Here is a 132,005-nt window from a genome sequence, read left to right on the forward strand (position 1 = left end):
GCTCTAGTTTGTACTCGTTTTTGTGTAAAAACACAATTTCTAATGCATCACAATCTGATATATACAAGCCAAAAAACACATATTATGATCATCTTACTTCAAAATATGGAGTTCGAAGAATAATAGTGATAATATTCCATATAATCTAGAAGATTTCACTAAATTTTATAGTTAAGAGGTGGTTGTAATTACCCAAACAAGATGGGGAATTTTGTAATTTGACCATACCTCAGGGAGGTGGTTGTAATTTACCCTATAAAAAACTTGAAATTGTGGGGAATGGGTGGGGGATTCAATAGCACCGTGTTTGGCTCCTGAAATTACCATATTCTTCGATCTGTAACTGTAAGCCCCCCTTTTTTCCCACACTCATTGATTTCACTCTGATAATTCAATTTTTTTCCCCATTTCTTATTGGCTTCGTTTATTGTTGTGGCAATCATTTGCGTTTTCACTTCATTCCATCTTTTCTTCGTTCAAAGGAGTGTTCTTTGCTTTTAGGGTTTCGTCTGAAGCGCAGATCTTTATGAATTATTTTTTTCTGAGGTTTCTATTATGTTGAATCCCGAGGGGAAATAATATAGTGTGGCTCCGCTAATTAATGCGAATGTTGCAATAGTTTATCTTTTTAGTGGTGATCCATGAAAATGACATTTTACAACTCAGGTTTGTCGTCTTTTCTAAAGCTCTGCTTTCATCGATTTTTCCCCATTTAAACTTTATTCTATTTGATTTTGGGGCTGTGGATATGGAAGGAATGTAAGTATTGTATCATGTTCTGCCAAAAAAGATTCGAGTTTCGAACTGGGAGAAAATTTATTGAATCAAATTTTGAATTTTTGCCTGCAATTATATGTAAATAGGATTTTGAAATGTAGCTTAAATCTGATTTTAAAGGAGGGTTTTTTTGTTTATTATTATTTATTTATCTTTTGTTTGTGTACCAAAACAGGATTAATTCGGCGGTGTTTTTAGCTCTCGGTTGAGAAGTGATTGAATTAAATGGCGGAATCAAGTCCGGTAGATGATATACTGGAATTCTTGAAAAGGAACAAGTTTGCAAAAGCAGAGGCTGCTCTGAGGAATGAATTGAGTCACAGGTCAGACTTAAATGGGTTAATTCAAAAGCTTACGCTCGATGATAAGGAGTCGAACGCTAGATCAAACGAGGAGGTCAATGGGGCAGTTTTTTTTGAAAAAGATCGAAAAATTGTAACTTCCCAGCACAGTGAGAAAGTTCTCAAGGGTTCGAGTATTCCCGAGGCTTCTAAGGAGCTAATTGTGAAGGAGGTGGAGTGCGGGAAAGGCAGTGGTGCTATTGGGAAAAAGAGCATGGTCAATGCGAGCGTCGGGACGAGTGATATTAACTTTGCGTTCTCCAAGAATTCGGATGATACTGTTCTTGATTTGTATTCACGTAAATTGACTGAGCTTGAGGAAGTTGATCGACAAAGAAAGCCGACTGATTTGTCTGATAATCCCTTGTCTGGAAATAATGTGCTGTCTGCTCATTCCTCTTTGCCGAAAACTGTGTTCCCTTTGTCGGGGGGAGGCACTTCAACCAGTTATGATAGTACTACTGCTGCCATTGTAGATAAAAAGGAGGGAAAAATGAAAATCGAACTCCACAACATTAGGACAGCAACTAAGGATGAAGTGGATTTCGGTGCTTTAGAATTCCGTCTTGCATCTGAGAACCAAAAGAAGGAAGAGTTACCGAGGCTGCCACCTGTAAGACTAAAGCCGGAAGAGAAGCCTTTCAATATTCAATGGGAGGAGAAGTATGAACGCGGTGGTGGGCCCGGTCCGAAGATCTTGAATGCCGACAATGGATATCTCATAGGATCATTTCTGGACGTACCTATTGGCCGTGAATTCGATCCTTCAGGTTTGAAATTCATCATTTATTTTTGTCTATTGTCTTCTAATTTCTGCAATTGATGATGCCGCATATTACATTCGAAATAACACTGTTATTTGTTCCAGAAATTAAATGTGTGAGATTAATCTCCCAAAATCTATTCGCAGAGAGTTGTCAATGTTTAAAACGCATCTCTAACATCCTAATTATTGATTGATATGGTTGAGAGATTTTCCTCTGCTCATTTTAAGTTGATCTCTGAACTTGGATATGATTATTTACGATACTTACCATATAAAATTTGTATGTTTTAGTGTTCCATATTTTTTTCGTGATCTTGCGCTTCGTGATTTTCAGTTAATTATTATTTTTCTCATAATTAATGACGATGCATAGGAAAAATGCCAAAGGGAGGCAGTTGGCTCTCTGTGAGTCAGGGTATAGCTGAAGATACTTCGGATCTCTTTTCCGGTTTCGCAACTATAGGTGATGGACTGAGCGAATCAGTCGACTACCCAAATGATTATTGGGATTCCGATGAATACGAAGATGATGAAGATGTTGGCTATATGAGACAACCCATAGAAGACGAAACCTGGTTTCTTGCACACGAAGTTGATTACCCAAGTGACAACGAAAAGGTGACGGGGCATGGGAGTTTTCCGGACACTCAAGAAAGGGAACAGGACAAGGACGATGAAGACGAAGATGAAGAAGATGATCAGTCGTTTGCCGAAGAGGATTCTTACATCTCGGGCGAGCAGTATTTTCAGTCGAAAAGCGTCGATCCAGCTGTATCTTCAGAAAATCCTGTAGGTCAATATGAGGAGGAATTGAGTTTGATGTGCACGGAGCCCGTTTGGCAGGGTTTAATCGGTCAGAATAATGAACTGAGGATGCTCGAAAATGGAAAAATTACGAGTCAATTTGGAAGGCCTCATTTGGATGATGACCAGCATGGTTCGGTTAGATCTATTGGTGTTGGAATCAATAGTGACGTAGCTGATTTTGGCAGTGAAGTGAGAGATAGTTTGGTCGGAGGTAGTAGTGAAGGTGGGGATATAGACTACTTTGATGCCCATAAAAATAGAACAAAGAGGCAAAATTTGGATAAAGTTATGAAGAAGAGTAAGAATCAGATCGATGGAGGATTCTCGTTTCCCCCTCCAAGAGATGACTGTATAATGGCGAATGATGACATGGTGACATCGTGGAGGCGTAAAAGCAGCGGGGAATCTTCACCCGTGAAGAGTTCGATGGATGAAAAATATGCCAACACTGGGGAATCGGCAAATTCTAGTCCTTCGTCTCTTTCAAATTATGGGTATATCGAAAGGGTGCATTTAAAGAAAGAAGATGATGTAGTAGCATCGGGTGTAAGAGAAGAAGAAGATCCAGGGGCATTGTTGGAAGACGAGGAAGCTGCTGCTGTACAAGAGCAAGTGAAGCAGATCAAAGCACAAGAGGACGAATTCGAAACCTTCAATTTGAAGATTGTCCACAGAAAAAACAGGCAAGTACCCTTTTTCGTCATATTGTGAATGTTTCGTTAATCTTGCTTATCTATATATATTTTTGTTTTGTTCAGGACTGGTTTTGAGGAAGACAAAAGTTTCCATGTTGTTTTGAATTCGGTCCTAGCTGGACGGTATCATGTGACGGAGTATCTTGGCTCGGCTGCATTCAGCAAAGCCATACAGGCGCATGACTTGCACACCGGTATGGATGTTTGTGTGAAGATTATAAAAAACAATAAAGATTTTTTTGATCAGAGCCTCGATGAAATTAAACTGCTCAAGTATGTGAACAAACATGATCCTGGCGACAAGTATCATCTTCTTCGGCTTTACGATTACTTCTATTATCGAGTAAGTACGAATTTATAAAAAAGAAAAATCTTAAATCACTTTAGCAACAGTGATGAATATGCCCCTCTTGAACTGCCTTACATATTGCATTCATTATGCTTAATTTACAGATATGGCATTTACTCCTCCATATTAAGAGTCAATGTATGAGAAGTCTGACAAGAGATAGCCCTCATCTTAATTTACTTGTTTGCGCTTAAAAGTTGTGGTAAACTGCCCCTTTTGCCCCTAGAAATATGACAGTTATGTGGAACCGCCAAATCACTGTGAAGAGAAAACACAGTATTAGGCAAGTTATTTTTGAGATCTCGATTTTGGTAAGCAATAATGGGGAAATATAATTATCTTCAATTAGCAAGTTCTTCACTAATAGTGAATTAGAAGACCTAAAAAAGGAAAATCAGTTACATTCTCTAGACAAATTAAATTTGTGTATGGAAATGTTTTAATACATAACTAATTTAATATTGCGATTACTCTAACTCTTTTGACAGTCACTTCAAGGATATGGCTAATGTTAAGCCTCAAACTCGATGCTGCATAGTTTTAGAGCATGTTATATCCAAAGATTTACGATTGTATTGAACCGGGTCTGACTTCGTTGACTTAAAATGTATACAAAGCTTTTGTGTCTTGTTTATAAGGTGTAATGCTTGTTTTGCATGAATACATATATGGATGTCTATAGTTAATGAACAATCAATATTTGATATGTGAAATTCAGTCAATATAAGCTTTTATTCCTATACGCAGGAGCATTTGTTGATTGTATGTGAATTGCTCAAGGCAAACTTGTACGAGTTCCATAAATTCAACAGAGAATCTGGAGGAGAAGTCTACTTTACAATGCCTAGACTGCAGGTTTTTTCTGGCACAAACGTCTTAAATTCCTTACGTCTTATTACACTGTCCATTGCTGACTTAAGTGTTTTTTTTCTATTTTTCCCCTTTTATTGGACAGTCGATTACTATTCAGTGCTTGGAAGCGCTTCAATTCTTACATGGTCTTGGCCTAATACATTGTGATCTGAAGCCCGAGAATATATTGGTGAAAAGTTACAGTAGATGTGAGGTGAAGGTCATTGATCTCGGAAGTAGTTGCTTTGGAACAGATAATCTTTGTTCGTATGTTCAATCTAGGTCTTACCGTGCACCTGAGGTTATTTTGGGACTCCCGTATGACAAGAAAATCGATATCTGGTCTCTTGGTTGCATCTTGGCCGAGCTTTGCACAGGCAATGTAAGTTCTTACAGATTTAAATTTCCACCATTCTTTAAATTTTTGATAGTATTAAAGTCTTGATTTTGGGTTTTGGATTTACGTTTATTGTTCGCGTTTCTCTCTTCACATAATCATCTGTGATTGGACTATGTTCGAAGTGTTTAATTTTTCTTTTAGTACATTTTGAAACTCCTATGCAAAATAAAAGCAATTTTATCTATATAGGTGCTCTTTCAAAACGATTCACCGGCCACTTTACTTGCACGAGTAATTGGAATCGTAGGCCTGATTGAGCAAGATATGCTTGCTAAAGGACGAGATACATACAAATACTTCACCAAAAATCACATGCTCTACGAAAGAAACCAAGTAAGCTTCGCCTCGTATTTTTCTTTATAGTCAAATCGATTTTACATATAATAATCGATCTCTTGTATTTTTAATTTTTTTGCTTCAGGACACTAACATATTGGAATATCTGATACCGAAAAAATCATCATTGAGACATCGGTTGCCAATGGGAGACCAAGGCTTCGTTGACTTTGTCTCCCATCTGCTAGAAGTCAACCCTAACAAACGGCCTTCTGCATCAGAGGCTTTGAAACACCCATGGTTGCAATACCCTTATGAACCAATATCATCTTGAAGAATATATATATAATTCATGGATGGATTATCGATGGTGAAACTACTAAGATATCGGAGAAGAACTGTGAATCGGAACATGGCTTGACCATCAAGCTGGAAATCGATCTACCAATTGGATCGTAAATTTCTATTAGTCCGCTGCTCAATTGGAAGGTGAGTTCGGTATTAAAAGATGAATGATGGAATCTTGTTTGAACCCACTGCGGAGTTGTAGTATGATATCATTGACAATTGAAATGTAATATTTCACGCAATATTGTAATGGTAGGAACTTTTTTTTCTTTCTCTCGTTCGGGTGGAATGAAGTGTTCATTGTTGTTGTTGTTGTTGTTGTTGTTGTACATGATGTGTGATGATTCATTTTTTTAGTTATAATAGGCTGTGAAAATAGCTGGTTATCCAATTTTGATTGGCTTAGGAGAGGCTGAGTATTGTATTTTGCAAGAACTGGGATTTTTGAGAAAAAATGTTTTCTTCAATTTGGTCAATTAGTTGCTCTCAAATGTTGCACAAAGTCTGGATATTTGGGTTATAGTTTCTTGGTAAATAGCACTTAACCCCTGTGGTTTGAACTTTGTGCACGTGACCCCTTATACTTTCAATATAGCACATAACCGACCCCTTGTATTTTAAAACAAACACATGAACCCCCTTATGTTTTCAAAAACCCTTTCACAAAATAAAAGTTCTTTACATTACACTCAAACTAATATCACGATTGATCAAAACAAAGAGATTAAAAAAATATATATATACCTCTCTATTTATATATACTAAAGAAAATATGGAACAATATACATATATATATATATATATATATATATATATATATATATATATATATATATATATATATATATATATATATATATATACATAATTAATCTCTCTATTTATATATACCTGTTTGGCTGTTCATCTTCTACATGTGTATTCATGCATTCAAAAGCATTCTGCTAGTGCATATGCATATACATATACTGATATACATATGCAAGTAAAAAAATCAAAGTCAGAAATTAATTACTAATTAGAAGAGTGGTTCCCCATTACTGATAAGAAATCTATAAACCGCGGCAGAGCTGCCCGGCCAGATTCTAATTGCTCCACTTCTTCATTATTATCGTTCCTACGTATTCCGTCGTCGTCTATCACTTCACTTCCGTTAATCGAATCTGTATTCACTCGGAGAAAATCGTAGAACTCCACTTCCTTTTTACTACTATTTCCTGCATGCATGCACGCATTTCGATTATACATATAATAATATATACTCATGTCACAACTTATAAGTTAAGTCATTATAATTACCTTGATCCATATTAATATTGTGCTGATGGACCGGTTTATCGGTAATTCGATTTGGGAGTCGATGATTGTATAATATTCTCGGATGAGGGAATTTGTGTATTATTGTTGTATTCTTGGAGTTTTGATGATTATGTCGGAATTTACGGGACATGATGACGTGCCAGTGATTCTTGACAGCATTGTCGGTCCTGCCGGGGAATAGCCTAGCTATTATAGCCCATCGGTTACCGTGGATTCTGTGACAGGCGAGGAGACGCTCTTCTTCCTCCTCTGTGAATGGGCTCCGGTTTATTCTTGGATCCAATTGGTTGAACCATCTCAGCCTGCAACTCTTCCCTAATATATATGTATATATTTGTGCAATTTATACATCAGTATACTTATAATTATATACATATAATTTAATTCCTGCAATGAACTTTTTAACCTTATAATAAATTGAACAATTTTGTCCAAAACATGCATGATGATCTAATTCATGTGATTATATATAGTTGGAAGCTAGTTAATTCATCAAGATCATCAGCTGGCAACTAGTGTGTGTGTGTGTGTGTGTGTGTGTGTGTGTGTGTGTGTGTGTGTGTGTGTGAGAGAGAGAGAGAGAGAGAGAGAGAGAGAGAGAGAGAGAGAGAGAGAGAGAGAGAGAGACCTGATCTAGAAGGTAGGTTTAGAGCAATGGAATTCCAGTTATGAGGTCCATATCTTTCAACTAATTCTTGAAGCTTCTCATCCTCCGCCGGCCTCCAATGCCCTCTACTACACATCTTTTATTATGACGATCGATCCACAACTGTATCGCAACAAACCAAATTCTCTCTCTCTCTCTCTCTCTCTCTCTCTCTCTCTCTCTCTCTCTCTCTCTCTCTCTCTCTCTCTCTCTCTCTCTCTCTCTCTGTTAATTAATAAAAAGGGATCAATTAAAACTACTGTTACGTTCAACAAACCCCAAAGTACTCCAAGAATTAAATTCTCCTGCTTTCTTCCTTAATTATAACTTCAACTGTAAGAATTGATATATCAAAACTCGTTCGTTAATTTCGAACAATTGAACACATGAAAGTATAATACATATATGTATATATATAAGGAGGAGAGAGAATTGATGAATGATTAGATAAAGAGGTGTTTTCCGTTAGAGAGAGAGTGGGAGGGGTTTGGACAGCACCGCCACCACCACCACCAGTACTTGATGCAACATCTTGTCTAACAACCTACTGTGTGTTGTGTGTGTATACATACAGATATTATATATACATATCTAGTTCTCTCTCTCTCTTTGGTCTTATGAGAGAGAAAGAGTAGAAGAGAGAGTGAAAGGTTGTTTAATTTGGTAGGGTAAATGTAGTTCTCATCTCAACATCTCTCCAAAATTCTAACCTACAATAACCACCTTTAGCACCACTATTAATTTATTAATTAATTAATTAATTAATTAATACTTGTCTACAAATTGAGCATATACTATTCCACTAATTAATGATTAATTCTGATGATTACACTTGTGTTAATTATACTACTGATCTTAATTATTCAAACCTAAATGTGAACTAACTTGTAAACCCTAATTATTATCAAAATGCATGTATGACTAGATGATAACAAAATTGTTAGGGTTGTTAAATTGTATAAGAATTGTAATAATTATTACATTAATTACATGCATATATACATATATATATATATTGATGAGTAGCTAAGAAAAGTTAGGTAATTTAGGTATTGATCAGCTTTTCAAGACCTAACTAGTGATTGACCTACAATTAATCGGAAAACCACCCGTTGGGTAATTAACAACTAGGCTAACTCAAAATCGAAGGTATAAACACCGTCGTTGTGTTAAATGGCCGAAACCTGCACCAAACCCTCTTATGTTTATTTTATTTGCGTAAAATCCTCTTCTATATCGTTTGTTCTTTGCATAGAGAGTATATATATACACGGAGAGGTGTATGCAAAATTATTTTATTTCATTTAAAACTTGAATTAAGTTCTTTAATTAAGTCCAACGCATTTATTCAGTTCAAGAAAAAAAAAAGATTAATAGTAGGCGTAGAAATTTAAACAAATTTTCATGTTTCGCCGATTCCCCATTTCAAAAATTTCAATTTTAGAACAACCTTCTCATTTCAATTTTCAAAGTATAGATTCCTATTTTTTCTCCAAAAACATTTGCATCATAATTTGAAGTATGCATAAAATTTTCAGAAATTCCCATTTTTTGATATGATTTTAATTTATGAGTATTGTAATATTCAAAAGATTGATTTTTTCCAAACTATACATTTAGATATGTGTATAATTTATTATATATGCATTATATGAAAATAATATAAATAATTTGAAAATCTATTCCAACTTGCGCCCTACTATTAATTAATCTTTTATATAATTGATGATCGTTTGTGAGTAAACTTTGAGATAATTGCTTAAAATTAAAAGTAGAGGTGTTTGCAAATGTCATAAAAATCAACTTTGATAAATACTACCATAGTCGAAAGTGAACCACCTAAAATAAATTTGATAATAAGAAGCGAAAAGGACAAGACAACCGTAAACAATAGTGCGTACGTAACTTTTTCGAGATTTTCCTATAAGATAATGAGAGATGAAAATAAAATTGCAACTTGTAGAACCCTAACTTTCGGCTCAAGTGTTGTTCAATATCACAAAAATATTGTAACAAGTGCATCATATGATTAGTACCTTTGTGCCATATCTTGAGAAAAAACGGAGTGATGCTTGGTTGTTAGTAATCACAATCTATGATTTAGTTATTTAATTTAGGTAGATAATTAGGGTAAATTATAACCACCCCTTGAGGTATGATCAAATTGCGAAACCCCCCTCATGTTTGGGTAATTACCAAGGTTCTAAAAGGCGGTTATCGGGTACGTGGCGGTTCCAAACCGCCACACGATAAATCGGCGTGGCGGTGATTTATCGGAGATAAATCGGAAATATATCGGTTTTTAAATTTAGTGTAATATATTTCTAAAAAATTATTTGTAAATACTCAAAATATATATAAAAAAATATTTAAACATAATTCTATCCTATCATTCATATGTTATTATATAATTCTAATTACTCAATAAATAACAAAAATTTAAAAATAATAAGATCATAATATAATAAAAGATTCTTTCGAAATACAAATACCACGCAAGTCTTTCGCATCAACAATTAATATAAACACAACAAAGCATAAATTGGAAGTTGAAAAAATTGGAGAAAAACAAAAAATCAAAACATATTTTCATTTTAATTTAAATTATAAAAAAAAAAAAAAAAAAAACGATTTGTTGACCGATATATCGGTTTGACCCGCCAAAAAACCGCTGCAAACTGCCTCGCCGTAAAAAACCGATATTCCAAACCGCCTCAACAAAATCGTAAAGGTTTATAACCGATACCGATATGGCGGCCGATATATCGGCCGCCACGACCGATATTTAGAACACTGGTAATTACAATCACCCCTCAACTATAAATTTTCTTACACGTCCACCCTTGCGGTTTCAAATTTAGTGGAATTTTATAGATTATAATGGAATATTCTCTATTCTGGACATGTTTTATCCCATTTGAGCTCCACATTTTGTAGCTAGATGATCATAAGATGCGTATTTTTGGCTTGTATATATCAGATTGTGGTGCATCAGAAACTGTATATTTGCACAAAACGAGTTCAAACTAGAGAATCCCACGGAATCTAGATGATTATGTTGAATTTAACACCATAAGGGTTGAAATGTAAGAAGATTCATAGTTGAGGGGCAGATGTAATTATCAAAACAGGAAGGGGTTTTTTGTAATTTGGCCATACCTCAGGGGTTTTGTTGTAATTTACTCTAGATAATTATTTTTCTTGTTGAAAATAATAACCGAGGGTCTTAATGTCATTAAACAAATTCTACACATTATAATTCCTACTACGATTACCTTCGGGATCATAAATAATAAACAACTGGGACAATCGAGAGCATTCAAATTTATCAATCATCATAACATATATATACCCTAAATTAAGAATTTCTTTAGATAATAATTTGTTTCAGTCCCAATTCTTATATTATTAGTTTAATAATTTAATATTTGACTGGAAAAAATTATTATCTAAGCGAAATTCTTAATTTATTGAATATAAGTAATTTATTGAGATTCTACTTTTTCTTCAATACTACTCAAGTAACAAAAAAAAGTCTAGTGCTCTATGAATTATCAAATTATGATTTCAGCTTCACTAATCATAGTCAACTATCAAACAATGACGCTGATCACAAATTAAAGTAATTATTAAAATAAAAAATAAATAAATAAAAATCTACAAAATGCTTCAAATTGACACATAGCCACAATAGTTCAAACAAGAAAGTAGACAATTCATAAAGATTAAAAATAAATAAATAATAATCTAGCACACACTACTAGTCTTCTTGTCCGAAATCCTCCTCCAGTAGCTACCGATTGCTTTCTCAGTGCGGTGGGACCCGCCTCCGTCCACGTCATCAACACGGGCGGATTTAACCGAAGCACGAGGCGGCAGTTCATCCAATTCCTTCACAACTTTCTCGATATCAGAAATAAGCCTCTCCGCCAGGCTGTGGCTGAAGTCTTCTCTAATCACGACACGCATGAGCGAAATATGCTCTGCGTCGGGTGGCATTGTGTACGCCGGAACTATCCAACCGAACCGCCGGAGTGATTCGGCGATCTGGAAAACGGTGTAGCTGCTGCCATTCTTGAGAGAGAAAGCTACTAACGGGACGCCGATGTCTTTGGATAGGATTTCGAAACGGCCTGTCTTGATGATTCCGTCTTTGAGGAGCCTCGTGTTTTCCATGCAGTTCTGCATTATGTCTTTGTACCCCTTTCGTAAGACGAAAAAAAAAACAGAGAGAATTTTCGGATTAGTCGGTTGGGTTTATCTTTGTTCTTGGATTATTAAACTCGTAAAATCTAGGGGAGGAAATCGAAAAATCGGATGGATCGGACAGGAATTAGCACTTCTGGACAAAAATTCCAAATTTTGCCTTTTTCATTTTCCGAAAGTCAAAAACGAATTCCAATTCCACCCAAAAAAAAGTAGGAAATTTTGGAATCAAAATTTTGAAATCGGAAGGAAAGAGCTGTTCCGAGATCGGAAATTTTTTCGTGTTTTTTAGTCACTTTGATATCATAAGTGTAATTTTCGGGAAAAAAAATTGGAAAATTTTGGAAATAAGTTCAGAAACTAAAATCAGATCGGAAATCGGAAAGAAACTATATCTTTCTAAAATCGGAAATCCCGTTCCAATTTCTACCCCTATACATAAACCCAATGATCTAAAATCGGAACGACACTTGTTGAAAAATTTGTTACCTCAAATCCAAGTCTAATGAACTGATAATACTGGGCAATGATCTGAGAAGACCCTGAAAAATTCGCAATCGAAAGTTGAAATCTTCGTCAGTTTTGTTTACGTAACCCAATGCAACAAACTAAATCTTCGTAAAGTACATATGTATACCTTTCGAGAAATTTAAGGTAAAAGTCGGTTGATCGGATCCGAGATAGTTGATATGAAAAACAAGCTCCTCCGGCAAATCCTCCTTACTCCGCCATACCACCCACCCAACACCCGCATAAACGAGCCCATACTTGTGACCGCTCACATTTATACTCTTCACTAGCGGCAAACGGAAATCCCATTCGAGATCCGGATAAATAAACGGGGCGATAAATCCTCCGCTAGCGGCATCGACGTGGATCGGAATATCCCATCCCGTTTCTTTGTTCTTTGCCGTAAGGAGTTCGTTTAGGAGCTTGACATCCTCGAATTCTCCGGTAAGTGTCGAACCTAAAATGGCGGCAACGCAGATAGTGTTCTCGTCGACCATTTGTACAGCTTTGGCTGGATCCATTACATAGTAACCTTCTCTTAGCTTCACTTCTTTCAATTCTACCTCGAAGTACCTTGCGAATTTTTCCCAGCAAACCTAAGCAACACATTAATTAATTAAGTCAAAACGCGAATGCATATTACGTATGGGAATTAAATTAAATAACTATATTCTGATTGGGGGTGGAAATCGGACACGTCCAGATTCTGTAAAGAAAATGGAGAAATAGGAAATAGGAATTCTAAATCGGATCGAAAATCACAATCTCGCATATTATTAGAATGACCACCTCAACCAAAAGCTTAATGCCAAAAGCTTAAGCTGTTAGTGTAATGTATCATTTAATATTAATATCTCCAATACGCCCCCTCAAATAACACGCCCCCCTCAAGTGCTGACGAATTACATTTGAAGTCTTGCATTTGAAATATTTGAAATGGGATTCGAACTTTTATTTGGATACCATGTTGAATGACCACCTCCAATATGTATTATTTAATATTAATATCTCCAATTTATATATATTCCAATTCCATTTTTTTTAAACACCGAAAAACAGGAAATCGCAATTTCAGAATTCAACCATGAAAATATTGTTCTAAAATCAGAAAATTTCAGATCGGAATCGGCAGAAATCGAAAATTCGGTTCCAATTTCCAACACTTATTCTGATCTTCGCGTTTGAAACATGGTTTTAGACAAACTGCGACGACAAGACCCTTTCTATTTGGATGTAACACAAATGAAATACCGACTTCGAAATTCTTGATCACACGAGTTATAATAATGTCATAAACGAACTAGCTAGAGGTTATAAAAAAGTAATCGACAAAGATGGCTAACGACAGGGGGAAAACGGGGGATCAACGTAACGAACCTGCACATTAGCCCCGGTGACGATGTTAGGGTTATCAAAGGGTTTGCCCTGCGCCTTTCTCTTCGCTTGCCACTTCCTTTTAAAGGCAAGACCTGCAAGCATTATAGCTTCCGATGAACCAACTGTACCCACGCCGATCGCCGTTTCATCATCACCAACCGGAGCATTAAACAGATGCGCTATCATATTCACACACCGATTCTGCAGAACAAAAAAAACCCCATTTCCAGAAATCAAGACTTTGATTTTTTCTTCTCATAAATAAATTAAATTACGACCACCCCTAAGGTAACCGAAGGTAATGTATAATTACAAAAAAAAAACACCTTGTTTGCATAATTACAACCACCCCTTGTATTGTCTTACACGTCCACCCTTACAATGTCAAACTTACCTAAGGTTGTTAATCCAATCGGTAAACCGATCGAATCGAAACGAATGAAAATTCATACGTACCGATTACGGAACTGTTAATTCGGGTATTCAGTTTTATTTATTTTATTATATATATATAATATTAGTATTTAAACTAAAATTAATTTAAAAAAATCAAAATTTTAATAAAATTTTAGTAATTCGACTATTTATCAAACCAAACAGTTAAACTATATGAAATTTTGGCGTACCGCAATTTTTGTACAAATTTACCAAATGAACGCCCCTAAATTTATCCACGGGACGGATTGATGAACGGATTTTTTCTAAGATAATACATAATTGAGGGATAATTGAGAAGTACTTGTAAGTATGCAAACATGAGGAGTGTTTTTTTTTCTTCGTAATTTGACAAAATTATCTCAAGGGTGGTCGTAATTTGGGCTTACGATCAATAAGAAAATAAAGGGAGGTGGCGGAGTTCATGCCTGGAGTTCGGTGGTGACTGGGTACTCATCCATGTCGACATAGTTCTTGTTAAATGAGTTCATTATGAGCTTATCGCACTCGGGCTCCATCCACGTGGTGACGAAGGAAGCTAAATTGAGACGAGGGTTTCCGTCCAGCATCAACTCGTCGTTCACTATCTGATACGCCGCGTCCTTCGGCATCGGCCCACCTGGAATCTTGAACCTAATACACGTACGTACGGAATTATAATTACAATTTACAGCACACGTTCAATCGTATGATTAATCAGTGGCTGGGTGTGGTGGCCGCACGTTCCCGAGAAATTGGGCCTCTAGGCGAGTTTTAAGAATTTTTGAAAAAATATGACTAAATTAAAGTATTACTAAGCTTATAAACACTCTGATAATAAGCTTTTACGTCTAATAATAAGCTACGATAAGATGTTTTAAGAGGTGATATTACATCTTATCTTATTTTTAGAATTAATTTTTAGAGTGTATTTTATTTTTTTAGATTTTCTATTTTTACTCATTATAAGTTCTTAAAAAAAAATCTACTATTTTAAAAAGTTCTTATTTGTTCTCCAATAGCTTATTTTGAAAAAAAAAAATATATTTTCTTAAAAATTTACTAAACACTTTGTAGGAGCTTATAAGCTCTAAAACATCTTATAAACTCCTTTTTAGCATCTTATAAGCTTAGCCAAACAACCTCTAAATCAAAAGTTTACGAGGTTGATCGGGCCCCTAGCGTTTTTTCAAAATCGGGGGCCTGAGTGGAGGTTGGAGGTGGGGTACCTGGGGAGAGAAGTACGGAGATATCTGGAAGCGAATGTGCCGTGAAGGTGTTCGTCGGAGTTTGATATTGTCGTCGTCACCACCATTTTTTAGATCAACTTAGTTACTGCGTCTGCTTTCTATCCCGAAAGAATCGGAGGGAGATGTGTGTGTAATAATAATGTGTGATTTTGGGGAATTTTTTATTTTTTATTTTGGTCTGGATAATTATTAAAATAGATATTGGGAATTGAGAAGAGTGAAAATATACTATATATATTTTTTTTTATTGAAAAATATACTATATAATATATGCATGCATGAGTTGAGTTGTATACACGTGGCAGATGAAGAAACTGTCCAGTGTCCACCTACCGCTCCTTGTCATCGATGAAATAAATAAATAAATAAGAAAAAAAAAAAAAAAAAAAGATCGATGGGCCAAGGCACATAATAATAGCCCGGCCTTCTTCATTATTTCTTCTATGCAAGGCCCACTAGTATCTCAACCCAATTTAACATTTTCTTTATTTCTTTATTAATATTTTTTTTAATATTCGCAACCCAACATTCAGTTCTAAGCTGTATAGCACGGACACAGAAACGGTGATATGGAAAAACGGTATGTTCTAAAAACAGGGATACGGAGAATTGGGGGAAACGTATAAATATTACAAGTATATGCGTATATTTATAAATATGATATATAAACATATATACGTTTTTATTTGTATATAAATAATTTTTTTTATATTTTCATACAAATATATTCAAAATAAATATTACCATCAACTAACAATTTGCAATTGATCATGTAAATAATTAGGGAAACAACAAAACTATTTAAAATATTGTTATTCAAACATGTTTCTAATTTTTTAGAAATTGCAAAATGACCCATAAGGTGTCAGACAAGTGTCATCGAGTGTCGTTAAGAAATTGAAGTTTTCGTGTTACATTGCATTTTTAAGTCTTGGTGTTGATTTCGACTGGCAAAATTATGGGTGCTGGTGGTAACGAAATTTCAAAATCCTGACGATTTTTGGTCATTAATTTTTTGACTTTAGAATAAATATGTTCATTTCGATATTTTCTGTTTGGATCTAAATTTGAATTATTTATAACTTTTTAAAAATTTCGATCCAAATACTCGAAAATAATTTCAACAATTTTGATTTTCTTCCAAAATATATAATTATAGATATACACATTTATTTAACTCACATTTTATTTGTGAATTTTCCGAAAACTCTGCAATTAGAATCTAAAGTGTTGGGGTTGATTTGCGAAAAAAGAAACAGAATTTTTCCGAAAGATCTGTTTGCGATCGTTCCATCCGACTTTCAGCTCTAAACGAAATACAAATATAGTAAGGGTTATTAACATATTTAGTAGTAAATTAAATGGTATGCCAACCCAATAAAAAATGGCATGAAAAATGCCAAAAAAAAAAAACCATAGAATAAAGATAAAAACACAGTGCACTAATAAGCCAATCCGAAGCTTCGTCTGTCTGAAAAAAAATTCAACCTCGAGTCTACCGGTAACAACCTTAACAATAATACCGCTTCCTCATCCAAGAACAAAAAAAAAAAAAACACACACACACACCCACACGGGTGTGTGTGTGTGTGTTGTTTCTAAGAAGCAACTTGCTTTGGAAAGTAATTTTTTTTTTTGGGGGGTGGTGTTAATAAAAGTTAAAACCCTCTTTATGGAGTCAGCGCTTTATGGTCTTTCTCCCTCTTGCAAATTACTCCTCCTCCCTACTGTTCAATACACACACACACACACACACACACACACACAGAAATTAATTAATTGTGCGCACATGTGAAGGAATTTTAACGCCCTTTCCCTTTCACTCACAAACCAAGTCTAAAGTCTTGACTTTTCCACTGTCTTATATTATTTTCTCTATTAATCAATCTGTAACTGTATGTATCAAAGACTGGCGTTTTAATGGTGGGCTTTGGCTTTGCTGACTGAATTTTTACCAGTTTTCTCCTCTGGGCTTTGCTGTAACAGGTGTGTTTTTTTTTTGTTTTTTTTTAACAAAGGGTTCTTGATTTTTTTTAATAGCTTTTGAAATTAATATGCAAATCGGCTGGTAGTTTCTTCAGAATTGGAGTTTCTTTCTTGTTTTTTATTGCATGATTATTCCTCTGTTAATTTGACTTCTATCTATGCATGTAAGTGTATACAGTGATGTATTTATGTATTTCTGATGTGTGTGTGTGTGTGTGTGTGTTGACGCCCATAATTATGGGAATTGAGTGTTGAATTGAGTTATGGAAAGTGAATAATTGAAGGAAGAGAGAGAGAGAGGGGAATTCGAATAGCGTAGAATTGACCTAATTATAGATAAGGGGCAAAGAGATGAGTAATTAATTCATTTTCGGTGAATGAATGAATCATATGTATGTTTGTCGTAGACTAGGGATCATTGTATTTTCCGTAAAAACCCGAATTACGATGGAGTGTTGACTAATTTTTCGACCTCTTAAGTCTTAACAGCTGATTAACTACACATTGTTTTGGTCAACTGTTAAGTATCTTTCTTGCAGGTATATTTATGTATACGATGAAGTATGTATTTCTGTTTCTTAACTCATGATCGAGTGTTAACAGCTTACTAGCAACACATTCGTTTCGGTTGAAATTTTGAGAAATGGATCCTTCCGAAAGAGACGAGATACCTATGCTGCCGACAACTTACGTCCAATCGGACGACATCGTCGAGTCCACAAACAGGGCTTTTGCAACCAGGACAAGGAGTGCATCGATGTCTATCCCTAGGAACTCTCTAGAAACTTCCGAATACGAGCCCAGCCTCGTCGGTTTCACTGGTCCTTTGAGAGCTCAAAAGCCAACTGCTTCGTTATACGCTAATCAGAATCGCGAGTTCATCTTTCAGCCTCCTCAGGGTGCTTCGTCGCAGCAGAAAAATACCGAGACCAAAATGGAGAGATTTCCTTCGATGGTTCAGAGCGAGAGTAGTGATTGGCCGATGGATGATTACACGAGCAAAAACGACCACCTTTTGAAGTCGGGGCAGCTGGGAATGTGCAACGATCCGTACTGCACGACTTGTCCGATGTCTTACAATGTTAAGGGGCGGCATAGACGAACATCGGATAAACATGACGCAAAGGTACTTTTATTTAACGATGAATATTCTTTGCTTGGTAATTTTGGTAGTTTTATGCAATTTTTCAATTGAATCAAGATTCGGAAAGTTCTTGTTAGTACGCTCGTTACATTTTCTTTTCCACATAAAATTGGGACGGATTTTCACCAAAAATATTTTGTATTTTCAATTGTTTCTATGTTTTCTCATTGTAGAAATCGTTTTCAAGACGGGTTTTTTCAATAGTCTAAATTCCAAGGCTTATAAATTCTCAAGACTCGTTTTTTTTTTTTCATATGGTGGATTCGTAATGTTCACTAATTCTTCTCAACTTGTAATAATTTCTTGTTTCTAAGCAAACTCCATCCGCATCATATACTCCCAACATATTCGATTGTCGTTGTAGGTTTTTTTTTTTAATCGAACATTCAGTCGGTGCACTCATACTATTACTCGTTTTGCAGTTTCACAATATGATATACGGAGATGCAAAGGGTTGGGCAAAGAGAATGTGTTCGTGTGTGCATATTCCAAGAGTTATGAATCCCCACGCAAAAGTTGTTCAGCAGTGGAACAAGTTCTTTGTCATTTCTTGCTTGTTTGCCGTATTTATCGACCCGTTGTTCTTTTTTCTGTTATTTGTTCAACAGGTAAACTTTTTAAAGTAAGCTGCTCTTATTTCTCTTTTTTCAAGAACCCGTAATTGAGAATCGAGTATATTTTATATCGAGAATCATAATCATGATATTATTTACCCGTAGAAAGTCACAAGCGAATCTTCGTGTCACTATTTTTTATCCAGAATAACAAGTGCATAGTTTTGGATAAGGCGATGACAACCACTATCGTCGTCTTGAGGAGCACAACCGACTTTATTTACTTGTTGCATATCCTCCTTCAGGTATTTTATATATAGTTTGTTACTCTAACATATGTGTCGAAATTAGAATAATTTGTCGTGTTTTGCACATTTCATACAACTGAAAGATACATCGTAACTTTTTTGCAGTTCAGGCTAGCTTACGTTGCACCTGAATCTAGAGTTGTGGGGTCCGGAGATTTAGTCGATGATCCAAAAATGATTGCAAAGAATTATCTTTTCGGATATTTCATCATTGATTTCTTCGTTGTACTCCCCCTGCCACAGGTAAATAAATAAAAGGCGATTCTGTTTTTTTTTTCACAACAAATATTTGCCTTCTACCAAGAGCCCTCGATTCTCCATTTCACCATGGTCCCATTATTTTTCTTCGATTCCGTTACTTGCATTATGTCGTCAAAATGTACAACAATAGATCGAAAAAAGCTACTGAAACAGAGTTGTTTGCTTTCTGCAGATTATCATATTACTGGTCTTACCAGATTCCGTCGGAGCATCTGGTGCAAATTACGCAAAAAACCTTCTACGAGCCGCCATTCTTGTTCAGTATATTCCACGTCTCTACAGATTCTTGCCCTTTGTCGCGGGCCCTTCTTCGACCGGCTTCGTCTTCGAGTCAGCATGGTCCAATTTCGTCATAAATCTTCTTACATTCGTTTTGGCTAGCCACGTGGTTGGCTCATGCTGGTATCTCTTCGGCTTACAGGTTCGTCGATAACTTCAAAATCATCATTATCTTTAGGGTAAATTACGGGCACAACCTGAGGTAAGATTAAATAACTTACAAATCCCCGTGGTATTGGTACTTGGTAGTTACAAATACCCCGAGCTGGTTTTTCCGTCTTACAATTACACCCTTATGGAGTTATGAGTAACGAAATCTTGAAGATTCCATGGAATATTCGTTACGAATTTCCAAATCTACCCCCAAGGGATAAATGCGATATACCGCTATGGGTATATGTAATATTTTGTCTAACCTCAGGGGTACCCGCGTAATTTACCAATACCACAGGGGTTTGTAAGTTATTTAGTCTCACCTTAAGAGGGTATCCGTAATTTACTTATTATTCATTGGCTTCTTTTCTTTTTTTCTTTTTAGATGAGATTATTTTTAAATTACTTGTATGTAGAGGGTGAATCAATGCTTCCGAAATGCATGTCGAGACAGCGATATGGTAACAGACAAATGTATGCAATTCCTCGACTGTGGCCATGGAGAGTCTCAAGAGAGGTTTGGAGACGAGCCAACTTGGGACCAGTGGAAGAACAATGAAAACGCAACTGCTTGTTTCGGACAAGGTGGTTTCGATTTCGGGATATATCAAAACGCTGTCAATTTAACCACACACAGAAGTCCTGTGATAAGATACGTGTACTCATTGTTTTGGGGCTTCCAGGTATCTTTATTATTATAAAAAAAAATTTAAATTCTTAATTGAGAAAAAAAAAATATATCGTCAATTTTTTTTTAGCAACACTAATCCATCTCGTGGTTGTTTTATTAGCAAATCAGTACACTAGCTGGGAATCAAGTTCCGAGTTATTTTATATGGGAAGTTCTTTTCACAATGGTGATCATAGGGTCCGGCCTATTGCTTTTCGCTCTGCTTATCGGAAATATGCAGAATTTTCTCCAAGCTCTTGGGCGAAGGTACAAATTTAGCTCGAATTTACATTTTATTTTATTTTATTATTTTCTCAATTGGAATTTATGTTTTTTTTTCTTTCTCTCAGGAGGTTAGAAATGTCTTTAAGACGACGTGATGTTGAGCAGTGGATGAGCCATCGTCGCTTGCCTGAAAAACTACGAAGGTTTTATTTTATATTTATTTTGCTGAGTGATGATATATTTATTGTTTCGTTTTTTTCCGTTAAAATTAAATGATAAAAAAAAATCAAATTGCCTTATCCACGCAGACAAGTACGTGATTCGGAGCGCTTTAATTGGGCGGCCACTCGGGGAGTGAATGAAGAAATGCTAATGGAGAACTTACCTGAAGACCTTCAACGAGAAATTAGGCGCCATCTATTTAAATTCATCAAAAGAGTATGTTTTATTTATTTTATTTAAAATAAATAAATAAATAAAATAAAATCTTGCATATTGGGTTCTCTCCGATTAAATTGCCTCTCGGAAATGTAGGTACGAATTTTTCAACTTTTGGATGAACCGATCGTAGATGCTATATGCGAGAGGCTAAAGACGAAAACATATATCAAAGACAGTAGAATCTTATTTCGAGGTGGTCTTGTTGATAAAATGGTTTTTATAATCCGAGGATCAATGGAGAGTGTGGGCGAAGATCGTAACGTAGTTCCGTTGTCTGAAGGGGATATTTGTGGTGAAGAACTTCTTACATGGTCTCTCGAACATTCTTCCATAAATAAAGGTAAAAATAAAATCGGCAATTTTGTGCTCTCCTTCGATTACGAAACACTAGTTGCAATTACGAAAATATAATGATTTTTTTTTTTATTTCACTTTATCCGTCTTAAATAATTTATCAGATGGAAAAAGAATCAGGATTCCGGGACATAGATTGTTGAGCAGCAGGCTTGTAAGATGCTTAACAAACGTCGAAGCCTTTGTATTACGAGCCTCGGATCTCGAAGAAGTGACCAGTCTTTTTGCCCGTTTTTTGAGGAGTCCACGTATTCAAGGGGCAATAAGGTAATTTCTACAGTATCTAATTATATTCTAGGGGTGTAAATCAAACGGATCGGATCAGAATTAGCACTTTCGGAAAAAAAAATCCATTTTCTTACGGAAGTGAAAAATAATTCCAATTCCGTTCCAAAATAAATTAAAAAAAAAATGATTAAAAACTTGTTCTAAAATTGGATTATTTTTTTTTAATCAGAATCGGCGAAATTCAGAATTTTCAATTTTTTAGTAACCTATAATGGATAATACATAATAATACTGCCATTATAAGTGTGATTTACGAGATTTTTTTTTTTTGGAATTTTCGGAATTATAAATCGGATCAGAAATTAAAATCTAATAATCCAGTTACTTTAAAAAAATCGGAATTTTGGAATTCGGAGTGAAAATTATTGTTCCATAATCAGAAATATCCGGATAAAATCGACGGAATTCGGAAATTCCCGTTCCAATTTTCACCCCTCTCTAATCCCGTTAGTAAATCCTGTCGGTGAATACTATGCCAAAAGACGCATCTAGAATACAATACATCCTCTCGTCTATAATTTTATCTTTTTCTTCGTTCGACAGGTACGTATCACCTTACTGGAGAGGATTTGCAGCTCGACAAATCCAAGTTGCATGGAGATACAGGAAGAAGCGACTCAGTCAAAACAAGCTCTCCACGTAAAATTTTATTTTATACGAGTATTTTTATCATTTGTACGTATAACGCGGTATTTTATCAAATATACGATGGTATATGTGTATATATATATATATATATACATTGGCAGATATTCTGCATTAGTGTCATTATAATTGTTTGTCATCATTTTTAGTACTGAATTTCTGCCTCTGCAGTTAAGCCACGCGCTTTGGCACCACAGTTAGAGCAGCTGCATTATTGTTATTTAAAGTGGGAATTTATGGTAGTGTTTTTAGATTTCCAACTATATTTTTCAAGAAATAGGTGAGAATTTGGTAATATTGTTCACTTGGTTTCGGGTCGGAATCCATTTTGTTCAAGGGTTGGTTTCTGGTTCGGTTTATTGTAGGGTTGTTCGTTCGGTAATACCGTACTTTGAAATTTTGTATTGTTTACCGTACCGAATTATTTGTTTCGGTACTGTCTTTTGTCGAATTGATTCGGTTCAGTACCGGTAAAATCGAAATTATATTTTAATGTTTTAAAAATTGTGTTAAAAATATACTTAAACAAATTAATTCTTGATTTTGACATTAAATTTTCAATAATCGGCCCTAATGATAAAAAAAATGATTATCGATACTAATTTGTAAATAATTGGAAAAAAAAAATAGGGGTTATTTTACATACCCCTAACCACCAAATAAACTAGGGATAAACCCAAGCCCAAATCATCCTTTGACATACCCCTTGGAGAAGCGAAAGTACTATACTGCCCTTATGTGCACTTTTCGGCCAAACTGCATTCAGCATTTATGGTTCTGCATTTATTATTTTCGCTGATTTATTTATTATTATTATTTTTTTTTTTTTATAAATCTGTTTGTTAAATATATATATATATATATATATATATATATATATATATATATATATATATATATATATATATATATATATATATTTTTTTTTTTTTTTTTTTTAATTTTTAAATTTTTTAATTTTTTAATTTTTTTTAATTTTTTAATTTTTTTTTTTAATTTTCAAAACCATATGTTTACAGTACTGAAAACAACTACATGTAACTATAGTACCTATAGTAATTCATAGTTATGTTTGTTTTTTTTCCCCATATTTTTAGTCGATCAATTGTATACACACGCGAATACTGACTTATACAAAATAAATTTATAAAACCCCAACAAAAAATTACAAATTTAAATATTTTTATTATAAATCACATCACAACCAATAAAATACGAATCGAAAATACACAAATATACGCATATGTAACTACATGTTACTATAGTAATATATAGTAATGTATACAGTCTTTTGAACAGATCAGCAAAAAAAATAAAAATTGACACCTTCAAGGAAAGGATCAATGGCCTTCATTAAGCTGCAATTGCAAAATCAAAACAAAAAGAAATTACTTTAGTGCAAATGAACAAATTTGAAGAAAAACATCAAAACACTCAAAAATCACCAAACATTAAGAGATCGATAGATAGAGAGAGAGGTTATTGCTGGGAAATGCTACAGATTTTAAATCAAACAGACAGTGACTCCTCACCCCCCTCGCCTCCTACCAAAACCCTAGACGCTGCTAATAACCACCAACGGTTCCGCGCACCCACAATTGCAAAACATATAGAAATAAATCTGAAAACATAAAAATAAACGAAATTACCATCAAAATATAGATCCCGACGAGAGGAATCCAACGGTGGGTGACCCGTTAAATTTCGACGGGTGGAACACAAAATAAAGCTCCGGCAAGACCACCGTCCTCGAATAAAAAAAATTGCAGAAACAGATCAGCGTTCGAAACTAAATGAAATCACCACCAAAATAAAGAGCTCGGCGAGAGGAATCCAACGGTAGTTAAACCATCGAATTCCAACCACCGGAGAGAGAGTTATGGCTCCGGGAAGCAATTTCGCCGGTGGGAAGTTTGTGGAGGCGGGATTTTGAATTTGGGAGAGAAGAGAGAGAGACCGTGAGTGGTTAGGGTTTAAAACTGATTTTAGAAGGGTATTATAGGAACTTCAGGGTAGCCCAGGGGGGTATGTCAAAATATTTTCGAAATGAGGGGGGTTTCCCCTAGAGTGTAATCCACTTGGTAGTTAGTTCTATATAATTTGGAAATGATGGGGGTCTACAAAATAATCCCAAAAAAATATCAATCTAAAAGTATTTATAAGGGGAAACTACAGATAAATCCCTAATCCAAAACTCAACTCACAGATCAGTCCCTAGGTAGTTTCTCCAAGCAATTCAGTCCCTACTCACGCGCCTAACATGCAGTTCAGTCCCTAATAAAATGTGCAAATACTAAAATACCCTTTACTTTATACTAATTTTACATAACTTATTTCCAACCTCCAACGCGCCGTTTGTGTTACACGCTCTTTGCCCGTTACATTTCAAAAATCAACAACAAGAAAGAAGCTAAACAGAGAAGAAACGAAGAACAAAGAAACAACAAAGAAGGAGGAAACAACGAAGCACGAAGAATCAACAAAACGCAGAAAAATTATAAAACGAAAGGAAAAATAAAAATAAACAAACCCATTTCTCGACAATGGTGAAGCAGGGTAAACAACAAGGTTTGATTTTTTTTTTCTTTCATTTTCTTGGAAACAGACCCATTTGGGTGTTGCTTAAGCTTGCAAAAAGGTTTATTTGTTGTAGAATTGCATGATTTTGAACATATCCTCTCATGGGTATTATGCCTCGACTTTATTCGGTGTTTTCCCTAATCATTAAATCGGTTCCAATATCTGTTTTTCTGTTGTTTGGGTTTGCAAAGATCATTTATTTGTTGTCGAATTTCATGATTTTGTAACAGTTTCCTCATGGGTATTATTCTTCGGTGACATTAGCATGTCCCCAAAAGCTTTGATGGTTCTGTAGTATGTTTCATATGCCACAATAGTATTACTAGTGCCTTTGAATGGTATTACTAGTGACTTTGGATGGTATTGACATGTGGTACTAGAAGTCTAATGTTTGATGGTCCTGTAGTATAAGTCATATGCCATAATAGTATTACTAGTGCCTTTGAATGGTATTACTAGTAACTTTGGATGGTATTGACATGTGGAACTTTATAGTACGTTTTATTTGTTATAATTGTAGTTTTATGTGTATGTAATTGCAGGAATTGATGTAAAAGAAGATTGCAGCAAGCTATCAATAGGCTGCAGGTGCTCACCGATCGCTTTTCAAACAACCATGGAAGGTGTGAAAAAAGTGATGAAGAAACAACATTATGAAGTACTGAAGAAAAATCCCTTCTATCACTACATGGACATGCCTAAAATAAACCACAACTTCCATAGGGTTGTGTCTCTCATGCAAGCGTACAATGTAAAAGATCGGGCCTTCTGGTTTGGGGGAAATACTATACGCTTGGAAGTGTTTTGGGGTTTTTGTGTTTTTTTGTAATTAATGAACAGATGAATGTGTTTTTGTGCCATAAACAATCTGTCCTTTTGTTGTAGAGCTAATAATACTATTGATTAGCTCGCTTCGTACTTTTCCATTGTATCCATTGTACTATATGTTTCTATGAAATGTACTTACCTTTTGAACACATGGTACTTTTTTTTGCGATTAATTAGTTTGTATAAAGAATATAAGCGTACCATAAAAATGAGCAACAAATACTTTCTAGTCTATTCGAAGATACATTGTTAACACTAGACTTGTACTTACTTGATGAACAAAGCGTACTTCACATGTGTATTCACGAAAAACTTACCATAAACTGAAGAATTGTGTCTATTCATTCTTAATAGTCTTAAAATGAAGAGTTATGCCTTAAAATGCGATCATATGGATGCATTGGCCCCACAATAATATATAGATTGTAACAATACTATATGAATGGCAAACCTATACTTTATCAGTGAACAAAGCGTACTATAGTCACGAATCACTTGTACTTCACATGTGTATTCATTGTACTTACTTGATGAACAAAGCGTACCATATTTTTTGATGAACTGAATTGTACCATATTCATTGACGCTTTAATGATCAATAAGTACGGGAGATGCATAAATTATGTTTTAGATGATTATTTTAAGGTAGGTGAGCATTATTGTTGCGTTTGGAATACAAGATCCCATAAATATGTTGAATTTCATACATGATACTCATATACTATACAATATATTCATACAAGTCTACAATGCTCAAGTGTAAAACTAATATTTTCCTCAATTGTTACCATAATCGATATTGATCGACTCCCACATTGTCTCCATTCATTCTTAATAGTGTTAAAATGAAGAGGTATGCCTTAAAATGCGATCATATGGATGCATTGGCCCCACAATAATATATAAAGTGTAACAATACTATATGAATGGCAAACATATACTTTATCAGTGAACAAAGCGTACTATAGTCACAAATCACTTGTACTTCACATGTGTATTCATTGTACTTACTTGATGAACAAAGCGTACCATATTTTTTGATGAATTGAATTGTACCAATTTCATTGACGCTTTAATGATCAATAAGTACGGGAGATGCATAAATTATGTTTTAGATGATTATTTTAAGGTAGGTGAGCATTATTGTTGCGTTTGGAATACAAGATCCCATAAATATGTTGAATTTCATACATGATACTCATATACTATAAAATATATTTATACAAGTCTACAATGCTCAAGTGTAAAACTAATATTTTCCTCAATTGTTACCATAATCGATATTGACCGACTCCCACATTGTCTCCATTCATTCTTAATAGTCTTAAAATGAAGAGTTGTGTCTTAAAATGCGATCATATGGATGCATTGGCCCCACAATAATATATAGAGTGTAACAATACTATATGAATGACAAACATATACTTTATCAGTGAACAAAGCGTACTATAGTCACGAATCACTTGTACTTCACATGTGTATTCATTGTACTTACTTGATGAACAAAGCGTACCATATTTTTTGATGAATTGAATTGTACCAATTTCATTGACGCTTTAATGATCAATAAGTACGGGAGATGCATAAATTATGTTTTAGATGATTATTTTAAGGTAGGTGAGCATTATTGTTGCGTTTGGAATACAAGATCCCATAAATATGTTGAATTTCATACATGATACTCATATACTATACAATATATTCATACAAGTCTACAATGCTCAAGTGTAAAACTAATATTTTCCTCAATTGTTACCATAATCGATATTGATCGACTCCCACATTGTCTCCATTCATTCTTAATAGTCTTAAAATGAAGAGTTGTGTCTTAAAATGCGATCATATGGATGTATTGGCCCCACAATAATATATAGAGTGTAACAATACTATATGAATGACAAACATATACTTCATCAGTGAACAAAGCGTACTATAGTCACGAATCACTTGTACTTCACATGTGTATTCATTGTACTTACTTGATGAACAAAGCGTACTATATTGACGAATAACCCAAACTTTACCAGCTTATATATTGTACTTATTTGGTGAATAAAGCGTACTATATTCACGAATAACCCAAACTTTACCAGTTTATACATTGTACTTATTTGGTGAATAAAGCGTACTATATTCACGAATAACCCGAACTTTACCAGCTTATACATTGTACTTATTTGGTGAACAAAGCGTACTATATTCACGAATAAACCGAACTTTACCAGCTTATACATTGTACTTATTTGGTGAACAAAGCGTAATATATTCACGAATAACCCTAACTTTACCAGCTTATACATTGTACTCTTATGTTCACTAATTAAACAACGGTACATAGGTTTTACATACATGTAGACTGCAAATATTACTAGATTCAACACTATTAAACTATGAACTACTCCACCTTCAAAATTGCAATTCTTCACTTCACTTTCTTGATGGACTTGGTTCATCGACGCACTTGTAGCTTCATTTTCTTCACGATTTGAGTTGGAAAAAGTTTGCCCAACTTCAAATGGTTCACACCAATGGGAGTAGCCATGGTGTGGGCAACAGTAAAATAACCTTCCGGGATTCAAAATAGTTTCTGAAACCATGATTATTGTTTTCTTCCCACAATCAAGACACTTGCATTTCCCTTTTTTGTATTTTAACCCACTCATTTGAGTGGTGCTACTCGAAGAGTAGCATCACCATAAGTGTGCTCAAGATTGCATTTACGAATGCTAAATAACTTATCTGACTTGTACAATAATGCATAAACCCTCCATTTGCAGTTTTCGTCAATGCATACTGCTATGATCTTTTGTTGATCATTTTTCATGTACTTAAATGATCGATTATTAGCAATATAATAGTTTTTCAGCATATGCCTAAAATCATCAGGATCTTTAAAAAACTGATTCTCCCCACAGATGCAATGTCTCTATGCATCAATTGAATTTCTAAGCGGATTACCCTCGATTTCCATCGATTGATCGCCGCTTTTAGTTTAAAAAAAATTAAAAAATGGATTACAATAGAGTGGAATCCAAATAACAATGTACATGAAAATATCATAACAATGCACTGGTTCCATACTATCTTCTCCATTATATAATACTAAGTTTTCCCACAAATAGTACCAAGTTTACCTATCACCTATACTATCCGAATAATGGTTACGTACTGTGTTCCCCATTATATGATACTATGTTTTCCCACCAACAGTACCAAATTTACCTACCACCCATACTATTCAGATGAATGTTACGTACTATCTTCCCCATTATATTATGTTTTCCCACCAACAGTACCAAATTTACCTATCACGCATACTATACGTATAACGATTACGTATTGTAAGTACCATACGTCCATACCATATTTATATTAGCATGGTACTATTGCGTGCCATATTTTATACTATGTATCACAATAATTAACAACCATAAAGAAATGCATTTCAGTAGTACAGAAAAATATGGAGATCTACCAGCCATTGGTGCGAACCCTCTTTCGTCGGAAAAAAGAGGAAACCAGAGGAGAGAAAGAGAGAAGAAATAGAGAAGAAAAAGAGCAGATAGAAATGAAGAAAGAGAAGAAAGAAAGAGAAGATGAAGAGAGAGAAAATGAGGAGAGAGAAAAGGGTGAGAGTGAAAAAGAAGAGAGAGAATATAATAAAATATATTAAATTTACATTAGGGACTGATCTGCATGTCAGACGCGTGAATAGGGACTGATTTGCTTGAAGAAACTACCTAGGGACTGATCTGTGATTTGAGTTTTGGATTAGGGATTTATCTGTAGTTTCCCCATTTTATAATTTGTTATTACCTTAAAGAATTTAAAATTAAAGAAAAAAAATATTTATTAAATATTTCGGTATTCGGTACGGTTCAGTATACTGAGCATCAATACTGTATACTGGCATTCCGAAAAATATTTATCGAATACTTCATCGAGATTTTCGGTTCGGTTCGGTCAGTTTACCGGCCAAGTGAACATATCTAGTTTATTGTATAAGTAGTTAAGGATGGATTCAATTATTAAGTATGAATTAAGTTTAGTACTTTATTTTAATTGTTGCATTCACTCATATATAGTGACATGTAGTATAAATATTAGTCATTGCTATATCTCTAGAAAGTTTAATTTACTCCTAGGTTATATAAAATGGGGTATTTAATTTTGGTGATGATTGTTTACATAAAGTTTATAGAATATCATGATGGTATAAATTTTCTATTTCATTTAAATTTCCAAAATTAATTATGTATTAATTATTCATATATAACAACCATATGTAAGTTCTACTAATATTAAAATTTTATGTGTAAATATTTATAAATCTGATTAATGTTTTCGAATTTCGAGTTTTGCGAACTAGATACGTACACGGCACACGGTTTGTTTGATACTACACTCTTTAAACTTCATCCGTTAAGAGAAAAAAACATGGCGAAAATAAAAAAAAAGGGTAAATTTGTAATTTACACCATTCTCCACCGGTAAAGTCACCCCCCTCCGGCAGGCGGCGCAACGAGCATTAACTTTGTTTCCGATGGGTTTACCATCCTTAAATTTAAGGCTCCTAACTGTAAGGTGGGCATGAGTTATTAATTTCGTATCCACCAATAACTACTAGCATTTTTCCGAAATTATATTTTTCTCGTGAATTTTCCGAAACAAATAAATCGAAAAGTTCGTTTTAAGTTTTATAAATATATTTTTGGAAAAAAATCGGAATATTTTTGAAAATTACACACACACACACACACATATATATATATATATATATATATATATATATATATATATATATATATATATATATATATATATATATATATATATATATATATATATATAGCCTATTCAAAAAAAAAATTCAAACAAATCATAATTAAAATTTCAAAAATTGGAATAAAAAGATTTTTTCCAAAATTTAATTTTTCACCCATAGCTTCAACACATGAAATGCAGATCGAGAAGACAATTAATTACTACTGTATTATTACAAGAATTCAAAAGTCTCTCTCTCTCCTCACTTTATTGCAACCTTCTCTCTCTCTCTCTCTCTCTCTCTCTCTCTCTCTCTCTCTCTCTCTCTCTCTCTCAACGTGTGATCCGAAACGCCATAAATCCAACAGTTACAACTTTAGAAAACACAAACACACTCACACACACACACACACTAAGATACAGACATTAATATGTATAGATATACACACATGCATGTATACAGTTACATATGAGTATATGTAACTAGTGGTAGTTGGAACAATATTATTATAATTAGTGCAGTAGTAAGTAACCAATGTGTGTTGTGTGTGTACGTATATATATATTGTTTTTATTTTTATTTTTATTTTTATTTATTTATTGACCTGCAGTACTCGAGTATGAGTACTATTATTGAATATTATGAATTTATGATTTATGTCTTTTTTGCTTTTGCTTTTTCTTTTTTCTTTACTTCTTTTATTTTTATTTTTTCATAATTTAATTACACACCTTCCTCTCCCAAAATTTCTCCTTCGTATATATGTATACGTATAGGGGGGGATGTATTATATGTACATATTGGGGGGGACTACGTAACAGTAGCAAGAATGGAAACGTGGTTGACTATTGTTGCACTAATTACTTCACATGCTCAAAATCTACTCCAGAAAATCTATTTTATTTTCATAATCAAATCCCAGATATTCTTCTTCTTCTTCTTGATTTTTATTATTTTTTTTTAATTTGATTTTTTTTTTTAATTTTGTGTGTGTATTCGAATGTGTAATTGTTTATATATAGTAAGCGCAGTTATTACAGTTATATTATGGGAATAGCTTGTAATCTGCAAGAGTTTCTTGATTACATTTATTTATTCTTATATATACATATATTTAATTATTGACATACATACCTAGACTTTCTTTTTTCCTGCTAGTGGTGAAATTAGTAATCGTCAATCCGAATTATATTCCGATGGACTTCAGAGGCGGTGGCGGCTCAAGCGGCGGCGACCACCACGACGGTGGCTCCGATTCTCACCGGAGAAGGAAGCGCTACCACCGCCACACCGCCCACCAAATTCAGAGTCTTGAAGCGTATGCCCTCTTTTTTTCTTTTTGTTTTTAAATAACTCCATGCACATGTATATATTATGATAATTAATCACAAGAAAAATGATTTTTTAATTTTTTTTCTCCAATTTATCCCCAATAAAAAAAATTAAATAAAAAAAATTGATGTGTGTGTGTGTGTGTTTTTTTTAGGATGTTCAAAGAATGTCAGCATCCAGATGAGAAGACAAGAAATCAATTAAGCAGAGAGTTAAATTTGAATCCTCGACAGATCAAATTTTGGTTCCAAAACAGAAGAACTCAGATGAAGGTTTTTATTTATTTTATTTTAATTTTATTTTTTTAATTTTTCTTCCCTAATTAAGTAATGATATAATGAGATTACTTTTGTTTGATTTTAGGCACAGCATGAAAGATCAGACAATTGTGTACTAAGATCGGAAAACGACAAGATTCGATGCGAAAACATCGCGATGAGACAAGCCCTCGAAAATATCATATGCCCCTCGTGTGGGACCACTTCGATTTCCGACGATCCCTACTTCGACGAACAAAAACTCCGAATCGAAAACGCCCATTTGAAAGAAGAGGTATATATATATATATATATTCTTGATTATTACAACATTAATTAATTCACTCTCTCATAATCATTATTCAATCGTTAATTTATATCGATTAAATTAATCGCAGCTCGACAGAATCTCCGGCATTGCATCGAAGTACATCGGAAGGCCTATCCAACAGCTCCCACCATTGCATCCTATTCACGTCTCGTCATTGGACTTATCCATGTCGAGTAATAATAATCATAATTTCGGAGGCACTTCTCTCGGTCTCGATCTTATCCACGGGAATAATTCGTCGGGTTTAATGACGAATTTGCCCTTGAATGTTCCGACCGCGGGCATTTCGGACATTGACAAATCCCTCATGGCTGACGTGGCGGCCAATGCCATGGACGAGCTGATTAGGCTCTTGCAGGGGAACGAGCCGCCACTATGGACGAAATCCGATGCGGCCGGACGCGAGACGCTCGATCTCGAAAGCTACGAGAAACTATTCCGAGGATCTTACGGACGCTTGAAGAATCCCAATGCCAGAATCGAAGCTTCGAGAGATTCGGGCGTTGTGATAATGAGTGGCTTGGCTTTGGTCGGCATGTTTATGGATTCGGTTCGTTTTTTTTTTCTTCCTTTTTTTTTCTTGAATTGTATATATATAAAAAATTAAAAAAAAATTTTAAAAAATCAATGCTAAGATTTGATAATTGAAATTGCAGAACAAATGGATGGAATTGTTTCCTACAATTGTGTCAAGGGCAAGGACAATTGAAGTTATATCAAGTGGAATGAATATGGGAAGCCAAAGTGGCACATTGCAATTGGTAACATAATTAAGACTTAATTAACTAGATAAAATATTTCTTATGTATTGATACAATGCGTTAATTATCAGTGACGGAGCCAGCATAGGTTCAGGGGCCGTGGCCCCTACCGCTTCACAAACAAACCTAGTATTTTTATATATGTTAGTGTTTTTTTGTTCTGAAAAAAATGGTGATTAATTATATATCTATGGCAGATGTATGAAGAATTGCAGGTGCTATCGGCATTAGTACCAACTAGACAAGTCTATTTTCTTCGATTCTGTCAGCAAATCGACCAAGGCACGTGGGCCATGGTCGATGTATCCTACGATGTTCCTCATCAAGAAAGCCCGTTTTCTTCGGCTCACAAGCTTCCTTCTGGATGCTTAATACAAGACATGCCGAATGGTTATTCCAAGGTTTCCGTCTTTAAATCGAACTCGATCAATCCGTGTACTCAAATTCGGTTGGATTTTTTATTTTTAAATAATTTTTTGATGTACTCATAAGTAATTAATATTGTAGGTAACTTGGGTTGAACATTGGGAAATCGAAGATAAAGCACCGATCCATCATCTTTATCGAGAACTCATCCATAGCGGCCTAGCTTTCGGTGCCGAAAGATGGCTCTCCACTCTTCAAAGGATATGCGAAAGATTCGCTTGTTCTATGGTTTCCGGAAATTCGACTCGTGATCTTGGAGGAGGTAAATAATTTTATTTATTTATTACATCTAAAAAGAAAAATTCAAATTCTTTTACAAATCGGGAAGTATAATTTTTTGTACGTATTTTCGTTGAAAGTGATTCCATCGGCAGAAGGAAAAAGAAGCATGATTGGACTTGCACAGAGAATGGTGAACATATTCTGTAGTTGCATTAATCCTTGTAACGGGCAACAATGGACCACGATTTCCGGGCAGGCCGAGTACGAAGTTCGGGCAGCGCTTCACAAGAGCACGGATCTCGGTCAGCCTAACGGCGTTATACTTAGCGCAGCCGCCACTGTTTGGCTCCCGATTCCTCCACTAAACGTGTTCAATTTTTTCAGAGACGAGAGAACTAGGCCTCAGGTGATCATAATATATATACATCTCTATATATATATTGTCATATATTTTTTGCTAATTTAATTTCAAATTTTTTATAGTGGGATGTTATGTCGAATCAAAACCCGGTTCAAGAAATTGCTCACATCGCTAACGGCTCTCATCCGGGAAACTGCATATCCGTGCTTCGGGTAATTGAAGTCCTTTTCCTAATCATTTTTCTCGTATTTACTCTAATTGTCGAAAGAAATAAATTATTGCCATTATTCGAGGGAGAATGTTAACTTTTTGAAATAATATTATTACAATTACGGGTAAAATTTGTATCTTCCTAAAATGGAAAAGATTCCGTCAAAATTCAAAACACAATATAAGACGGAAACAAACTTCAGGGGCATTTTCAGTAACTATTAATATTTTAGGTTTTTTTTGGTAATAAAAACTTAGTTCAGGGGTTCTTTTGGTAATTTAAGCAGGGATTCAACTCTAGCCAACACAACACGTTGATACTACAAGAGAGCTGCATGGATTCGTCGGGGTCAACGGTCGTGTACTGCCCCGTTGACCTACAGGCGGTCAACATAGCAATGAGCGGCGAGGACACATCGTACATACCGATTCTGCCGTCGGGCTTCACTATTTCACCCGACGGCCGGGACGCCGGCGGTGGTGGAGGCGGCGGCGCGTCCACCGCCGCCTCCACCAGCAACGGCCCGTCATCGGCGGCGGCAGGCTCGCTGATGACGGTTGTGTTTCAAATACTGGTGAGCAACTTGCCGAACGCAAGAATGACCCCCGAGTCGGTGACCACGGTTAACAACCTTATCGGAAACACCGTAAGCCAAATTAAAGCCGCCTTGAATGTTTGCGGTGATGATGGACGATGATATATGATGATATTATATATATACATACATATATATTGTTTCTATCTCATCTCACTAACATATCCTTAAATATCGTACGGGTACGTTAGTGCATGTCGGAAGAGAGAGAAACATAATTTCAGACTCCATTAATGCCTAGCTTCTCACTAGTCCTATCATTCATCACTGGCTGAATTATTACAGTACTTCAACACCAACAACTTTTTTTTGGTAGCTATGTCTTCTTCTTTTTTTTCGGGGTTTTTTCGGAGATCGATATATGATTGTTCTTGTATGAAGTAGAAAGAGGATCGGAGTCAAGAACGAACCAAGACGTCGTCGTATTTTTTCGGGGTACGCTACTAGTGTATGTATGGTTCGGGCATTGACTTATGTTCATCTTTTCAACTTATGTTAAGAAGGATTGAATAATATAGTTTGTTGCATGCAATTATTATTTATGTTTCTATTGGTATATTTAATTTGATGCATGTGTGATGTGTGGTCCAAATTGTAATATGTAAGAACAATAAATATAGACTCCATTGCAATAACATCGACAGACTGGATGGCAGCTTATAAACTTAAGGTTTCTATGTTTGTATGAGGTGAGAGAGAGTATATTACCAATTAATTTAGTAAATACTTGATTTTTTATATATTAAATTGAGTATTGAAATGGACATCCCTGGTGTAAGGTCAAATTACGAAAAGAATCTCTTATGTTTGGGTAATTATAACTACGCCCATCAATTATCAATCTCCTTACACGTCCAGCCTTATGGTGTCAAATTCAACAGAATGTTCTAGATTCCGTGGAATCCTTTTTAGTTTGTACTCGCTTTGTACACAAATGTAGTTTTTGATGCACCACAATTTGATATTTACAAGCCAAGAGACACATCTTATGATCATCTTGTTCCAAAATGTGGAGCTAGAATGGGATAAAGCAGGTACAAAGTGGAGAATATTCTACATTATCTAGAAGATTCCACTGAATCTGACACTGCACGGGTGGATGTATAAGAAGATACATAACTGAGAGGGTGATTGTAATTACCCAATCATAAGGATTTTTTCGTAATTTGATCTTATCTCGGGGTTGACTGTAATGTACCATAGTATTTTATGGAGAATTTTTTTTTTCCCATTTTTTTTCCTCACTAAATACATATTTATTGACATGTATAATGAGCATTCTTTAATGATCTGACTAGTCGAAATAATGAGCACATGCATTCCCTTAATAAGGAAATGCAAATTTCTAGCCTCACTAATCAATCCTAAGTTAGGTAGGGGTCCATATTAATTTTTAAATATGTGTTATCTTCTAAATTTAAATTAATGATTTATTAATTTAACACGTTATCCCTGAGTCTGGACCAGCAAAAGGTATTACTGTTTTTATTAACTAATCGAGTTAAATCTATGGTAGCTATTTTTACTCATAAATAGTATAAATTATTATCTAATTGGCTGAAGACATAATTCTTCTAGTATTATTATATTTTTAATATGTCTTCACTTTATAAGATTTAAATAAAAAGAATGACAAAATATGTACGAAAAATGAAGAGCTCGATTTGTGTTTGGATCTATAATAAAAGATCGTTCGAGCGCGCTGGACTCAAATATTGATTATCAAATCAAACTCAAACACATCTTTCAAAGTTCGAAAAAAAAATCAAACAAGCTTGAACGACAAACATACATTCGACTCAACTCCGTTTACGCCCTACATCAAAGTCTATTATATATTGATACTCTAGTACATTTGTACTTAGTTTAAGTAGAAGAAATGATCATGATTCATGTGAGAAAGCATTGAAGAAAAGAATATATTTTGGTAAGATACATGACAACAAAAATACTTTCCCTCCACTTTTTAAAAAGGCAACTTATATAACTACTTGTTGAATTCTTTTTCTTGATCTTAAGTATCTCTTCCCCACAATGAAGCCCAAAGAATATTCCTTTTTCTCTCTCTTTCTTCAATTTGCTAAACAGCCCTCCAAAACATTCCCATTTGCAAATGTTACACCCTCCATTTTTTGTTTCCTCCTATATAAAGAATCCCATATTTCTTGTTCTAAATCAAACCATACCCCACAAAACCTCGACTAGCAAACGAAACATACAAATAATGTCGTCTTCGTCGTCTGCAGCGGTGGACACAATGCCGGATGTGTTGAGGCAGAGCCGATACCATATGAAGAGATGCTTCTCTAGGTATTTATTTACAAATTTGATCGACCAATAATGTTGAATTTGAAATTCGTCGAAATTATATTTTTTTAATGAAAAAAAAATGTGAAGGTTCGTCGGGATGGGAAGAAGGCTGATGAAACCACAGCATTTAAAAGATGAGATAGAGCAAACGATCGAAGATAAAGCTGAAAGATCGAAGGTTCTAGAAGGTTCACTTGGTGACATCTTGTGTTCAACACAGGTTAACTCATTATACATACATACATATATATAGTTTTCTAGTATTGCAACAAATAAATAAATTAATTAATTAAAGAAAATAATTTAGCATATATATTTTTAACATGCAGGAAGCAGCAGTTGTGCCACCTAATGTAGCGTTTGCAATAAGGCACAATCCCGGGATTTGGGACTACGTCAAAGTCGATTCCGATACGCTTTCTGTGGATTTAATCTCGTCCACGGATTACTTGAAGTTCAAAGAGATGATCGTAGACGACAACTGGTGAGTTTTTTCGTTTTTTATTTTTTATTTTTTTATTTTCATACACAAATATGTGCAATAATAAATAAAGAATGTGTTTGAATAGGGCTAAGGATGAAAATGCACTGGAGATAGATTTTGGAGCATTCGATGCAGGCACGCCGAAACTATCTCTACCGACTTCGATAGGAAACGGGCTTGGCTACATTTCAAAGTTCATGACTTCGATGCTTGGTGGGAAAACCGAGAGTGCAAAGCCTCTGGTTAATTACCTTCTTACCCTTGAACGCAACGGAGAGGTATATAGTAAAACTCTGAGAAAAAAAAAATCCGGCCTTGCATGCAGATACAAATACAATCATATTTAGTTGTCGAAGATGATTAACGATCTTTTTTTTTTTATGTTTTAATATTTTCAGAAACTTATGATCAACGAGGCTCTCAACACCGTTACGAATCTTCAAGAAGCATTGGTAATCGCCGAAGTTTTCGTATCTGCACTCCCAAAGGACACTCCTTACCAGAATTTCGAGCAGAGGTAACCAAAATCACGTCATTTGTAACAAAATACCGTGTCTAATTTTTTTTTTAATTATTATTAAAATGAAAATAAAACGTCGTGCAGGCTTAAAGAATGGGGGTTCGAGAAGGGGTGGGGGGAAAATGCAGAAAGAGTTCGACAAACAATGAGGATTCTTTCTGAGATTCTTCAAGCACCGGACCCTATAAACATGGAAGCGTTTTTCAGTCGGCTTCCGGTTATTTACAACGTTGTTATCTTTTCTATCCATGGCTATTTCGGACAAGCGGATGTTCTTGGTTTGCCTGATACTGGAGGACAGGTATATATATATACATAGTATTATAATTTCGAGACGCAAAAAAAATATATCGAGCGTTTTTCTTACGTGCAAAAATATATAGGTCGTTTACATTCTTGATCAAGTGAGAGCTTTGGAGGAAGAACTTTTGTCGAGAATAAAGAAGCAAGGATTAAACGTTAAACCTCAGATTCTTGTGGTGAGAAATTAAATTTGGATTCGATTTAACAAAAAACGAATAAATACGATTAGGGTCGTTTTAAACCGATTTAATTAAACGCAGGTGACTAGGCTAATCCCGGATGCGAAAGGGAACAAATGCAATCAAGAAATGGAGCCTATTGTTAATACGATGCATTCATACATACTGCGGGTCCCGTTTAATACCGAGAAAGGAGTTCTTGGACCGTGGGTGTCGCGTTTCGATATCTACCCTTACTTGGAAAGGTTTTCTCAGGCAAGTATACTCTTATTAATTACGACTACATTGGAATCACAAAAAAGATTCCTAGTACAAAACTTAATTATAATCATTTTTCTTGTCGATGTAATGTTATACTAGGACGCCACAGCAAAGATTCTCGAGATAATGGAACGTAAACCGGATCTTATAATCGGAAACTACACCGACGGAAACTTGGTAGCTTCTTTAGTGGCTAACAAACTTGGAGTTACTCAGGTTGGCATTTTGTTCTAGTAACTTCTAGAACTCCAAAGATGTCGTTTTTTCGGTTTTGTTTCTTAATCCGGGTTTTTTTTTTTTTTTAATCTAAGGGAACAATTGCTCATGCTTTGGAGAAAACCAAATACGAAGACTCGGACGTAAAATGGAGGGATTTGGACTCGAAATATCACTTCTCGTGCCAGTTCACTGCTGATATGATTGCAATGAATGCTGCCGATTTCATAATCACCAGCACATATCAAGAAATCGCGGGAAGGTTCGTCTTTTAATTTGCTCAAAAACCTTCAGGAAAATTAGAAAGATAAGGGTTCGTTTTTTTTTACTTATCCGTCTTTTCAAAACCTTAATTTCAGCAAAAACCGAACCGGACAGTACGAAAGCCACGTGTCCTTCACAATGCCAGGGCTTTATAGGGTAGCTTCGTGCATCGATGTTTTCGATCCGAAGTTCAATATTGCTTCCCCTGGAGCTGATCAGTCCGTTTATTTTCCGTCGACGGAAAAACAGAAACGGTTCGCCAAATTTCAACCTGCCATTGAGGAACTACTCTTTAGTAAGGAGGAAAATCAAGAACACATGTAAGTCTTTATTTTTGTCCATACATACATATGATCTCGTCTCGTGAAACATAAAAAAAAAAATCGAATTTCTCGAAACAGAGGATTTCTCGCGGACAGAAAGAAACCGATAATGTTTTCGATGGCAAGGCTCGACACCGTAAAGAACATCACTGGACTAACTGAGTGGTTCGGTAAGAACAAAAGGCTCAGAAAGCTAGCAAACCTCGTCATTGTGGGAGGATTCTTTGATTTTACGAAATCGAAGGACAGAGAAGAAATTTCCGAAATCAAGAAAATGCATTTCTTGATTGAGAAATACCAACTCAAGGGTCAGATAAGATGGATAGCGGCTCAAACCGACAGGTACAGAAACGGCGAGCTGTACCGGTGCATCGCGGATAGTAAGGGCGTTTTCGTCCAACCCGCATTGTACGAAGCCTTCGGCCTAACTGTTATCGAAGCTATGAACTGTGGGCTGCCCACTTTTGCCACAAATCAGGGCGGGCCCGCTGAGATTATAGTCGACGGTGTCTCAGGTTTTCATATAGATCCTAATAATGGCGACGAATCGAGCAATAAGATAGCTGATTTCTTCGAGAAGTGCAAAGGGGATAGCAGTTATTGGAGTAGAGTGTCTCAAGGTGGCCTTAACCGCATAAACGAATGGTAATTTATTATTGCAAAAGAATTCTTGCACGTGTAGTAATAGTAATAGAAATAATAATTATATTCGGTTTATAATTGCAGCTACACATGGAAGATATATGCAAACAAAGTTCTTGATATGGGTTCGGTTTACGGATTTTGGAGACGGGTGAACAAAGAGAGGAAACAAGCGAAGCAACGGTACATTGATATATTATACAACCTTCTATTCAAGAAGATGGTGAGCTATATATGTATATAATCGGTAGTTTCTCTAATTAGGCCTCGTTTGGTTGGGAAGATAAGGTATGATTGATTAAATAATAAGGGTTTCGATTATTTGGTGCATGCAGGCCAAGAATTTAGCTGTCCCTAGTGAAGAAAGCCAACCACCGGTAACCCCATCCAAGACTCGTGAATCTCAACAACCGGAGGCATCGGAGCGGCAAGATTCAGCCGCCACACCTGCGCCATTAGAAGATCAAAAAGATCCACTAGCAAGGCATGCTCTCTCTCTCTCTCTCTCTCTCTCTCTCTCTCTCTCTCTCTCTCTCTCTCTCTCTCTCTCTCTATTATAGCAAGTGATGATTGGAGTGTAACAAATAATAAGCAGGAATGGAGAAGGGAAGCAACTAATGGGAATTCAGAAAGTCGAATACACGAGACTACCTCGTACGCCGTGTGTATGTCACTGGTTCTGTCTGTGTATATCTTCTGCCATTGTTGTCTATGCTTTGCTCAAGCTGTATGGGATGTTCAACTGATAACTGCTGCAACTGCAAAGAATATATAGTTAGAGCAAAGGGAAAATAATAATATTAATAATCATAAAAATGAATAACTCTAAATAAATGTAATATTGATTTTTCTATTCCTTCCTAATCAATAAATCTCTACTGTTCTTTGCTCTATACGTGAATTATTATTTATTTATTTATTTATTTATTATTATCATTATATGGAAACAGACGGATCGAAATACGAAACCATAATAGCACTTTCAAAAATGTTTCGAAATAAAAAATTGAAGTAAAAAACTAATTTTAGCTCCGTTTCAAAAAAATTAAAAATCGGATTGAATATCAAAATCTTATATGTATTCCTATACATTCCAAAAAAGAATTCGAGAAAAAAAAAATCGAAAATTGGAAAAAAAAAATTTATATCTGAATTCGCGAAATTTGAAACTTTTGTTCCAACTTTTGACAAGTACTGAATGAGTAAATGAGAAGAATTAAAAAACATGAGAAGGGACTGAATTGATATTTTCTCAAACTTGAGGGGTTCCAATAGAAAAAAGGTCCTTGAAAATATTGGATAAAACATGGCTAAATCGTGTCACTTCAAATGGAGCGTAATTAGCCGGAGAAGATGGCCAACGCCACCCTCCACCACCGTACTCTTCCACCACACCGATTCATCGCGCCGCCGCCGACGACGACGTCCCATCTAACTACGTTGAAACTGATTGAAGCAAAAAGACGGTTTCACCCTCTGCTTCCCCCTTCGCTATCTACCCACAGCAATCTTCCATGTCGACTGCGAAAATGTAGCTCCGGTGTAGCATCATGTCTTTCTTCTTCTTCTTCCTCATCTTCTTCTTCTCCACCAAGGAATGGGTTCAATTCATCCATCCGGCTCTTCGTTAGTGGTCAGCTCTCTCTCTCTCTCTCTCTCTCTCTCTCTCTCTCTCTCTCTCTCTCTCTCTATATATATATATATATATATATATATATATATATATATATATATATATACTGGCTGCAATTTCATTATCCGTAAATATGTTTATTTCATGGAAACCATAAATATGAAGGCTTCAATCAATCCAACCATTATCGACGGTTAAGTGTTTGTTGTATTGTCCCAAAGAAGCAATTTTTAAGTGTTCTTCAGTTATCTTAGCATATGTATATACCACTGTCAGAATTCAGATCAATAATATGCGTGTGTGTGTGTGTGTGTGTGAGAGAGAGAGAGAGAGATACAATCTTTGTAAGCATATTGATTGTCTTGTCTTTCTTCTCAGGGCTCTCATTTCGAACCACGGAGGAGAGTTTAACAAACGCATTCAAAAACTTCGGTGACCTCACAGAAGGTCAGGAAAAAAATAATAATAATAATCTCTCGCTCTTTCCCGAATCCGCGCTTTAGCTGCTTAAGATTTTTCGTGAGTCTGAAATTAGAAAATATTGTTGTGTTGATTAATTGTAGTAAACTTAGTGATGGATAAGATAGCAAACAGGCCGAGAGGCTTTGCGTTCTTGGCATACGCTACGGAGGAGGAGTCCAAGAAAGCTATAGAAGGAATGCATGGGAAGGTCAAATTCTCGACTCTGTGTTTTAAAATTGTCGAGTTTATCCTTAAAACACACACCAAGAAGATGATGTAATAACTGTAAATCATAACTATGGCATCTTTTGTCGATTCTATCTATGCTCTGTTTGTGGTTCTGATGAATGTATTTGTGTCTTGCCTATTGTTTCTCTAACTCACTGATATACGATGTTGTGTTTGCAGTTTCTGGATGGACGAGTTATTTTTGTCGAGATTGCCAAACCTAGAGCTGAACTCCGGCAGGGATTCAGGCGGAAGCCTAGTTAGATAGAGAGCTGCATTTAATTGTCACGGGGTAAATTATAAGCCAAGAATTTTTCGTCTATTGTACTGGGTAAATTGAATGAGGAAGTAGCGTGTAGTTCGACAACACGATACATTGTTGTAACACCATCAATGAAGGCAAATATTCTTCTGCTTTTAAGCCTATTTTCGAACAAATTGGTGTAGGTATATTTGTAAACTTCACAACTAAATTTGAATCAATTCAATCAGAGTAGAAATGCGAAAGTTAATCGCGAAAAAATATATAATCATATTGTCATTCGTAAGATTAGGACCATAAGATCCAATGCAATTTTTTTAGCATGATCTAAATAAAATCTCATTATAAAAAAAAATGGAAGAAGTTGTAAAACTTTGTCCGCTTCTTTCTAGTGCAACTTGCATCAGTGCAATCGGATACTTGTCCATAAAGTATAGTCAACCCCGAAAAGGCTCGTTTCTCGCAAGTTGGACGAAAACAAACGATCGGCCAAGAACAAGCTGCCACCACGGTTCGGGCGGTGGGTCTCGTTTTGGTACAGATATAATCCATCCAAGATAAATCAGTCCTTATTATCAGGTCAACTAATTTCACTTTTCAAACTTTTAATGAACAATAATAGTTACTCTAATATTGCTGGGTTTTTTTCCCCTCATGAAATGTTATGACAATTAAGTGCAGAAATTCGAAGAGAATACCGGCGAGTATACTGGGAAACGGACAGGAACGTAACTGAGTTTGATTGGAATACAATTGTCGCTCGCACAAATAACTTCTGCTGGATTCTTGAAGCTGGAGTCGGTGGATCAGGCACCACCACTTTTTATAGAGTGCGTTTGGATGGAAGGATTTGGGGAGGGATTTGATTTGGGGAAGGGATTTGAAATGACTCCAATTTTGGAGTCATTTGAAATCCACCTCAATTGCTCAAAACATAACTAAAAAGGAGGGGTGTGGATTTGAAATCCATCCCCAAATCCCTCAATCCAAACAAGTCCAAGGGATTTGTTATTATGGATTTGAAATCTCTTCCCCAAATCCTTCCATCCAAATGCACCCATAATGTATTTGAAAATCAAATAAGTCGTATCGTAAAATGTCGAAAGTTGTAATTGTCCCTAACTGAAGTTCCTGTATCTTTATTCTTTCCGCTAACTAAAACTATTTTGTGTATGTATGTATAAATACATACATATATATACAGGTTGTGTTGCCACCCAATGAAAAAGAGGTTGCAGTCAAAAGGTTTACACAATATTCAGGACAAGGCCTCAACGGATTCATGAATGAGATTCTATTGGTCCCGAAACTCGATCATCCAAACATAATTAAACTGTTCGGTTATTGCATCCACCAGAACGAAAAATTGCTCGTTTATGAGCTCATGACACTCACAAGCAGTCTAGAATCTGAGAAGGTACCACTCTTCACAGACAGTCTAGATTCTGGGTTTGTACCTATCAGAGGCAGTTTACATCATATGATCGACGGTTAGCGCTTTCATCAAATCCATTTCCTATTTTAATTATATAAATATATGTATGTAACTGAATCAACTATATATCTTTTTTTTCCAGTGATGCGTGCCGATCAGAAGAAGTTGGCTTACCTTCGTCAATGGTCAGGACGCTTCAAAATCATAATGGGGATTGCTCAAGGAGTTGCTTATCTACATCATGACTCGGGACTGAGTGTCGTTCATGGAGATCTAAAACTAAGCAATATTTTGCTGGACTCGAATATGAACCCTAAAATTTCGGGGTTTGCGTCAGCTAGGTCATATCAGATCCTGTAAGTGTCTTTTCTAGCCTGTTCACTAGTGTTCTAAAAATCGAAAAATCGATTTTTGGTCCTTCAGGCGGTTCGAAGCTGGTCAAACTTTGGAGGCGGGTTAACGGGTAAAAAATCTGTAAAAGTCGGTTTTTCAAAATCTAGGTTTTTTTTTTAAATAAAAACAAATATCCCACTTTTCAAAGATTTCAAGAAACGCACGAACTTAATAAAACCAACGGGGCTCTATAAATGATGGGGATAGAATCATGTTTAGATATCATTTTATTTATGTTTTGAATATTTACAAATAATATCTAGAAATTTATTACAGTCTGAAAAATCGATTTATCCGCCAATTAATCCTGAGGCAGTGCCTAACTGCCGCCGACCCGCCTCGCGCTCTTTTAGAACCTCGAGTCTCTTATAACTAATTATTTTTAGTTATTTTAATTTGTGTGCAGTTCCTATTCGTCTTCCGGGTGGGAAGTGCACATGAAATCAGATGTATACAGATTCGGAGTCATAGTCCTGATGATGGTGAGTGGCAGGACAGTAAAAACTGACTCCGATATCACGTCCCTTGTTGACTATGTAAGTATGAAATATTTATATTCTAGATATAGTATTATATATATATATATATATATATATATATATATACATATGTATGATTGAGATTCAATGATTGGTTGGGACTTACAGGCGAGCAAGGTGTGGATTGAAGGGGTACCACTTAAGTTGGTCGACATATCTATTGATGGGAGATGTGTGGAATATGAAATGCAGAGATGCATTCGAGTCGGTCTCCTCTGCACCCTGCGGGACCCGGATAACAGACCACTAATGACTTCAGTGCTCAAAATTTTGCAAACAGATGTTCTATCGAGCACTAGTTCAGATGCTGAAGATGATCATGAATGGACTACTTGATGACACAACAGAAACACGGTCAATATATATATATATATATATATATATATATATATGTGTGTGTGTGTGTGTGTGTGTGTGTGTGTGTGTGTGTGGGAATAACAATAAGTCCATCTACTAGCTTGTACTGCAGGGTTTCCTAATTGAACATTCTTCATATTGTATCATACTAATTAAATCTATTGTCCGAATTGAAATAATCGTTAATTAAGTACCTTACGTGATTGATTCACAAAAGCCACTTCTTTGAATTGGTGGTATCAAGTTTCTACCTCCAGTTTCGGACCGCACCAACTGCTATCTAACCGATAAACTTCGGACCATCAGAAAAATGTACAGCTGCACGAATATGAAAATTTTCGATTAGATTTTACCATCCTCAAATAGATAGCCTCGTGATTATGGTATCATAAAAGATTTAACAAACCTCGAAGATCAATGGCTGCACTTGTTTGATCGTTCAACTCGATCAAACATCTTCCGAGACAGTTTCGAAACGAGAGCACAAACATATTACGAGCAACTGGAATCCACTCGGCTATAACCTCGTTCCTTTTTAATGTTGTTCTTCTCCATCATAACCCTAATTTCATCTGCATCGCTCCATCTCTCAGCATCAGCATACATATTGTACAGCAACACATAAGGCCCAGAGCTTTCCGGTTCCAGCCTCATCAATGCTTCGGCAGCAACTCTTGCCAGCTCAGCATTGCCGTGGACCCTACATGCCCCCAACAACGCCCCCCACACAGCCTTGTCCGGCTCAATAGGCATGCGATTAATGATATCCATGGCCTCCTCAACCTGTCCACATCTACCAACAACATCCACAAGCGAGGCAAAATGCTCCACTCTTGGTTCAATTCCAAAATCACAAATCATCGATTTAAAATACGATTTTCCTTCTTCCACTAGACCGCAGTGAGCGCAAGCACTCAAAACTGATATAAATGTGATATAAGTTGGCCTCACTTTAAAGCTTTTCATTGATTCGAAAAGTCCAAGAGCCTCCTTGGCAAACCCGTGAGATGCGTACCCACCTATCATGGCATTCCAAGAGATGACATCAATCCGAAACTTCGTTTCTTCGAAAACAGTCCTCGCCTCGGATATTGCCCCACATCTCGCGTACATTGTAATGAGGGAATTATTTAAAGGTGAGTCTGGTATGACTATCTTCGTCACCAATTGATGTATTTGCATGCCGAAATGCTGATCTGCCGATTCGGCACAAATGCTGAGAAGTGAAGACAGAGTGTGTCGATCCGGTTTCACTCCTTCGGCTTGCATTCGAACAAACAGTTCGACAGCTTCCTTAAAACCCGCGTTTTTTTCGTATCCAGCTATTATGGTATTCCACGAAACTCGGCTCTTCTGAGGCATTATCTGGAAATAGTCGAGCGCGAGTTCCATCTTTCCTGCCTGTGCAAACCCTGAGATTATCGAGTTCCAAGATAAAGCATCTGGAGTTGCCATTTCGTAGAAGAGCTTTACTGCGGCTTTCATATTCGATACATGAACATAACCACTAATCATAGTATTCCACGAAACATTATCTCGATCCTTCATCTGATCAAACAGCTCCCTCGCGGATGACATGTCACCCGCTTTTGCATAGGACATAATCATCGAATTATACGAAACCACGTTTTTTTCAAACCCCATCTGATTGAATACGCGTTGAGCGTCAGTTACCCTTCCTTTCTGACCATACCCAGCAATCAATGTATTATAAGCATAAATTAGATCCTCTTTTTTATCGCACGTTTTCATATATTCTAATACGACGTTTTCAGCCTCGTCCAAATCACCGTTCTGAATCAAACCAGAGACAAGGGCGCTGAGAGATGCCGCGTCTCGTCTCGGCATTCTTTTGAAAAAATCGGAAGCTCTCTTTGCATCACCGTTATTCAAGAACCCCGTAATCATGGCATTCCAAGTGACCACATTCTTCTCCGGCATACAGTCGAACAACCTCAAAGCATCATCCATTCTTCCATTCTTGGCGTACCCACTAATCATAGTATTCCAAGAAACAAAATCCCTTTCGTGCATTTCGTCGAACAGCAATCTACCTTCCTCTAGATGCCTCCAACCACGACACGACACGTATCCCGAAATCATCAAATTCCACGAAACCACGTCCTTCTTAGGCATTTCATCGAACAGCTTCCGTGCTCTAGCGAGCTCGCGGCGCTGGACATACCCGCTGAGCATTGAATTCCAAGTGACGGTGTTTCGGTTGGACAATTTGTCGAACAGGGCTCGTGCATCTTCAATACGGCCGCCGCGGATCATTTCGGTTATCTTTTTATTGACGAAACGGAGTTCTGGAGGGATACGAGTGGAGAATATTCGAATAGCAAGGAGTTGCCATTGTTGTGTGCGCCTGAGCTTTGGCCAATGCAGTGGCATATCTCTGAAACGGTGTAAATTAATCGAAACCTCGGAATGCCCCTAATAACACAACATCTCGGACGGGTAAATTAGAAAATACTTGGTCAAACTCATTTCGTATGGCCGCAAATTTGAACGGAAAAGTTCACTTCTGCAACCGGCATCGGGCGGAGATGGGGCGGTTGCGAGAGAGGAGCCGGCGGTTGAAAAGGCAACACACCGGAGAGTAGGAGAAGGTGGGCTTATAGAGTTTTGAGCAAGCCCAATTATTTCCTCTTTTTTCTTTCTTTTTTTTTTTTTTTTTTGCCCAAGTATTTGAAATTTTATTTTTTTATCAAGTTTTAAAATTTTATCTTATGCCAAATATTTTATTAATTATTTAAAAATAATTTATGGCAAATTATTGCTACCCCTGGAGCTCCAGTAAGGTCAAATTACGAAAAAAAAACCTCTCTTTATTTACGTAATTACAGTCACACATCAACTATGTATTTCATTACACATTCACCCTTACGTTGTCAAATTTACACAGGCGTGTTCATCCAGTTGGTAAACCGACCAAAACGAACCAAACGAAAACTCGGTACATGCCGATTACTGAACCGGTATGAAATAGTAGTATTTAAACTAAAATTAATTAAAAAAATTGAAAAAACAAAATATTTTTAATAAAATTTCGATAATTCAGTTATTTACCGAACTGTACAATAAAAGGTATGAAAATTTGGCGTACCGAAATTTCAGTACAATTTTATCCAATAAACACCTCTAAATTTACCAACTGGAAGAGTTTTTTCATAAAATAATACATAGTTGAGGAGGTTGGGCGGTTGGCTGTAAATTGCAAACAATATGAATTTTTTTGTAATTTGACCTTATATCAGGGGTGGCTATAATTTGCCGTATATTTATTTATTATTGTATCATCCCAAATATATTTATTTTTTTATGCTTTATGTTGTTAATTTTTTTCTTCTTTTTATTATGGATAGGAAAAATCACAGTTTGGTGAAAGTTAAAATTCCTTCTAGTACCTATGCTCATCATTTTCAGTACAACAGAGTTCCACACATTGCAGAGCAATTAGCTCAGTGTCTTGTAAATCTCCAGCAATCATGAACTTTGCTTCTCGAGAGGTCGTTGAATAGAGAGTAAAACGGGACGGTATTTAGCCCTCGACCAGCTCAAGGTCTCGATAAGTATGCCACTTTTTGTATCTTTGGTGCCCTCTTAACACAGGCCTTATCCGATCTGCCGACGTGCAATTCGTGCAGCAGCATCCTCTCATACCCTCCACGCATTTCAAACAGCATCTGCAATATATATAAGTTTCGGTTAGTATTTCTCGGACCATGAATTCATTTCACGCACTTCGATCGAAAAAACTTACAGGAAGAGAAGGTTGCAGTCGAGGTTTGCGCAGTTCCGGTGCCTAAGCTCGGATACGTGGGACCCACATACGTGGCATTTAGCAAAAGAATGTGACGTTTTTTGCTTCCCGATTGTATCGGCATCGGTTTCTGGTTTGTAGGTAGAAGGCGGTAGAGAGAGACGGCCATCAAAAACGAAGAGATTTCCGACCCATCCAGTGGAACCTTCTTTCTCTAGATAATGAGAAACGCCTCCTTTTAGCGTGTACAGATTCTTGAAACCCTGTTGTCTGCCGTATGATTAAGGCAAGCTTCTTAGGCCTCGTTTGGTAATGCTTAAATAAAAATAAAAATAAATAAAACCCGTTAATCAGACTGACCTAAGAATAGTGGAGTATACGTCACGGCGGATTCCACCAGTACAGTACATCAGTACGTCCGTTTTCTCTCTATCGACATTAGCTAAAGGATCTGAAGCTACAACCTGGACATAGTGCAATGTTTAATACGTATATCTCCGACGTAAATTATAATTGATCATCGGCATAATCTAAGACAGTGATGTTTATATATAGTATGTTGGAAGATGATGTAAGTATTGCCTCTGTCTGAGATTCGGAAGATAGGCCAAAAGAAGTGCTCCTGAAGCAATCGACATCCGGGCGTTGAGCCCCTTGGAAGTGGCCCACGTCCCATTCATAACCTAATTACGTATAAACGGCTTGATTACTAGCTAGCTCGAAACATAAAAATCCAGTCTTTTACTTCCGAATCGGACAGCACATTTGGAAAGTAATACGATCGAAACTTGTGAATAAATCGAAGTTGATATAAAAGCAGAAAAATATCTAATTGTACCATTTCTCACGTCGAGTAAAATGCAGTTGGTGGTGGAATTTACTGTATCTAAAGAATTGTCGATATTGTTTACTCTTTCTAGTTTGCTCTTCCATTCAGATGGTGTAAGAGGTGTGGCTCGCATTGATTGGTCGAGCAAAGGGAGATGTGAAATACCCTCTCCCAACTGTATACGAAAAAAAAAAAAAAAAGGACCACGAAACGGTTATTAAACAACATGCTTTCATTTGAAAAGTTTATATAAACACATGGTGAATGTAATACCCAAACCCGAAAACCCAAAACCCCGAAACCCGAAAACCCGAAACCTGAAAACCCGACAAACTCTTAAACAACATTCTTTCAATTGAAAGGTTTATATAAACACACGGAGAATGTAATAGAAAGGGAAAAATTTAGAAGGAATATATAATAGTGATAAAGGGGACTCGTAAATATGTAGCTTGCCTGTACAAGTGATGGCTTGTACCGAAGCTTAAGTTTCGGAAAAGCGTGGCCATTCGTAGCTGGAGAAATCTGAATCAAAATGTCGGAAAACCGGTGATCTTCCTTAACCCATTCGACATACGCGAGGGCATCTTTAGACGGCCCACTGTACTGCAAGAAATACGCTGAGAATGGATTACTCGTCGAGCAGTAAAATTCACAGTAACTAAACGACGGTGGAAATTATCATAATTGTTGACAAAGAATAGAAGCTAAGACGCACCTGCGCGTTAATCCCTTGCTCGTTCAAGTATATACGACCGTGTATATCACGACCCTAAATCGAGAATCGAAAGGCATATTTAGTTACTAAACGACGATGGAAATGCTGAAATTTTGAATCTTTCTTCATAATTCCAAGAAAATTTACGAAAGTATAGATAAAACGCAGAAGAACCATGCCGATACAATGCACTTCAATTCTAATTTTTTTTCGGTTTCTTTGCAATAAGGTGATGTAATCTTACTTAAATTTTCTAACAAACTCAAAATGGGCATTTGTACAAGTAACAAAAATGACATTATAAAATGGGAATCTGTCTGAAATAAAACCATAAGCCACCAAGATTGCACCAAGAAACCTTAAAACACACACACACACACACACACACACACACACACACACACACACACACACACGCACACACACACACACAGATTTACCTGCATGAAGGACAGGTGTCTTAAAACCTCCTCTTCAGGGTTTTGTACGAAAACAAATCGGTAAAAATTAACAACAATGAACTCGGCATCCTCGTATTCTTTAGGAGCACCGGCGACCACATCGATCCAGCCGCCGTTGGAGGATGAAAATGCTGAAAAATTGAATCTTTCTTGATAATCCCAAGAGAATCTACGGCCCCCGCCGCCATGAATTCTGTGTCTGTGTAAATGCAGAGAAGTAAAGATTTGGTGGGTGGGGTGTTCTTGAATGAGAGCAGTGACGTGTTTGGCGGAATTGGGTGTCGAAGATAGTAAAGGGCTCAAGGTGATAAGAGCCATTCTTGAAAATCTTGATTGATGCCCGACACCCATTGTGGTGAACAAATTGAATTTTGGGGTGGAGATTGTAGCAGAAATGCAAATTCGTGGGTGAAATAGTAATTTCCTCTTTCTGTAGTGGTTACTTTGTAAAATGCAAAATGTGGAACTTTTTAGGATAAATTACGAAAACCCCCCTGATCTTAAGCTAAATAACGAAAACACCCCACCTATCCGTAATTACCAAAAAACCCCTGAGGTTTGGTCTTACACCAACCCCTTACAGTGTGACTTTTCACGGATTTTTTTTATTCCCGGAAATAGACTCTGATAAAAACCCGATCGACAGTTAATCAGATGGGGATTTTGATTATTACGAATAGGTCGGGGTATTTTCGTTATTTAGCCTATGTTCATGGTGGTTTTCGTAATTTACCCAACTTTTTAATTTATACAATTATTATTATTTTTATTTCTGTTTTTCCTACCATAATTTTCTTCTTTCCCACAATGGGTTCTGAAGATGGATCCTATCGATCATCCAAGAATTCCAAGAAACCCAAATGTACGTTTCTTGAATATTTCGACCCAATTGTGATTCAATCTTTCTCCATTTTCATGTACATTCGAAGATCTTCCCTCGTTAATTTCATGTTTTTTTTTTGTTTCTTCAAGATTCTAGGTTTACCCAGCAAGAACTCCCAGCATGCAAGCCAATTCTAACACCCGGTCTGGTATGTGTTCGATGAAATGCGCCTGTGAAAAAATTGATCCTTCGTTATTATGTTTCTTGAAATTTTCAACATCATTAATTTTATTGATGGTTTCTTTTTTTCCTCAATCTCTTTTCAGGTTATAGGAATCCTCATCTCTCTTGCTATAATCTTCATTCCAATTGGTCTACTCTCCTTTTCTGCATCACAAAATGTAAACATAATCATATTTTCGACATACTTTGTTTAACTTATTATTTATTAAGTGCGTCAACTTTTTTTTTTCTCCGTTCTTTGCTCGACATATACGATTATTTAGGTTGTCGAAGTTGTTGACCGCTACGACGAGGATTGCATTCCTGCCACGTCATCAAAGCTTGGATTCATCCAAGACGCCCAAACAAACAAAACCTGCATCAGAACTTTGATTGTAATTAACTAGTCTCGATTCCTACTTATAACGTACGATGTATTGTTTCCTTAATGTCGATTTTGATGAATTTTTATGGTATCTGTGTTTTTCGACATAGGTTCCAAAGAAGATGAAGCACCCGATTTTCGTGTACTATCAGCTAGACAATTTCTACCAAAACCATCGTCGGTAATTAGTACTAGGATCCATTTTAATCTTCCAAAAGTTGTTCTTTTTCTCGAAAAATAAATAAATTTTTAATTTTTTTTTTGGTGCAGATATGTAAAAAGTAGAAGTGATCATCAGCTATGGAGCCCGAAAAACGAGTACATGACAAAGCTCTGCGAACCAGAGGCGGTCGACAGCAACAACGAGCCCATAGTTCCATGCGGCCTCGTTGCTTGGAGTTTATTCAACGATACCTACAAATTTTCAAGAAACGACAACTCCTTAACCGTAAACAAAAAGAACATTGCCTGGACAAGCGATCGAACCAAGAAATTCGGAGCCAACGTCTACCCGAAAAACTTCCAAAGCCACGGCTTGATCGGCGGCGCAAAACTGAACGAAACCATACCCGTTAGTAACCAACACTATTACTCATAATTCTCTCGTATACTAATCATTTTCCCGCCAATTAATTTTTATTTTATTTTTTTTGTTTGGGAATATTAATAGTTGAGCGAGCAAGAGGATCTTATTGTGTGGATGAGGACAGCGGCACTGCCCAGTTTCAGAAAATTATACGGGAAAATCGAGACGGACCTCGAAGCGAACGATAAGATTACGGTTGTGATCGAAAACAATTACAACACTTATGCATTTGATGGGAGGAAGAAATTGGTGATGTCTACTGTGACATGGATTGGCGGGAAAAATGATTTCTTGGGGAGGATGTATTTGACAGTTGGTGGAGCTAGCTTGTTCTTTGCTCTTGCTTTCTCTCTCCTCTATATACTTAAACCAAGGTAATTAATAATTACATTAGTGTTCTAATAAGACAGTTATATTTAATTTGTTTGGTAAATTACAGCCACTCTGAGGTAAGGTTAAAATTATGGAAAAAAAAAAATCCCTCATGTTTGGATAATTACTACCACATCCCTCAACTATGAATTTTCTTGCATGTTCATCCTTGCGGTGTCAAATTTAGTGGAATCTTCTAGATTATGTGAAATATTTTCCAGTTTGTATTTGTTTTCCCCCTTTCGAGCTCCATTTTTTTTAAACAAGATGATCATAAGATGTGTTACGTGGCTTGTAAATGTCAGATTGTGGTCCATCAGAAATTATATTTTTGCACAAAATGAATACAAACTAGAGAACATTCAACGGAATCTAGAAGATTATGTTGAGTTTAACACCATAAGAATGGTTGAGGAGTTGGTTGTAATTATCCAAACAGAAGAGGGTTTTCGTAATTTGACCTTACCTTAGGGATTGGCAATAATTTACCTTAATTTGTTTTGTTTTCTTGGAGATGAAAGAATGTTGTGTTGTCTTGATGCAGGCCTTTGGGGGATCCAACCTACTTGTCCTGGAACAGAAAGCCTACACTATAAATCAATTTTTTTTTTTTGTTATTTATTATTATTAATTTTAAATGTGGCTATAGAAGTAGAGTTTATGTAGCATTTTTCATGATCATATTGTAATAATTGTTGATTTATTTATTATTGATAATATAGCATTCATTCAATTATGAATTGTCATTGTGTACAATTGTATGAATGTGATCATAGGACACATTTCATTATAAAGCAACTATTTTTCTCCCTCTCCCTTATTAAAGGGACAAATATGAAATATATGATTTTAATTTGAACTCCCATGTCACATTTACAGTAAAATTAGGATAAATTAATAATTTTGCTTAAATAATAATTTTGTTCTGAGTCATGATGTAAAAATAAGTTAAATTATTAATTTGATAATTTAATATTATATTAAATTAATACAATTTAATCTGGAATTTATTCATTTATAGAGTAGGGCATAAGCGGCGAGAAAAATAGAAGAAACCCCCAAATTAGAAGCGTTACAGCAGTTCTAATTTTTGCCGGGGCAAAAGAAACCCTAATTTTCGCCGGCGGCGGTGAAAACGACCGGTGCGTAGATTGCAAGAACTAAGCTTTCTTACTCCATTATAGTTTCCGCTTTCTGACTCCATTATATTTTCGGATTTCTCCAGACCAACTTTCTAACTCGGATTATTACGAAATTTGAGTGATTATGGTTGAAATGTTGGACGAGAAAAAATTCGACGTGGAGTTGAATTTGTTGGCACTTCGACTTCCACGCGAGCATTGCAAGCTCGCAACTCGAGTTCTCAATGGGTATGTAATAAATAGTGAAGTCTGCGTTGTTTAAACTCAACTCTCCTGAAATTTTGATGCAGCATTGTCTAACTATCTTTTTTTTTGTTCAAATCTTTTGCTGAAGATACTTACTTGACAAGCCACGCGTCAAACCTGTTACAGAAGATCCAACGTCTGATAAGAATCGATACATGATATTATCGGAGAAAATTCAGAATCCTGGTACCATTTTTTTTAGCTAGTACTGTTTGTTGGAGAAATCTTTGTCTTATATTCTTATGTAACACTGTGGATTTGTGTTTTATTTGTAATACTGACAGATTTATCGGAAATTCCAATTAGTAAAGTTGATGAGTTGAAAGAGCTCTTTGAGATTCAAGTAGTTCCTTATTCGTTTACGCTCGGTTATTCCTATTGGAGTGCAGGTACTTCATTCACTTTATGCATACCCAATTAGTGCTTATTATCTCTAAATGGAAGTATCGTTTTTACGTATTAATGCTTCTTTGTGAATATTCAATAGAACTCAGGGTAACTGGTAGGAAACGGTTCCTATGCTTTCATGATTTATACACTCGGTTTTACATGCAATGTATTGTTTATCTTGATTTCTCTCGTCTCTCTGCCCAAACTTTGAGGCTCTAAGAAGTAAAAGGAACAATTTTTTTGAAGAGGTGATTTATCATGATTGTCACTCTTTTTTTTTTTGAAAAAAAACTTTATTTGGGATGTAATTTTGATATTATGGTGATTTAGCATGTTAAACTATTACATCTATCATTTTTTCGTTCATTAATAAATAAATAAAAAAGCTATATCTGTCTTGAATTTCAGATTTTGTAATGAGCTTATTTATTTTGTTTTAACTCGTCGACCTTTCTGAATTTAACGTTGCTGGAGTCTGATATAAGTTTACATGAAATTGAACATTGGGTCACTCACACTTGCGTTACAAGTTTTATTTCGTTCTGATGATTATGCAGTATGATAATATTGGATTTGACAACGCTTTATTTATGATTAACTGATATTGACGTTTCCTCTTAATAACTGTGTTCTAGACCATATTTTGAAGCAGATTCTGCCGACTGGGATCGAAGTGCCTTCATCATTTGAGACAATAGTTAAGTATTTTATGTGTTAGCCCGCTATTTATCGTCAAGTTCATATTTTCTGTGTTGTTTTTCGTTTCCAAATATTTCTGGGATGTTTTCTTTTCAGCACTTGTTTTAGGGTTTGACTATTGCTTAGTTAGTAGCCTTCTTTTGATTGGAGGTTGCAGCTTGTAATTTCTTGGTTCTCTGTTTGAAGTCTCGGTTAATGATTGTACTTTGCACTTTAATTTTCGTGCAGGTCACATTGCCCATCTGAATATTAATGATGAATTACTCCCGTACAAGGATGTTATCGCAAAAGTTATCTATGATGTACGTATTTATGCTGGCCACAAATTTTCTTTTATTAGCTATCTGACTACAAATTTTCATTGTAGTCAAGTGAATTGAATCAAATAATTCTTTTGGGGAAATGTGAATTCTCCGTTATTTGAAATGTTAAGAGGAGGAATTACAATAATATACTTGAATGAACTCAATTTGTTACATGCTTGTTCGTATAGATAGAAAGTGCTACTATACTGGCATAACCGAGGATTAGATTATCAATGAACTGATATGATTTGAATTAGGGTAAATTACAACCACCCCCTTGAGGAATGGTCAAATTAGGAAAAACCCCTTCTTGTTTGGGTAATTACAACCACCCCTCAATTATAGATTTTTTTACACGTCCACCCTTGCGGCTTCAAATTTAGTGGAATCCTCTAGATTATATGGAATATTCTCAATTTTGTAGCCGTTTTATCCCATTCGAACTCCACATTTTGAAGCAAGATGATCATAAGATGTGTTTTTTGGCTTGTATATATCAGATTGTAGTGCATCAAAAACTGTATTTTTGGAAACAAAACAAGTACAAACTAGAGAATATTTCACGGAATCTAGATGATTATGTTGAATTTGACACCATAATGGTGAAGGTGTAAGAAAATTCATAGTTGAGGGGTAGATGTAATTATCCAAACATGAGGGGTTTTTTCGTAATTTGACCATAACTCAGGGGTGGTTGTAATAGTCCGAGAATCTCTGCCTTAAATTGGCCTTTTATTTTCATTCACAGAAAAACTATCCGCGAATAAAGACCATTGTCAATAAAGTTGGAGCAATATCGAACGAGTTTCGCGTGCCAAAGTTTGAAATACTAGCAGGAGACGATAATTTGGTTACAGAGGTAAAGCAGTATGGAGCAGTTTTCAAACTAGATTATGGCTTGGTCTATTGGAATTCTAGATTGGAACACGAGCATATAAGGCTAATCTCGAAGTTCCAGGCTGGCGATATCGTCTGTGATATGTTTGCCGGCATTGGTCCGTTTGCTATTCCAGCAGCACAAAAAGGATGCCGAGTATACGCAAATGATTTAAATCCGGATAGCATTCGTTATCTGGAGATTAATGCAAAAATTAACAAGGTTGCTAATCTAGTCCGTGCGTACAATTCTGATGCACGGAAATTCATTTGTTCGGTAATGGAAGTGCTTTCAAGCGAAGAAAGTTCGCTAGAATCCAATGTAGCAATCTCAAATACTTCTGACAAAGGTATGCAGTCAACCTCGCAAAAAGAGTCGGGTTCCATTGAAGGTTCTATGGAAGTAATTCCGGATAAAAACGGTGCTCGTTGTGAAAGTCATGAGCAGTTGAAGGCGAAAGAAGATGCGAATTCTGCCGCTGTAAAAAGGCGTTCCGAAAATTTATCTGAAGGTATGTGGGGTTTGGAGGAAATTATTGATTTGCGCTCCTTTGATAATGGATTCAAATGATGAATTACATCTAATATTTGCAATATCTTCCAGTAGAGAGTGGAAGCGCAAACTGTACCGACATTTGCATGCCTGAAAGAAAGAAACGAGTGTTGAATAAGCACGCTGGAGGATCTCAGCCTTTCGTTGCAAAGCCATGGGAGCACATTGATCATGTCATAATGAACCTTCCTGCCTCTGCTTTAGAATTTCTAGGTAACTTTTCGTCTGTTATATATATATATATATTTATATATATATATATATATATATATATATATATATATATATATATATATATATATATATATATATATATATATATATATATATATATATATATATATATGATTAATGAATATACATTCGACAGATGCTTTGGGAGGTCTTATCAACAGAAAACACTGGAAAGGCTCTCTGCCGTGGATTCACTGCTATTGCTTCATGAGATCAACAGAGACAGATGATTTAATAAAAGCAGTAAGTGAAAGTTTCTTCGTATAGGAAACAACAATACTCTGTTTTTTATCCGTCTAAAGTTAGATTTTCGTGTGGTGCTATTCAGAAGGCAGAGGCTGCATTGGGTGCTAGTATACGAGATCCAGTATTCTACAGGGTTAGAGACGTTGCGCCAAACAAGGTACCATGCGACAGTCGAGTTTTTTGTTAGCATGAAATAATGTTAGTTTTTTTTTTTTTTTTTTTGTTTAAGGTGGTAATGGATTTGTATATATTTGGGCAGGCAATGTACTGTTTAAGCTTCAGATTACCAGAGGAAGCATGCATTGCTGCTAATGATGATGACAAAGACAAGAATGCCCTTGGTGACTGAGTCTTGATAAATTATTTTTTGGTAGAGATTGTGAAAACTGAATGGAATATAAAAATGCTAGTTTTGATACTTTTTGCTCTAATTTTGAATTTTATTTTATATATATTGCACATCTTAAAATTGTATGTATTCTTTTTATTTTATATAGACTTGATATTAGATACAAAATGCATATTCAACATAGTTATTTTTTTGTATTCCTTTTTTTATTTTTATTATTATTATTTAAAATAAATTGTACTACATTAAATTCTTGTACAAGAGGGAGAAGAGAAAATATCTTCGATACGACGTCGTATCTTCTGTCAGCCCCAAATGAAGCCCTAATTTCCCCAATTTCTCAAAGGTGGGTGATGATGGCTACCACCAACATTTCCGCCTCCTCTTTACTTCTCGTTTCAACTACCCGTACAAGAAAACAAGCTTACAGTACTACAGCCAAAGCATCGTCATCGGAAAAGGTCGAAATAAGAGTGTGTACAGACAAGCCATGCAGAAAGCAAGGCTCTTCCGACACTCTGCAAGTACTCTCCGGAATCGCCCCTCCGTTCGTCACGGTGAACTCGTGCGGGTGCCTCGCGCGTTGCGGGTCGGGTCCCAATATTGTAGTTCTGCCGGGGCCTACTTTTGTGTCGCACTGTGGGACCCCAACCAAGGCCGCCGGTGTGATGTCCGTCGTCTGCGGCGGCGGGGTTGAAGATAATGCCGCCGGCGAAGCGGCGGCGAGTAGTGTGAGTAGGTGTTTGGAGGCGTTGGCGTTGAGGAAGAGAGCTGAAGATGAGATGGGCCGAGGCGATTTCTCTCTGGCTTATAGTTTACTCTCGCAGGTATGGTGTTTTTTGGTGTAGAAGAGAAAATGACTGGTTGATGTATTGATTATAAGAATAAAGATTTGCTCTTTTTTATGCCATTATTTCTGGATTGTTACCTAGTTTCTCATACGAGTGAAACGCCGAACTTTTGATTCGACTATACACGTTGTATTTGCAGGCTGTAGATCTCAAACCATTTGGCGGTCTCCATATGATATACAAGGACAGGTTTGTGGAGATTTCACTTTTACAGTCTCTATGGTGTTATGAGTTACGATAAAATGAGAATTTCGAACATGTAGCACACTGTCTTGATTGTTGCTCCAATTAATGCGATTCGCAGTATCGTTACTTTATTTGGGAAGTTCGTTTGCTTTTTCTTGCTGAATAGGTTTTTCCTGATGAAGCCACCTTCACGCAGAAACTCATTTATTCGACTTGCAAGCAAATTTTTTTTATTTTTTTTTTAAATTTCGATTGCATTGTAATGGTCATATAAATGTCGTTTTATCAGGTCTGCTGCGAGGTTGGCTGTGGGAGACGTAAATGGAGCACTTGAAGATGCTAAGCAGGCTTTGGCTCTTGCACGTTACTATCCCGAGGCAAGTATAACTGTTTGTCAGGCTGTCTGTAGAGGCGGGATATTTACTTTTCTCGACTTGCAAAGTTTCCAAATCGAACGTCAAATTCACAACTCTAAAAAGCTATTATGGATGGTGGTTTAGTTTTTCTTGAAAGATAAGATAATGTTGTTGTTCTTGACCCTCCAGCGTTTGTTTGTTCAATAAGAGGCAATAACCGCCACGGGGATTTGCTAAATGGAAGAAAAAGATGTTTATTCTCTTGCCTGTAACGAAAATAAATGTGACAAATGAATTCATCAAGTCTCTATCTGATCAAATGAATAGTTGTCCAATCTTCGAGTCCAGGTGGTCATGCTAATATTCGTCGGTCTCATATTACAGGCTTATATTTGCGAAGGTGATGTTTTTATGGTTATGGAACAATTCGATGCTGCTGAGGAGTCGTATTCAATTGCTTTAGATTTAGACCCATCCATTCGTCGTTCCAAATCGTTCAAGGTATTTATAGCATATTTACATTCGTCTTAAGTAAGCCTCTGAACCACAACAGTTTTCTGAATGGGTACGTAATATTCACTTTGCAGTTGTGATATCATTAGTGTTTAAGTTGTGTCTCTTGTTTAGTTGGGTTCTGATTCTAAGATGTTTAAAGTACTAGCCGTTTTTTTCCGTTTCAGGCTAGAATTGCAAAGCTTCAGGAGAAACTAGCTCCTGCAGACTTGGCTTGAATTCGGCTTTACGTTGGGGTTGGTTATCGAACAATTGTGTAAAGGAAATAACTAATAGAATATAATGTGCCAATATATTGCAATTTCTCATTCGTCATCTAATAGAGTATCGGTATACTGCCTCATCATTTTGACATGTGAAGTCGGCACATACTGCTGTGGTCTATCTGTAACCGCACAAGTGATGGGAGTAGCATGGTTTCTGATCAAGATTTCGTAAAAAATATTAGATTGTCTGTAATTGTGGTTATACACATAACGGTCAACTTTTAGCACCGTTTATACACATCTGTCGTTACGCATGCCGTTAAAGTGTGTAATTTAAAAGCATGAAAACAGAACAGTGGGCAATAAGACATGGCTTCATTTTCTGCATGTATAATATCAGAATAGAGCATATATTAAACTGTTATATAATATTACATATATTGATATAAATCAGCAAAATACTATGCTATTGTTTGTCATCTTGAAATTGTTTTGCAGTGTTGCTTCTTTTGTTTCAAGAACTTGCAAGATCGAACTGTGGGCCACAAGGGAACAGCAAATCGAACTTCTTAACCTTATCCCACAACTTCAAACCCCTTCTACCTTCTTCACCACCACCTTTTCCGCTCTTACCACCGCCGTTTTTACCACCGCCAACCTTCTTCACCTTGAAGCTAAAGTATTTACGGAGACTCGCACCACCACCACCGCCCCTTGCCTGAAAACAGTCCTCCAAATTCACCTCTTCTCCACCCTTGCCGCTCTTCTTGGAGGACACGTTCTTCTCTTCTTGTTTCACAAGTTGCTCGTAGTACTCCTTATTCCTCTTCTCCAGCCCGTAAATCTGCCCCTGCAGATCCTCGATTTTCCTACTCAGCATGCAAACCCTATGATCCTCTCTCGTCTTCAGCACGCACCTCGCCAGCTCAGCAGCCTTCCTCTTCAAGAACAGCGATTCAGAAGCCAGCCCTTTGTTCTCCTCCGCCAGTGCCGCCACCCTGTACGCCAGCGTGGCGTTGTCGTTCAGCAGAATCAGCCTCTCCGAATCCAGCACATCCAACAGGTTCTTCTGCAGCTCCATTTTCCTAGACGACTCGCCCCACCTCTTCTCCACCACTGTAAGCTCGTTTAGAACAATATCGTACTCCACACTTTTCATAACTAAATCTGCCATCACCATATCAATGTCCGTTTCTTTAGCTTTGGCTTTTACAGGGGATACAGTTTGAGTAGTCTGGAAAGACAGTGAACTCTCGGCATCCGAATCAATAACTTCTCCAGTGTATTCATCATCAAAATTCAAGATCGGAATCGGGGAGGAGCATCGGCTGCGGCGGTCTTGCTGGCGGTTCTGGTGGTGGTTCTTGGAGAGTGACTGACAGTAACGGTCGGCCAAAGAGAGGTAGCTGTTGTACAGTTCGTTGAGTAACGACAACAGCTGAGGGCGCTCGTGGTAGTAGGAATTGGCTCGTGCGGCAAAACTGTCGGGGCTGCTCTGTTTAGGTATTTTTTTCATCGTCAGCATTTTCATCCTCTCGTCCAAATCTGTTGAAAATCGGAATATAAAAATGGCATTAAATGACGTGTTTGGTCTTTTCTGCAATATAACTATTGAGAATTTGGATTTCAGAAACAGTTTTTTTCGGTCGGTCCCCATATAAAGACCTCATTTTGAAATTCAAATAGAATCGAGATAAGTTTCGGTGTGGACCTATCAATAATTTTCTGAATTATTGCAGGTTTATTTCAAATGTATATGGGTATAAGGACCACAAACTAGACCATGTTTTCTTGATTCTTGATTTAACATTGTTTTATTTTTTACTTATTCCTTCTTGCAGTGAAATGGATAACAAAAGGCCAAGATTATTATTACATTAAAACAGGCAAGAAGCTGACATGGCAATGGGGGGGCAGACCACATGGGAGAATAGGGGGGGTGATGACTGATGAGTGTTTGAATTTTGAAGTCTACAAAACCAGAGAATCAAATCATAGTCTATCTGCTACACGGCATCAATCAATCAATCAACAAAAGGGTATCTGTATTTTGGCCAAAGGGTTCAAATTTCAAACACAAAAAAAAAGGGGGGTTGGTTGTAAATTCAGAAAATATGCAAAAAATTGGTAAAGATTGCAGCTTTATGAAAGAGAACCTTTCTGGGGGCTGCTCTTTTACATAGGGTTTGAAAGTGACATATCACAGTGTTGTTTTACTCAAAGCCAAATACAGGGAAAGATGGGTACATCAGAAAAGCACTTGCCTCTAAACCACCATCTTGGGCCCACATTCCCCCCCCAAATTTAAATTCAAAAAAACAAAAAATAAAAATCTAATCTTTTTTCTTTCTTGGACTTTTTCACCTTTCTAATTTCATGGTGAAGAGTGAATACTACTACTACTATTTCTGCTTTTTCACATTGTTTTGAAATTTGAACATATCCAAGAAAAAAGTAAGGGGATTTTCATGCTATTTTTGATGAAATTTGTGAATTATAATAATATTAGTAATTATAGTATTGAATCACGTGATTATATATATTTAAGTTGAGGATAAATAAAATAAATAATTGGTGAATTATTAACTACACCGACAAAATAGTGTTACTGTGTTTTTTCTCAAAAAAAAAAAAAAGAAGAAAAAGACAAAATAGTGTTGTAGTGAGAGAAAGTAATGAATGGTGTGTGTGTACCAGCAATGGTGCAGAGAAGCCAAGAAGGTTTGTTGACGAAGCTTCTTCGGTGGCGACGTGATAGATGATGATGATGATGATTTGACGGCTCACCCACCACCACCGCAACCGCCGCCGCCGCGGCAGCCTCTCCACCACCACTTTTCTCAGCCTTTGCCACCATTATATTTCACCACACAAGTAGTAATAATAAAGAAACACAGGGTACCCTACAGTATTTAAACCACCACCACCACCATATTAATTAAATAGCTGCATATATAATACGGAAGATAGTAAACATACAATATGACCCATAAATGAATAAGAAGAGTGACAGTGTGCTATAAATGGCACCAATCCTAAACATCAAGAACTGAAGTGAAGTGATTAGTACACATTTAATGAACCATTATCACTAATCAACATCAAATTATATTATATTATATACACTAATTTCTTGACACTAAACTAAAATCACTTCTCCTTGGGAAGAAAACACCCTTTTCTCCCCCCTTATATTTTCTCTTGTGTGTGTGTTTTAGTTTTTTTTGAGTGTCTATTTTCTTCCCAAAGAATCAAGAAACACACACACACACACACACACACACACACACACACACACACACACAAAGAACAGCAAATAAGGATGAAATCTAATTCTTGATAGAGAAAATGGAAGAGGGGGGAAAAGGGGTGCTAGATTTTTCTTCATTCTTTGGGAAGAAAACACACACACACACAAAACAGCATGACAATTTGCATGAAAGAAAAGAGTATAACATGTTGAAGGTGATGCATACATACCTCTTTCTGGTTTAGGGTAGGAAGATTCAAGAAAGAAGAAACCCTTTTTCAAGAATGCAGAAACACACACAGGGACACACACAGTGAGTGTGCAAAAGGGATTATTAGTGTGTATGTTGGGGAAGAAGCAGAGGTGTGTGTCTGTATGTAGAAGAGACAAAGGTGAGTAGATGTTTAAGGAGGGGGTGGGGGGTGGGGGTAGTAAATTAAAGTCCCCGCTAAGAATGATTTGAGTGCTGGCCAATGAATGGATGACACGTGGACTGTTATGCCCGTACGAACATTGAATGCACTGCTACTACTACTAATACAAACTATGCCTATGGTTTCTTGGGAAATGGAAGCAAGTTAAGGCAGTATTTACTTACTACTGTATTACTGTATTACTTCTTTCAGAGTTGATTTCCTCTTTATTACACGGCATACAACAAAGGACTCTCTCTCTCTCTCTATTTATTGAGATATATATTAAAAGAGTTGGTCAAATTAAAGTTACCCTCAAGGTAAGGTATAATTACCAAAAGATCCATCTTGATTGGTTAAAAAAAAATTAACATTTAAGTTGCTATATGTAATATTAGTAATTAAATTAAAATTAATTAAAAAAGAAATCAAAATTTTAAATATTTTTAATAAAATTTTGGTAATTCAGTTATTTTCGAACCAAGCGTTAAACAGTATGAAATTGTGGCGTACCCCGCAATTTGTGTACAATTTTACTGAATAAACACCCATACTTTATCAATATAAGGGATTCTTTTATAAAATAGTACATAGTTAAGGGGTGCTTGTAAGTTGTAACTATGCAAACAAGAGTTTTTTTTCGTAATATACCCTAAAAGAGAATGATACTAGTTTTTTTTCCTAGCTCATAAATCTATTTTGTTTAGTTTCATATACTACGAGACCATCACTTTATATTATTATTACAAGTACACTTTTTTTTTTCCATTTTAAAAAATGCTACCGCGCATAAAACGTATTATGACCGAACACATTTTTTAATAATATTTATTTGTTCATTTTCCTCTAAATGTTTTTTAATAGTGTTTATTTGTTCAGATGAATGTTTTCAGACAATAGTAACTTTATATTTAAAATCACTGTAAATCACAATGTTCTGAATTCTCGCAACATAAACCAACGATGAGAAAAGACAGAAAGAAGAAAGAGGAGGAGAAGTTTCGACAAACTCCTATTGTTGTTTAGAGCCGTTGTGTACCATATATTCAACGTCCGATTTCTTGTTCTTAACAAATTGCATAGTTGTTGAAAATTAGTTTTACCCCAAATTTAAACCCTAATACTACAGTAAAATTTGTTATTCATTGTTGGAGTTTTGATCATCCCTTTTTTTTCTCTTTGAATTGCACGATTTGGAGAAATCTTGCAGTAGGGTATTGTGTTTCGACAATTTATTATCTTGTTAGAGATATCCTTGTGATCACCCATTCAATATTCCGTTTCTAGAGTTTGAGTGTTTGTATTTTTATTTTTATTTTTGCCGTAATGAACGCATTTACATAACAATTTATAATTTTGCAAGTTGTCCCAATAGTATGATTGTTATTTGGTGTTTGTAATGTGTGTAGATTACAACGCTTTCTGCTTCGTTACTACGCGTTGTTGTTGACTAAAATCGTATATGAACGAAGACAACATCGTGTTTTGTTTGTTACTACATAAATCGGCCCCAAGAAGGAAAATTTTAAAAAAGATACTCGATGCTCGTCTTATTGCTTCACAAAAGCAATCCACCCCTATCGAACAGAAGATGTGGGCTCTGCAATTTAATGCCCTAAAGTCGAGTCAGTTCGGGCACTTCCTAAACGTGCCCAAATTGGGTCATAGTTTCAACGAAGTGCAAGATCTGTTGAAAAAATATCTTCCATAATCAAACGAGTTCGTATTTGGGAACTCATGCCCACATAAAAGATGTTTTCCTTTCTTATATGTTTCTCCTAACACCAAGTATGAAACTGGCCAATGTAAGTTCTGCATTAGTGCTAATCCATACAAACACAAAAATCATCGAAACAAGAAAATCCGGATATAGAGATATCTCTCTCAGAGACGTGTAACCAAGCAGCAAGATAAAATTCCTTGTTTCGACCCAACCACAAGAATTAGTTTTAATAAAACTAATATAACATTTCACGTAAAACAGTACTATTAAGATGAGCCGTATTTGCAATTCACCTGTTCCCCCTCTATAAGCCTTTCTACAGCATCTGAGGGCAAGCCAATCAGCTCTAGTGTTTTCTCCCAAACCCTGTTTGAAGTTTCGACATTGTGTGCTTCCTCGGAAGGATTTGCGGGGCGGCAATCGTGATTAATGAAAGCACAAACCGGCCAATCTTCTGTCTTTAGGGACTCACAGTATTCCACTAGTTGGGGATCGGTTGCTGCGAATAGTGTACTTCTAGAGCCTGCACAATGTAACAAGGTGCTGCTTCATATACCCTACTCGCGGGAAATTGTTTTCGAATAAAATGTTATCTCAGTTTATAACAAATTAAATCAGATTTAAGAAAGTCGTGTTTGCAGTAGCTATAACTTTCTGGCAATTTACCTTCTTCGGGGCTGAAAATGAAGTATGGGATTAAATGGTATGCAGCTTGAACAATCTTCGGAAGATCCCTAGCCTGCATTTACAAATTCAAGACTCCAATGTGACTTATCATACTTTTGGAGAAGTGTAACAAACTATTAGATGATACCATATAATTAGGTTGTCTAATTTTGGATGATAAGGACCATGCCAAAATCTTGTGACATGTCGGAAACTTACGACATTCGTTTGGACTATTCCAGGAGAAACACATGCTACATTTATCCCTGCTTCAGTTGGAAGTTTCTTATTCAGGACACTGCTAAACATGATCTGCATTGACATATCTAAAGGGCATTAGTAAAGGATCGTGCCAAAAAAAACGGAGGAATTTCAAACACACAGCCCCAATAAATATTTAATTTTGCGAGTACTAAAAGCATTTACGTTAAAAGACTAATACCCAGAGGTACATGGTACACAAAGCCACAGACACTAACTTGAATCAATTTACAAACTCGATTATTGATGAAATTTAAGAAAAGAGAATTTTATTAAAGCCCAAGCAGCGCTTGCTAAAATTAAAGATATCACTTGGGTGCACCTGTGCTAGTTTGCTGCTTGTATATCCCACCAGACTAGTATATTTTCTTTTGCCAGATGTAACATTCATATCTTCTGGATCTACAAATCCTAAGCTATGCATCTGCACAAATACAAACAGATTAATTTATTCCATGCTTAAGAGCAGCTGACAAGAAAATAAATATCGATTAAACATGTTGTCAGCAATCTGGATCAACAAATGCTAAAGTTATTTAAGGTTCTAGTAGAATGTTGTTGCAAAAGTAAATGTAAGGATTGACCACCAAGTTACATCACAACACATGATAAAGGAATGGAACTACTGCATTTTGGATGATCCAAAGACATCCAACATGCTAAACACTAGGCTGAAAATTTGAGGTTTACGTCTGTTAACCTTCTCAAGAATGCAACATTAATTCCTTGTCTATTTGACAAGAAAGTAGAAACTACTAATAGGCTTGCACTCTAACATGCCTATCATTCTTTCCACAGTGTGACGAGATTCTATTCCCACAAACTATAAAGTGTTAATTAGATAATCCATAACAAACCCTTTGTCTATTACATAATAAAAGGAAAGATATGAAGAAGGCCTTCGTTCTGCAAAAGGCACTACTATAGCTTTCATCCCAGTAATCTATAAAATATTACCGAATAATTTTTCAAATCAGGTTAATTTGGAGGAATTTTTAGTTATACTAAGGTGCAAATTGTTAACTCTTCATTAGAGACTCTTAAAGGAATGTTTAAATGGAATAAGAAATATGGAAGTTCTGCATCAGCCAGTTAACTATAACCATAAATGCATAGTAAAAACAGTTTTCGACACTTGTGTTGGAACAGTATTTTGTGTTCAAAATGTAATGATACTGCAAATATATTTCTCTCCACCATAATTCAATCTGTAAAGGGCATTGACATCATAAATATTTCTCACCAGAAATAAACAACTTGTTCCATGAATCCACATCATTCCTCTTTAGAATCAAGAAAAGATGCCAATTGACGTCGAAATACAAAAATAATGTATATATAGTGCTTGCGCAACTTACAACGGAATTCACGTTGACAATACGGCTTGGCGAGCTTCTAATAAGGGAAGGCAAAAGTAATACTGAAAGCAGTGCCGGAGCCAGATGGTTCACTTGCATGTGTTCTTCATATCCATCCTTTGAAATTTTTTGTGGTTCTGAACAGAACAAGATTATATAAATTCAACTAGGATTAAAAAAAAGGGAGAAGCATCAACATATTGGTACAAATTAAAATGGCAACATCAATGCAACCACAAGGGAAAAATTATGAGTAGTATAGTTTCAGTAGATTATTTACAAACAAACCTCCAATGGAAAATATCCCAGCATTGTTGATGAGTGCATGTAGAGGTCCTGAACGTGTATTCCAAGCTTCAGCAAATCTCACAACGGAATCCAGGGAAAGAAGATCAAGTTCCATAACCTGCAACGTATATATAAGTTAAATTTCCGTGGAATCACTAGTATTAAACTAAAACTGTAAAAGATTTGATGCCAATTTGTATGTTTCCAAATACAGGAATTGTTCATAGAACAAGGAAATTCTAGAGGTCCTACTAGTTTTTTTGTTTTTTTTTTTTTTTTTGTTGGGGGGGGGGGGGGGGGGGGGGGGGGGGGGCGATTAAGTATGACTTAATATCCAAAGATAAACTCAATCTGTTGAGTACCTCAATATCAAGAGGAAGACCCTTTCCGGACCAATCTTCCTGCCACTTCTTTATCAAGTCATTAGCTGCCTTTGTATTTCTGACCGCCATCACAACATGCCCCCCTGCTTCAGCCAATTGCCTGCCCGATAACGAAACCAGAAACGAATTCATAAAAAGCACGTATAAGTTAAGTTTGAATCCAAAGCATCACTTGGTATAAGCACAATCTAAAACCCTAAAGCTACAAAATACTGATTCAATCATCATACTTAAATTGCATATTTCTAAATCAAAAAATATCAGCAAGGATTGCCTAAATCAGACGCCAGCATATTATACCTATCCAAGAAGCACAGTTAACGCATGACTATATCAGTAATCAGCACAGACTAATCAAAATGAATTTTGAAAGATAAATTACTGCGCCGAGCCAAAAAAAATCGCCAAATAAATTAAAAAAGAACAATCCTCACGCGGTCACCCACAGGAACCCTAATTCCATCCAATAACAGCTAGGAAAAAAAAAGAGATGATTGCGAAGAAATGGACAAATGTATTATTACAAGCTGGGAAAAGCAGTAAATTGAGAAAAACCTGGCGATTTCCTTGCCGATGCCGGAGGTGGAGCCGGTGACGACGAAAGTGAGGTCGTTAATCGGAGGGAGGGGCATAGGATTGGGCAAATTGCTGGCGACAATCCTCTGGAACAGCATCTCGTAAGCCAGGTAGAACCACCCCATCATCCATTCTATCCACCCTAACGCTTCCTTCTTCACCTTATTAGTCTCCGCCGCCTCCTCCGACGGCTTTCCGTTCTCCTTTTCCTTCTCCGGCGAAGCTGAAACCGATGCCATTTCTTCACACACGCGCGCCACGCAGAGGTGAGACACACACACACACACAGAGCACACTCTACTATATAGAGTATATAGTATGTATGTATAGGTGGAGATTCAGATCAAACTCAAATCTTGGCGTTTGAGCCGTTGGATCAAGTTGCATGTTTGAATTGTAGCCGTTGGATATTTGTATAGGCTGGAAGATTCGGGTTGGTTTTTGTCCCGTTACCTTTTCTTAAAAGAGAATCGTGTTTCCTCACTTTTTAACTTTTGTCTCTCTCAATGAGGAATATAACGCTTTTTAATTGTTGCAAATTAGGCCTTTCATTTATATAAATGAGTAAATGACCCATTTAACTTCAACTTTGGCCCAAATAGAAATATCTCATAATCTATATTGCAATAGATGGAAGCCCATCAACACCTTTCGTGTTATTTACGAGTTACTGCACGAGAGTGGAATTACCTTATTGGACAAATTTGGTTGTAAAAATAAACAAATAAAGAAAATTATTTGTTAACACTTATCAAGCTAAATAAATGTACATTTTTTTGTCCAGTGCAGTCTGCACATTTCGTGTGAGTTGCGAGTTATTGCACGAGAACGGAGTTGGCTCATTGCAAAAATGTGGTTGTAAAAAAAACCAAATAAAGAATTATATATTAGCATTGATGAAATTAAATTAATGTGCATTTAGTATGATCAAGTGCATTACCTCAAGTTTGGGGTATTGAATTTGCTAGGGGAGTGAGAGAGGGTGGTCTCATTAATTTATTATCCTTGATCTTTAATTCCTTGCTACGTCGAGCTTGTCACACGTGATTAATCTATTATGATTTACGTCTTTTATATAGTTTGCAAATTATTATATGATAGTATAAATATAAGGATTTGACTAATGTATTGAAGTATAACTCAACTGGTTAAGGATTTGACTGATGTACTGTCATCATCTTGTTAGTTTGATCGGTTGGTAAACTCCTACTTCCTGACCGTTGATTTAGATCCCGTGGTTTACATCCTCCACAGTTTCTCAACATAGGTGGTGTGGCCTGTGGGGCCCCCTAAGGCGGGATCCACCTTTTTCGCTTATCAATAATATGTAAATACTAATCGTAGTGATAATTTTTGTACTGTATAACTGGTACGTGGTACTCTATGATTATCGTTGAAAACTTGACTAAAAGTTGTCAAGAATATAATGTCATTCTATTTCAATGAATTTGGTAATATATAAATATAACACTAATTCCACCCTTAGAGGTTGATGGAAGAAGAATCAATGCGTTTCTGTTAAAAAGTCACTGTCATCCCAATATATATTATGTGCTTTGCCAATGTTCTTGGGGTAGGAGGTGGGGTAATTTATATATATATATATATATATATATATATAGGGTATAATTAATGTAGCACCTACCTCAATTATTATGACTAAATGCCATGATTAACAAAATTAGCACAAGCTTCAAATTTACAACAATGGCCATCAACATATCAAACATTAAACACCATGGACAATACTAATTAACCTCCAAAAAAAAAAATCAAGAATTGAAGGCAAACCTTAAAAATTGCAAAAATCAATAGTCCAGATAATAATCAGACCATATTAATTCGACATATATATATATATTATATATATATAATCCCATGTTGTAATATTAGAGTCCTCGTTTGATCATATCCAAGAACCTTTGATCAGATTCTTGCCTCTGTAATCTCATATCATCGTTGAACTTCTTGATGAAGGCTTCGACTTGGTTGTTCAATTCGTCCAGCCCCACCGAAGGATCTCTCCTGATCAGGGGCCTACCGCCGCCGCATCTCCGCCTTATTGAAACCGTCTCGTTAAAAGTCTCCGATTTCCTCAGCTCCTTCGCTGCCGGCAGATCAAATAACTCGTTCGTTATAATTGGTTGTGGTGGTGGCGGCGCCTCGTGGACTACATCCCATGTTTCGCTCTTTTTCAGGTGTTTTCGGTCGGGCCTCTGTTTTTCTCCTCCCGTTATTGCCCTCCACGTGGCATCCATTGTGTCTTCGTCTTCTTTTCCTTTTTCTTCGTCGTGTTGCGAATTTTCCATTTTCTTGATTTTATGGGGTTCTTCGGTACAATTCTGTGGCGTACTAATGACTTTGGCGCACTTTTCACTTGTTCTTGATGGTGGTTGTGTTTCTAGTGGCGGTGGTGGTGGTGGTGGTGGTGGTGGGGAGAATAGTGGTGGCGGTTCGTCAACGACGATACTATCGAGAGTGTCGGTTTCGTGGCGATGGAAAGAGGAAGACGCGAATATTAGAAGCACGATGGAGTTGATGACGATGCAAATGTAGAGAGGAGAAGACAAGATACACCTAACGGAGCTCCAAAATTCGACAAGGCTCGACAAAACATTAATCTCACACGAATAAAAAGGCAAGATTTTTACCATCACCAAAGTCGAAATTATAAGCCCTACTACCGCAACAACTGCGCCTGTCTGAAGAAGTACTAATATTCGTCTGTTATTGTCTCGAGAAGCGTCTGCCGCCATGTAAACCTTGCGGAAAATACGAAAAGAAAAAGAAAAAAAAAACCCCGATGTTTTAAGACGACTAGAATTTCCGATTTTGCACAAAAATGCATATATAGTAGAGAGAGAGAGAGTGGTTACATTTCGAAAAGAAAAGGAAGACACCAGCACAAAATGAACAAGCTAGGCCTTTTTTTATAGTGATTAAGATGATAATTAAACAATGTAAGCAAGTTGCTAATTATTAATTAAAAGTATTAAACCATTGTTTGTCCTGTCCTTTTTGCACTTGTTCGGTAGATAAGATGTACCTCTTCTAATTAAGTTTGTCAATGTTGTCTTAATCACCAACATATATATACATGATATATATGTATATATATCCTTCAGTTTCTGTCTGAATTCTCTTCTTTTAGGTTCAGAGTTGAGTTCGGAATCGGAATCGGAATCGGAATCGGAATCGAAATATGATGCCTGAAATGGTAAAAGGGTTAGTTCATACATAAAATATTTCAAGAATGTTATGATATTCATGCATATAGTGTTATTTGATATTGTTTAATTCATCATACCTAATGTTATCAACGTGACTACAATTTATGTTTGCACAATAATCGAAAAAAATGATTCACTATTAAAAAAAATATTAAAAAATCAAATGATTGTAAATTTATGTTCATTATATTAGAATCAACAAATTGTTACTAATTTGTCTGATAAATGGGGACACCTACCATATGTATATATAAAATAATGTCACTAATTGAGCATGATCTATATTTTGCAATCTAGCAAGTCTGCTTTATGTATAAAACTATATACACAAAATTTTGTATTTATATATACATAATTATTTAATTTCCAATTTTTTGTTTTGTCAATGGAATTGTGGTTAGGCCTAGGGAAGAGGTTGCTAGGTAAATTGGTATATATTTGTTGAAATTCATACAATATATATATATATATATATTTTATATATATAGGGATATTAATATGCTACTGTAGTGGTGGCTGGTGGTGGCGGGCCACCACTAGCGGCGGGGACAATTTGCTTTTGAATTAATTATAGATGTGGTGGTGCATTAGGGAAAGGTGATGGTAGTGATTAGGGTTGAGTGGCTCAAAACTTTTTTTTCATGCTTGGGGTCCCTCTTAAATGCTTAATTTTATATTACTTTTCTTATAATCCAAGATTAGTACTATAGTCTAGAGTAATCATCATTATTCATCTAGTCTAATTCATTTAATAATTTTCCCAATATCCATGCCCCATTAGTTTGTTATATGAAATAAAAAAGGGTAAATTAGGAACCCCTGAACTTAGGCTAAATTACGAAAAGCACCATCACCTATATGTAATTACTATAATTCCCCAACATTTGTTTCCGTCTTACATCGACCCCCTTAAGGTGTGATTTTTCACAAAATTTTTTTGATTCGAGGGAATATTTTCCAAAATATGACAATTCTACCCTGCTGACGCAGACGTAGCATTTCTTCATGCTAATTTTTAAAGATAAAAATACCTTAATGGGGTCTTTGGTGGTGTTTGCAAACGCTTTTCTAAAGTGATTATGAGTTTTTTTTAGTTCAAAATCAGTTTTTTTTTAACATTAAAAAGCTCGTAATCACTTAGGAAAAGCATTTGAACACCACCTTTACATGAAATATTTATTCTTCTTAAAGAACACCTTCACAATTTTTTAATATTACATTAACCCTCTAAGGTAGTTTTTGTCTTCAAAAAGTAGCTTAAAGAAATATCATGTCTGAACGGTATAATTAGTATTTTTCAAAAAGTATTCCATAGAATCAAAAAGATTTCATGAATAATCACACCTCAAGGGGATCGTTCTAAGACATAAACAAACGTCGGAGAATTTTGATAATTACTGATAGGAGGGGGAGTTTTTTGACAATTATTTAGTTCCATGGTATTATTATTATTATATCAATAAAATGTGGCTCTTCATATAGATTTTTTTTAATTAAAGTATTAACAATAATAGTTGAACCAGACAGAGCAAAAGGGGACACTGGTTTATTATTAAAAATGATAATTATTGACTATTTCTTCTCTAAATAATAATATTTATTGTAAAAATTGTTGGAATAGGGTATTTCCAAGTGTCTGTGAAACAAGGGGTGGGGTGTGGATTAGGACAGGGGTACAAAAATAAGTATTTAAAAGTTATGAAGAAATCCCAAAAGAAATAAGTTTGTTAAATGACAAGATTTGGATGTAACTAAGACATTTAATGCACTAATTGTATAAAAGAATCTCATTTTTATTTTTTTTATTACGAAGAAACCCGTGGCCAACCATATAAATGCACTGGATAAACCTACACTCTCGTATAATAGCTTGCAAACCATACAAGAGACGTAAACTACACTAGACTAACTATGTGTGACAAACTTGACCTAACGACCATTGACAAGCGAATTCGAACTTAGGTCGTCCGATGCAAACTCTCTTGCTCCAAGGAAAAATCTGTTTACTTTTCATTTCAAGAAGAAACCAATATGCACATGGCATTGTCTTGTTATGATACAAAGACTGCATTTTTATTAGTCATTTCTGCAGAATAAAACAATTTGGTACTGCAACTCTCTTAAATTGCAAACAACCCTACAATATTTCCAGACATGATACAATGATAATTCACCCCAAATCTTAATAAAGAAATATTAATCCCTATCCATCCATCCCTTTTTAATCAATCAAACCCCTCTTTTTTCCCTTTTTGGATTTGAATACAGACTAATAAGCACTTAATACTATCAAACATAGCCTTAATATTATCATTCAACTGATGATAATTAATCAACAATGTAAACATCATTAATCGCATCAAGAAACCAGTTTGTTTATGTCTAAAGTTGAACATGATTTAGAGTGACAGTCTATTTTTTGAGCAAGCAATGAAAAAAAAAAAAAAATCGACCCCAAGAAACTCGAAACGCAGATAGCTTAATTACCAATTTGCAGGTCTCGTTAATACGGTAGTAATGAAGTCTCGGAGTGACAGTAGCATGCATTTGCATTCAATCCACAAACCACGAAAAGTAATAAGAGAAATGATCATACAACAAATCATCCAAGATAAGCATTTAATGCATCATATGATATACTAATTCAGCTATGGAAGAAAGCATACGAAATCTTGCCTTTTTTTTTCTTTCCGTATTGCTTCCGAGACTGCATTTGTATGTAATGCTTTCGATTCGAGTGTTGAAGGATAATTATTCCTTGAGGATTTCAAATTTTATTGCAATGGTGATTTTTCCCTCAAAGTTGAACATGATTTAAAGTGACAGTCTATTTTTTGAGTAACCAATGAAAAAGAAATTGATCCCAAGAAACTCGAATGAGGAAACACGAGTTATTTTTTCGGGGTAACGACTTTCAACAGATTATCAAGATACGCAGATAGCTTAATTGCCAATTTGCAAGTCCCGGTAATACCGTAGTAAAATTTGAAGTCTCGGAGTAACAGTAGCAGGTATGCATTTGAATCCAATTCACAAACCACAAAAAGTAATCCAACTATGGAAGAAACCATACAAAATCTTGCCTTTATTTTATTTTTTTTCCCTATTTCTTCCGAGACTGCATTTGTATGTAACGCTTTCGATACGAGTGTTGAAGGATAATTCCTTGAAGATTTCAAATTTTATAGCAATGGTGATTTCTCAACAAAAAATGTTAAAAGATTTGAAATTTATTGAAAATTGTAAAGGCTGTCAAATCCCATACTACACCACCATCTAAATTCAGATCAATCAATCTCTCTCAGGCAAATCAACAAACAGTATCTGAGCAAGTAATCCGATCAATTTACTCGAATGAACAAGGAAAAAAAAATACTATTTATCAGTATTAAGATCGACGCCGGCTTCTTTAGGGGTTTTGGCAGTGATCGAGAGAGCGTGCAAACCTGATTGGAGTTCATCGGAGAGGAGTTCGTAGACCATACGGTGTCGTTTCACGAGGTTCTGCCCTTCGAATTTGCTCGATACGATTCTCACGTTGAAATGCGTCTCGTTCGCGCCGCCGTCCATTTCCCTCACGGCGGCGTGTCCGGCGTGCTGGTAGGAGACGTCCTCCACCTCCAGAACGGCGGCTTGCAGCGCCGCCTCGAGCTTCGTCTTGATTCGAGTAGCTCTAGAAAGCAGCGCTCGCGATGCCATTGAAACTCCACGCGCCCCTGTGCTGCGTGTGGGCGAAATATATTATGAGGTTGTACTGTTTCGTGAGAATTGATAATGCCAGAGCAATTTTGATATTGCCAGAGCAAAACATAGTTCCAATTGTAATTTTGTCAGTTTAAAATAAAAACCGCGCCTTTTTTTTTCTTCATTTTTATGATCCAAAAGCACCAAAACCCTATTATGATTGAAACAGAAACTTAAACCCCATTGTTGTATCAAGCGCAAACCTCCGTTTTGCTGATCTCTCTCCTTTTTGGTGCGCGTGCTTTTGTCGAGGCGCGCAGCGCACATAAGGTGTTTGATAGAATGCTTAAAGTTATAATTTACTCGATCTCCTCTGTTTTCCCAATATAGAAAATAAAATTCGATCACTCTGCGAAGAAACTATTACGAGTGGTAAGGTATTGCACTCTGCAATAACTATTCTTTTGGATCAATTAGCGCTCGTAGAATCTCCAGAGCTCCGAGCATTTGCTCCTTATATTGCTCAGAAGGAGGAGCAAATATTGGTTCGATTCCTGATGGCTCTTTGTGATGATTTTGATGCACTTGTGCGTTGGAATATTTTGAATCGGAACCCCATTCCTTGTGACAAAATTAGTTCTTCTTCTATTTCACTATTAACTTTGATTCATTACTTGATGATTGTGGTTCGTCGGAACGGAATTGTCACGGATACTGCCGTTCCAGTTCCGTTGCAACGGAACTGACACATTTTAATTAAATTATTGAAAAAATACAATATATTTGAATGTGTTTTTAATAACATTACAATACAAGAATATGCAAAATATTATTACAATTTCGAAAATAGATATTACAACAATATTGGAAGAACATTATGAAGATACAAGCAATATTAATACCAAGTAGACTGCCGAACTGGAATTGTGTAAGTTATACCAAGTAGAGTGAGATCAAACATCTGTGATTCAGGGGAATCTCCATTCTCCAACGTGGCGACCACCATCTTATTATTTCTTTTTTTTTTCTTTTATGTTTTTTTTTTCTTAATTTTTTTTAGTCAAATTAGTTAAACAGGCTTTTATTTATTTATTATTTTCTCCTATTCCAGTGCCGTTCCGACCGCGTCACGGCCGTTCCGCGACTCCGTCTCGCTCATCCCACCATTTTCTCGGCGTTCTGATGAGTCACGGTGAAAAAATCGTTCTGATTACGGATACCGAAACGGAGGGCACCATTCCCGTTCTGTTCCGGCGAACCATTTTGATCAATTTGTCATTCTAACTTTATTTATGTTCGATAACATCTTTAGAGAGTTGGAAGAAAAATGGTTTTTCAAAATTTCCGAAAACAAATGTTTGTAAATTTGTTTCTAAGAAAGGTTCATGAAGTTTAGTTTTCATGCTTTTATTTTCTTTTTCTTATCAAATTTTAAAAATGGTAAACAAAGTCATATAGCATATTTTCATTCTTGCAACAACTCATTTAATTTTTTTTCTTATCAATTTTAAAAATTGTAAACAAAGTCTTGTGGCATATTCTCTTTCATACAACATAAAAGGTTGTACCATGTCATATGGACATTTCCATTTTTTCAACCTTGTCTATCTCCTTACATTGAAAAGAAGGCTCTGTTATAAGTTATAATGGCTTTTATTAGTTAGCATGTTCTCATCAACATAGTATTATTCAACTATGATCCTCGGTCGTTCAGTGCATCTCTTGATATTCTTCGTTCGAGGGTCTCTCTCATTCATCCTCGGCCCTTTTCTCTCTATTTCTTCCCAAAATATTATATTATTTTATTGAACTATCAAAATTGACTTTTCATGTTGATGTACAAATGAGATTATAATTCTTTTTATATTAATTCATATCTTTAATGGAGACTCTCTAAAGCACTCCATGGTTCTTAACTCATATTCTAGAAACCTCTACTAATAATCATAACTGTAGATTGGAATGATGCTTGAAGTTGACTTTGACTCCGTCCCGTTATTGATTTACATTTTACTAACCAGTTAGGCGCTAAATTCTTTGAACGACTTTAAGCCGCATTGTATGAAACCGGTGTATACCTAACTGTAGAGAATCATTTCTCCATCACGTCCACACGTTTTCTCCCAACAAGAAATTTGTAGTCGTCTTTTTCTTCTCTTCTCACCTAAAAAAAAAAGAAAAAGAAAAAAATTGAATATTATCTCTCACGCAGATACACACACTACTGAATTATGTCTTCGGCGGGAATCTTCGGCGGCGGCGGCGGCGCCACCACCCGCGATCCAAAGCAATACTTCTGCTATCAGTGCGAGCGCAACGTCACCATCGGACCTCCGCCGTCACCGACCGCCGAAATCTTTTGCCCCGATTGCCACGGCGGCTTTCTAGAAGAATCTGACACCGCACCTTCCTCAAACCCTACTGACGCACTTCCTAACCCCTTCTTCGACGATAGCTTCCCTACCTCCGCCGCCTACGGTGCTCCCCTGTGATTTTCTCTTCTTCCTCCGCCGCTCCCGGCGGCACATCGTTTTCGTTCTCCTCGGGAGGCGGAGCCGGTGGATTTGACGATCTTTCCGCGCTTTTCGGCGGCACGCAATCCCCCAATGAATTCAATCCCCTTGCCTTTCTCACGAATTACGTCAACAGTCTTCAGTCAAGGGGGGCGAACATTCAGCTAGTATTTCAATCATCGGGCGGCGGCGGCGGAATTGGCGGCGGTGGAGCCGAATTCAGGCTTCCCACTAACTTGGGGGATTATTTTGTCGGACCTGGTTTGGAGCAATTGATTCAGCAGCTAGCGGAGAACGATCCAAATCGATACGGGACACCACCTGCATCCAAATCTGTGGTGGAAGGATTACCAGATATAACGATCACACAAGAAATGCTGACTTCAGATTCATCACAGTGCGCAGTGTGTAAAGATAGCTTCGAGTTAAACGAGGCGGCAAAGCAGATGCCTTGCAAGCATTTATACCATAAAGACTGTATAGTACCATGGCTCGAGCTGCACAATTCGTGCCCTGTTTGTAGATACGAGTTGCCCACTGATGATCCAGAGTATGAAAATCGAAGGACGAGAGAGAATGAGAATAGCAGTCAGAGCAGTAATATCAGTAATTCGAGCTTGGAGGCTTTAGACGGTGATAACAGTAGTAACAACGGCGAACAAACTCCAATGGTGGCGGCAGAAAGGCGGTTTAGGATATCTCTGCCATGGCCTTTTAGAGGTTTCGGTTCGCCGGCTGAGGCGAGCAGCAGTGGGGAAGGGGCCGGAAATAATGGAGGGAATAACAACGCCAACAACCGTAACAGTGGAAGAGGGCAGGCTAGAGAGGATGACCTCAACTGATGTACGCTACTTAAACTTTTTTCTGTGTTGAGCTGATTTACTGCTTTTATTTACTGTCTTACTGCTTACTGGTTCGGAGTATAGTGGGAAAATGAGGATTGAGGAGTCGTTCGGGTTTTTTCATATTAACGACATGGTTTCTTGAAAAGTCTATTATGAAAATAGTTGTAATTGATCATTGATGCATCTTTTTTGCCACTAATAAAACTATGTTTTGCAATGATTGCTGTATGTATAAGTTCTCTTCACTAATGTGTTCAATCCCGACGTGCCACATTACCATGTGCACACTTTCGTTATTAGACTTGTCTCGGTATGTTTTGACTTTCGTATCAGATTGTCTTAAGAGAAATGATATTTATGCAGTTTATGTTATTAATTACTTTCATTCTGAATTTATCGAAGCCAATCATCACAAGCAATCTTGTTAGAGACCAGCTCATTTCTATTGGATGAGTTCATCCACAGTATTTGTGATCTTTAACCCCCAATAGTAGTGATTAAAACGCTCCTTCTTTGATAGAGGATAATGCCCCGTTTTCTCTTTCGTAACTGATGATCCATAATTATGTATTCTTAATTATTTCATTTGGTTGCTCTTATGCTCTTAAGCATTTTTACGATCGCTTTAACAAATGGTAGCAGAAGGGCGTAATAGCTTAATGGTACAAATAGATTGCAATGTTTTTGGTAGCAAGGAACCGAGACTAACTTCCGCTGGTACCTCTTAAAATTTGACAATTATTGTCTAACTCAGGACTAACTCTAGTAAATTGTTTATGCTTTTGCTTTGTATCTTTAGTGCAGTTGCCTCAACTCATTTATGAGTTATGTGTTTGTTTCCGATTTGCATATCTAATGTACTTTTTATGAATTGATAAAATTTCCGTTGTCCTGTAATTTTGTAGGGACGCTGTGGACAAGTGTTTATAAAGATGCAACTAAGCTGAACAGAAAGGATACTTACGGATTCAGATGTAGTAATCGATGTAGCATTTGTAGTGATAGCTCATGAATAAAAACTAGGTAGAGCCTGCTATTTCAATCAAATGACAAAACATACTAAAATGCCGTGGCAGAGTTTCTGCTCCAATATTGTGTGGATTTAGTATACATGTCTTATTTGTCGTAATTTGACGTTACCAAAGTTGTTAAATTAAGAAAACAGTGTCCTTGAAACGTTACATGTAAATTATTTTATGGTTTAAATACGTTGTATCCAGCTTATCTGTTATGTGATGCAGAGTGCGAGTGCTTTCGGTCCTTTGCCTTTTTTTCGCCTCTTTAAATAGGTAAGCCAAGTTGATTAGATTTTTCTTGCTTCATCGTCGAGTTGAATATGCGACCTAACTGATTGCATTCTTCGTTTTACAATGTTGTATACAGTTGCATCCAATCGCCACATAGTTATGTAAAATGGTTGTACAAGGACTTGTAACACGACTAAACTCCTGTAATTAGAGTTATAACAATGAGCCAATGACTGCAAATGTGACGCCATAGGTTCCTATATTTCACTTCTTCGGTATTGATATAATTGATCACACAATCGAAAAAAATGACATGATATAAGGAAATTGCACTTTGACATCCAGTTACCATTGCAAGTACTCATTGAGTAAGTAGCTTTCGATTACGGTAATGAAGTAAAAGTGAGCTGTAAATTCCGAATACGAAAAAAGAAAACACCGGAAAATTTGGAAGATTAAATGTTACAAAATGGAAGTCTAAAGTTGTCTACTTAAACCTATCCATAAATAAACTCGGTGATACTGCAGCATTTGTAGTCCCGCACCAGAGAAGAAAAGACGGAGAGAGAGAGAGAGAGAGATTCAATCACCACCTATTATTTGGGGGTTTAACCTTGTATATTCTAACTATCCAGTTTGATGTAGTAAACGCCTCTTCTAAGTGTTCTAGCTTTATATCTTTGTTTCCAATTTCAACCCCACGCGCTCTGTCGTATCTGTCACGACCAAAAAAAAACATTGGAGTTAGTAATTTCTCTCTCTGCCAATTACAGAAACTGAAACACGAATAACCAATTTTCACAATGACAACATCCCAAATTAGCACACATTATGACATGAGTGGTGGGAGTGGGAGTGGCCGAGTGGGGGTGAGAATAACAGTTAAACTTACCCAGGAGGTTTTCCGTATTCCGTAGTCAGCTCACCAAATCGATAATAAGATAGCTTGTACCTAATTAAGAAGTGAAGTGAAAATAAATATTACTTCTAAGCAATCGTAACAAGAAAATAAAGAAGCTGGCAGAGAGATAAAAGATAGCAAGTTTAGCAGGAAAAAAGACTGTAACGGAAGAGGATACATAGACTTGCCGGTTCTCAAACTAAATTTGCCGGTAAGGAAACCAATATTTTAGTATAACAACTCAATAATAGAAAATAGAAAACCATTTAGAAGGAAACATATCTTGTTTGTCGGAATATGCTAGCTAGCTAAATACCTCTCTGCAATGCAGTCGAACAACCTTTTAGCTGAAGATTAGGTTTTGCCCTCTACTGCTATATCATATCTATGTTTGTCATACAAATTATTATCAACTTCGTCGATGCCCCCATATTTTTCAGAGAGCAGGTTGCAGATGAATTTTGAGTGTCTTAACATAAGTGGACAAATTTCCTACTCTAGTTATATTTATACTTCCCTCTATTCGATAGCAACATGGCATGAAGTATAAGCTCGTGTGGTAGGAAAATATGGCAACTTCAGCATTTAATTGTTCATGAAAAATCAACTTACATAAGACAGTTCAACATCTTTGGAGCTGCGCCTTTGTCAACACGATACTCCCCATTAACAAGGTAATCAGGTTCCTTAATTACAGGAAAAACTCCGCCTCCGATTCTTACCATCCACAAAAATCTGACATGAAATGGTTATATATCAGTTTGAGGACATAAACTATCAAAGGATACAAATCAGCATTAGGAAATCATAGACATGACATGAAATACTTAAAGTGCAAGTACTGCTTTAGAGATGTGTATTCAAAAACCAATTAGAGTCAACTATCCCAAGCTGTGTAGCTTTTGGTCTGCACTTAAGAACTATACCTCAGTGGTCAAGTACGAACTACGATGAAGTGAACCCTATCAGCATGTCACCACTATTTTTCATTTTACATAACTGATTATTTCAAGTACATAAAAATCGAATTAACAGAATGCAAAATCTACTTATCTCCTATCATACAAAAAATCTGAGCAACCATAAAACCTTACGCATCTTACAGTTGCTATTTCAGTTAAGCAGAAGAAACAGAGAGGGCACATAAAAGAAACAATCATTGCTTCTATATATGAGTTCTTACTTGTTAATATCGTCAGAAGAATAACCTGTAACACCTCCAAAAACCACTAACACGTAATCAACATCCAGTGACCTCATAATCTCATATGCTTCATCCTCGTAAGATGACATAGCACGTCCAACGGTAGCAATGTGTGTGTTATTCCAAGTGTTGTTGTCGACTATCACGGTTCTGTTCCCCATGGCGGTGATCTGATAACCATAATCCCACCAAGACATCACCTTGGCATCTGGAGGAGTGTTCTGTCGCAACCAGAAATAGGCTTCACGGTAGTCGTCAAAAATCACCCTGTTGCCATTGGCGCCCCTAGCAGCTAAGACAATTGACGGAGAGGAGTAGGCCTCTGATGTTACCCACGTACAATGGATAGCGTATCTGCTAAGCAAGTAAAATACTCCAAGAAGCAACGCAACAGCACCATTTTTTTGGAAAGGCATAGACTGATCAAGGGAACCCTGTTTATTAAACAAAGACAGGAGAAATAATTTGTTCAGTTCTAAATAGTACGAGAAATTAGATAAGCCAAAAGCAAAAGAAAGGATATACAGGGCCAAATCTAACAAGCTAGCTTCATCTTGCAGGTTAGGAAGCAATTTTAAATAGAGAGTAGGAGATAACAGAAAACTCAACTCCCAGGCAAACAATCATGTTCAGCTATATGATAAAATACAACCAATGTTTAGTCAGATACTTCTCAAGTTTTTTAGGTTCGGAAAAGAGACCAGTTTAAGGCCCATTTATCTGCTCATTTCTTTCAAACATACAGGGAGATGTCTAAAATCTATATCTATTCTATTTTCAGTATGGCAAGAATTAAATTTGAGCCGAATATAAATGCTCACATACTTGATATACTTCAAAAATAACGTCCACATCCAGGTCTAATTAACTTAAAGTAATTAATGTTCCTAACCTATTATGTTCTTCATTTCAACAGTGAAGGTCATACACCTGTATTCGACGTTGCCATCTATTGTTAATGGTAAAAGTAGAAGTAGACAACATAGAATAATAAAAAATATTAGAAACTTTCTAAAAGCTAGCAGGGTAAATTTCCAGTTGAAGCTATTAATTGAAAAAAACATATAACAGCAGCAAACTAGAACATCCAAATCAGTCAAATACTTGCAAAACTCCATAATGAACAGTTAAAACAATCAGAATACATTTTACCCCGCACAATGATATATATAGGAAAAAGAGCACCAAAATGTCTTGCATATATAATGTCGACCAGGAAAGTGAGCACTAGATACCCACCTTAGACAAAACTTTGGCGCTAGCGGCTCCTTTACCAGAACCTCCAGAAGCAGGCTTGCTCTTCGCCCTCACAAGCTGCGTCAAATTCTTTACAGTGGCTGAGACGGCAATAGCACTAATAAGGCATACTGCAGGTGTAGCAACAAGTATCAACCGCACCATGACTCCAGCAAAGTACATACTAGTGAGCCCATACATCACTATGAATATTGTAGCATCTGACAAACGTTTGAAGCAGAAGTATAGACCAGCTGGGAAAAGGATTAACAATATATGAAAATCAAACATGAACGATGACCATGCGGTTGGCTGATGCTCGGAGACGGATGCAATTATTGGAATGTGGTCCTTAGCATAAGTTGGATCCAAGAGAGAATAAAATCGACCAGTCCATGGAGAGATATAGCCAGACGCAGTGCCAACTCCCAGAGCTATTGCACCCAAACCTACTGCACTGGTCACTGTGATTCTCAAGAACGAGTGGAATTTCTTAGGATCGTTAAGCAGGTATTTGACCCAATCTAAAAAGTAAAACACCTGCACAGGAAGTTGACGTCAGTGGCACATTATTGACTGCATGAAACTTGAAACTGTTTCTTCACAAGCACAGACGAGATGGAAAGAAATACATAAAAAGCCACATAAAAGATATATTTGAACTTACAACTGGTTCTCTTGCTTAGATATGATTTCACACATATGCAATAGGAGGCCACTGCCCAAAGAGGTCTAATGGAAAACCATCGAGTTAAAAGCTTTACTAGGGCATGTTTCAAAGACTTAACAGTTATTATCATTCATATTGATATAAGCATTTAGAGTCCACTGCCAAAAGAGTGGAAACAAGCAAACAAAGAAGTGCAATTGGATTTGTTTCAACGAGTAAAATTGTTCTCATTCATCTCTTGTTCAAGACATCATATCAGAAAATTCCATCTGATCAATCTTAATCCCATGCACTTAGCAAATATATCAGATAGTGCTTCAGAGGAAAAGAGCTACTCTATAGAGCAGGGAAGGAAATCACTTATAATTTATTCGGTTGAAAGAATGCTAACGGTTTTGATGCTTACTGAAGGAAAGAGACTTAATCTAAATTGATAACTGATACAGTTGTCTTAGTACAGGTACCGCTTCATTCTACAAACTAAGAATTTAGAATGTAAAGATTCCATGCTCTTGTACTAAACTAAAGAGACCCAGAAGCAGAAAATCCTACCTGCATCAAGAAAAACATTCCCATTGCTGCCATGTGTTCTCCAGACTGGACATGCTGAAATCCCACAAATCGGATCTGCATTGCTAGTAACGTTCCCAGCACATACATGCAGTTGTACGCTACATATAACCTCATTGAGTATCTTCCAGTAATCAAAAGAACCAGCACGTACAGTGGAATCAGATTAATAATGAACACGTAACCACCCCAAGCTGAAACCATATAAAAATATCCCAAAGCTGAGGCCAGGCCCCAAGCAAGTGAGCCTGTATTCACGGCCTTAACAAATAAATAGAACGTAAGCAGCAATGCAAATATCGCAACACCCTCGTTATCATATGAGCCGGCCACCGACCTCGAGATATAACCAGGACAAATAGCAATCAATGCAGCTGCTACAAGTCCAGCTCCAGAGTCCCATAGCTCTTTCCCAAAGAAGTAAGCAACAAGGGTGGTGTTGGCAGCAAAAAACGGTGCAGTGAGCACACAAACTTCACGAATGTGAACAGCAAACCTGGAAGCGATGGAAACAATCATTGAGATCTCAACATATGCAAGTCTGGAACAGTGTTTAACTTTATAGAAGACCTCCAGGATATAGTACATAAATCTATCTAGATATTGAACTACTTAATTGCAGGTGAAAAATAAACTGAAGAATCGGAGTTATGATGAACAAAGTTAAAAATTGAGAAAATAATTAAAAAGTCTCGACATCATATTTTTGTCAATTACTTCTAATGGGAAGGTAAAAATACCAGCACAGAAATTAAGGCAAAGGTTTTAGATCAAAGGCCCTTTATGCCAGAAAAGATTCTTTTAGAATAATATGACATTTTGTTTGCTTTCCAGTTTCTACAAGATTTGTGCCCATAAAGGTTAACATGCAATTATGCAAAATATTCTTACTTTTCCCAAAACCCCTTCTACATGAAACTCAAAGCAAAGAAAATGAAAAGAACTACCTTTTAACCCATTTCTACTTGATATTATTAATCCTCTTTTTTTTCAATTTTGGTAAATATACTAGACTCGTCATCATGAAATTTACAGGATATTAGATATGTAGCAGGTTCGTATCATATCCCTCTGTTCGACAATAATATTTGCATCTACGAGTAACCTAAAACCTTTACCAGTAAAACAATAATGTGAATCTTACAATTACTAACTTAACAAATATTTATACTATAAAAATTTTGATTTTCACTTCAAAGAAGAAAAGAATCTCGGTATAACTGCAGCATTCTTATTTTTTGAAACAAATTACAAATTGACACACTACATATTCAGTGGGCAATCAGACAGGACAGGAAGAAATGTACCGGAGAAAACGAAGGGTCCAGTAGATGAAGGCAGCGGTGACCATGAGACCAGGATAGAGGGTCCCACCGACGATCCTACCGAGTGGATACCAGCTCTCGGAATCGAACCAGTTCCAAAATTCGTAGAAGCCCTTCTGAGTCAAATACTGAGTAACTCGGTAATTGAAGTATGGATCAAACTCGTGGATCATACTCTCGTAACGCAGCACACTGAACAAACGGGCAATGAATGCCAAAACGTAAACCAGGAAGAGGATGGAGACACGGATCAAGAGCTCCTGCTGCTTCGTCTTCAATTTTAGGGATTTCAGCATCGAGCTCAGGCCGGGCGATGCCAGCAGATCCGCCGGAGATTTCTCCATTTTCGACGATACCATCGGCTGATGGATCGGATCAGGCTAGGGTTTTGAATTTTGGGCGTTCGGATGAAGACGATGAAGAGAAAATTTCAAGCAATTAATTGAAGAGCTCCATATTTTTTTTTTTTAATCTCAGTCGCTAAACCCTACTGCTCTGCTCCGCTCCGATTATATGTGTCTGATCTGCATTTCAAGTGTTGGTCGTTGAGTGTTGAGACTCCTGCTTTGACCAAAATACCCTCCGATGAAATTCTTTTTTATTTTTTTATTTTTTTTTTCAAGACTTTTATCATATTAAATTAAATTAAATTTTAAATCTTTTTTTATTGTCATTATTAATTCTTCTTGATTAAATATTAAGAAATGACAACACGTCCGATCAACAAGATTTCAAACAAGCTTGCCCCCATGGGTGTAGCTCAACTGATTCCGGAGGTGGTAAGTTGGTGCAGGGTCCTAGGATCGAATCCTGGCAGCCGCAGTGTGGGAATTTCAACTCCAATAAGTTGGTTCCTTGAGGGCACCAGGCCCGTGTTCGCTACCTTAACGGGCCGTTTGAGTTAGATTTCGCCTTTTTTGTGCAAGATTTCAAACAAGCTCACGGCCGTTATAATATCGTCCAATAAAATTAACAGTTGTCGTACTCCTCCGTGATCAATTTTGCATTTACTAAATAGGAAAAAAAATGGTTTTACCAATTACAACGAACCGAGTTAGTACCAATTCAATAGGATCCAAATTGATCGGTAAACAAAATGAAATAAACCTATGTATTGGGTGAAAATTCAATTAGTTCTAAGCACATCATCTTAATTGTTATTGGAGCAAGAGAATAATGTATATTCGTTAAGTCGAGCTTGTCACACGTGGTTAGCATAGTGTAGTTTACGTCTCTCGTATTGTTTACAAGCTATTATACGAGAGTGTAGGTTTATCCAGTGCACCTATATGGTTGGCTGTGAGGTCCTTCGTTACGAAAACGAAAAAAGAGAATAATGTATTCCATAAAATGTCATTTACTTCTACTACACTTCATTGACATAAAAATTAATCTATTATAGAAAGCGAAATGTCGTAATATATATAGTTTTTAACAACCTACGACGAAGTGGTCGAAATAACGAACATCTAGTACAAAAGTCTGCATTTTCAGATTAGGTGGGAAACCATAAAAAGAGAGAGATATCTTCTTAGTCGAATGAACTTTACAATCCTCGGTATGGTTTCAGTTTGCTCCCCCATTTTCTATGTTTTCTTCTGAACTCCTTTTCGCTTCCTCTTGTTCTGCAAAACACAAAATCTATAATGAGCAAAGACATGCAAACCAAAACGGAAACTGTACATTATTTTTGCTGGTGCAAAACCATGATCATCTCTAAAACTACATACTTGAAAGTGTTGCTGAGTCAGCAAAAGTTTGTTAATTATCGGCATCGCAGTCCAAGATTAAAATACAACCTTAACACCCACTGACATAATATTTTTAGCTAGTAATAAATTCATCTCAAATGAACTAACCAAAATATTATCCAAGTAAAACTACGACTGGTGTGTTGGACATATTTATTTCAATTTATAAAACATGAAATTTTTGCCACAAACAGTCCAGGCATTTTGAACACCAACTTCTTGCTACAAGACCAAGACAAGTGAGCTAAAAAAATATGAAGTGATATAATCAACTCCGAGGACAAACAGGTTAAAGTATTCTTTATATTCACCTATACTAGGAGGTAACTTATCTGAACTCACTTTCTAATATATAATTCCCCGTAACTAATCAAGACACTAGTTGCAACGTAAAAGACCTAAAAAAACAGTAGAAATTCAGGGTGTGATAAGCAACATTACAATATGCACGAGCACAAGAAAAATCAATTTATCAGTAATCCCCGGTAGATGGTTGGGGTTGTTGGGGTGGGGGGGGGGGGGGGGGGGGGGGGGGGGGGGGGTTAGAGGCATACCCATGAGTGTTAACATTGCCTTCTGAGTGCGTCTGTCGAGCTTGTCAAGTCTCTTTTGAACATCCCTCCTCAGGTCCCAATTTGGTTTCTTCGGTGCTATGTTTAGAAACGGATCCTAAAATTTTGTTTTTAATATCAGTATCTATATCCCTTGAGTAAAATTAAAAATGTAGAGAAAGAAACAACGAAGGAACAACAGAACAGAACTACACAAACCACCTCTTTATTCTCGTCTTGAGGAGGAGGAATCGCAAAGGCAGGGTCTTCAAATTTCGGCAACACGGGTGGCGCAAGTTTGCCCTCTTGAAGTTGCTTGTCGTGCGGAAGATAATTTCGAAATTTCATATTAACATTACTGCAAAACATAAAAACTTCCGTAAGTTCGAGATTAAATCACATTGATTACAGAACACATTATACTCAAAATCATGGCAGCAGTTTTCCTAAAATCAAGATATTCAGCAATAAAACGCACAATACATCGAAAAAATTACTAATTGTTGCATATTCATAAATGCCTGAAAATATAAAGAAACGAGATTGTAATCAGTGAGCTTACTTTTCTTCGCCATCTTCATTATCATCTTCATCTTCTTTCTCTTGGTCCAGTTGTTCTTGGGGTTGCTCAATCGGAGTTGGTGCATTGTCGTCGGGAGTGTTGAGGAGTTCATGAGCGGTTTTAAGAGCTCTCAGCCTCTCCTTACGCGCCGCCGCCGCCGCCTCAATTGAATCCTCTTCTCCGACGCCCATTAAATTCTGTTTCGATTCTATCTGAGATGTGGACAGCAATTTGAAAAATTAAAATATACTTGATATCTTATCCGCGAGAATTGACAATTGAAAAGGAAGAGGAAATTTACATGTCCCGGAGATGGTGATGTTGGAATTGCACAATGTAAAACCCTAGACTCGAGAATTGGGGAAAGAGGAGAAGACGACAACGTTCTGAAGTTGAATACTAGGGCCTATATAAATACTAGTAAAAAGTTGTAATCAGGGTCGGAGGGGGTCTCGCGATTAATCGGTGGCCGGTGATAAATCGGAAATAAATTGATTTTTAAAATTTAATATAAAATATTTCTAGATATTATTTATAAATACTAAAAACATATATAAAAATATATTTAAACATAGTTATATCTCCATCATGTATATATTTTAATAAAATAATAAAAGTTTAATAATAATAATTTCATAATACATAAATATTCTTATAAAATATAAATAAAAAAATATTTTTTTTAATTTACATTTATTCTTGAACATTTCTAACATACATCATTAGTTCTTTAGCAATAACAGTTAACATAAATAAAATAAAACATAAGCTCATATTTTCTTTATTAAAATCCCAACTTTTATTTTGAATTACTAAAAAAAAAAAAGGATTTTTGACCGATTTTTGCCATCGAAGTTTGACCCACTATAAAGGTTTGACCGCCTCAGCCTCAGACCGCCTTGGATCGCCTCAAACCGCATCGGACCGCCTAAAACCGCCTAAAACCGCCTCACATGCAAAAACTAATTTTTCAAACTTTTACACTAAAATCGTAAAGGTTTTTGACCGCCTCCGCCTCGGAGACCGATTAATCGGCCGCCTCGGCCGATTTTTAGAACGATAATAAATACTAATATACGTGTGTGTATATATATATATATATATATATATATATATATATATATATATATATATATATATATATATATATATAGCGTTAATTAGTGGCAATTAGAATTATCTTTTAATTAATTTATGAAATAAATTAAATATTTTATAATTAAGAAATTTTACAATTTCTCACACTAATTATTAATTAATTATTATTAAGGGTAAAATTCATCTTGCACCCATGTGCTCTCCGAAAGGTATCATTTACCCTATGTGTAGAAAAATCAAACATCCCTTGTCGTTAGTATTTATTCTTAATTACTTTAGTCAAACCTTTTGACCGACTGTTGCTAAGAGTTGTAGCTTAGTTTTGGCCATTTTTCACTAGATTTTTTGCTCATTTCAACTCTGTTTTTTTTCCCCTTAATTTATTCAGTCATTGTTTTTACTTTTTTCAGTTTTTTCGTCTTTTGTTTTTGCATAAAAAATTGAAAAGTCGAATCAATAAGGATGAAGTTTTGCTGATCACGAATGCAAAACCCACAAAAAACAAAACTGAAAACCACTGAAATCTAAAAAAAACCCGAAAATTAAAATAAAACCTTATGAAAGAATTGCAAATTAAAAACAAAAGCTTTCATATTATCATGGCAAAACCTTCCAAAAAATAAAATTAAAAACTCCTAAAATCAAACACTAAAATCGATAAAAAAAAAACCTCGTTTATATGAACGCTGAAAATCATCAACAATCCACAAAAATAAATTTTAAAAAATAAGGGATTATGTCATACATAATGCAGGTAAAAGAGTCAGTTACGCTCAAATTTAACACCTTTAAAAGTTTGACAATTGACCGAAAAAAATAGGGGGGGCTTTTGATGTTTTCTATACTTCAGGGGGTAAATGATACTTTCGCATAGTAAAAGGGTGCAAAATGAATTTTAGCCTATTATTAATTAACCGGAACCTTTCCCCTCTTAAAACCCTTAAACCCACACGCACTGCATAAACATTTGTTGAAGAAGAAACAGCAAACCGATGACGATGTTTACAAAACCGGTGGCCGGAAAATCTAATCTTCTATTCCGATGGGCTTCTACCTTCTCTCGCACCTCGAGCAGCGCATCAATTTGCCATATCAAACAGAGCAGCAGAATTCCAGCGTCCAACCTAATTTGCCGGAGCTTCTATCATAACAATAGAATTTCTCTTCCTTCCGCAAATGGTTTTAAATTACTGGGTCGCCCGGAATTTGCGTCTGGTAATTTGGGTCGCCGATCTTTGCGGGTTTCATCCGGCGGCGGCGGTTCCGGTGGCAAAGCTGGTGGTGGTGGGTCTGGAGGTTCCGGCAATGGTGGTGGTGGCGGCGGCGCTTTTGGTGGTGGGGATGGTGGAAGTAACTGGTCATTGCTTTCTTGGTAAGTATTTCAGGTATCTTAAAAAGGTTATCTTTTTCTATATTAGTCATCTTATCCAAATCTCAGTTTTGAATTTTCATGTTTATTTCATAAACTCGTGGCTCTGAACTCTGCTGGCGTTTAATTATTGGCATAGTTGGATTACAATTTGCAACCGATTATGCATTTTAGATAATGCGAAATGTTCGGCAAGAGAGAGAGAGAGAGAGAAAAAAAAACTAGAGACCATATTCATTGTAAAGATCGATAATCTCGAATTCATTTCGATGCAGGTATATGTCTCTTCTTGCAAAGTACCCGGTGATGACAAAAGCTGTTACTTCAGCCTTTTTGACTTTGGTTGGTGATCTCACCTGTCAGGTAAACCACCTATGTAGACGATTCGTGAAGTGTTTGAATTGAATTTATTCATTTTCCCCCTTATTACGAGCTACGTAATGATACCGTTTTGTTATGTTGTAGCTGGAGAACTCGGGAAAATTCTGATTTTTTTTTCTTTTTGAAATCTTTAGCTTTGTTGTTCTTAGGCTTCTTAGCTTTATCAATGGAGCTTATGAGTTTCTAGGGGGATTAAAGTTGTTTAAAGAATCTAACTCATGGATAGGTAGTGCAAACCAATTTTTATATGCTTGATAATATATATGTAGGGTAATACAATGAAGTGCGCGTGTGTGTGTGTGTGTGTGTATATATATATATATATATATATATATATATATCTTCTTGGTGTTGTGCGTATTTTCAGGTGATCATGATTCAAGAGCGGTCCTTCCTTTATTATACTCCAGTTGAAACGATTTATCTTAAAATATTTGGAAATAAGAGAGCATCAGTGGACTCTATAGAATGTTTACATATTCGATTGCCGTTTCTTTGTAGCCTGAAAAATTAGTTTTCGTCTTATACCTAACAACATCTACAATATAGTTGGACAAAGTGCTCCACACAATTCTTTCATCCATTTATAACGAAAACTCGGTTACAACTATTCTACGCAATAGCTCTGAAGTCAGTGTCGTCGAGTTTTTTTATGAGAGAATTTGAATTCAAACTGGAATTCCATATATGTTAGTTGGAAAACAGGGCTTGATAATGCTTCCAATTTGTGTGTGTGTATATATATATATATATATATATATATATATATATATATATATATTTTTTTTTGTGAATTAAGTTTGATAAAGTTTGTGTTATTGATTATATAACATTTTGTATGATTGTACCTCAGCTCTTGATCGATCAAGTACCATCTCTAGACTTGAAGAGGACATTTGTTTTCACACTGTTAGGGCTCGTTTTGGTCGGTCCAACATTGCATTTCTGGTAATTATTTCAGAATTTTCAGTCTCCATTCCAAAGATCGTTTTTACTGTACACTATAGCTTAAAATGCAGATAATCTATCAATGTTATTTTTGCGATGCTCGTCCATTTAATTATCAACAATTATATTATTTCGTGAGAAATATATAAATTACACTTGCTTTGAAAAGGTTCATCGAAGCAAAACTCATCCCAAATTGATTAACCGTAAAATTCATTTCAACTATGTAATATCTTTCAGACTCGATTTGATTTCTTTTATTACATGTACTTAGGTATTTGTCTCTAAGTAAATTGGTCACAGTTCCTGGAGCTTCTGGTGCTTTCTTACGGCTTCTTCTTGATCAAGTATTTTCTTTCTTTCAGCTAAATGATTACGTTATATTAATTAATACTGTAGGAATTCGTTTTACTTCTGTTGACTGTTGACTGTTGACTTTTCCGTACACAGTTCCTTTTTGCTCCCGTTTTTATCGGAGTTTTTCTATCGACGTTGATGACATTAGAGGGAAGGCCATCAGAAGTGATCCCAAAGTTACAACAGGTTAATGCTAAATAAAACATCCGTTTATTTCGATTAATTTGAATAAAAAAGATCAATTTTTTATATTCAAGACTAACTCTTTTTTCGTTTTCTTTTGTAGGAGTGGTTCTCCTCGGTTCTTGCAAATTGGCAACTGTGGATACCTTTCCAATTCATAAACTTCCGTTTTGTGCCACAGCAATTTCAGGTCGGGAAATAATTAATAATTAATTATTTTTCTTTTTCTTTTATTTTCCTTGTTTTTAATTTTTATACTGTCGTGCGGCTAAAGAAACGGCACGTGCGTTGACTGTGTGTCTCGTTTCTACAGGTACTTGCAGCAAACTTTATTGCCGTGATATGGAATGTGATTCTTTCGTATAAAGCTCACAAAGAAGTTATTGCCAAATAGGTACTTCGATTCCCTTCAAATCTCAATGTAATAATATTTAGGGTAAATTACGGCCACCCTCAAGGTAAGGTTAAATTACAAAAATACCCCTCTTGTTTGGGTAATTACAACCACCCCTCAATTATGAATCTTCTTACACACCCAACCTTATGGTGTCAAATTCAACAGAATCTTCTAGATTCCGTGGAATGTTCTCTAATTTGTACTCGTTTTGTGCAAAAATGCAGTTTCTTATGCTCATATCTGCTACTTGGTTATTGAATCTAGGAATTAAACGAGTAGGTGTAATGTTTTCATAATGCATGATTTTCGAAGGAAATAAAATGATTTCTGATATAAGAGTTGGTCGAGTATATTTTCTACTGCTAATGCTGTGTGTACTTTTGCAGGCATTGTATTGCTGCACGAGTCGATGCTGATCAGAAAGGCTTTGTATTATAGGAAGAATCGAAGACGGAAAAAAAAAAATACCAGAATGGTGGTTTTGATTATGAACTTTAGTTTCGTTGCAACTTGTATTGGTTTGCTATATGAATGTGTTGAATTTGAACTTGGGACTGCTTTTTCGTACTGTGATGTGATAAACGTCGTTTTAGTGTTAATAGTATCGTTTTGACTTCAGACGTGATTTTGACTACTTTCAAGACTTAATTTGACAAAACTCAAAACACAAATTATGTACTTTGAGTTAAGCTTTCTATACAAGTTGAATCATCAAGATTGAATATCGACTGAGAAAGATATGCATGAATCAATAAACATTGTCTACAACTTTGATGTTTTGAGTTATCTAAAATTCAAAATGTAATTCATTCGTCAACAACTTTGCCACCCAACATTCAATTTAGTTGATTCAAGTTGCATTGAAAAGCTAATTCAAAGCACTAAAGTTTTCGTGTTTAGAGTATTTCCAAAATCAGACTAAAAAATGGTCAAAATCACGTTTGAAATTAAAACGGTATTTATTTTATGAGACCCATTAATAGAATAAGGCCCATCTTTATATCAGCCCATAACCTGATTTCCCAGTTTCCTAAACGGCGTCGTTTCCTATCACTTTTCTTCCCCAATTCGATTCCCTCCAGAAATCGCACCTTGTGCTGCCCTAAATCCTCATTTGTTCTTCTTCTTCGATTCGCTTCCCAAAGGTCTAATACTTATTACAAAACTCAAATTTGTAGTTTCAACCCTTCAATGCGGATTCATTATTCTGCTATTTTATTGCATCCTTAATAAATCTGTCATGTTTTCTTCTCCTCATAAAACCCCTGATTTTATTTATTTATTTTCTTTTGCAGACAGATTGCGATGCAGTAAAGGAAACTAAGCTGCTGCTTGTAAGATGTTGAAGACGTCATTCTTCCCTTGCAAAGTAAGCATTTTCTATACACATGATTCACATGGTAGTGTTTTTTTCTTCTTTCTCTCTCTAGCAAAAAAAAAAAAAAGAATCTTTGCACATGTTTATATATCTGTATGTCAGATGTCAACGCTTATATTCTGTTGCATCTTGTACAAATAGGCAAGTGCTCTTGGTGCACCCTCAGTTTTCCCCATCAAGGTGCCCTTCCGAACCCCTGGCTTGTCGATTGTTTAAAAGTCGGTTCCTTCGTATTACTTCGATTGTTATAATACTAGCTGCATTGCTCACATGAATTTATTTTCATATTCCCATTTACACTAGCTTCCCATTATCTATCGTGACACGTTTTTTCTCTCGAACAGTTATCTTATACTGCACTTGCGAACGCGAAAAGACCCGTCCATTTTAAAGTATCTAGGGCTAGAATGGAGCTTTCGATCACACGGCCCGACGATTGGCATCTCCATCTTCGGGATGGTGAACTTCTGGAAGCAGTTGTACCTCACAGGTTGATTGAATTACTTTTTACTAGTGCACTCGGTTTACAACTGGCTGGGATGTTTTTTTGTTTTTTTTTTGAGACGATTGAATTTCTATTTATTTATTTTCCCGGCTTTATAAAAAGAATTTGTTGTGCAAACAGTTCGCATCACTTTGGAAGAGCCATAATCATGCCGAACTTGAAACCTCCCGTCACCACCACAGCAGCTGCAGTGTCCTACCGACATTCGATTTTGAAAGCTCTGCCGGAAAATAGTGACTTCACCCCTTTGATGACTCTTTATTTGACCGACACTACGAGCCCTAATGAGATAAAATTAGCAAGTGAGTACGACTCCTGATATATATGCTTCTTTTTTTTTTCCATTTACATACTCATGTTTCGATATGCGTCTATCAACTCCTTGTTGCTCCGTATTTATCTTTATAACCCGAGAAAAAGAAAAAGAAAAAGAAAAATTAATTTTGTTAAATATTTACGCCCAAAACCGATGTAAATCTGGTATGTCAAGATTCCGAAAGTCTTAAAATGGTGATATAAAATAAAAAAAAATAGCCGTAGTTATTGTATAAGTTTCGTGTCCTTGGTCCATGTTTGATATTAGTTGCTGCGCGTTTCAGGAGAGAGTGGAGTTGTATTCGCCGTAAAGTTATACCCTGCTGGTGCTACCACAAATTCTCAAGAAGGTGTAACAGATCTATTCGGCAAGTGTTTGCCTGTACTTGAGGAAATGGTTCAGCAAAACATGCCTTTGTTGGTAATTTATCTTTCGTTTCCGTAAGAATTGTGCTTAAGCGTGCCATCGTTTTTTAATTAGTTAAATATGCAATAATCGTATGATTTTTTTTTTTTTTTTGAGTAAAATAATCGTATGATTTTAATGCATCAATAATTGTATGCAGGTTCATGGAGAGGTAACGGATCCCGATGTTGATGTGTTTGATCGTGAAAAGGTGTTCATTGACACAATTCTTAGCCCCTTAATTCAAAAGCTTCCACAACTCAAAGTTGTCATGGAGCACATTACCACTAAAGATGCTGTAAATTTCGTCCAGTCTTGTCGTGAAGGTACAAAAAATCACGTTTATGGTAAATATAGGGTAATATTACGGGTAAGGTCAAATAATGAAAAAACCCCTCGTGTTTGGGTAATTACAACCAACTCCCTCAACTGCGAATTTTCTTACACGTCCACCGTTATGATGTCAAATTCAACAGAATCTTCTGGATTGCGTGGAATGTTCTCTAGATTGTACTCATTTTGTGCAAAAATGTAGTTTTTGATGCACCACAATCTGATATTTATAAGCCAAGGAACACATCTTATGATCATCTTGTTTCAAAATGTGGAACTCGAATGGGGTAAAACGGGTCCAATTGGAGAATATTCCACGTAATTTAGAAGAATCCACTAAATTTGACACTGCAAGGGTGGACGTGTAAGAAGATTTATAGTTGGAGGTGGTTGTAATTACCCAAACATGAGGTGTTTTTTTCGTAATCTGATCTTACCTCAGAGGATGGCGGTAATTTACGTGTTACTACTTAATTTGATTAATAAATACCACGTGGCATCTCTATTTCATCGTGATCATCTAAACATAATCAAATTTTCATTTAAAAAAAAAAAAATCTTCTTTTTTAGGATTTGTTGCAGCAACTGTCACACCGCAACATCTTGCTCTTAACAGAAACTCCCTTTTCAAAGGAGGACTCCAACCTCACAGTTACTGCCTTCCAGTGCTCAAGAGAGAGATACATAGTATGTCTGATGCCTTTTGTAATTTTATTACATAAAGCATTAGCTGATCTCGTCGTCATTGTACTATTACCACATTTGTCTTATGTTTTGATTGACCTGTTATGATTTTCAGGACAGGCAATTGTGTCGGCTGTGACAAGTGGAAGTAAAAGATTCTTTCTCGGAACCGATAGCGCTCCTCACGAAAGAACCAAAAAGGAATGTTCTTGTGGATGTGCTGGAGTATACAATTCGCCTGTGGCATTATCGGTTTACGCCAAAATCTTTGAAGAGGTAATTTCACTGACCTTATTATATATATCATATTATATTATATATAAATGAGAATTGTGGTATATTGAAGTGCATTTTGTGAATTTGGAAATTACTATTATAGGCTGGTGCACTGGACAAATTAGAAGCTTTTACGAGCTTTAACGGACCAGATTTCTACGGTCTTCCTCGAAACACGTCAAAGATTAAGCTGAGCAAGACACAATGGAAGGTGCCGAGTTCGTTTCCGTTTAAATTTGGCGAAATTGTTCCTATGTCTGCAGGTGAAACACTTGATTGGCTACCATTACCATTATCTCCTTAATTCTCCTTAAAAAAACAAAGGGACAAATGATTCATATTACAAATGTTTTCTTGTCCTGGAACTGCAGTCACTTCTTAATAGTTGTTTTATTTTTGCAACAGCTGTAAGTGGATAATAGACTATTTTTTGTTTTTTTTTGAGAAAATATAATTGGTCTATGTTATTAAACCCCACTCTAATTGGATATCATCAAAACAATATCCTATAATTTGAAATTTGTTGTGAAAAACGTGTGCGCGCGCAATTGATCTTCACATAAATCGAACAATGGACTCAAGGATTAATGTGGTTCGGTTCAGTTAGAACCTACATCAACCATGTATTCCAAGACAACTTTTATTGATCGAAGAACGGAAGGAGATTACGGAGATTTCGATTACCATAGGAATGATGAAACTAGAAAACCCTAATTGTGCTAAGAACTCGGTATTGAAGGTGATCTCTCAATTCTCACGTAGTGTTTTCTCTCAAACTCTTCAATCTATATCTCTCTCGATTACTAATGTTTTCTCGCTCTAAAAGAAGTTCTCTCAGCCTATCATCATATCTAAAATCGTCAAAAAACCCATCTCGGTGAAATGATCTTCAAACGAAAATGAGTTCACTTGATGGTGATGGAATCCGTTTCATTGTTTTTTTATCGGCTTCGAATTTTCCACTCCTAATTTGAGAGTGAAAGTTTTTTTTTTTTTTTTTTTTTTTTTTTTTTTTTTTTTTTTGAGTAATTCAAGTCCATTACAAGGGGAAGTAGGGGAGGGGAGGACTCGAACCCTAGACCTTTACGAGATGGTCGGTAAATTGAGAGTGAAAGTTGAAACAATCAATTAATTTAAAAAAAAAAATCATGTAACTAATAAACATTTAACTAACAAATTAATCAACAATCTCAAATCTCAATCTTCAGTTTAGCAATTAAGTAACCAATTAATTAATAATAATAATAATAATAATAATAATAATAATAATAATAATAATAATGATGATGATAATAATAATAATAATAATAATTCATTAATTATTTAATTAATTAAATACTTTAAATAAAAAAATAAATAAAAATCAACTGACCAACTCCCAAATCGGGCCTAGCCCGCACTAGCCGAAGCCCACACACACACACACACACACACAGAAATAGATATCTGTCAATTAAAGAAAGAAGAGAAATTGAGAAAATAAAAGAAATCTTCTTGTTCCTCCACCGCCCGCGGATGCGTTCACTCCTGCTGTAGTGGGTACTTTCGCAAATTCAATTCACTAATTTCAATTTCTAACCAATCCCTTTTGATTTAAACTCTTAATTTTGTAGACATTATCAAAATTCATGGTCGATACTAAATTTTTTGGGCATTGATTAATCGTCTCGGAACCCAAGAAACAACACATGATGACAAATTTTAGTAGAAGAAAACAACTTGGGCAGCTGTTTTTTAGGCGCCCTAAAAATTATCTCTGTTCTTGATTACTGAATGAAAGATTAGGGTGTTGCTGGGGTTTGTTTATACTCCATTTTTTTTAATTCAGTGTTTTCTGCTGGTGGAATTTGCTTCAAGATCTAGTTTCAGATTTTTTTTAATTCTGATAAATTTTTATATAATTTTTGAGTTTGTAGGAGTTGGAGAGATGCCTCGTAAAGTGCATTATGGGGTTGATTACGATGACAGCTACGATGTTTATGAAGATTACGACGATGACTATGCGGATAATTATGATTATGAAGTCGAACAAAGTGGTGAGGTTTATCCTCTCTGAGTTTGCCTAGTGCAGGCAAACTGTTTGATGCTTAGTGTTTTCGACTTTTAACTGCAGCAGACCTTCGATTCTCCTGTTAAATGTGATGTTTAGGAATTTTCAGTATGAGTTTTGCGTTTTGCGTTAATATTATATTTAAGCGAGTAGTAAAATATAGGAAAAACGTATGTAGGTATAGAGAGCCTGTTTCTATCGAAACAACAAACTAGAGATGGCAACGGTTGGGTGGAGAAGTTTTGTACCGTAGTCGTTTGGGGGTTTTAGTCGAGGTAGGAAAATCTTTTTTCTGATCTTCATTAGTGATTACGAAGACCACGAGAAAAAAAAAATGTTCTCATGGCATATTGATGCTTAAACATTATCTTGTCATTTTCAATAGGAATTATCAATCTTTTTTCAATAGGAATTCTCAATCTTGTCGTTTTCAATATCTACTGAAGAATGAAATGTACTCAGATGTAGGATATAGAACTCTAATTAGAAAACATTAATAAATGTGAAACGTCCACCTACATCTATTCTATAACGTTTAACATTGGCAAATCAAGCTTTATCCCGCGTTACACTTAATACAGGGCAGAAACTTGAGTAAAAAATCTTCATCACAGCTACAATAATCTTAGCTAGTAACTTTTGTAGAATGAAGAAATCAATAGTTGAAGCATATTTGAGTTGGGAACTTGGCTTTGAGCCCTTACCTTCTACCCAGCTCGAACAATATTTATATTTTTTTTTCCTTTAAGCCTTTAGCTTGTATGAGGGTTCTTTTACTTTTTCGGTGCATCAACTTCTTTAACTCCTCCTTTGTCCCAATTTGTCTTCATAACATGTCCCTTAATCCAATTCTCTTACCTCTTGAACTTCACATGATTTAATATTTTTGCTCTTAGATCTTATAATTATTTGTGTGCAGTTCTTGATATGCGAGGTTTTTATACTTCTCTATTTGTTGATTGGTTGCCTGATATGAACAGCATCCGAAACAATGGCAAAACTAGAAGCCGACAAGTCTGGGGTCTGGCGTTGCCCAATTTGTACCTATGATAATGAAGACAGTATGTCTGCATGTGACATATGTGGGGTTTTACGTAACCCTTTGATCAAGGCTGTTGCTAAAATGGATATCGGTGGAGGTATATCTCTATGTAACTCTCTCGCTCTATAAATATTATATATTATTTTTGTGAGAAAAGCTCGTGTTATTGAGTTCATTGAGTTACATGAAATAAGAGAAACATGCACTTTTCCTTTCTCCCTTTACATGTTCTCTCATGGTATGAAAACCATTTCTTTTGTTTAAGTTGTCTTCTTTCTCTTTTAAACCGTAGACCAGTTTGGATAGGTTGCACCATGGCTTCATTCTCTGGTGCTTTTCGGCAATTTTCTGTTTTAGATAGTTACTATTTTCATTACCGTTAAATCTTTCATAGAGTAGATCCTTTCCATGCAGTGGGTGGCATATGCAAAGATTCTGGAGCATCAGTGATGGCCAAGTCTCTTTTTGCATCATTGCCGCGAAGGACTGTACTCTTTGAAGTGCAGAATGATGTTTCGTCCTCAGATGACAATTTAAACTTATACAATCTTGGAAACATTCGTGGCACTTTTCAAGAGTTCAATAGTGCTTTTAGCTCTCAAAATCACAAAGTTAATATAGGTCTGAGCAGGTTCTAAACTGGTTATTAATCAGTAGACAATCATAGTTTTGTTAGATCAAATGAAAATTTTATCCCTAGACGATTAGATAGTTGTCTTTATTGCTATGCTGGGGATATATCATATTTCTTGCTTTCTGACATAACATTACACATTTTGATAGCAGCTCCTTTCAAATTTGATGCTCCGTCTCCAGATGATTTGGTGTCAAATGGATTGCGATCAGTGAAATCAAAATCCAAAGGTATTCTTACAGTTATCGAGTATGTATGATAATTTACAAATAGTGTTCGACCAATTTTTTTTTTGGGCTCGCAAAAAAAAAAAAAAAAAAGAAACAGTGTTGAAGTTTTTCCATTTGTTAAATTAACTTATAGAGCCGGTGTCTTTATCATAGGTAACATTTTGAGTAAAAAGGAGACGAAGATTCAAGTTGAATCTGAATTGGTTGCTAAAGGACCAGTGTCCTCTTCAGTACCAGTGACAAGAGAAAGGCGTAATGGAGTTAGTGAGAATGATTCCGCTTCAGGCAGTGGAAACAAATCCGAGGTTTTTGATACTAGAATGAAGGCTGAGACTTCATCATCCAAAACTCGAAAAGAAGAAATTATCGACGAAGGAAAAACATCTACTTCACAGTATAATCCTGAGAAATGGATGATTCCTGACAAACTAGATGCTGGATTGAGTCAACTAAATCTTGCGATTGTAAGTTTCTAATTTTGTGACAAGAATGCCCCCAGGAGTAATCCTTTTTACGAATTCCCATAATTTACAATCCTGTCTACCTAGGTTGGCCATGTTGATTCTGGCAAATCAACACTATCAGGAAGGTTGCTTCATCTTTTGGGAAGAATATCTCAGAAGGAAATGCACAAATACGAAAAAGAAGCTAAACAACAGGTAATAACTCTACATTTCTTTAGGGTAAATTACATATACCCCCCTTGAGCTAAGGTTGATTAACGAAACAAACCCCTCTGGTATTGGTAATTACATACAACCTACCTGAGGTATAACTCCGTCTTACAATTACACCCTTACGGAGTTATGAGCAACAGAATCTTGAAGATTCTATGGAATATTCATTATGAATTTTCAGTTCTACCCTTGTACACGTTGTCCAATATACAGTTTTGTTTTGCAGACTAATATACCCCCAGGGGGGTAAATGTAATATTAAAAAATGTGGACATTTCACACTTATACATTTCTCCTTTTTTTGTCTGTTTAGTTGAAGGAGTAGTTTAGACAATTCTGTTATTCCGTTAGGGTTTCTGACAGGCTGTTAGTTTCAGGGGTGGTATATAATTACCAATACCAGAGGGGTTTTTTAGTTATTCGAGCATACCTCAGGGGGTATCCATAATTAACCCTTTTCTTTATTATTTCCCACGCTTGTAAATGAAACTGTTTGCTAGAAATGTATGTAATTTTCTTCTTTTACCAGGGAAAAGGGTCTTTCGCTTTTGCGTGGGCAATGGATGAAAGTGTCGAAGAAAGGGAAAGGGGTATAACGATGACAGTGGGTGTTGCTTTCTTCACATCTAGAAAGTATCAAATCGTGCTGCTCGATTCCCCTGGACACAGAGATTTTGTTCCAAATATGATATCTGGAGCAACCCAAGCAGATGCTGCTATTATTGTAGTCGATGCTTCGTTGGGTTCATTTGAAGCAGGCATAGATGCCACAGGAGGGCAAACAAAGGAACACGCGCAGCTCGTTAGAAGCTTTGGGGTCGAACAGGTTATTGTTGTTGTTAACAAAATGGATGTAGTGGATTATTCCAAGGAAAGATTCGATACGGTGAAGGAGAAACTAAGAACATTTCTTCGCTCTTGCGGTTTTAAAGATTCTTCTATTTTGTGGGTTCCGGCAAGTGCCATGGAAAACCAAAACTTGGTAGCGAATGCTTCTGATGTGCAGTTGTCCTGGTTAGTTGATTACTTGTTTATTTTTTTCTTTTTCCTTTTTCTTCCCAGTTACTTCATGTTATTTTACCTTTATATTTTATGGTGTATCGCTATTGGGCATGCTCTTATCTTATCGTTCGACAGAAGTCTAAGCAGACAAAATAAGACATCTCGACTGTATTTTGACTAGATCAGATTTCTAAATTTCTTTTATGCTTTGATCTCCAACATATAAATCGAGGAAACCTTTCTCTGTATTTATGTCCTTATGATCTCACAACATGCGTTGAATTCACCATCTGCTGAGGCCTTTTCTATTTGTGTGCGAGGAAAGAGTGTCTTTTACTTTTTCTTTTTTCCCTTTTTTAGTGGTTTCATTTTGGATATGTAATTCGATAGAATATGTGTGCAAACAAATAACCCGTGCAAAATTACTGCAATTGCAGGTTTAAAGGACCTTGTTTGCTGGATGCAATAGATTCCCTCCAACTTCCTACAAGAGATTACTCCAAGCCGCTGCTAATGCCGATATGTGACGTTGTCAAGTTGCCATCACAAGGTCAGGTCTCCGCATGTGGGAAATTGGAAAGCGGAGCTATTCGAACAGGATTTAAGGTACATCCACTCTTTCTCGATAAACAAATCGTTGGTTCATTATGAAATTCGTCATCAGCTCACTTCAGAATTATTACTCTCTATTCTTATTGGAGTAAATTATACTTAAATGTAGTAATTTTGTGTTTTTTTTAATAAAAGAATTGGTAAATTGAAGGCCTTAGACTTGAAATAGATGAAATCGAAATTCGAGAAGGTTTTCGACTTTTGTAAATTTTTTGTTGGTAAAACAGGTCATGGTTATGCCTTCGAGAGAAATAGCAACGGTCCGTTCTTTAGAAAAGGACTCTCAGGTTTGTAATATTGCAAGAGCCGGCGACAATGTCACAGTCAATTTGCAAGGCATCGAGGGCAACCGTGTGACAGCTGGCGGTATGATATGCCACCCCGATTATCCAGTTCAAATCACAAACTACTTGGAACTCAAGATCCTTGTCCTCGATATTTCAACCCCAATTGTGATTGGTTCTCAGGTGGGATTAACAAAATATAAACAACTTTTTATCATTCCTTATAAATATTTTTTCTTTTCTTTCTTCGTTCGTTAGGCATAATGTCTTATGTGTACACTTGCAGTTTGAATTTCACATACATCACGCAAAAGAAGCTGCAAGAGTCGTGAGAATATTGTCTCTACTTGATCCAAAGACCGGGAAGACAGCAAAGAAGTCTCCAAGGTGTTTATTGGCTAAGCAAAACGCAATCGTTGAGGTTAGTGCATAATTATTTCGTCTTTTTTTTTTCGGTAGAAATTAGAAATAATACGAAAACCGTATAAAGCAAAAAGGGGAAGGTCTTTTACATATATTTTTTCTTGTTTTTATTATTTGACGAGAAGTTGTGATTTGATTTTATTATCCGCAGGTGGCTCTGCAAGCACCTGTTTGTGTTGAAGAATATAATAATTGTAGAGCTTTGGGAAGGGTGTTCCTTAGAGCATCGGGAAGAACTATTGCTCTCGGTATCGTGACTCAAATAATAAAGAGGGAAGAATAATAGTTAAGACGGTCATTTGATAATGATATATTTTTCGCTAACAAAAGATCAATTCTACAGTCTATAGTAAATTTGTTGTAATTCTCGCAATTTTGCAGTGTTCGGTGGGGGAATTTGATTTACGTAGCTTTGTGTGGTGAGTATAGGTCAATCGCTCATGTTTGTATCATCAACTATTTTTCGATAAAAGAATGAGTTGGCTGTTTATTTTTCGTATAATAGAATCATAGATATCGTACTATTCCCTTTGATTGATTATTCATCGAAAACCGAAATCTTGCTCATCGTATTTGACAAGTCATTTTCTTCCAACACACCCTAGTACTAAATCGAGTCAAGTTCAAAGCTGAGTCGTGTACTTAGCTAACAAGACGAGTCAACTCGCATTACAACTGAGTTAAATCGTAAAATGAACTACGAAATTGAAGGACCGGAGATTGAATGAGAAATCTCCACATGATCAACAATACATAATCAGAAATGGGAATATATGCTCAAAGAAAGATAAAAGCATAACAATTGAAAACCTTAAATAGTTTGGCCATGTCAGTCTAATCAACCACAATAAAACAGCAAATCAAACCCCCGAAATTCAGAGATCGATTGGTCCAAGATTCTCGACTTTTCTAATACACAAACTGTACATTTTATACATTAAACAACAGTACCTACGAAGTGGCTTTACACGAAGCCTTATTATGCCCAGGCTCCTTACACTTGGAACAAGTGACTGTCCTCTTATCCGGATCCTCGATTTTACTCTGCTCCTTCTTCTGTTCACTTGCCGGACGAGGGGCAGGTGGAAGCACCTTCACATCATCCAATTCAGCATCTTCTTTCACCAAAGGCAAACCGATTCCAGGTATAGGATTTATCGATTCCCTGTACGTCAATTGGTAACTCTCGACGGTGAAATATTTCGAACAATAATCATAAACCCCTTTTCCCGAGGAGTTCAATGCAGCAATAGCATGGCGGCAAGGTATACCACTGGTCCCTTTCCATTCTAGGCAAGTGCATTCCAATTTCTCGATATTGACAACATGAGTGGACTCATCGTGGACCTCAAACAGAACGTCCGATGAAATGAACAGTCTCAGCCTGTGCGCTTTAAGAGCTTCTCCCTGTACCATTTTCTCTTTCGATGGAGTCAGTTTTGCTGTCCAGTTGCTCGAAGAAATTCGTCGGGTGTTTATTACTTCACTTATCATGTAAATCAGTGCTTCTATCTTCTGCATTAGAGTTGATTCTTTGATTTCGTCCATCAGCTTGGTATATGGTTCCGCCACATTCTGTATGATATAGTTGTATTGCTCGCCTCTGAACGACAAACTTGTCCAATGCTCTGGCTCGACTTGAGTTACCCAATCATAAGCGCTTGGAGAAATCTGTTTGATTTGCTCGGTGAACTTTTTGAAAACGCTTTGTCGAAGTGCATGAGCAGCAGATAGAAATTTTCCAGGTAAAACTCCCCTTCCTTCGCCCTGGAATGGACCCTTCAAGTTTCGCTTGAAACTTTCTATAAGGTGATACATGGAATAACCATGGTGAGCATTCTCGAATATTTCGTGCACGGCCTTTTCTAGTCCTTTGTCCCTATCCGAGACAAAAGTCAAAGGTACGGAACTTGACAATGCAGACTTTAGTTGCTCCAGAAACCAATGCCAGTTGTCCTCGTTTTCATTGTTAACAATGCTAAATGCAACTGGAAAGAAACCGTCATCTGCATCGACCGCAGTTGCTGTCAACAAACTTTCATGGTACTTTGATTTCAGAGACGTCGCATTGAGAAAAAGAATAGGGCGGCAATTCTTCTCGAAGCTTTGTACGCAAGAAAGAAAAGAGACAAAAAGGCACTGGAATCTTTTCTCGTCATCGGTCAACAGTTTGACAAAACTACCAGGATTTGTCTCCTCCAACTTTTCACAGAACCAAGGTAAGCGACTGTAGGACTCTTTATACGAACCCTGAAGTTGCTCTCGGGCACCCTCGATCCCACGCCTTACTTGTGTATACTTTAATTCAATCCCAAAGTCACGTGAAATGCTTCTAGCAATTTCCCTAGGCTTGTCATGTGGGGAATCTCGTAACTTATCCTTTATGACACTTACCAACAGTTTCTTTGCTGGATGAGCATTCTTCCAAGATTCCCCTCCACATGTATGAGTATTGTTGAGCTTTTTAATCCGGAACAACAGTGAAGCAGGGACCCAAGATGCATGGATACTCCACGAACAGCCTTCCTCGACACAAATGCCACTCGCGCGATTGGAGTCATTCTTTTTCAGTTTATAAACAAAGCGGTGAGCAATAGCATACTTTTGCAGTGCCTCTCGGAACTCCTTCACGCTTTTAAAATCCTGTCCCACACCAGTAATACAGTCTCTCCACGAGGCAACTAATTTTTCTGGCAAATCATCATCAGAAAAGCCAGGACTGGATGGATTGCCGAGATCATCTATTCCCAGAATATCATCATCTGTTTCGTGTTCTTGACTCTGGTTATTTTTCTTACGCCTCCTCCTGTCCCTGTCGCTATCACTAACTGCAACAATAGTTGGACCACGAGCACCCATCGTCCATGAGGCAGTACGCCTCCGCCTTTTGACAGTATCTGCTGGGCCACAAGTCATGTCTAAATCAGACAGGTCCTGGTCAGCATCAACAACACTGACAGCTACCCGTGGTTTATATTCGGAATCACTGTCAGTACCATGTTCAGAAGATTGGGGTGAGGCGGTATATGTTTCACCGGGGCTTGAGCTGTCTACAACCTTACGAGCTGCTGTAGAACCAGCATGAGCATGAACACGAGGGTCAGCACTATCTTTACGGTTATTGACAACTGAAGTTGCAGCAGTTGTGGGTGCAGTAATATGGTTTACTGTCTCGGCCAGTTTCAGAGCACTGTTCCTGCAGGTATTACTCAGGTGTTTATTGCAAGCAAGTTCAAAAGTGATTTTACCAGGTAGGTACAAAAAATAAATTACCAACAAATGGTACAATAACTAGACAAAGATTTCAGTTATAAAAACCAAGAGACATAAAACGATCTGCCTTATATTATCCGCACAATATCAACTTCAGTGGCATGTTGTGATTAGTGACGACCCATTGAAAACGGAACACTCATCATGCCAAAATGGATAAGTTAAACAACATGAGTAACGACTAATACCTGCTAGCCTGTAGTTTGATAGCATCATGGTCAAATCCTACTTGCCCATCCACAAAAATATCAGCAGTTACCGAGTTCCCATGGAAATCAATCATTCTCTTTAGATCCTTGTCATTTCTTAAAGAAATGAGATTTCTCCTGTTCCCTGGGAGGAAGTATTTGATCGAAATTGTTTTCTGATTCAAGTTACACATTTCAGCTACCTTTAATTTCAGATCATCAAATACGGTTTCATGAATGATATTTACAGCATTTGCCTCTCCCCCTTCGTATGACAAGGTACTGTCGCCCTTGGTTACGAACTTACCACCAGACTGGCAAATTAGTATAAGCTTCCCTTTTGCCATAGCATCTATCTTCAGGAAATCAAGAAACGAATCAGTTAAGCAAAATAGTGACGGAACGTATTCCATTTTCCATAACACGAGACATCAAATTTCAAGTCCAAAATAAGGTTCCATATAGCACCCATCCAAATTACAAGTTAGCAACACATCAAAGAGACAAACCACTAGATACCGAAATCACTAAGTTGACCATGCAGAGAACACGATTTTCTGTCCATTAAGTGAAGACATTACAAGAAGACTGAAAAAAAACAAACACAAACAATCGTACTTGCAGTTATATACTCGTCATCTTCAAAAAAACTCGCCCTTGGCCAGAAATTAAATAAGGTGTTAATTGCAAATCTCTTATGTTAACTGTTAGTTAGTGCCTTCAAATTTTAAAGAAAAAAAGATTCAACAAAAGAAATTGTGTTTAAGGGTCTAATAACATTACCCAAACAATGTATGCAAATTAAAACGCCCATTATGTAAAAAAGAATGCTGATAATAATTTTTTTTTTTAAATACCTCAAAATTACAAGATCAATTGCGTTGATGGCTGATGGCCGTAATTCAAATTAGCTTTCCCAAGATCGATACCTAGAACGGAAGATAAAAAAAAAAAAAAAAAAAAAAAAAAAAAAAAAGTAGGTGATCTGCATTCATCACAATTATCAAGATAGAAACTGACAGAGTTCATTGAACTGTGAAATAAGTCAACACAAAAAAGACGACAATTTTTTTACCAGAAAAAAATGCTAATCTACAGAAATAACGATACAGGCAGAGAATTGCTGATATCGACTAACAATCAGTTAATCGAGCAGCAAAAACACAAACGTAATAAGAACTGAAAGAAGGAAAATTGAAGCTGAAAAGAGCAGAGGAAATTTACCTGTGAACGAACGAGAGAGAGAGAGAGAGGGAGAGAGTGATAATGAGAAAAGTTAGGGTGGGGCGATGTAGTAAACCCTAGAAATGGGAGCCGATTTGGTATTTGGGGAAAAAGGAGAGGGCATAGAGCGGAATGGGCTAAAAGTCCCGGGGTTAAATTGCAATTATACATAAAGTGTTTATCGTTCCTTTTGTAATTTGTATAAAATAAATAAAATATTTACTGTCACAAAAATGTTTTCTAATTCATAAATTAATTAATATACATGTAAAAGGTTTAAAATAGTAAAATACTAATCAATTTTGCTAAAATCATACAAGTTTATCTCTTGTATTTTTTAATTGAGTTTAGACCAATTTAATTTTTAATACAATTAAACCTTTATAAATTAGGGGCCTTAAGATATAGGTCCCTAGTGAGAAAACTTATTAGAACTAAATGACAAGCTTAACTAAATCTTTGCTGCACATCCTTTGTAAAATTCATTCCAAAAATGCCCCCCACTAATAATTTCGAAATATGCATTAATTAAAATTTAAATTGCATTGATCATGTTTTTAGCCCGTAATATTTTCTTATTTCCATCTAATATTTTAATTTTTCTTTTACAAAAAACACGTTTTCCTTTTTTTTTTCTCTTTCTTCATTTAATCATTTTTACACTGTTATAAAACAAACAAGATCCTTTTTTTCTTTATAATATAGAAATTACCAAAAAAAAAATTTATTTTTATTTTTGTATGTTGTTAATAATATTGTAGTAGACTTTGGTGTACTATGATATACTATGATGTACTATGGTTTACGGTGAACTATAGTTTACCACGGTGTACTATGGTTTACTACGGACCTACGGTATACTATTGTTTACTACGGACCTACGGTATACTATGGTTTACTACGGCGTAATATTTCAAACCCTAGCATCAAAACACAATCCCACCCATCGGCAAACCCTAGCAGCAAAGAAATCACAGCCACCGCCAATTATTATTCACCAACCCTAGCCGTCAATCAAAACCCTAACGTCGTCAAAAAACCCTAGATTGATGCAAATCGCCTCCCACCATCGATCTAACCTCACACCACCATCTCCAAAGGCCACATCCACCATAACCAGCCCTAGCAACCGCTCAAAAAGCAACGAAAATATCTACGCAGGCATCTCGCCAACCCTTCCGTGATGCAATCGCCACATCCCGGCCAAGGCGAGTCAGGGACATCGGCGCCGCTGCACAACGCGTGTCTGAATTGACCACCACCGTTCGTTGCAGATCTATTGTTCCTCACAATTTTTTAAAAACTCAGATCTAATAATTAAAAGGAAATAATAAGAAATCAGAAGAAAGAAAAAGAGTGAATTAGAGAATTTGGGGAGAGAGAGAGAGAAGAGGAGGATTTGGGCGGTTGAAGAATAAACAGAGAAGGGGAGAAAGAGAGAAAAGAAGAGGAGGGGTTGGCGGCGGAAGAATAGAGAGAGTGGGAGAAAGAGGGAAGTAATATAATGAAATTATACGGTAATTTTTTATTAATTATATTAAGGGTAGTTTTGGGTTTAAAAAAATTAAAAGGATGTGTATCAATTTTTATTCAGAATTAAGGATTTAATAAAAAAATTCTAATTTAGCTTGTCCCCTACATCTAATTAGGTTTGGTTTGAGGGGTATCATGCATATTACCCCTATAAATTAATATAATCGGGATTAGCAAATATCTATTAATGTAGTAAAATATTAAATTATCGAACTAATAGTTTAATAAATTTTTACTGAGACTGGAACCGAAAGAAACTATTATTTAAACGAGATTATTAATTTATCGAAATTCTATTGTATATAAAACGGCACAACAGCTAAGCAAAACCACAACTTGCATGTTTATATGTGCAAGTAAATTCCATGAATACAATCAATTATCAATGAAACTTTAATTTATATCAATAATCGAAACAATGAAAATAACATTACACTACATTAAAAAAATGTAAGGTGTTCCTCCATGCAAATATTTCTTTCTTCTTTTTTCACCCCTAATTGAAGTAGCATAGCAGAAACAAGAACCAAATTATCTTTCGATTTCTTGAACACAAAACAATTTTACTCAAAGAAAATACGGAACTCCAGTTCTCGGTCCTCGCATTTGGTTGTTCTCCTCTGTCTCCGTGAAAAACTTCACTTCTCTCTCCTAATAAAAGTGCCCAAAAAACCGACCAAATTAAGAGCTGAATCAGCGCTTAGACAAAGTTGTCGATTTTAAAGAAGTATTAGAGATAAGAATAGCATTTAATTACCATATTTTCGTTGAAGCTCAATATCGAAGCAACGTTTCCACATCGGTAACAGTAATTTGGTGCAGACCACACCTGCAATAACACCATCCACAACGCAAACAATACGTAAATACAACGTTTTTTTTTCTAGGACATGATATATTATTCACACTGTAATAGAAATTTATCAACTCACAGTCACGAGCCCTTTATCTTGAAACATGTACTTAAGACCTTCTTGGACAAGTTGATGGGCCCGGCAAACTAGATCGAGTTTATTAATATGATTGAACTGCAAAAACAACGAGTATGTCAGAAAGATTCGTTTTTTTTTGTTTTTTTTAGTCCAAACGGATATTTACTGCAACGACTTATTATAAAGCTTTTCATCGACTTGCCTCAGATGTAACTCTGGAACCAAAAAGCCAGCCAGCACCTCGAGGACTGACTGCCCAGGTTTCAATATCTTCAGGGTCACTCCACATTAAATCACAGAAGGGCCCTTCATGGGGGATTTCACAGTTTCGGTCGATGACTCGCATCTGCCACAGAAACACAAGGAATGAAGCCGATATAACCTTAATACTAACAAGAATCTTTAGCTATATAAATAATCATAACAAGACAAATGTCACATCGTTTATTTTCACAGGTTATCACAATAAATAACACTCGACAAAGACGAAAATGAAAAGGCACAGCAAAATATGCTAGCAATCGTGTTCTAGGATACCCTAGCATATCATTACAAATTTACATCGATTGAATACTCTCGTAAATTTACCTGATCAATACTTCTAACATCTGGGGATAGGCCACCATGCACACAGAGTACCTAGCATTCCAGAAAAGCAAAATTCTTATTACCACCAACGAAAGCAAAAATAGAAAATTACAGTACGTGGGATCGTCTGAATATGATAAGTTCTTCAAAATTTCATTTCAATGGAAATCTAAAGACCCGCATTTCATCAACTTTGTTTTTGGACGAAACATAGTGATTGAAGTGAAAAGCATACCGTCCCATCTATAATTGCCGACAGAGTTAGATAGTCGAAAACATCTGTGCAGTATCGCCAAGCGTTGGCATTGCCATATTTCCTCTGGCATTCATCATAAAATCCGTAAACCTGCCAAGAACAAGGATGTAGAAGCTCATCAGAACTTGGTAGTTTGCAATAATGAGGATGACCTAGTCGCAAATCATGGTTGGCTTTAGTAACAGAAGAAAATATGAAAATGCCACGTATTGAACAAACAATTTATACCAAATGAAATTTGACGTGGTAACAATCAAGAACGGTAAAGAAAACAAGAAGTTGCCATGTCTGTGCTGCTACTCAAGAAATATGTCTTCAGACGTGTCTTAGATTTACTGCTAGTCATTCATTAAACGGTTTTTTAACCGTAAAACTATGCACTCAATTAGAGTAATGATGTGTGAACAGTAGGCACAAACGCTTGATCATTATACTTCAATTAAAATCACACAAAACGTACACTTCTCAACGCATCTAAAATTTTGTGTCTGGTCAAAATTTCCATGTAATTTTGGAACAGAAGTGTATGACTACACGAGCTGGTGATACTCATTAAATAAATGAAGACCTCTCGCAAGAAGATTAAGTTCATGATAATCAAAATGTGGACAAAAACAAAGACAGTGGAATAAATGAATCCCCTAAAAAATATCAAAGAATATAAAAACCTATGGCAGCTTACCAACATAGATAGAGTGACGCTCGGTCAACAATTTTGTTAAAAACAAAATTATTGTCGAGCTCCACATAGCAAATGATAAAAGGAGTATCCTTCTCATCACTCCGTTTCAACCTGCACACTTAAGGCCCTTTATGAAGAGATTTGATGACTAACTCACCATAATTACTTGTCGCATGTATCCGCACTTCATTGAAGAACTACTGAATTCTCAGTAACTAATTGCCAGATATGAAAACATAACTAGTGAAGTTCAGATTGTTGATTACCTGTGTTAGTTGCCTGCTTTCGTGATTTCCACGTAGAAGAGTAATGTTAGCTGGGTATCTGGCAGAAAATGTGAAAACAATATTGTTATTTTTAATAGGATTAAAAGGAGTATGTAGTGAATCGACTTGCAAGCGATAAAGAAATGCAAACTGCAACGATTGTCCAAAAAATTACCCACCTTGCTTTGAGAAGCAAAAGAATGGTGAAAACTTCTAGACTATTGTAACCACGATCGACAAAATCTCCCTGCCAATAAATGCAGTTACATATTGTAATTACAATATATGTAAATTGAGAATAACTAGACATAGAGACGACAGCTTAAAGTATTCACCATAAATATGTAATTTGTCTCTGGTACATGACCTCCGGTCTGGAAAAGTTTCATTAAATCATGGAACTGTCCATGGATATCCCCACAAACTGTGACTGGACTATTGACAGGCTGAACATTTGACTCCTCGATCAAGATCTCCTTTACCTGATTAAGGTAGGGGCAGATTGATTTTAAGATCAAAAGACAACAAAGGAACCATGACAAAATAAAATAAAATATATAGAGTAAAAAAGCAGAAGCATGAGCATGGCACATAACATGGCACATGAGACATCTGTAAACAAACATAACAATGTAAGAACTAAGAAGCATGAGCATAATGAGCAAATGACCCGATGTGGAGTTGTGTAGCACTACAAGCAAGACGACTAGTTAAGGACCAACAAGCAATCCTCTAAGCAGCCAAATGAAATGATTTTCAACATTCTACAACTACTACAAGAAGCATCCGTCAGGCACAAAGTGAACTTTGTTGCCACTGCTAACTTGCTAAGTGAATTTAAAGAGTCTAATCAAAAGGCAGAAGCCCTGGCGATGCACAGTACACATCCCATATTACAAGAAAATAATTGTATTCAACCATATTTAGACCCTATGTTAGATTACACTATTACATCAGTCGAGCATATAGTTCTCTCAGATTGACCATGTTTACACAGTTTTATAGCAACAGCATCCAGCTAACCAACATTTAACACGTCAGCCACATATTGGAAATCATTATTTGTTCAACAGTGAGGTGAAGAAAAGGATGGACTGCAAGACACTGCAAGCCCTGCACCTAACTTATCCAGTTCCATGGTATTTGATGAACACCATTATTTAGCATGGCGGGAAAGGCATTACCACGCTGCGTCCAGGATCGGAAAAAAATAATTTTCTTCAATTCACTAGACCTAGAATGTTGACATTCTTGATGTTAGAAAGAATTACTCGGAGAAGAGAGTGGCTATTACACTAAACAAGGATCATCATCATAACGACTGAGTTCAACTGACCAATACAAAGAGTAATTGTATCACATTGTCGGAACCTCAAAGAACAAAGGATGCCCAAGGAAAGTAGTGCTGACAGGCTAAGGTGTGCATAACCAAAATATCATCGGTCTATGCTCTTACCAAGAAAAATACATCAAATTCGGATTGTACGAATAGTAAAATAGTTCGTTGAAAAATGTTTTTTTTCTCCGAACTTCACATAAGTGTTTGCAGAGGTACCCAAGTTACAGTTCTTTTTATAATAAATACATCAGTTCAAGAACAAGAATGCTCACAGTGGATTGATTTTTCCAGAAATGCCCAGAGTATATCCCAGTGGCAAAAGTGTGTCCACCAAAGAAATAGATAAATTGCGAAGATTCAAATTGACATGACAATCAACAAAAGAGTATAATTTCTAACCCAAATAGAGTATATTCACAATACATTACTAGGTAACAGCCATTAAACAAGGGGGCAAAAGAAAAAAAACAGCTTCAATGTAAATCCTCATAAACCCTTTCCACCAATAGAAAGTTACCCCCAAAAAAAACCTCAAACACTCCAGGCAAAACCCTAACTACCAGAACCTAAACACAACGTTCTCGGTAAAATCGGCGATTCTCCAATTCTTGCATCCTTTTCAACAAATTAATTCTTCAATTTCAAGAATTGCAAGGAAAACATCAAACTAATTAATTGAAAACGAAACAAGTGAAAAAGAAGAAGAAGAGGGTACGTATTCGCAGAGGAGTTGAAGCTGATCTTCCGACAAGTGTTGGCCCTCTTTGACATTCGTTATCCACTGGTTCAAATCCATCCCTTTTTTTGTTTCCCTCAATCAAGTAAGCTGGTTTCTCCGACGGAATTATTTTTCAATCAACAGCAGCAGCAGCAGCTTAGTAAACAGCGCGTCGTCGATATGTATATGTGTATATATATATATGCTTCTCTCTCCGTCTGCAGAAGAGAGTTGAGATTTACAGAGAAGAAAAATGGAGGGGTGAGAGAAGAAGTCGATCGGAGACGGAGGCAGGGCAGAGATTGGGCAATGGGAGGGAGAAATTTGTAGATTCACATTTAGCTAAATATTACTAAATCAAATTCACATTAATTAATATTATTATTCAGCCCTTTGTCTCACCACCACATTCAAAATTGACCCCTAATGTTTTAGTCTAAACATTCTTTATTATTTTTTTATTATTTTTATTTTATTGTATGTATGTATATAAGGAGGTCATAAAAACTAATTAATATTTTTATGAAAAATAATTAAAAGTATCTACTTACCAATATTTATTACATTTGATTTTACTATTCGCAAATTTTGATACTTTTTTAGATGCGTATACAATATCAATATTATTATTGTGTATTTTTCATGTAGATTTATAATTTGAGATTTATTGTGTATTGTATTTTATAGGTGAATGGAAAAATGAGTTATAAAATTTGCGATGATTCCGGTTTTTGGATTTAAAAAATTCGATTTTTGACTTTTTTAGTTTTTTTAGAATAATGATAATTGTGGCTTTAGCTCGGAATAATGTTTGCCTAGTTTCATATACTAGATAGTCCCGAGTACTATATTTCATATTGCACTCCCCCATTTTAAATTTCACTTACAATTAGCTCCCTAACTCATGTGAAATGTCTGGAATATCCCTCACATTATATCGGATTTACAGCTACAAATATTTTTCCACTAAAAAAAACGCTACTACTCTAAAAATGTGTTTTAACAAAATCATTCTCAATACATATTTATTCATTTATTTATTTCCGTCTCAAATCGTTTTTCAATATTGTTTAGTTCACTAAATAACATTTTCCAAAACCGTGTCCTGAAAAAGTTTTGGCACGTCTTTCTACAAACATTTTTGGACAACAACATCTTTTGTTCGGTTTGTTTTGAAATCATTGTAAGTCAAATTTTCTACATTCCCGCGAGAGTAGATCGACAACGAGATTAACCAAAAGATCAAGAAAGAAGAGAAAAAAGGTTCGACATTATCGTTGGACATCATCCTTCTAAAGTTATATATCGAAAAGGGCTATCACATTTAAAGGTTTGGTTGATTTCTTGTTCTTATCAAATGATAGCTATCACATTTATAAGCTGATCATCGAACCTAGCTCTACATCGACTCTACCAAAATTCCGAAAGACTGCAAAATCATAATTCCAAGAGCCATTATTCCAAATTGAGATCTTGAGCTTCATCTGTACAACCAACTATTGAAAAGATGATTGAATAACCTCAATGAAACTTAAACTGCATTTTTGGAATGAAGCAAAATATGTGCATTTCGAACAAAGGCAACACACATGAGCAACAACTGATCCTCTGTATAAGGTTTCCCATATTTTTTTGTACGAATGTTTTAATTTTTATGAATATTTTATTAATTGTCTATTTCTCCACGATTTCGGATTTGAGCGTCGGAGGTTTCTCGTGGGGAATGCCCGGCACCTCTAACGTTCTTTGTGACTGCAAATTCGAATTTCACGTGCTCGATTCTTGGTGCTCGCTTCTTCAACTCGAGTGACTCCAAACTCGTGCCTCACAGCTCTAGATATCCTTGAAGTGAGACCACATTAATATTTTTTTCAAGCTTAATTATCCTCTCAAATTCGAGGGTTGTCTCGAATGTTCGGAAAATAACAACTTTTGTGATCCAAATAACATAATGTATGAAATCTTAACATATATTGAAAGAGTGCATCATCGTAATATAGAGAAGATTTAACGTGAATTAAGTATAATATCTATTTCTCGACCAATGTCGATTCTTATAAAACTAGTACTTCACCCGTGCGTTGCACGGATATCAGTTTCAAAATGAGAAAAATAATAATATTTAAACGAATATCTTTTTATAACAACAGCAATTCAAGTAAAACAAAATGGAAGGAAATAAAAAATATTATCTCTTAATTCAGAGTTATAACTTATGAAATTCAATTAAATATTGCAAAGAAAAATACGCGAATGGCGCAAAGTACGATATGAAGATTAAGTGAAATAATTTAAAACATATGGTATAACTCTATTTCATGGAATGCAATCTACTACACCATGTGAATCCTCTGCAAAATAACTAACTTAACAACAAACACAGTAGCATAGAGGTAACACAATAGATATTCAAATAACCTGCAAGTTTATCATTAACAACATTAAATTAGTGATCACATTACTCAAACAACAACACAACTTATTATTGCAAAAGAGATAAGATGTATACGCCAATACCAATAATAATACCAATACTGATACTAATACTTATACTAATACTAATACTAATATTAATACTAATACTAATACTAATACTAATACCAATACTATACTAATTTTAATACTAATATTAATATCAATATTAATACTAATATTAATACTAATAATAATACTAATATTGATAGTAATGATAATAGTACTACTGATATTCATATTGATACTAATACTAATACTTATACTCGTACTAATACGGGTACTCATACTGATACTAATTCTAATCCTAATACTAATCTTAATACTAATACTAATACTAATACTAATACTAATACTAATGCTAATACTAATACTAATACTAATACTAATACTAATACTAATACTAATACTAATACTAATACTAATACTAATACTAATACTAATACTAATTGATATTGATACAAATATTGATACTGATACTGATACTGATACTGATATTGATACTGACACTGATACATATATTGATACTGATACTGATGTTAATACTGATACTGATGTTGCTAGTCATATTGATACTCATAGTAATATTAATATTAATATTAATACTATTACAATACTGATACTAATATTGTTACTCATACTGATACTGATGCTGATAAAAATACTAATATTAATACTAATATTATACTAATAATACTGATACTAATATTAATATTGATACTGATATTGATTCTGAAATTGATACTAATATTGATATTCATACTGATTTTGATACTGAAACTGATACCGATACTGATACATACACTGATAATGATACTGATACCGATACTGATATTTATACTGATACTGGTACTGATATCGATACTAATACTGATACGGATACTTATACTGATATTAATACTAATATTAGTACTAATACTAATACTATTACTAATAGTAATATTAATACTAATATTGATACTAATACTATTACTAATACTAATAGAAATGCTAAAACTAATTTTAATGCTAATGATACATGATATATATATATATATATATATATATATATATATATATATATATATATATATATATATATATATATATATATATATATATATATATATACATGATATATATATATATATATATATATATATATATATATATATATATATATATATATATATATATATATATATATATATACATGATATATATATATATATATATATATATATATATATATATATATATATATATATATATATATATATATATATATATATATATATACTGATACCGATACTGATACGAATACTGATATTGATACCGATACTAATAATGATACTGATACTAGTACTGATATTGGTATTGATACATATTGTGGTACTGATACTGATACTTATACTGATACCGATAATAATATTGATACGGATGCTTATACTTATGTTAATACTAATACTAATACTAATACTAATATTAATACTAATACTAATACTAATATTAATACTAATACTAATACTAATACTAATATTAATACTAATACTAATACTAATACTAATACTAATACTAATACTAATACCAATACTAATACTATTACTAATACTAATATTAATACTAATACTATTATTAATACTATTACTAATACTAATATGTTAATATTGTTAATGTTAATGCTAATACTAATTTTGATGCTAATGCTAATCTAGATAAGCTAATTATTATGCTAATGCTAATTATGATTGTAATTCTAATATTATCCAAATCCTTATCGTATTCCTAATTCTATTCATAACACTAATAATAGTTCTAATCGTAATCCTAACCATAATCCTATTCCTAACACTAATCATAAGCCTAATAATTTTAATACTAATAATGCTAATGTTAATTCTAATTCTAATCTTAATTATAATTATAATCCCAATCCTAATGTTAATCATAATCCTAATGCTAATGCATGTCACTAATTATCGTACTAAGCATAATCATAATCTTAATTATAATTCTAATACTAATATTAATCATAATCCTAATATTATATTAATCCTAATTACAATCTGAATCCTATTTCTAGTATTAATACTAATACTAATTCAAAGAATCTTAATTATAATTATAATTATAATTCTAATGCTAATATTAATCACAAATTCTGATTTTGCAACAATTCTTTTTGCAATGATCTATTATTTAGTATAAAAAAGAACATTTATATTCAATCTCGAATCTTTATATCAAATTTCTTATGTGTGGTAGTTGAACCATAAAAAAACACATATTAAATATATTAGAAATTAATATTTAATCATATAATCAAACTGACATTAAAATTATTTAAAATATTATAAGGGTATAAACAAACGTTAAGACGTAAAAGAACAATAATCATTATTAATAAATCCTTCTGAACTTAGGCTAAATTATAGAAAACACCTCCACTTATCGGTGATTATACCAAAACCCCCCTGATGTTTGTTTCTGTCTTACACGACCCCCTTATGGTGTGATTTTTTTACGGATTCTTTTTTATTCCATGTAATGTCCCAAAAAATATGGAGTCTACCCTTGCAGACGTGACATTTCTTTTATCGTACTTTTTAAACTAAAAAATTACCCTCAGGGTTGTCACGGTAATAATAAAAATTTGTGAAGGTGTTATTTAAGAAGAATAAAGATTTCGTGTAAAGTTCACGTAAGGGTAATTTTTGTCTTTAAAAAGTACCATAAAGAAATGCCGTGTGTGCAGGGTATATATAATAAGCATTATTGGAATATTCCACGTAATAAAAAAATTCCTTGAAAAATCTTACCACAAGGGGGTCGGTGTAAGACGAAAACAAACATTAGGGGAATTATTAATACAAACTATTTACGGCAAGAGCACTTCGAGTGGGATTATTAAATGAGCTATCAAAACATTTAACCACCATTTCCATACTCCAAAATAGTAATTTTTAATTCTAATAGAGTTATGAAATGAGGTATTTTGATATTTCATCTTTCAGAATGTAAAAATACATTATGCAATCATGCACAATAAAATATCAAACATGAGTTATGAATTTAACCACCTCAGTGTCCATTTAGAAAATAACATGTGGCAATTAGATATATTTAATTAACAACTATTTTATATCTATGGTTGAAGCAAATACATTTAGATAAATACCAAAATAAAATATTAAATAGAACATAAATATTTGCAAACTCATTTTGATACTTTTGAGTTGGAGTTGTTGTAGATATTTACTTCATTATATTTATTAGAGTTATAATGAAATAGTTATTAGTGGAATCCAATATATAGTATATACGATCATTATTATAAACAAAACAATTGATATTTTTAATATTAGCCATTAAATAAAGTGGATAAACGAATTTAATTCTAAATATTTAGAATTATTATATTTTGAAATATATAAAATCAATTCGTTTTTTTTATGAATTGATTAAACTTAACTTAGGTTATTCAATTTATTAGTATAATCATGATAAAATTTGTATTTTAATTAGTATATAATTTAAAAAGTTAAGTCAATCGTAAAATTTATTGTCACTGGATTCAGTAAAGAAAAAAAATAATTATTTAAATAATAACATGAAATTCATGTAGTGTAATTTTTAATATGGTAAATAATTGGGAGTACATTACTCTACACATGGCATAACAAATAGTGTCAATTTTCGCAAGATAGTAAATTCAAACATGTATCTTTCTTTTTTACAGATAATATTAATATATAATATTAAATTAGTAAAAAAATACATATTCTCTAGTCATGTTCATGTAAAATGTATAATATCAAATAATTTATTTAGCAATATGTTTTTTTAATATAAATCCAATTTTATGAATTAAAATTAAGAAAATTCGTAACACCACCAATAATGCAATTATAATAAGGGAAGATTTTAAATCGAATTTAACTAAATTCAAATTAAATTAATTATAAAATTAAATTCAAAAATAAATTTATGTAGGGTTTCCAAGAAAGTTGATATATTTAGAGCCCTTTATAAATGGTAGGATATAAATGTATTAATAAAATAATTAAATATATTTAATTACCTTTAATTTTGGAAAATGATGACATATTTTTTGATGATTTATTTCCACCAATGAATTCGCCACATGGGATGAAATTGAGGACATGTCATCAATTGAAATTGCCAAATGTCAATCAATTAGCTATGCAATTCAACTTTTATATATTATATAGATAATGACAATGTACCATTTTTCTATTAAGTGAACAATAAATTTGAAAATAAAAAGTAAGATTTATAATATACCTTCCTAAACAATACATAGACTAAAAACTCTCTTTATGTCGACCGTGTTTTTTCGCAATACTAGTTTTGCTTTTTAATTAGGCAGCGACTATTTGCAAGACGAAAATTACTTAGGGCAAGACCAAATTAATTTTTTTTATTAAATTCAGTATAAAAAGACTATAATAACCTTAATAAAATACAAACAAAAAAAAATTATTTTATTAATTTCCTTTTGCAAGACCAATTTAAAAAAGAAAAATTAATAAAAAAAAAAAGAAAAAAGAAATTGAACTGACAATTGAAAAACGAGGAGGGAAGATTGGAAGAAGAAAACAAAAAAAAAACAATTGCAGCAAAAAAATCATCGTCGCCCCGTCGCCGTCGCTGTCGCCGTTGAAGTCCACCACCTCCCCGTCGCCGTTGAACTCCGTTGTTGCCCCAACCCCGTCACAACAATCTCACGAAAAGCAAGTAAAAATTACTTTTTGAATTAACTTTTTTTTGAGAAATAAATGTGATAAACATGATTTTATTGTTAGAATAATGAATTCAAGTCATTTTAGAACATAGTTGATGATTCTAGGGTTCGATTGTAGCACTATTGTTGAAGGAGTTGCGGTTTTACAAAAATCGACCTGTACTTGTCGTTTTTTTGGCAAATGTTCGACACACTGGTGTCGATTTTTTAATCGAATTTCGACAGCAAACAAGTAACAGTGAAAAATCGACACACTAGCGTCGAAATATCCGATTAATATCGACACCGTAATGTCGATAATTTCAATATAATTCGACATTTAATGAGTGTCGAATTATTTTGAAATTTTCGACACTGATGTGTCGATATTAAGCGGATATTTCGACCTGTACATGTCGAATTTTTTGTACGTGAAAAGAGGTGCGAAAAACGAGAAAAACGATCTCAAAGTACAATATTTCTTACCTCTTTGTGTTCTCCGACCTTAGAATCCTCCATATTTATGTCTTGTGTATCCATAATGTCCTTCTTTTCAAGTTTTAGTAAGATTTGAGGGTTTTATGTGATAAGGGTTTTGGAGAATATGGAAGATTTTTTTGTGAAAAAAAATGTGTAAAATGAGGATGAAGAAGAAGATGTTGGTGTTTTGTTGGGGGAGTGAGTTCCCTCTCTTTTTTCCTTTTTTATTCTTTTTTTTTGTATTTTTTTTTTGGTCTTGCAATAGCAATTAGCTTAATTTAAATTAATAATATCTAAATTATTATTGGGGTTATATTTGTAATTTTCAGTCTTGATCTTAGTAAATTTATTTATATTTTGGTCTTGCATGAAGTAAGGTCTTGCACTTAGTAATTTTCGTCTTGCAAATATCTGCAGCCTTTTAATTATCAAACTCTTCCATTATTAATATGGTTGAACTTCCTTCAACGATGAATCATTTCATATACAAACCGACCCCTCTCACATATCATTTAAACACGTGTCGAAGAATGCATGTAAAATTTGGACAAAAAGTTAGACCTAAAGAAAAAGAAAGAAAAAACAATAAACAAATTAATAATAAAGTAGGGCATGTGAAAAATTCCCAGTAGACAAGGAAGACGGTGGTAAATGTGGATGGGCGCACGCCACGTGTCTCCCAACTATATTGAATAAATATCAATCAGCCAAGTCTTGTGCGGAGAAAAGTCGACATTATTTTATGTCGACTAAAATTATTTTAGTTAATCAAAATTATTAATTAGAACAGTGATTAGAAGAATACACAAGGTAATTGATAATTATATATTATTCCAAGTTTGAAATTGATATTCTATTTGCAAAAATGGGATATAACGTGGAGGCGAGTTTCATATTTGCAATTGTTTCTATGATGAAGATTAGTGGTTAAGAATCATGCTTGTGAAATCGAATAGCTTAGAGAATTGAACATATTCGGAACTCGTTTGGTTGAGGAGATTAACAATGATTAATTAAATAATTAGATTTTATATCGTAATCATTTATCAAATCGACATGCAAATATTATGTTATTATGATTTATTTTTACTTTTCTTGTCCCTAAGGAGCATTTTAGTTGAACGTCATGATTTCAATAATATAACTTTCATTAGACTATTTAATTTTATTTTAACTAATCTTATGTTGGTTATCAAGCGAGGTATTGGGAAATACAAAACTATAGGTCTTTCTTCACTTGAATTCAATCTAATTATTATTCTCTTATTTTTAGTTCTCATTTTTAGTCCTCGGTCTGTTTGTTGCCAAAATAAAATTAAATAATTTAATGAAAACTCAATTATTTTATCAAGCACGAAAAGTCTAATAAAAATATTCATTAAAAGAAAAGATAAAACAATATAAACCATAATAATATTATATCTACGGATGAACCAGGTAAGTTATTGTCAATACAAAACATCAAACAAAATCAAATTATTTAATTAACAATATCTAATCTCCCTAACCAAACAAGGCCGCCCAACGTATAACTTAAATTCCCTGAAAATAAACAATTCAAATAAAGCCCACTTATCAAAAATTTGCTACTCACAAGTTCATTAAAAAAAATTAAATATTTCTTATATGTTATAGAAAGTCCGCTTTAATTTGCATGTTAATTTATTATTAGGAAAAAATAATTAAGTACAAATTACATAAAGTTGTAAAATCAAATAAAAAAATTAAAATAAATATTAATCACAATTCACACCCAATCAATTGAATTCCAACATATTATGAAACCACCTTTTGACGACTCTTCGGCTGCCGTTCTGGCGTCTCTTCATTTGCTATTTAAACACACCCCTCTCTCTCTCTCTCTCTAACCATTCTCTCTCTACATTTCGAAATCTGCTTCCACCCTCTGCACAAACTTTTCAGCTTATTACTCCCATCTGGTATGCATTCTCTCTCTCTCTCTCTCTCTCCTAATAATGGTAGTGTGATTTCGAAAACAATTGCTTTCGATCGTCTATTTTCAGTCATTTTATTTCTTCCAGATATGAAATTCAACTAGTGAGAATGACAGACAATTATTTATTTTTATTTATTAATTAATAATCAAACGCCCGCCAAGGTAGGGTTAGACAAACCCTCAACTAATTTACATAAAAATCGGAATATAAAAATGTGTTCTTACAGAGCTCATTGCCTGCCAAATCATGATCTACATTGATGGTTAATATTTTTTATAAACCCTTAATTTAATTTAATTTTTTATTTGGGGGTTTCTCTGTTTGCTTCTAGTATGTTTGGCTTGTTATGGGTGACCAGATCTTTATCTTTCCTAATGTAATATTTTCTTGTCGGTGATTTAATTTTTTAATACCTCATTTCACACTTTATTATGCATTTGGAATTGATTTAATTGGATTGTGTTGTCTTTTCTTTGCTTTTTTTTTTTTGATAACTGTTTTATGCTTTCGTTTTCAGTGTGTTGTTTAATCTAATGGAGCATGAGGATTGCTACAAGAAAATCTCGACACTGAAATATGAATGTCTCCTCTTTGGTGAGTGTTTCTTCAATGTGGTATTTTGTTTTTTTCGGTCAAAAAATTATCGAACTTTTAAAATTTACGTTCGGTTATTTCAGATGTGGATGACACCCTTTATCCCCTGAGTTCCGGTGTATCTGCAGAATGCACCAAGAACATCAGAGGTAATTTATGAATGACTCTTCTTTTTTTTTTTTACTATTTTATTTATAGTATATTGTTTTTACCGTTTCATGGATTGAGTTTCGATCGGATGTGTTAATGTAGAATATATGATTAATAAGCTGGGCATAGAGGAGGAAAAAGTTCCTGTAATGTGTGCGCAACTGTACAAGGAGTACGGAACAACTATGGCTGGTCTTCGGGTATAATTTCTTTTGGTTATATTGATTTATTAAACAAAATTGAAAATTTATTTTATGATATAGAGTATTTTATTAACAAGTGGAACACCTTTCTTGTTCGGCACCTTTTCAGGCCATGGGTTATGACTTCGACTACGACGAGTACCATAGGTAAAATAAAAAGAACATTCTAGTACCTTTGCATTTATTTACACGCATGTTATTTTCTTGTCTCATAATATCACAAATATTATTTGCTAGTTATGTGCATGGTAGATTACCTTACGAGTGGTTGAAGCCTGACCACACTTTACGGAGCCTTCTGCATAGCTTGCCTATTCGAAAAGTTGTAAGTTTTTCTTTTTGATCAATACAATTGAAAATGTGTTCCTTTTTTTTTCTCTAGGCCTATGACAACATCTTGCGATCTTACGTATTTGTAAAAAAACAGATTTTCTCGAATGGAAATGAAGCCCACGTGGCTAAAGTTCTTAGCAGGCTGGGATTAGAGGACTGCTTTGACGACGTTATTTGTTTCGAGACATTGAATCCTGCACCAAAAGACAAATCAGAAAACAATGGTGAGTTCTTAACAATGGTTTATTTTACAATTATATATGTGTATAAATATGTATATGTGACACTTTCATTCTCTGCCTTTGATCCAGAACTTGCAAAGGTTTTGATTGTTTGCAAGCCATTTGAAAATGCATTTGAGGAAGCTTTCAAAGCTACCGAAATTAACCCTAAGAAAACGGTGAGAAAAAAAAAAGAAACTATATAATATTTTCTATATGCTAGATTTTGTACACCTTTTTCTTTTATGCCAAGATTTAATGTAAAATAAAATTTATATCTTTTCCCCAGCTGTTCTTCGACGACTCAATCCGCAATCTACAGACTGCCAAAAACATGGGCCTACAAACTGTTTGGGTATGTATTTAATTACCGATCATGTAAAGGACCATTATATGAACGGAAAAAAAAAAAATTGTGGTCACGAGAGTTTAATTTTATTTCGAACAGGTTGGATCATCACAAAGAACAAAGGGTGTCGATTATTCGTTAGAGAGCATTCACAATATCAAAGAGGCATTGCCTGAACTATGGGAAGTTGACGAGAATTCAGATGTTTGCTATTCCGAAAAAACTGCTGCTGCTATTGAGACATGCGTCCGAGCCTAATGCAATTATTATTATTATTATATAATTTTATTTATATTTTTTGTTTTTTTGAGAACACTTCCTAATTGTGTTTTGATTGCATAATGAAGTAGTTCCTTTCTTTGTGTGTAAAACAATTATTATTATTATTATTATTATAATAACAATTATTATTATTATTATTATTATTATACTAAATTATGTTATTTCTGCAGTAATAATTATATTTAACATCAGAGTCTTGTGATTAGTTTTCGTCGGCCCGAGCCTTCAATTCTTCGGCGCAAGCCTTCACGAGGTAGGTGCGAGCCTTGACGAGGTAGTTGCTAGCTGTGATGAGGGAGGCTATATTACTATTCCTGACGAGGAGGGTTTTAGCGACGAGCTCCTTGAGCTGTGAAATCTGCTCCAATAGTTGAGGAATAGGCTGCTCCTTCGCCACCATCCATTGCGCCACTTTAAGTGAAGGCTCCCAATCATGTGGGACCGGAATCGGAAAATTATCATCGGTCTTCTGTTGCACCACCAATAACTCTTGCCCTGGTTCGAACTCGGGCGACGACTTCTGCGGCAGCTCGGAGTCAAGTGTGGCGAACATGGCGTTTTCTAGTGCGTACTGAATTTCGCGCCTCTCGTGATCCGGTAACATTTTCGGAATAATAGGATATATAGTGGTTCGTACGTATTGATGGTTGGCCTAAATATATATATGAATATTCCTTTTATACACAAGATGACTGATACATTATTCATAAATTAAAACATATTATATCTAAAATATAGGTATGAAAACTCATTAAAATATATATTTTTTCATAAATTTGGTGATAAATTAAGTGTAGGTAGGCTTAATATATTAAAGATATAGTATATATTAGTGCATGTGCATTTTAATGATGCACCTCCTATAATTAATTACATTATTGACAAATTAAATTCCAAAATTCGCATAGATTAATTATCGATTAAAACTTTATTATTATTATTATTATTATTATTATTATTATTATTATTATTATTATTATTATTATTATTATTATTATTATTATTATTATTATTATTATTATTATTATTATTGTGGTTCCTTCATTAAAAATAAATAAAAAAAGAGAACTTTTCTTGTGTATATATAATTATATATATTGTCCGTCACCTTGCAATTCTAATGCCAGCATTAATTATTATAATTTCAATTTTGTCCTTATCACTATTGATTAGCTCTTAGAGAATCAATGGAAATAAAATTAACAAGAAGGGTATTTTAGGCACATATATATTTTTTATTTTCTTTTAATGGATGTGGTATTAAATAAATAAAAAAACTTGTATATGTACATCTCCACAAAAATCTGCTGTGCAAGAAACATGTATGTATATATGACATTCAGTCTTTGAGTGAATATTTCTGCCCTGTGAAGGCTTTGAACTTCATTCCATCTTCTTCCTTCTTAGCCAAACTTTTAGAACTTTCCTTTAATGAAGCATCTACATCGCTTGAACCGAAAACGAGCTTTCCAGATTGTCTTCGAGTAGACGATTTTGATACGGAACTATTAATCTCGCAAACGGGCACTTCTACTTGAGTCGAAGGCTTCCCATCCAATCGTCTTGATGTACCGGTAAATGAGCTAAGTTTACGGCTCTTATGTTCCGGTTCTTCATCCGCTATTGAGATTCAAAAAAAAAAAAGAAATGCATTCGTTACGAAAGACCTACGTAAAAATAGTGTATAATGTAAATTGAAACGCTAAATGTCGTTTTGACTTTAAATGTGATTTTGAACTTTTACGAGTCCGAATTTGGCAAAAAAGTCGAAACAAAAATTTGTACTCTTTCGAGTTGACTTTCTAATCCAAATTGAATCAGCTAAATCGGAAGTCTCGTTAAAACAAACCTTCCGGTCGAGGCCTCTTTGACTTTACTGGCTTTTCGGGTTCTTTATAATCCAAAGGAGGTGCAAAGTCCACTTCGCAATCGGTTTCGATAATGCAAATCGCATTTGAGGGCTTCGTTTCTAATATATTAATGTAAAACTCCTTGTTGTTATGAACGACCATAATTGTGTCTCCGGTGGTTAGGCAAGTGTAGCTCCTCAAACTCGTTTCCAACCTAATTCAAATCGAAATATTTTTCGTAAGACCTCAAAATAAAATATATTACCCAAAAAACGAAAAAACGGACGAAAGCCAAATGAACTTACACTGCTTTTGGGTTGGACACGTCTAAGAAGTCCGTTTTGTGAGGCTGCATCTTCACGTAAGTACCTTTTGGCAAACTGGCATTTTTTACGCGCACAATGTCGCCATCTTTTAATTGCATATTCTCCATCATCTAAAATAAAAAACATTGAATAAAAATGCGCATATAATTAAATAAACGAATACTTGAACTTTTTTTTTTTTTCGGGAAGATAATTACCGAGAATGGTAAGTAAATCAAGCCTTCGTCGGCGGTAAATTCAAGTACACCGCAATGTGTGACTTTAGAAGCACGAGGATTACTGATTTCGAATAACATAGGGTAGTCGATATTTAATTTTGCTGCACAGTCGAAAATAAGACACAATTATTAGCTGATAAATTAAATTAAAAAAAAAGAAATAAAAAAAAAAAAAAAAAAAAACCTACCTAGACGATCAAGGGCAGAGGCTGGCATTATAACTGAAATTTGAAATTAATTACATTGATTAGAAGCAGATAAGAAGATGAATATATATATTAGTATATAGCTGCTAAAATTAAAAAAAAAAAAAAAAAGAAGATGGTATAAAAATTAGGGTAAATTACGGTCACCCCTAAAGTAAGGTTAAATTACGAAAAAAACTCGTCATGTTTGGGTAATTATACTACACTCAACTATGTATTACACGTTCACCGTTACAACGTCAAATTTACCAACTGGTTGATGGATTTTTTCGTAAAAAAATACATAGTTGAAAGGGTAATTGTAATTACCCAAACATAATGGGGGTTTCGTAATCTAACCTTATCTAAGGGGTTTACCGTAATTTGCCCTAAAAAATAACATACCTTTATCACCCTTTTCAAGATCATCCTGCA

The 132,005-nt window shown here is 35.4% G+C and overlaps 26 protein-coding genes across 46 annotated transcripts; 14 read left to right on the forward strand and 12 right to left on the reverse strand.

Moving 5' to 3' along the window:
- Positions 1 to 226: 226 nt before the first annotated feature.
- On the forward strand, positions 227 to 6,087 carry LOC105950451 (uncharacterized). 4 transcript variants are annotated; one of them, XM_012973810.2, is made up of 9 exons: positions 275 to 345; positions 547 to 666; positions 953 to 1,888; positions 2,258 to 3,374; positions 3,450 to 3,729; positions 4,483 to 4,590; positions 4,691 to 4,969; positions 5,177 to 5,320; positions 5,409 to 6,087. In XM_012973810.2, the coding sequence occupies exons 3-9, from the start codon at positions 1,003 to 1,005 to the stop codon at positions 5,595 to 5,597; spliced, it is 3,003 nt and encodes a 1,000-aa protein (XP_012829264.2). In that variant the 5' UTR covers positions 275 to 345; positions 547 to 666; positions 953 to 1,002; the 3' UTR covers positions 5,598 to 6,087. The 4 variants fall into 4 exon arrangements, with proteins under 4 accessions (XP_088673230.1, XP_012829264.2, XP_012829265.2 ...); XM_088817104.1 differs by lacking the exon at positions 547 to 666 and having other exon boundaries at positions 227 to 345; XM_012973811.2 differs by lacking the exon at positions 275 to 345 and having other exon boundaries at positions 366 to 666.
- Positions 6,088 to 6,515: 428 nt separating this feature from the next.
- On the reverse strand, positions 6,516 to 7,756 carry LOC105950453 (transcription factor MYB54). 2 transcript variants are annotated; one of them, XM_012973813.2, is made up of 3 exons: positions 7,560 to 7,756; positions 6,911 to 7,246; positions 6,516 to 6,828 (listed from the first exon to the last, which is right to left on the reverse strand). In XM_012973813.2, exons 1-3 carry the CDS (start codon positions 7,672 to 7,674, stop codon positions 6,626 to 6,628), a joined length of 654 nt encoding a protein of 217 aa, XP_012829267.2. In that variant the 5' UTR covers positions 7,675 to 7,756; the 3' UTR covers positions 6,516 to 6,625. The 2 variants fall into 2 exon arrangements, with proteins under 2 accessions (XP_012829267.2, XP_088673232.1); XM_088817106.1 differs by having other exon boundaries at positions 6,524 to 6,828; positions 7,055 to 7,246.
- A 3,438-nt stretch (positions 7,757 to 11,194) lies between these two features.
- Positions 11,195 to 15,547, reverse strand: LOC105950452 (glutamate decarboxylase). The gene is made up of 6 exons (XM_088817107.1): positions 15,314 to 15,547; positions 14,534 to 14,738; positions 13,671 to 13,871; positions 12,421 to 12,889; positions 12,273 to 12,325; positions 11,195 to 11,780 (listed from the first exon to the last, which is right to left on the reverse strand). Exons 1-6 carry the CDS (start codon positions 15,397 to 15,399, stop codon positions 11,325 to 11,327), a joined length of 1,470 nt encoding a protein of 489 aa, XP_088673233.1. The 5' UTR covers positions 15,400 to 15,547; the 3' UTR covers positions 11,195 to 11,324.
- A 1,202-nt stretch (positions 15,548 to 16,749) lies between these two features.
- On the forward strand, positions 16,750 to 22,937 carry LOC105950454 (putative cyclic nucleotide-gated ion channel 20, chloroplastic). Of its 2 annotated transcripts, none has more exons than XM_012973814.2 (13): positions 16,750 to 17,320; positions 17,924 to 18,446; positions 18,887 to 19,072; positions 19,225 to 19,323; positions 19,432 to 19,569; positions 19,760 to 20,008; positions 20,436 to 20,702; positions 20,811 to 20,956; positions 21,040 to 21,117; positions 21,223 to 21,352; positions 21,449 to 21,695; positions 21,814 to 21,976; positions 22,541 to 22,937. In XM_012973814.2, exons 2-13 carry the CDS (start codon positions 17,964 to 17,966, stop codon positions 22,638 to 22,640), a joined length of 2,286 nt encoding a protein of 761 aa, XP_012829268.2. In that variant the 5' UTR covers positions 16,750 to 17,320; positions 17,924 to 17,963; the 3' UTR covers positions 22,641 to 22,937. The 2 variants fall into 2 exon arrangements, with proteins under 2 accessions (XP_012829268.2, XP_088673234.1); XM_088817108.1 differs by having other exon boundaries at positions 16,788 to 17,320; positions 17,860 to 18,446.
- An 8,970-nt stretch (positions 22,938 to 31,907) lies between these two features.
- Positions 31,908 to 35,838, forward strand: LOC105950455 (homeobox-leucine zipper protein HDG11). Its single transcript, XM_012973815.2, has 10 exons — positions 31,908 to 32,133; positions 32,302 to 32,419; positions 32,511 to 32,699; positions 32,803 to 33,285; positions 33,392 to 33,496; positions 33,694 to 33,897; positions 34,004 to 34,184; positions 34,282 to 34,550; positions 34,628 to 34,717; positions 35,003 to 35,838. The coding sequence occupies exons 1-10, from the start codon at positions 32,012 to 32,014 to the stop codon at positions 35,411 to 35,413; spliced, it is 2,172 nt and encodes a 723-aa protein (XP_012829269.2). The 5' UTR covers positions 31,908 to 32,011; the 3' UTR covers positions 35,414 to 35,838.
- A 1,586-nt stretch (positions 35,839 to 37,424) lies between these two features.
- On the forward strand, positions 37,425 to 41,703 carry LOC105950420 (sucrose synthase 7). The gene is made up of 15 exons (XM_088817111.1): positions 37,425 to 37,621; positions 37,709 to 37,841; positions 37,951 to 38,105; positions 38,191 to 38,383; positions 38,504 to 38,622; positions 38,710 to 38,926; positions 39,009 to 39,104; positions 39,189 to 39,362; positions 39,468 to 39,584; positions 39,680 to 39,846; positions 39,944 to 40,168; positions 40,250 to 40,816; positions 40,898 to 41,036; positions 41,149 to 41,297; positions 41,409 to 41,703. The coding sequence occupies exons 1-15, from the start codon at positions 37,425 to 37,427 to the stop codon at positions 41,557 to 41,559; spliced, it is 2,799 nt and encodes a 932-aa protein (XP_088673237.1). The 3' UTR covers positions 41,560 to 41,703.
- A 426-nt stretch (positions 41,704 to 42,129) lies between these two features.
- LOC105950467 (RNA-binding (RRM/RBD/RNP motifs) family protein) lies at positions 42,130 to 43,574 on the forward strand. Its single transcript, XM_012973828.2, has 4 exons — positions 42,130 to 42,446; positions 42,825 to 42,893; positions 43,010 to 43,116; positions 43,317 to 43,574. Exons 1-4 carry the CDS (start codon positions 42,167 to 42,169, stop codon positions 43,398 to 43,400), a joined length of 540 nt encoding a protein of 179 aa, XP_012829282.2. The 5' UTR covers positions 42,130 to 42,166; the 3' UTR covers positions 43,401 to 43,574.
- MEF9 (mitochondrial editing factor 9) lies at positions 42,369 to 48,788 on the reverse strand. Of its 2 annotated transcripts, none has more exons than XM_088817113.1 (4): positions 46,529 to 48,788; positions 46,230 to 46,440; positions 42,554 to 43,604; positions 42,369 to 42,501 (listed from the first exon to the last, which is right to left on the reverse strand). In XM_088817113.1, the coding sequence occupies exon 1, from the start codon at positions 48,514 to 48,516 to the stop codon at positions 46,615 to 46,617; it is 1,902 nt and encodes a 633-aa protein (XP_088673239.1). In that variant the 5' UTR covers positions 48,517 to 48,788; the 3' UTR covers positions 42,369 to 42,501; positions 42,554 to 43,604; positions 46,230 to 46,440; positions 46,529 to 46,614. The 2 variants fall into 2 exon arrangements, with proteins under 2 accessions (XP_088673239.1, XP_088673238.1); XM_088817112.1 differs by lacking the exons at positions 42,369 to 42,501; positions 42,554 to 43,604 and adding exons at positions 44,551 to 44,855; positions 45,872 to 46,093 and having other exon boundaries at positions 46,317 to 46,440.
- LOC148771313 (cysteine-rich receptor-like protein kinase 5) lies at positions 44,596 to 46,312 on the forward strand. Its single transcript, XM_088817115.1, has 4 exons — positions 44,596 to 44,888; positions 44,976 to 45,189; positions 45,633 to 45,762; positions 45,874 to 46,312. The coding sequence occupies exons 1-4, from the start codon at positions 44,681 to 44,683 to the stop codon at positions 46,099 to 46,101; spliced, it is 780 nt and encodes a 259-aa protein (XP_088673241.1). The 5' UTR covers positions 44,596 to 44,680; the 3' UTR covers positions 46,102 to 46,312.
- Positions 48,789 to 49,502: 714 nt separating the features above from the next.
- On the reverse strand, positions 49,503 to 52,276 carry LOC105950464 (Rhodanese/Cell cycle control phosphatase superfamily protein). Its single transcript, XM_012973826.2, has 8 exons — positions 51,876 to 52,276; positions 51,436 to 51,489; positions 51,174 to 51,323; positions 50,727 to 50,892; positions 50,471 to 50,571; positions 50,249 to 50,352; positions 49,889 to 50,158; positions 49,503 to 49,811 (listed from the first exon to the last, which is right to left on the reverse strand). The coding sequence occupies exons 1-8, from the start codon at positions 52,245 to 52,247 to the stop codon at positions 49,667 to 49,669; spliced, it is 1,362 nt and encodes a 453-aa protein (XP_012829280.2). The 5' UTR covers positions 52,248 to 52,276; the 3' UTR covers positions 49,503 to 49,666.
- A 263-nt stretch (positions 52,277 to 52,539) lies between these two features.
- LOC105950465 (ALA-interacting subunit 1) lies at positions 52,540 to 55,147 on the forward strand. The gene is made up of 8 exons (XM_012973827.2): positions 52,540 to 52,758; positions 52,869 to 52,927; positions 53,046 to 53,120; positions 53,226 to 53,336; positions 53,437 to 53,507; positions 53,597 to 53,897; positions 53,997 to 54,286; positions 54,829 to 55,147. The coding sequence occupies exons 1-8, from the start codon at positions 52,551 to 52,553 to the stop codon at positions 54,878 to 54,880; spliced, it is 1,167 nt and encodes a 388-aa protein (XP_012829281.2). The 5' UTR covers positions 52,540 to 52,550; the 3' UTR covers positions 54,881 to 55,147.
- A 157-nt stretch (positions 55,148 to 55,304) lies between these two features.
- On the forward strand, positions 55,305 to 59,492 carry LOC105950459 (S-adenosyl-L-methionine-dependent methyltransferases superfamily protein). Of its 2 annotated transcripts, none has more exons than XM_088817116.1 (10): positions 55,305 to 55,654; positions 55,761 to 55,858; positions 55,957 to 56,061; positions 56,698 to 56,758; positions 56,988 to 57,063; positions 57,815 to 58,454; positions 58,547 to 58,708; positions 58,866 to 58,972; positions 59,058 to 59,132; positions 59,235 to 59,492. In XM_088817116.1, exons 1-10 carry the CDS (start codon positions 55,551 to 55,553, stop codon positions 59,322 to 59,324), a joined length of 1,518 nt encoding a protein of 505 aa, XP_088673242.1. In that variant the 5' UTR covers positions 55,305 to 55,550; the 3' UTR covers positions 59,325 to 59,492. The 2 variants fall into 2 exon arrangements, with proteins under 2 accessions (XP_088673242.1, XP_088673243.1); XM_088817117.1 differs by having other exon boundaries at positions 58,550 to 58,708.
- Positions 59,366 to 61,830, forward strand: LOC105950461 (tetratricopeptide repeat (TPR)-containing protein). The gene is made up of 5 exons (XM_012973824.2): positions 59,366 to 60,151; positions 60,315 to 60,364; positions 60,651 to 60,738; positions 61,102 to 61,218; positions 61,398 to 61,830. The coding sequence occupies exons 1-5, from the start codon at positions 59,366 to 59,368 to the stop codon at positions 61,446 to 61,448; spliced, it is 1,092 nt and encodes a 363-aa protein (XP_012829278.2). The 3' UTR covers positions 61,449 to 61,830.
- On the reverse strand, positions 61,793 to 65,247 carry LOC105950460 (Kinase interacting (KIP1-like) family protein). The gene is made up of 3 exons (XM_012973823.2): positions 64,917 to 65,247; positions 64,131 to 64,339; positions 61,793 to 62,981 (listed from the first exon to the last, which is right to left on the reverse strand). The coding sequence occupies exons 2-3, from the start codon at positions 64,291 to 64,293 to the stop codon at positions 61,951 to 61,953; spliced, it is 1,194 nt and encodes a 397-aa protein (XP_012829277.2). The 5' UTR covers positions 64,294 to 64,339; positions 64,917 to 65,247; the 3' UTR covers positions 61,793 to 61,950.
- Positions 65,248 to 66,787: 1,540 nt separating this feature from the next.
- On the reverse strand, positions 66,788 to 70,732 carry LOC105950507 (dehydrogenase/reductase SDR family member FEY). The gene is made up of 8 exons (XM_012973871.2): positions 70,334 to 70,732; positions 69,758 to 69,878; positions 69,396 to 69,513; positions 69,108 to 69,244; positions 68,072 to 68,173; positions 67,708 to 67,800; positions 67,489 to 67,561; positions 66,788 to 67,345 (listed from the first exon to the last, which is right to left on the reverse strand). Exons 1-8 carry the CDS (start codon positions 70,591 to 70,593, stop codon positions 67,089 to 67,091), a joined length of 1,161 nt encoding a protein of 386 aa, XP_012829325.2. The 5' UTR covers positions 70,594 to 70,732; the 3' UTR covers positions 66,788 to 67,088.
- Positions 70,733 to 72,022: 1,290 nt separating this feature from the next.
- Positions 72,023 to 73,310, reverse strand: LOC148771314 (uncharacterized). Its single transcript, XM_088817118.1, has one exon. It carries the CDS (start codon positions 73,108 to 73,110, stop codon positions 72,244 to 72,246), a length of 867 nt encoding a protein of 288 aa, XP_088673244.1. The 5' UTR covers positions 73,111 to 73,310; the 3' UTR covers positions 72,023 to 72,243.
- A 6,112-nt stretch (positions 73,311 to 79,422) lies between these two features.
- On the forward strand, positions 79,423 to 81,716 carry LOC105950445 (E3 ubiquitin-protein ligase RING1). The gene is given in 3 exon segments (XM_012973800.2): positions 79,423 to 79,749; positions 79,752 to 80,624; positions 81,532 to 81,716. Coding segments are annotated over 2 exon segments (1,122 nt in total). The 5' UTR covers positions 79,423 to 79,499; the 3' UTR covers position 80,624; positions 81,532 to 81,716.
- Positions 81,717 to 82,237: 521 nt separating this feature from the next.
- STT3B (staurosporin and temperature sensitive 3-like b) lies at positions 82,238 to 88,518 on the reverse strand. The gene is made up of 7 exons (XM_012973799.2): positions 87,762 to 88,518; positions 86,437 to 86,950; positions 85,218 to 85,754; positions 83,958 to 84,412; positions 83,387 to 83,509; positions 82,766 to 82,825; positions 82,238 to 82,589 (listed from the first exon to the last, which is right to left on the reverse strand). Exons 1-7 carry the CDS (start codon positions 88,136 to 88,138, stop codon positions 82,460 to 82,462), a joined length of 2,196 nt encoding a protein of 731 aa, XP_012829253.1. The 5' UTR covers positions 88,139 to 88,518; the 3' UTR covers positions 82,238 to 82,459.
- A 588-nt stretch (positions 88,519 to 89,106) lies between these two features.
- Positions 89,107 to 91,056, reverse strand: LOC105950446 (Cwf18 pre-mRNA splicing factor). Of its 2 annotated transcripts, none has more exons than XM_012973801.2 (5): positions 90,945 to 91,056; positions 90,644 to 90,855; positions 90,304 to 90,439; positions 90,085 to 90,199; positions 89,107 to 89,404 (listed from the first exon to the last, which is right to left on the reverse strand). In XM_012973801.2, the coding sequence occupies exons 2-5, from the start codon at positions 90,832 to 90,834 to the stop codon at positions 89,346 to 89,348; spliced, it is 501 nt and encodes a 166-aa protein (XP_012829255.2). In that variant the 5' UTR covers positions 90,835 to 90,855; positions 90,945 to 91,056; the 3' UTR covers positions 89,107 to 89,345. The 2 variants fall into 2 exon arrangements, with proteins under 2 accessions (XP_012829255.2, XP_088673245.1); XM_088817119.1 differs by having other exon boundaries at positions 90,644 to 90,851; positions 90,945 to 91,032.
- Positions 91,057 to 92,642: 1,586 nt separating this feature from the next.
- On the forward strand, positions 92,643 to 95,994 carry LOC105950484 (protein sym-1). The gene is made up of 8 exons (XM_012973847.2): positions 92,643 to 93,113; positions 93,386 to 93,473; positions 94,345 to 94,439; positions 94,714 to 94,786; positions 94,890 to 94,982; positions 95,083 to 95,169; positions 95,293 to 95,373; positions 95,763 to 95,994. Exons 1-7 carry the CDS (start codon positions 92,734 to 92,736, stop codon positions 95,371 to 95,373), a joined length of 897 nt encoding a protein of 298 aa, XP_012829301.2. The 5' UTR covers positions 92,643 to 92,733; the 3' UTR covers positions 95,763 to 95,994.
- A 368-nt stretch (positions 95,995 to 96,362) lies between these two features.
- Positions 96,363 to 99,722, forward strand: PYR4 (pyrimidin 4). 3 transcript variants are annotated; one of them, XM_012973845.2, is made up of 10 exons: positions 96,363 to 96,521; positions 96,672 to 96,745; positions 96,896 to 96,934; positions 97,099 to 97,244; positions 97,380 to 97,561; positions 97,859 to 97,995; positions 98,141 to 98,306; positions 98,884 to 99,000; positions 99,113 to 99,273; positions 99,377 to 99,722. In XM_012973845.2, the coding sequence occupies exons 2-10, from the start codon at positions 96,716 to 96,718 to the stop codon at positions 99,575 to 99,577; spliced, it is 1,179 nt and encodes a 392-aa protein (XP_012829299.2). In that variant the 5' UTR covers positions 96,363 to 96,521; positions 96,672 to 96,715; the 3' UTR covers positions 99,578 to 99,722. The 3 variants fall into 3 exon arrangements, with proteins under 3 accessions (XP_012829299.2, XP_088673247.1, XP_088673246.1); XM_088817121.1 differs by having other exon boundaries at positions 96,393 to 96,521; positions 96,896 to 96,972; XM_088817120.1 differs by having other exon boundaries at positions 96,414 to 96,521; positions 96,676 to 96,745.
- A 976-nt stretch (positions 99,723 to 100,698) lies between these two features.
- LOC105950450 (Translation elongation factor EF1A/initiation factor IF2gamma family protein) lies at positions 100,699 to 106,726 on the forward strand. 8 transcript variants are annotated; one of them, XM_088817124.1, is made up of 12 exons: positions 100,700 to 100,812; positions 101,190 to 101,309; positions 102,304 to 102,462; positions 102,780 to 102,986; positions 103,149 to 103,229; positions 103,383 to 103,693; positions 103,778 to 103,888; positions 104,436 to 104,920; positions 105,346 to 105,514; positions 105,748 to 105,987; positions 106,091 to 106,225; positions 106,379 to 106,726. In XM_088817124.1, the coding sequence occupies exons 2-12, from the start codon at positions 101,201 to 101,203 to the stop codon at positions 106,508 to 106,510; spliced, it is 2,139 nt and encodes a 712-aa protein (XP_088673250.1). In that variant the 5' UTR covers positions 100,700 to 100,812; positions 101,190 to 101,200; the 3' UTR covers positions 106,511 to 106,726. The 8 variants fall into 8 exon arrangements, with proteins under 8 accessions (XP_012829261.2, XP_012829263.2, XP_088673250.1 ...); XM_088817126.1 differs by having other exon boundaries at positions 100,726 to 100,812; positions 103,152 to 103,229; XM_088817125.1 differs by having other exon boundaries at positions 100,741 to 100,812; positions 101,183 to 101,309.
- Positions 106,727 to 107,004: 278 nt separating this feature from the next.
- On the reverse strand, positions 107,005 to 111,073 carry LOC105950448 (uncharacterized). Of its 2 annotated transcripts, XM_012973804.2 has the most exons (4): positions 110,913 to 111,073; positions 110,546 to 110,617; positions 109,689 to 110,044; positions 107,005 to 109,423 (listed from the first exon to the last, which is right to left on the reverse strand). In XM_012973804.2, exons 3-4 carry the CDS (start codon positions 110,033 to 110,035, stop codon positions 107,179 to 107,181), a joined length of 2,592 nt encoding a protein of 863 aa, XP_012829258.2. In that variant the 5' UTR covers positions 110,036 to 110,044; positions 110,546 to 110,617; positions 110,913 to 111,073; the 3' UTR covers positions 107,005 to 107,178. The 2 variants fall into 2 exon arrangements, with proteins under 2 accessions (XP_012829258.2, XP_088673249.1); XM_088817123.1 differs by lacking the exon at positions 110,913 to 111,073 and having other exon boundaries at positions 110,546 to 110,644.
- Positions 111,074 to 112,765: 1,692 nt separating this feature from the next.
- Positions 112,766 to 117,633, reverse strand: LOC105950499 (phytochrome-associated serine/threonine-protein phosphatase). Its single transcript, XM_012973863.2, has 10 exons — positions 117,224 to 117,633; positions 115,505 to 115,651; positions 115,349 to 115,416; positions 115,170 to 115,227; positions 114,201 to 114,311; positions 113,966 to 114,016; positions 113,580 to 113,723; positions 113,378 to 113,473; positions 113,203 to 113,274; positions 112,766 to 113,096 (listed from the first exon to the last, which is right to left on the reverse strand). Exons 1-10 carry the CDS (start codon positions 117,302 to 117,304, stop codon positions 113,013 to 113,015), a joined length of 912 nt encoding a protein of 303 aa, XP_012829317.1. The 5' UTR covers positions 117,305 to 117,633; the 3' UTR covers positions 112,766 to 113,012.
- Positions 117,634 to 126,705: 9,072 nt separating this feature from the next.
- LOC148771315 (uncharacterized protein C24B11.05-like) lies at positions 126,706 to 129,144 on the forward strand. Of its 3 annotated transcripts, XM_088817132.1 has the most exons (10): positions 127,031 to 127,235; positions 127,377 to 127,453; positions 127,537 to 127,602; positions 127,706 to 127,803; positions 127,916 to 127,953; positions 128,044 to 128,131; positions 128,234 to 128,363; positions 128,451 to 128,539; positions 128,650 to 128,715; positions 128,809 to 129,144. In XM_088817132.1, the coding sequence occupies exons 1-10, from the start codon at positions 127,192 to 127,194 to the stop codon at positions 128,965 to 128,967; spliced, it is 855 nt and encodes a 284-aa protein (XP_088673258.1). In that variant the 5' UTR covers positions 127,031 to 127,191; the 3' UTR covers positions 128,968 to 129,144. The 3 variants fall into 3 exon arrangements, with proteins under 3 accessions (XP_088673259.1, XP_088673258.1, XP_088673257.1); XM_088817133.1 differs by lacking the exon at positions 127,031 to 127,235 and adding an exon at positions 126,706 to 126,841 and having other exon boundaries at positions 128,234 to 128,539; XM_088817131.1 differs by having other exon boundaries at positions 127,098 to 127,235; positions 128,234 to 128,539.
- A 1,124-nt stretch (positions 129,145 to 130,268) lies between these two features.
- On the reverse strand, positions 130,269 to 131,606 carry LOC105949134 (ubiquitin fusion degradation protein 1 C). Its single transcript, XM_088817135.1, has 5 exons — positions 131,574 to 131,606; positions 131,365 to 131,486; positions 131,147 to 131,277; positions 130,841 to 131,055; positions 130,269 to 130,611 (listed from the first exon to the last, which is right to left on the reverse strand). Exons 1-5 carry the CDS (start codon positions 131,599 to 131,601, stop codon positions 130,331 to 130,333), a joined length of 777 nt encoding a protein of 258 aa, XP_088673261.1. The 5' UTR covers positions 131,602 to 131,606; the 3' UTR covers positions 130,269 to 130,330.
- Between the last annotated feature and the right edge of the window lie 399 nt (positions 131,607 to 132,005).

The sequence above is a fragment of the Erythranthe guttata genome, chromosome 4, assembly GCF_056151865.1.
Source record: "Erythranthe guttata isolate IM_541 chromosome 4, IM_541, whole genome shotgun sequence".
Taxonomy (NCBI): Eukaryota; Viridiplantae; Streptophyta; class Magnoliopsida; order Lamiales; family Phrymaceae; genus Erythranthe; species Erythranthe guttata.

What these genes read in the sequence shown, in the direction of transcription:
- LOC105950460 (XM_012973823.2), bottom strand. Translation starts at nt 64,293, where the DNA reads ATGGTGGCAAAGGCTGAGAAAAGTGGTGGTGGAGAGGCTGCCGCGGCG. An exon ending in GCTTCTCTGCACCATTGCTG is followed by an intron (nt 62,982 to 64,130) that starts GTACACACACAC and finishes GATTTTCAACAG; the next exon opens with ATTTGGACGAGAGGATGAAA.
- LOC105950465 (XM_012973827.2), top strand. Translation starts at nt 52,551, where the DNA reads ATGGGGATTTTGATTATTACGAATAGGTCGGGGTATTTTCGTTATTTA. An exon ending in GAATTCCAAGAAACCCAAAT is followed by an intron (nt 52,759 to 52,868) that starts GTACGTTTCTTG and finishes TGTTTCTTCAAG; the next exon opens with ATTCTAGGTTTACCCAGCAA. An exon ending in CAATTCTAACACCCGGTCTG is followed by an intron (nt 52,928 to 53,045) that starts GTATGTGTTCGA and finishes ATCTCTTTTCAG; the next exon opens with GTTATAGGAATCCTCATCTC.
- LOC105950507 (XM_012973871.2), bottom strand. Translation starts at nt 70,593, where the DNA reads ATGGCATCGGTTTCAGCTTCGCCGGAGAAGGAAAAGGAGAACGGAAAG. An exon ending in CAAGCAGCAAACTAGCACAG is followed by an intron (nt 67,801 to 68,071) that starts GTGCACCCAAGT and finishes ATGTCAATGCAG; the next exon opens with ATCATGTTTAGCAGTGTCCT. An exon ending in GAATAGTCCAAACGAATGTC is followed by an intron (nt 67,562 to 67,707) that starts GTAAGTTTCCGA and finishes TTGTAAATGCAG; the next exon opens with GCTAGGGATCTTCCGAAGAT.
- LOC105950446 (XM_012973801.2), bottom strand. Translation starts at nt 90,834, where the DNA reads ATGGGCGTCGGAGAAGAGGATTCAATTGAGGCGGCGGCGGCGGCGCGT. An exon ending in CTCAAGACGAGAATAAAGAG is followed by an intron (nt 90,200 to 90,303) that starts GTGGTTTGTGTA and finishes ACAAAATTTTAG; the next exon opens with GATCCGTTTCTAAACATAGC. An exon ending in GGCAATGTTAACACTCATGG is followed by an intron (nt 89,405 to 90,084) that starts GTATGCCTCTAA and finishes TGTGTTTTGCAG; the next exon opens with AACAAGAGGAAGCGAAAAGG.
- LOC105950450 (XM_088817124.1), top strand. Translation starts at nt 101,201, where the DNA reads ATGCCTCGTAAAGTGCATTATGGGGTTGATTACGATGACAGCTACGAT. An exon ending in AAATCACAAAGTTAATATAG is followed by an intron (nt 102,987 to 103,148) that starts GTCTGAGCAGGT and finishes ACATTTTGATAG; the next exon opens with CAGCTCCTTTCAAATTTGAT. An exon ending in AAAAAGAAGCTAAACAACAG is followed by an intron (nt 103,889 to 104,435) that starts GTAATAACTCTA and finishes TTCTTTTACCAG; the next exon opens with GGAAAAGGGTCTTTCGCTTT.
- LOC105950448 (XM_012973804.2), bottom strand. Translation starts at nt 110,035, where the DNA reads ATGGCAAAAGGGAAGCTTATACTAATTTGCCAGTCTGGTGGTAAGTTC. An exon ending in ATCAAACTACAGGCTAGCAG is followed by an intron (nt 109,424 to 109,688) that starts GTATTAGTCGTT and finishes TAATACCTGCAG; the next exon opens with GAACAGTGCTCTGAAACTGG.
- LOC105950461 (XM_012973824.2), top strand. Translation starts at nt 59,366, where the DNA reads ATGGAATATAAAAATGCTAGTTTTGATACTTTTTGCTCTAATTTTGAA. An exon ending in CATATGATATACAAGGACAG is followed by an intron (nt 60,365 to 60,650) that starts GTTTGTGGAGAT and finishes TCGTTTTATCAG; the next exon opens with GTCTGCTGCGAGGTTGGCTG. An exon ending in GTCGTTCCAAATCGTTCAAG is followed by an intron (nt 61,219 to 61,397) that starts GTATTTATAGCA and finishes TTTCCGTTTCAG; the next exon opens with GCTAGAATTGCAAAGCTTCA.
- LOC105950499 (XM_012973863.2), bottom strand. Translation starts at nt 117,304, where the DNA reads ATGGATTTGAACCAGTGGATAACGAATGTCAAAGAGGGCCAACACTTG. An exon ending in CGGCAATTATAGATGGGACG is followed by an intron (nt 114,017 to 114,200) that starts GTATGCTTTTCA and finishes CTGGAATGCTAG; the next exon opens with GTACTCTGTGTGCATGGTGG. An exon ending in ATGTTAGAAGTATTGATCAG is followed by an intron (nt 113,724 to 113,965) that starts GTAAATTTACGA and finishes TTTCTGTGGCAG; the next exon opens with ATGCGAGTCATCGACCGAAA.
- LOC105950452 (XM_088817107.1), bottom strand. Translation starts at nt 15,399, where the DNA reads ATGGTGGTGACGACGACAATATCAAACTCCGACGAACACCTTCACGGC. An exon ending in CTCCGTACTTCTCTCCCCAG is followed by an intron (nt 14,739 to 15,313) that starts GTACCCCACCTC and finishes TACGTGTATTAG; the next exon opens with GTTCAAGATTCCAGGTGGGC. An exon ending in TCATTAGACTTGGATTTGAG is followed by an intron (nt 11,781 to 12,272) that starts GTAACAAATTTT and finishes GTCTTACGAAAG; the next exon opens with GGGTACAAAGACATAATGCA.
- LOC105950454 (XM_012973814.2), top strand. Translation starts at nt 17,964, where the DNA reads ATGGATCCTTCCGAAAGAGACGAGATACCTATGCTGCCGACAACTTAC. An exon ending in CATTGTTTTGGGGCTTCCAG is followed by an intron (nt 20,703 to 20,810) that starts GTATCTTTATTA and finishes TTGTTTTATTAG; the next exon opens with CAAATCAGTACACTAGCTGG. An exon ending in CTCCAAGCTCTTGGGCGAAG is followed by an intron (nt 20,957 to 21,039) that starts GTACAAATTTAG and finishes TCTTTCTCTCAG; the next exon opens with GAGGTTAGAAATGTCTTTAA.
- LOC105949134 (XM_088817135.1), bottom strand. Translation starts at nt 131,601, where the DNA reads ATGCCAGCCTCTGCCCTTGATCGTCTAG. An exon ending in CTCTGCCCTTGATCGTCTAG is followed by an intron (nt 131,487 to 131,573) that starts GTAGGTTTTTTT and finishes TCGACTGTGCAG; the next exon opens with CAAAATTAAATATCGACTAC. An exon ending in GTGTCCAACCCAAAAGCAGT is followed by an intron (nt 131,056 to 131,146) that starts GTAAGTTCATTT and finishes GATTTGAATTAG; the next exon opens with GTTGGAAACGAGTTTGAGGA.
- LOC105950455 (XM_012973815.2), top strand. Translation starts at nt 32,012, where the DNA reads ATGGACTTCAGAGGCGGTGGCGGCTCAAGCGGCGGCGACCACCACGAC. An exon ending in AAAGTGGCACATTGCAATTG is followed by an intron (nt 33,497 to 33,693) that starts GTAACATAATTA and finishes TATCTATGGCAG; the next exon opens with ATGTATGAAGAATTGCAGGT. An exon ending in GACTCGTGATCTTGGAGGAG is followed by an intron (nt 34,185 to 34,281) that starts GTAAATAATTTT and finishes TTTCGTTGAAAG; the next exon opens with TGATTCCATCGGCAGAAGGA.
- LOC148771314 (XM_088817118.1), bottom strand. Translation starts at nt 73,110, where the DNA reads ATGGCGGCAGACGCTTCTCGAGACAATAACAGACGAATATTAGTACTT.
- LOC105950459 (XM_088817116.1), top strand. Translation starts at nt 55,551, where the DNA reads ATGGTTGAAATGTTGGACGAGAAAAAATTCGACGTGGAGTTGAATTTG. An exon ending in CTCTGCTTTAGAATTTCTAG is followed by an intron (nt 58,709 to 58,865) that starts GTAACTTTTCGT and finishes TACATTCGACAG; the next exon opens with ATGCTTTGGGAGGTCTTATC. An exon ending in GAGACGTTGCGCCAAACAAG is followed by an intron (nt 59,133 to 59,234) that starts GTACCATGCGAC and finishes ATATTTGGGCAG; the next exon opens with GCAATGTACTGTTTAAGCTT.
- LOC105950451 (XM_088817104.1), top strand. Translation starts at nt 1,003, where the DNA reads ATGGCGGAATCAAGTCCGGTAGATGATATACTGGAATTCTTGAAAAGG. An exon ending in CCGAGCTTTGCACAGGCAAT is followed by an intron (nt 4,970 to 5,176) that starts GTAAGTTCTTAC and finishes TTATCTATATAG; the next exon opens with GTGCTCTTTCAAAACGATTC. An exon ending in TGCTCTACGAAAGAAACCAA is followed by an intron (nt 5,321 to 5,408) that starts GTAAGCTTCGCC and finishes TTTTTGCTTCAG; the next exon opens with GACACTAACATATTGGAATA.
- LOC105950484 (XM_012973847.2), top strand. Translation starts at nt 92,734, where the DNA reads ATGACGATGTTTACAAAACCGGTGGCCGGAAAATCTAATCTTCTATTC. An exon ending in GGTCCAACATTGCATTTCTG is followed by an intron (nt 94,440 to 94,713) that starts GTAATTATTTCA and finishes ACATGTACTTAG; the next exon opens with GTATTTGTCTCTAAGTAAAT. An exon ending in TTGTGCCACAGCAATTTCAG is followed by an intron (nt 95,170 to 95,292) that starts GTCGGGAAATAA and finishes TCGTTTCTACAG; the next exon opens with GTACTTGCAGCAAACTTTAT.
- MEF9 (XM_088817113.1), bottom strand. Translation starts at nt 48,516, where the DNA reads ATGCCACTGCATTGGCCAAAGCTCAGGCGCACACAACAATGGCAACTC.
- PYR4 (XM_012973845.2), top strand. Translation starts at nt 96,716, where the DNA reads ATGTTGAAGACGTCATTCTTCCCTTGCAAA. An exon ending in CGTCATTCTTCCCTTGCAAA is followed by an intron (nt 96,746 to 96,895) that starts GTAAGCATTTTC and finishes TTGTACAAATAG; the next exon opens with GCAAGTGCTCTTGGTGCACC. An exon ending in GAAGCAGTTGTACCTCACAG is followed by an intron (nt 97,245 to 97,379) that starts GTTGATTGAATT and finishes TTGTGCAAACAG; the next exon opens with TTCGCATCACTTTGGAAGAG.
- LOC148771313 (XM_088817115.1), top strand. Translation starts at nt 44,681, where the DNA reads ATGAATGAGATTCTATTGGTCCCGAAACTCGATCATCCAAACATAATT. An exon ending in TTTACATCATATGATCGACG is followed by an intron (nt 44,889 to 44,975) that starts GTTAGCGCTTTC and finishes TTTTTTTTCCAG; the next exon opens with TGATGCGTGCCGATCAGAAG. An exon ending in GCTAGGTCATATCAGATCCT is followed by an intron (nt 45,190 to 45,632) that starts GTAAGTGTCTTT and finishes ATTTGTGTGCAG; the next exon opens with TTCCTATTCGTCTTCCGGGT.
- LOC105950467 (XM_012973828.2), top strand. Translation starts at nt 42,167, where the DNA reads ATGGCCAACGCCACCCTCCACCACCGTACTCTTCCACCACACCGATTC. An exon ending in CTTCGGTGACCTCACAGAAG is followed by an intron (nt 42,894 to 43,009) that starts GTCAGGAAAAAA and finishes GATTAATTGTAG; the next exon opens with TAAACTTAGTGATGGATAAG. An exon ending in TAGAAGGAATGCATGGGAAG is followed by an intron (nt 43,117 to 43,316) that starts GTCAAATTCTCG and finishes TTGTGTTTGCAG; the next exon opens with TTTCTGGATGGACGAGTTAT.
- LOC105950464 (XM_012973826.2), bottom strand. Translation starts at nt 52,247, where the DNA reads ATGGGTGTCGGGCATCAATCAAGATTTTCAAGAATGGCTCTTATCACC. An exon ending in GACACCTGTCCTTCATGCAG is followed by an intron (nt 51,490 to 51,875) that starts GTAAATCTGTGT and finishes TTCTCGATTTAG; the next exon opens with GGTCGTGATATACACGGTCG. An exon ending in CTTCCGAATCTCAGACAGAG is followed by an intron (nt 50,353 to 50,470) that starts GCAATACTTACA and finishes CACTATGTCCAG; the next exon opens with GTTGTAGCTTCAGATCCTTT.
- STT3B (XM_012973799.2), bottom strand. Translation starts at nt 88,138, where the DNA reads ATGGTATCGTCGAAAATGGAGAAATCTCCGGCGGATCTGCTGGCATCG. An exon ending in TGGACCCTTCGTTTTCTCCG is followed by an intron (nt 86,951 to 87,761) that starts GTACATTTCTTC and finishes CATCGCTTCCAG; the next exon opens with GTTTGCTGTTCACATTCGTG. An exon ending in AAGATGTTGAACTGTCTTAT is followed by an intron (nt 82,826 to 83,386) that starts GTAAGTTGATTT and finishes CTTCTTAATTAG; the next exon opens with GTACAAGCTATCTTATTATC.
- LOC105950453 (XM_012973813.2), bottom strand. Translation starts at nt 7,674, where the DNA reads ATGTGTAGTAGAGGGCATTGGAGGCCGGCGGAGGATGAGAAGCTTCAA. An exon ending in AAACCTACCTTCTAGATCAG is followed by an intron (nt 7,247 to 7,559) that starts GTCTCTCTCTCT and finishes CATATATATTAG; the next exon opens with GGAAGAGTTGCAGGCTGAGA. An exon ending in CAATATTAATATGGATCAAG is followed by an intron (nt 6,829 to 6,910) that starts GTAATTATAATG and finishes GCATGCATGCAG; the next exon opens with GAAATAGTAGTAAAAAGGAA.
- LOC105950420 (XM_088817111.1), top strand. Translation starts at nt 37,425, where the DNA reads ATGTTACACCCTCCATTTTTTGTTTCCTCCTATATAAAGAATCCCATA. An exon ending in ACATCTTGTGTTCAACACAG is followed by an intron (nt 37,842 to 37,950) that starts GTTAACTCATTA and finishes TTTAACATGCAG; the next exon opens with GAAGCAGCAGTTGTGCCACC. An exon ending in ACAAACTTGGAGTTACTCAG is followed by an intron (nt 39,585 to 39,679) that starts GTTGGCATTTTG and finishes TTTTAATCTAAG; the next exon opens with GGAACAATTGCTCATGCTTT.
- LOC148771315 (XM_088817131.1), top strand. Translation starts at nt 127,192, where the DNA reads ATGTTTGGCTTGTTATGGGTGACCAGATCTTTATCTTTCCTAAT. An exon ending in CAACTATGGCTGGTCTTCGG is followed by an intron (nt 127,804 to 127,915) that starts GTATAATTTCTT and finishes GCACCTTTTCAG; the next exon opens with GCCATGGGTTATGACTTCGA. An exon ending in GCTTGCCTATTCGAAAAGTT is followed by an intron (nt 128,132 to 128,233) that starts GTAAGTTTTTCT and finishes GTAAAAAAACAG; the next exon opens with ATTTTCTCGAATGGAAATGA.